Raw genomic sequence first — 106,224 nt, forward strand, 5'->3', positions numbered from 1 at the left:
TGCTGGGTCAGAAATATACATACAGCAGTGCTAATATTTGGTTACATGTCCCTTAGCCATTTTCACTTCAATTAGGCGCTTTTGGTAGCCATCCACAAGCTTCTTGTTGAATCTTTGACCACTCCTCTTGACAGAATTGGTGCAGTTCAGTTAAATTTGATGGCTTTCTGACGTGGACTTGTTTCTTCAGCATTGTCCACATGTTTTCAATGGGGTTTAAGTCAGGACTTTGGGAAGGCCATTCTAAAACCCTTATTCTAGCCTGACTTAGCCATTCCTTTACCACTTTTGATGTGTGTTTGGGGTCATTGTCCTGTTGGAACACCCAACTGCGCCCAAGACCCAACCTTCATGTTGATGATTTTAGGTTATGTTGAAGAATGTGAAGGTAATCCTCCTTCTTCATTGTCCCATTTACTCTCTGTAAAGCACCAGTTCCACTGGCAGCAAAACAGCCCCACAGCATAATACTCCCACCACCATGCTTGATTGTAGGCATGGTATTCTTGGGGTCAAAGGCCTCACCTTTTCTCCTCCAAACATATTGCTGGGCATTGTGGCCAAAAAACTCGATTTTTGTTTTGTCTGACCACAGAACTTTCCTCCAGAAGGTCTTATCTTTGTCCATGTGATCAGCAGCAAACTTCAGTCGAGCCTTAAGGTGCCGCTTTTGGAGCAAGGGCTTCCTTCTTGCACGGCAGCCTCTCAGTCCATGGAGATGCAAAACACGTATGACTGTGGACAATGACACCTGTGTTCCAGCAGCTTCTAATTCTTGGCAGATCTGCTTTTTGGTGATTCTTGGTTGACTCTTCACCCTCCTGACCAATTTTCTCTCAGCAGCAGGTGATAGCTTGCGTTTTCTTCCTGATCTTGGCAGTGACGAAACAGTGCCATGCACTTTATACTTACAAACAATTGTTTGCACTATTGCTCTTGGGACATGCAGCTGCTTTGCCCCAAGTGACTTTCCTGACTTGTTCAAGTCAATAATTCGCTTTTTCAGATCCATGCTGAGCTCCTTTGACTTTCCCATTGTAGCGTTTGTGGGCGTTTGTATCCAATGAGCCCTATTTAACTGGCCTAAGAGAAGTCACCAGCTGTCGTCACTCATAATCACTCACAAGCAGTTAAGAGGCTATGCTATGAAGCTCAGTTCACTGACAACTTTCTAAGTCACCAAAATTGCTAATTCATGTTGCTGTATGTATATTTTTGACCCAGAAAATGTGATCACCTTTTTCTGTTAACCCATAATAAAGTCATTGAACAACCAAACTCCATGAATGTTTTTTGTGACAAAGAAGTATCTGTTCCAATCACTCTATCAGAGAAAAATCAGAGTTTTAGAAATAACGGGACGCTCGGTAGAGCCATTATATTATATTCTTTACAAGTGTATGTAAACTTTTGACCACAACTGTATATAGTCATTGTGGCTTACGATAATTAGATATATGGATTAATCTTACTGCCTTCATGTGGAATATTTTTAGTATCTGAGGGATTTTTTGGCCTAATATCACTGCAAAACTAAACAAACCAGAGTGTGAAACCCCCCCCCCCCAAAACAAAATAGAATAATGGTCAAAAAGAGAGATGCATACTGTCATTATCATCCTCATCGGTCCCATTATTGTTGCTGTTAGATACAGTATGACTGTAAGTGTCATTACACAATGCAGGTCTTATTGCAGACAGTGTTACTTAATATAAATAAGGAAGAGAGTGTAAACTACAAGCAAGTTACTCCTTTGCTGCTTTCGTTGTATTTATTTACAGGAATCAAAAACACTTAAGTTCTGGCTTGTCTTCATATTTAAAAGCTGGTACAATTTTATCTTTAAATTCAGTTAATAAAAGTTTTAGAAAATGAACGTGGTATACTGTTAACCTTTATGTCCATTATGTGTTTTATTATGAAATCAAAGCTAAGTAGGCAAACAGGTCTTATTATCACTATTACAGGTTCCCTGTGCAGTTTCCTGCTTCTATTAATGCAATAGAGGAACATTTTAATGTGTGGGTTCCTGTTTTGTTTGTTCATGGACACATCTAGGTGGTCATGACTTATCAGCAACTGTGGGTAGGCCTATGTTTTTACTTTTGTCCACTATAATAAGGGAGGAACTAAAGTTTTTAATTACAGTGGGTCACAAATGAATAAGTTACTTGTTGTTGTTCTGGATATTATTAAAACTTAAAACCAGTTTGAGAAGATTATAAAATATGTTGTTAACAATTAAACCAATGCTTTGCAATTTTCTAGCTTTATGACCTCTTAAAAAATAACTGGTCAAGTTTCAGAAGTTTTGCAGTAGCAAGCAGCTCCTGAAAGACAGAGTTCCCCTATGATGTTTAAATAATATGTGATTCAGTTAACTGTCTGAGAACTAAAGAGGTAAAATTGGGCTTCACAATATCACACACAAAAGGCAAAGATAATAGAAAAGTGAGTGTTTGAAAGAAGACCTGACAGACCTGAGTTTGGGAGACACTGAGCTACATCTCTGTAACGAAATATATATAGTTAAAACTGGATGCAGCTCAATCAGTAGCTAAAACAAAATTCGGCTTAACGAGGTTTGGTGTCTTCTTTATGTTTTTTAGTGTTTCGTTTATTTTAAATGTGCACATTAGAGTTGTTTCTACCATATATGGATCTGTAAGAGGGTCCACTTCCTCATCTTTCCTTCAGTGGAGCTGTTCAAGAAGTGCTCTTTATAAACTGCCTGACCACCAGGTGGTGCATGTGACAGGAGTTTACTTTTTAAATTACAGTGTGACATTTGCCCTGACAGTCAAGAAAATGGCCATTGTATGCCGACAAGATTTTAACTTAAGACTGGACGCATGTGGAAACTACTTTTAAAAAACTATAAGAAGTCCTCATTCCCCCCCAACTTTAGCATTTTTGCAATGCAGCATCATTGATTCATTCTTAAATCTTTTGATTCTGTAGGATTAGAAAATGTGGAAGAAGCCAGTCTCATGAGTAATGCGTACTATTTATGACAAATCAGTCTTATGAGACATACAATCCATAAAACACCTTGAACATAAACACATGCTTTTCTTTTCCTATTTCTTTTTGTGTGCAATGACTTTACACTTGTTTTTCAAAGGTAAAAACATTTCAGTGGGCCAGCTTATCCACCACTATTTCCCACATTCTTTGTTTCGATCAATTCCTAAAAAAGTAAGACTTTTTTAGTCCTTTAAAAGCAGAATATGGACAAGCTGCAGAATGAGCGCTAATATACGTAAATAAAAGGATTGCGCAAACAGTCTTAGCCCCTCTCAAGGGCATGTTGTTGAAGTCAAATTGACAACATGCTCTGAGGTTGTTTTTAACATTTGAAGTCTAACCAGAGTTTAAGTTCTCAGATTTTTAAAAATAACTGTGGCTCTGACAGGCGGACTTAGCAGAGTGAGATGTGAAGATAACAAAAAAAAAACATGATTAATGTCCGCACTGAGTCATCCTTGTCTGACTTGAGCAATACATTAAGAAAGAGGAACTTGGTTTTTTGGTGGGATAGAGGACCACAACCTTATATGGTTATCTATGGGTTTCTGTGCTTGTATAGCAATGAAGAGTTTCAAAAAGAAGTTAAATTTAAAAGCTGTTAAACTGACCGTGATGATAGATTATTCTTGTTGTGCTAAATAGAAAAAGGGCGAAACAGGGGAAAAAAGTAACTTTCCACTGTGAACGGTTGCGTGTGTTCGTTTGCGTGCATCTGGGTGCGTGTGCGCATGTCCGCTTGCCTTGTGATGCCTTGTCTAATAATACCCACAGCCAAGTCTAATAGCTGATGCTTGTGGAGTCCAGAGAAAATGAGGAATCAGGAATAAGAAGTGAGAGGGCTGGATGTCCCCTTACACGCTTGTCAAGCGACCGTTCCATGTCATTGTGAAACACATGATGGCCACTGAAACCTCTGGGGACTGTCAGCCAGGAAATGTAGGCCTTCGTTGTGGAGTGTCCACCCACAGAACTGAAATATTCTGTGTGTGTTTTTCCACAATTCTTGAGAAAATTGCAAGTGAAACAGAATGCATTTTGTCCAAAACCCACCCGCTGACACGAATCACAAACCGGGGGGCCCAGTTTTCTGTAGGCTAATACAACCCTTGCACATAAATGCTGGATTGCTTGCCACTCAGTGATGATGTTTTGTCGGGTGTGGGCTCAGATCACATTGTGCAAAACTGCATTGCACGACAAAGTGACAGTATCTGATCGTAAATTGTGGCTGTAATTAGCCCTGCAAGAGTGTCAGTATACAAAAAAAATGTCTCACGCGTATATTTCTATTCTTGTAAATAAATATACTTTGCTGTTTTTGCAGATAGCAGGCCATGATGCATGTGCATACACGATAGATCTTTACACGTTGTCACACCATTAATCGAATTTTGCCAAATTTAACATGCATGCAACAAACACACTTCAGTGTTTAAAAAGTTGCTTTGTCTTGTTTACATGGTGACTTCTTCATTGCAATTTGTTTTATGTTAGACATGTGAAATAATGTGTTTAGCCCTTGGTATAACCTGGCAACAGCCTGGTAACAGATGCTTTAAATGCTTCTTGCAATCATTCTGTGAGAACAAGTACAAATCAAAATGCATCTATCTAACTTCACGCTGTCTTTTTCCCTCCTGCCACCCTGCTTTGCCACTGATTTAATTCAAAGGGGAAGCATCTATTGTTTTAGCCATGCCGATTACCATTCAGTTCATATTGTCACAACACTTCTGTTTAAGCTGTTTTTGTGCTTACATGTATTGCAACCCTTGTCACAGAAGTGTAGTGGATAAAATAGACTAAGCTTAAAGCAAAATTGCTTAAAACACCAATCAAAGGTCACTTCTCTTGTGCCACCTTTCTTTCATTCTTTGCAACAAATGCGCATCAAACTGATAAGAAATAATAATAAGAGGTTTGAAACTAGACTGCTGATGTGGCCGAATGAGTTGAACTCATCAACATTAGGAGTTCGCGCTGGATTCACAGCTGTAACAACTTGTCTTGTAGGAAGTTTGTCACCTTCTTGTTTTAATAGGGAAGAAGAAGAAGGAGAAGAAGAAGAAGCCTTATGGTACCAACCTAAATTGGTAGATTTAAGGAAGTTTTTAGTTCCCCTGCTAATTCAGAGATATATAGAAAGCCTGCATTTTTCAGCCACCTTTGGCAATTTGCTTCCAGTAGTTCAGCAACTCCCGTGTAGAGAATTTACAGCTGGATGCTGTACATCAAGTGATGGTAAGACCCAAGCAGTATTTTTTTTTTTTTTTGTTCTCTCTGAGCAAGAATGTGGGCGTTTCTTAACTGATACGAGTTCGCTGTTAGTAATACTTTGTGTTTTTGTACAGGTTTTTAAAAGTGCAGTTTAGAACCAAATATATTCAAGCATTTAACCAACATAGTTCACATCTTTTATTTCAGTTTTCTTTATTTGGATGTGTTTAATTTTCAGAAGATTTTAATTTGTTTTGTTAACATTAAATATAAGTGCAGATAGATATTCGTCTGTTTTACTGTTTGCCTTTTTGCATGTAACGTCACTGTATTTACTCAGAATGCACAATTTTGTGCAAGAAATGCATGTGACTGAGTTTGCTTATTTATTTTTATTTATTTTCTTTTTTTTGTAAGTTGGTTAGTGTTAGAGTGTTAATCTTTAATAAAAGCCCGCAGAATATGTTTATATACAAATATTTGTGCTTTACTTTCATAGCTTTAATATTTTCTGCTGCACAGAGTTAACCAAAGTTTATATCTACAAGCATCTGCTGTGAAGAAAGTGTAGTCTGCCTGGGGACTTTCTTTTAAGGGTGGGGGTTATAACCTTTTTTTTTTAACTGAATTACTCAACTCTCTCAGAGAAATGGTGAGCGAAGACGATTACGAAATTCGAATACTGCCACAGGAGTTACAGAGTGTGGACATCAACCTGCAGTCATTCTGGTCAAACTGATGTTCTGTGCAGGGGGAGTGCAACACTTCCTGTTGCGACGTACCCTGTATCCTGTTTTCCACAGTCAGTGGTCATGCATGTCATTCCCCTCAGCAAGGCTGTGTGGGCACAACCTCGTGACCATGCGTTGTGAATTTTCTGAGACTGAATCAAGGGAGACTCCACATGTCTGAGAAAAACTCTAAATGTCAGCAGAAAAAAAAATCTGCAGGCCTACGACGGCACGAAGAATTTATGCACGTCTGTTAAGAAAAGACTAAAAGTCTAAAATGTGTTTGACTTCAGTGAAGGACTGTATAATCCCTGTGTTTTGCAGTGTTAAGTAAGCTGTAACAGTACCATTTGATAAGCAGCAGATTACTTCCCTCAAAATATTAGTAATACCTTAAAATAAGCACATACAGGCAGTGATGAGAACACTAACACCTCCACACTGCTGGCCTTGACAAGACATGAGGGGCCACGCTACGCGACCGTGAATTAAGAGGTGGCAATTTAACTGTTTGCCTACATGTGTGGACTTGCAGATATGTATCTTGTGACTGTATTCAGACTGAAAACTGTGAAGTGCTCAGTTACACCCTGTATTGCGGCCAAACCAGAATGCAGTCCTTGGTCTGAGCTGCTGCAGGTCACAAGTATGTAATTTCACAGTGTGTCACTTACACTTACACTTAAATTTATCAACGCTGAGAGCCTTATTTTATATCTCACTGGACCTGTTTGCCTTAGAATAAGCAGCCTCTATTTAGGTACAAGACATCTCATGCTGCATGCCCTGTTACTGGGTGTACATTTTTAATGTGCAGCAGCAGGGACAGTGCAGGTATGTTAGCAGATGTCCTGCTGTTGTGTATGTTGGTTAACGACTGTGGCTTATTGGGGCATGTTATGGAAGTTAATATCTATGGAACTTATTCAATCCACCTCCACTTTTTACTCTTTGATGTTATTGTTGATGAAATCGGGCAGCTAAAGATTTGCAGTTGGTTTGCTGCCATTGGTTATTCTTATTAATAATAAAATATTATTATTGTTAGCTGACTCAACGCCCAGGAAATCAACGAACAAAAGAAAAGTAGGTCAAGTCCCTAGAAAACATGGACACTCCCAACAAAGGTGGTTTCTGTTGACAAAATCTTTTACCGCGAGCTTTTCCTTTTTTCTGGATTGAATTGTACAAGAAAATAAAGCAGAAACTCATTGTGCTATGCTAACCATCCACTGACTGCAGCTTTCAATTTACCCTAATTAAGGAAATAATATTGATTTGTGTAATTCTCGTTGAACAAGTGGTAGTAAAACACCCAGAAGTAAAACAGGATTTAAAAGTATTCAAGCAGTGATATGGGACTTTTTCACAAAGCCACTAAAGGAAGAAGGACTATTAGGAATGAAATTGCCATGAATGGACCAGCCTCTTTAATATTTACATTCAAAAAGGAGGTTCATTTGCATTCAGCATTAGTAAAATATACAAATGAATTAATGATATTGAAACTTAGGCAGCTGCCTTGTATTTTGATGCTGAGTCGAGGTTAATGCCTTGCTCAGTAACCCTTAAATGTCATTAAGAGTGGGTACAAAATGTACAAACACGTACATTGCAGCAGATGGAAGATTAAATATGGAGCCCTCTGAGTACCTTTAATTTATACTATTCCAGTCTGCTTAGATTTTTTCATGGTCATTATTTTTTTTCACATCTGCAATGTGGGAGTATCTCTGCCAACGGAGATAAGTACAAACAACTTTGGCACAGCGATCACGCTGAAACTGGACATTAGGAGCACCTGTTTTAAGAGCAGCTGTGCTGAGCCTCGTCATGTTTTAGCAAAATGTCTGCCAGTGGTATAACAGAGCCCTAAGAAATAAACGCATGCACACAGTGTTAAGTAAAGGGATACTTTTCCAAAGGTTGCAAAGAAGTTTTTAGATTGTATTACAGTTCACAGATGTACCTAATAAAGTGACCTCTGACTGTATTTCAGCAAGAGGTTAGTCAAAGTCACTGTAAAATCATACACACATGACAAATGGAAGGCTTTCAGAGAAACACTGTGTTGCATGTGATGTGTTGTGGCAATGGTTTTTATGTTGTGTTTTTGATGTTGCAACCTATCTGTATGATGTTGGAGTAAAAATAAAAATAAAGGTTTTACTGAACACTGAATAAGTTGTCAGTATTTCTTTCTTAAAGCAATATGACCACTGAGTTTGTGACTGTACTTGCAATAAGTTTCAAAGCTGTGTGGAAACTAGTTTGTTTTCAGCCATCTGTTTACTGCAGATGTTTCTGTTACTGCAGTTTCTGTTATGTTGCACAGTGCGAATTACGTGTCAACGGTCAGCTTTGTTTTGTTATTTACGCCGGCATTGCCACTCTTTTAATAATACCTTTATATGCCTGATGCCTGTCTGTTTATAAACTGCATAGAAGGGCCTCATCTGGAGCTGGCCTGCATTAAACCTGCTGAACCGACCAGAAAATAGCACGCAAATTAAAATAAAAATGCAGCAGAGAGGTGACCCGCTCTTATCGAGACCTGGACAATCCGGACTGTATGACACGTAAAAGGATTCATTTAAAGTCAGCCTTCAAGGAACTGAATCTGAAACAAGAGTTCCCAGTTCCTCATTTAATAGTATAATACTGCTGTTGTGCATGTAATGTACTTCATCACTCAGGCCACAAGGAAAACAAACTAACACTATAAAACCAAAAAGAAGAGACGATTAAAACACTGACGTCGAGTGCAGTTTTAAAAACTTTGACTGTATGCTCATGTATAAAAACATTAAATGTTAATCTGTTTTTTCTGTCTTTACCTACTTTGGACACAGTGTTGATGCAATTGTTACGACAGAAATGAAACCACAGACTGAAAATGCAGTTTTATGTTACACTTAAGCAAGTTCAACAGGGATAGTTTGACTTATTTTTTTAGTCAGCATGTTCACACTCACTCGGCACAGTACTGCATTTTATTTACTGCATTACATATATTAGAGTGCTGATAAAATCAGAGACAAGCATGACACATTTTAATTCCTTTTAAGATTCCTAAGTATCAGGTCATTTTATCTGTGAGGATTGTTAGGTTTATTTTAATTGGTCACCAAAACATTTAACATGGCTCTCTGATTCAAGATGGTGTTGCTAAAACAAAACAAAACAACAAAAAAAACCCATAATGTAGTACAATTACTCACAGTATTTGAGTATTTCAATCTTTTGCAATATTGTACTTCTCTGTAGCAGTTCAGAGGAAAATACTGTAAACCTTTATTAAAGCTCAAGTCACTGATTATGCCTGTAGTACAAACTACTACAAATAAACTTGCCTCTTTGCCAGTTACAGCATTAAAATGAAGAACAATTTTGCATTAATAATTATCGTGAAATAATATAATAAATATGATCTAGAAATGTGTTATTGTGCATAATGAGCACTCTTACGATAATAATAATAATGGATTGGATTTATATAGCGCTTTTCGGGGCCCTCAAAGCGCTTTACAATGCCACTATTCATTCACTCTCACATTCACACACTGGTGGAGGCAGCTACAGTTGTAGCCACAGCTGCCCTGGGGCAGACTGACAGAGGCGAGGCTGCCATATCGCGCCATTGGCCCCTCTGACCAACACCAGTAGGCGGCAGGTGAAGCGTCTTGCCCAAGGACACAACGACCGAGACTGTACGAGCCGGGGCTCGAACCGGCGACCTTCCGGTTACAAGACGAACTCCCAACTCTGGAGCCACGATCGCCCAATCCCATCGCCCACGATGGGATTTTTAAATACACATTGATGGTGAATCTACAAATACAACAGTTCTTTGGTATTTGTTCTGTGTACCAAAACTACTTTTACAAAAGTAACACATTAAAGTATTTCTCTCACCTCTGAAAATGATAACACATAACTTCTGTTATGAAATGCTGTATTAATTTTATTATATTTTTTATGATATGGAGCACATAACGGAGTAATCTAAATCGTATCCTATATTTAAATGATCATATTTGAGTTAGCTTAAATGGACGTTGAATGTTATGCCAAAAATGGTCATTATGTTGCTTAGTGAGGGGGGGGAAAAGAACCAAACATTATCTTTTGGCGTCACTGAAAATAGTTGTGATAGAAATAGTTCCGGTCTTGCTGCAGCTCACTCTGTGTATTAATACTCCTGGAAAATGCTACTGTACATATGGTTGGTTCAGCTCAGGCAGCTGTGATTCAGAGGGGGGCTGGTTTGGGGGTAGGCCTCCGTCTGTGTGTTTTTAACAGCTCCCTAAAGTGAGACAATTATGATCCCTCATCAGTTCAAGGGGAAAGCAGGTCACAAGGATTAAAAGCATTTAAATTTACAAAAGACCCTGAGGTGGCACTATTTCTGTGACGGACTGTAACATGACAGCTTCCATAAAGAGATAAATGCATATGTGCACTCCGTATGACTAATAGTGTGCATTTGCTATGATGTCTATGTGCATGTGTGTCGCATGTGTGTTATTTTAAAATGAAGTTTGACCGACTGAATGATGTATAGCTGAAATCTCTGAATCTGTGTGACCGTGATCTGTGTTCGAAGATAAAGATAAACTCGGTGTTTTGATCCTATGCCGGACTTTATTTTCAGCACAATGCCTTATCACAATACTGCATTCTTCCTCTTAAGCAGGCAGGTCTAACAATATGCACTCAGATTTATGCTACACTGTTACTGTATTATTTATCAGTTATTTCAACATCTGGGAAATACGCATTTATTTTCAGATGTTACAGTTGACATGATATGTTTCGAAACTGGCAACCAATGCAGCTACAACACTCAGCCACAACATTAAAACCACTGATAGGTGAGGTGAATAAAATCATCCTGTTACATCTCAATATTTTTGGGCCCTTGGAATCATGAGGATGAGACTCTGACATGTACCATCCACCTAAAGGTAAAGAAAAGGCAGACCATTGCCATGACAGACCTGGGAGGCAGCGGCGATAAGCCTGCCATACTGCAAAAAACATGCTCTACAACTTCAGAGAATACTCCAGATTGATATCTAGATAGGAATCTGTGGGATGTGCTGGAACAAACCTGATTCACTGAGGACCCACACCTCAATGCTCACGACCGAGAGGATCCACCGTCATCTCACTGCACTCCAAGAGAAGAGGTCAAAGCTGTTCTGTTAGGGTGAAAGCGGGCTAAACATTAATAATCAGGTGTTTTTTTAATATATATATATATATATATATATATATACATACGTACATACATACATATATATATATATATATATATATATATATATATATGGTCGATCATCTAACATCTAAATTTGATGGCAGCCCGATATCTTCCTAAACATTGAACATGTTGGCCAAAAGAATTAGTTTAATATATGGCATAACAATGCATTACTGAATTAAAAACAAACAGGTGTTTTCTCAGTTTCATAGACTGTCATTACTGTTTGGCAACAGAGGTACTCACTTCCCCCTCAGGAATTATTCCAACCGTATCTTCTCTGTGTGATAATCACAATCTCCATTTGCCTCGGTGAGGTTACAGCACAGACACTGTACCTTCATCTTATCTCACAGCTGTGCATTGCATGCGTGTGTGTTGTGTGTAGGGGCCACATTTTCCTCAGCAAGCCACTGTTTACATGACCAAAACAAATGTAGTAGTCATTTTGCTACAAAGCACTCCTTCAGTCTCTCGGTTTCAGGTCCGCAGTCAGGATCCAGGCACATGGTTGCCATTTACATACTAAACATAGCAAGGTTGGTAAAATAGCATGGAATTTTTACTTGAGCCCTTCAGACAAAGCAGCTGAGCATTTATAAGCACCATATAGCCATGTAATACATGCTTTATAACATGTTGTTGTCTATTTGTAAACTGCAAGGGATAGTTGACATCATTTCAAGGGTTGATTTTAAAGCTTAAAAACAAAACATGATGTAGCAATTGTGAAAAAAATAGCAATGTTTATTTTAAATCTACATGATTTAAAAATGCATTATAATGTGCAGAAAGAATTTTAAAACATAAATGTTTATATATACTAGTCCATCTGCTTAAATATGACACATTGTAAAAGCGCAGACATTGACAAAGAGCACAAACAACAACACGTTAAACGCTTGCAAACACTGTTGCCCACATTTATCACCTCACACTTGATGGGGGGAGAAACTGACATTGAGGAAAGCCCTCGATGATGATTGGCTACCAAGGCATGGGACAGCATATAGACCCTGATAAATGTGAAGTTTCATGGTCTCCCCTGACAAATCATCAAATGGCCAGGAACCTTTTGCAGACACACTCTATTGCTCCCACCCACACTAAATTTACAGAAGTCAAAAGTTCCTTTTTCATTTTACAGTTAAACAGTGGGCCTTGTTTATTTAATTTTATCTGATGCAGTTGAAAGGCCTGTTTGAGCAGTAAGTGTTATAAGCTTGTGCTATACAATAAGAGAGGGAGACATTTTTTGGTTTTCGTTGACTGAGAGGAAATTTTGAAACATTGTGCAATGGTGCCGCAAAAGTTTTGAAAGGTTGAGAGAGCATTTTACCAGCAAAGCATCTGAGAGTCGGTCCTGGATAAGAGGTATCCATGTTCCATCCATACAGAATGGAGAGCTATCTCATTCAGCCTGTAAGTATAATTTCTTTTATTACAAATATCTAAACTCCGAGGAGACTTTCTAGACTTTGAAACTTAAACAGAGCTGACAGACTAGTCCTTTTTTACCGCAGGACTAAACAGAGAAACACTCTTAAGAATGGATGACATACATTTTTTTAAAAAATTAGATGAGTTAATGTGGTTTCTACTACAATTTGAATACAGGGCTTACAAACTCTAAGAGTGTATTATACGATGAGGTACATGAAATTGAAACTCAAAAGTTCTGAGAGTTTCAGAACTGTAGGACAAAGAAGAGAAAAGAAATCGTCATTATTGTAGCAACACTTGAAGCTAATTTAAATGTGTATACATTTACAGGCGACTTAAACGGGTGTTTAAAATGTTACAAATAATTTACAAATCCATTGGATAAAATGCAGATAAGGAATATATTTTCTGCATAGTCCACATACACCATTGACTTAATGCTTTTCATTAATGATATATACATTTTGTTGTTGTTGCTTTTGTTGTTCCAGCAGCACACAGATGAAATTTACGACCCTGAGATCTACAGACATCAAATTCCAGAATATTCATATCCTTATGTCCTAGATCCAGAAAGCCAGGCAGGTGAGTTTTACTTCAACGTTGATTTTTTCTAATCTTTTACTGTTTAAAGAAATTTAATGTAAATTAATGATGAAAAAAAGTTTGGACTGTGAAAATCCACTCGGTGATATTTAAATGTAAATAATTTTAAAATAAAAAACAATGCATGGAGATTGTATTTAAAGATACTGATGTCATTAACTAAACTGTATTTTTAAATATATAAAAAGATTGATATTAAACATATTTTAGTCATCCTTCAAAAAAAAACTTTGGCCATGGCTTAATGTGGTAACGCAGACTTTTCTGGTTTGTTGTACATAAAAAGACTGCAGTGTGTGCAGCTGGAGCACACTGGAACACAGGAAACAGATGCCATTTCTTTTTTGCCGCTATAACTACAGACATAGAACAACTTTCGCCCCATGGGGTTTTGTTAATATAAGAAAGGTGCTTTACTTTCTCTTGTAATCAACTGTTTTGAATGTTGCACTAAAACAAGTTGACACTGGGCTGGCTGTGAAGGCATCACTTGTCATTTTGATGTGCTCTAACCTGGCGTCGAAAGATGTCAAATCTTTATCTACACCCAGAAATGTTTAAATTCATATATACCGATCAAGGTAATAGATATTAATTACTGTTGTAGTGCTAGAGTTGACATGGGACATGCTTTTTTAACTATTTTTGTTTATTAGTGATAAGACTGCACTTTGCATTTAAAATATTTGCATATTTGCAGTGTTAACACTTAAAAAAAAACTTGTACTTTTCAAGCTAGCTTATCTATCTTTTGTTTTTTTTTTCTAAACAACTAAATAAGTTTTAAAAATAAAACAACTAGGGAAAATTTGTAAAAAAGAAAATTGCAAATTAAAGACAGTCAGTGGCTGTGGTAATAATGCTAGTGTGGCAACAAACAGGAAAGAGCTTCATGCTGAATTCTCTTTTATTCATTTCACACTGTTGATGCAAACTCAGGCACTTTCAGAAAGCCAGTTTTCCACTTGTTGTTTGTTTAAATTCTTTAAATATCTCCAAATATGGATTTTCACAGAAATACATTGTGGCTTTTATTATGTCTCCACTGTCATTTGTGCATTTGTACAGACTTTTTTCCGAGTTTAGATTTGTCTAAAAATCAGTCTGAATGGGTTTAATTTCTTTCCATTTTTTCTAATTTCACATGTTACAAATTCTGCGGTAGCAAAAATAGTTATTACTGTACAAAAAGAAGAGAAAAGGTTGTGGCCATTATGCTGTTTTTCACCATCTCTATTTAGAACACTGGGACTACCATGCTCACCCTCATGTGCACCCTGCAGAGTTTGAAAACCTCCAAGAGAGCAACTTCACAGAGCTCCAGAATGTGCAGGCTCTCCACCCATCTGGGCTCTTACGACACGACACTCTACGATACGAAGCTGAAAACCTGCTTGATCCAAATCTAGCGGCTCATTCCCATGTGTTACAGCAACCAGTAAGTCCTCAAACCCACAAAACACAAGCAGTCATTAGTAGTCAGAGGCTAAAATGACAGTGATGCTGACTACTAAAGGGAATAATTAAGTGCAAATGAAACTGTTAAAAAGAACAAGTGCTGCCAGCAAGCTTTAAACTGTTGGTCTGCAGTGTGCATTCTTTAAACTAAGGCTTTCAGTGCATCATCATCAACTACTCGAAATGAGTTATTTGAAATCAAACATTTACCCACCAGTGAGTATGATAACACATTAAACTACTTTGATGTTATTTTTTTTTAATCTATTTAAAGCCACTGACATTTACACTATTCAACTGTGCAAGTATGAAGCATAACTATACTCTGCTCTCTGTGGTGGAGTGGAAAAAGCATTCACTAGAAACTGATATCTGTCAGCTGATTAAGCCGATTTTGCTACAGTGCACCATATATTTTTAGTTCTATGCAGACATCTTCAGAATCTACATAATTCGAGGCTGTTATTGAAATCACAGAGAGGATTTCGGGACCTTGAGGCCCTTTAAGGTCCTGTTACAAAAATCAGGAAGTGAATCTTTTGAGTTACAAGAAACACTTTTATTTTAGTGCTTTTTTCTTCTTTCTTCCCAGTGTTAAAGGAAAAATTACTTTGAATAGGCTCTGTAGACTCAGCTAAACTCAAAGTCACATCTACATGCTTCAAACCTCCAGTTATGAACCAGTGAACTAGAACAGAGATCTCTGGTTTTGGAAAACAGCACGTCTAACCGCTTCAGCGTCGTCAGTTTCAAACCCCATACATTTTGTTGCCTACCTCAGTATGAACTTGTGTTATGCAAGCGTGTGCATGTGTGCCTGTTTTCTTGTATATTCACATGTTTCAAAGGAGAAAAAACCCCACAAAAATTCTACATTCAATCTTCAGCACATGTGAGATCATGTGCATCACAATAAAAAGGACTTGTTTTGATGAAGATCAGAGACTTTCCCCAAATCTTACCATGTATGTACCATGTATAGTGACATTTATGGCTACATGCAAAGTTCATGTTCCCTATTTTAGGTGATGTTAAGTCCAGAGATGTTATAACAATAAACATTTCACTCAGTAGTGTGAAGACGTAAAGTCCTGAAACAAGCAGATACAGCTGACGTGTAGCATAAAAGCACAAGGGATTTTTCATGTTGTAAAACATCTTTTGATTAACCTTAAACTTCACCAAAATACTCACCTCATAAAGAGCAACTTGTGCTTTTGCTGTTAGCAATCACACAAAAAAAAACCCCTCACAGAGCATGTGTGCCTATAGGTCACATGACGGTTTTCACTTGTTAGCGAGTGAAATTTCCCTTTTAAAAAAACATCTGCCATTTTTTACGAGAGGAAAATGTTTGTGTGCTTGGAAAAAAAAGAGACAGAGCGAGATAAGATGTTGATACAGAAATTTAAGTGTAACAGGAAAGTACAATGTGAAAACCACTGTTCGCACATGGAAATTCACATTTAGGTATCCGTACCAACCGTTGCCTCAAAAGATGTTATGAATACATTGACAGCTATTGCCTGTCACACGCACAGGAGCATCCACACATCACAGCTCATGCAGAGAGAAACTTTGTTTTACGCTTTCACTTGCAGTGAGAACATCTTAGTGGAAACCCACACTTCACTGTACGTGTTTGATATAGAGTACAGTACAACAGTACCCAACGACCATAGCGAATAGCTGTGCAATGAATTATACTTTTGCCAAGCTTATGCATCGGCATTGTGAAGATGACAATTCTAATGTTGCAGTGAAATGCTATACCGTTAAAAGTGTAATATGTTGTGGTCTTGCAGCACTACCCACTCAGGACCTCAGTTTTCATACTTATGGTAGAGCTGTCGGATGGCTTTAGATTTCACGGGCGTTTCTGATAAAGTGGTCACAGAGTGCATTTGAGAGTGGCACCATCATCTCTGTCTGCACTTTATATTAGTAACGTAGTTTAAAACTTTCCAAAAGTCTTTAGCTGTCAAACATGCGGCTTAAAAATGATATTAGAACTAAACCCATGCACACATACATACATGAAATAGATAAATAGATGCATACATACTTAAATAAATAAAACGTGTGAAACTGTGTCTGAAAAAACCAGATAAAGGCTAAATACCATACTTGAAAAAATGTTACATTGCAAGGAAAATTTCTTTTCTCAATTAAAACGGCAGACCTCTTAGGAAATTAAGTACAGCTACAAATACAAATTAAAAGATGGATTACATCATTAAGTTCTGTAGCCCTTGGTAGTTGGATTGGACCACTCTGAACATGGCAGTATCTAAATGTCACATTTAGTTACAGCAGAGTTTAGTTGAACTGCTTTACAAACTGCTCTTTATTGCATCAGCTTGTAGAAAGTACTGTACTGTATACTTTTTTTTTTTTTTACTAATAAATGCTAAGTGCAATTTTGCATTCTTTAGCCATCTTTGGTGCTAAACATTATTTAAAATCATTCGCAAGAAGAAGCTCTTTTCTATGAAATGATACATCATTATTTCATTATTATTATTATTGTTTCACTTCAACTCAGGGGAAACCTGGAGATGAAAATAATTTAATAGATAGTCTACAAGTTAAATCATTGCAAACATTTTATTTAAAACTAACTTTGATTTGTATGCTACAGGTAACGTTCTTCCCTCGGACCTTGTATCCACCGCATATATCCCAGCGCAGCTCTGATGAAGAGGACCATGGGGCACGAAGTCCGCCACTGGAGGTGTCTGATGAGGAGTGCTTGAGAGATCGAGTTTCTTATATCCCAACAGGAGAGCTGGGTAAGGAACTAGATTTGCTGTACTCAGTCTGTGGCAGTTAGCATGGATACTTTAGGAAGCACCAACTGTTCTGACCGTGTTCACATTCATAGTCTCACTCTTAAGATTCTCAGGTCGTTGTATATCTAGAAGTTCTACATCAATACTCTTTCTTTAGGTTCTTGAGTCCTGGAAACTAAAGGAACTTTCTATAATATCTGATCGTGGCTCAAGAGTTGGGAGTTCGCCTTGTAATCGGAAGGTTGCCGGTTCGAGCCCTGGCTTGGACAGTCTCGGTCGTTGTGTCCTTGGGCAAGACACTTCACCCGTTGCCTACTGGTGGTGGTCAGAGGGCCCGGTGGCGCCAGTGTCCGGCAGCCTCGCCTCTGTCAGTGCGCCCCAGGGTGGCTGTGGCTACAATGTAGCTTGCCATCACCAGTGTGTGAATGTGTGCGTGAATGGGCGGATGACTGGATATGTGAAGCGCTTTGGGGTCCTTAGGGACTAGTAAAGCGCTATATAAATACAGGCCATTTACCATTTACCATCTGTATAAACACCATGTGGACGTGGTCCAAGTTCCTCTATGAATGCGTTGACCAAGACAAGGGGCATGTTTATTTGTTGCGTTTTAGGTCATGCATGAATCAGAGGTGCTTCAAGAGTCTCTGTCTGACTTACGGATGAGTTTTGCTTTCTGTGCACTTGGATAGTGGACATTTGTCAATAAGACATGTCAGCTTTGTGTTCTGCTGACAAATTAAATTGCGCTTTTAGGATCAGCTACACGTTGCACAACAACTGCTGGTCTTGCATCTTCTCCGGAAATTGGCCACAAAAAGACAGTGAGGTTTTCTTTTCTGTTATGAATTATCATGAATTTGGTCTCCAAGAATGGAATTCAGTTCAACTCATTCATCCGTCCACCAAGCCTATCACAGCTGTCACTAGGCAAGAGGTGGGGTACTCTGAAAACAGGTCAATTCAGTTCAGTTCGGTTAAAAGTTTCTGTCTCTCTACACTGGATTTTGGAAAACATGCAGTGTGTAGAGTGGGAAAGCTTGCTACCTCGCTGGCCTTCTAATGAGGTATCTACAGAGATCTGTCAGTCTTTGGGGCATTTTTTTCTGCTGTGACCAAGTTCTGTATAAAAGTGGTAGACAGCAGCATGTTTGTTGAATAGGCATTTTTTCCAACACAGCAGGATTGAGTCACACACCAGAGTCAGAGTCTCAGTGTCAGTGGACGTTCTGGATCATGTCCAAATCCTTTCACAGTTGACCATTGTTCTCTGGCTTAACCAAAAGTAGTGTGCACTTCCTCTTTTATATTATTTAGGATGTGACAGAACCTGAGTAGTGTCTGGTGCCCAGTGTCAGTAGTACCTGTAGTCAAGTGGCTTATGCTTTATGCAGTGTTTTGTTTTGTTTGGGGGAATTTTTTTCTTTTAAACCAAGCACCGAGGTGAGGATTTCAGTGGAAGTGAATGTGCGTCATACTAAACTGGTACCATGTAAAATGCTCCCCCCCCCATCGGCTTTACAGAGTTCCTTTAGTTTTGGATTGTGTATGAGTGGAAGTGAAAGGAGAAAAAAAAACAAAAACGCCATATTTCTCTGACTATAGAGACATTTTGTCCAAGGAGTAAATAGTTTGGTCGCATGTGTAATTGTCACCTACACTCCCGATCAGGTGGCTGTAAAAATAACTCTTTTAAACTATAAATTAGATTTTTATTTAATTATTTTGTTAACAAATTAGTCACAATAATCTTAGAGTGCAAACGAATGATTTTTAAATGTCTCAAAAAACTACAGTATGATGATATTAGAAAAAGATATGTGTTGTGTTCCCATATAACATACAGCATGAACAGTGTCTTTATCTTGCTTTTGATGTGTACAGAAGTCAATTGTCCTCAGTTTTGTTGTATGGCTACAGGCAGCCATGTGTAAAGTGATATAAATTAACGAACGACCTCCTGAATCCTTAATGTGACATCTAAGCATTGGTTAACCTACTTCAGATACAGTTAACTGTGCGTCAAGCTAGGTTCATTTCATTACAACAGAATGATTGTGTAAAAAATATGATGAATCATGGACGGCTATATCTGCAGGAAAAACATTTTCCATTGCTTCTAAGAACTTAAAAGCGTTTTCGTGCAAAGTCATTGCAGTGTTGCACTGTACGCGTAACGTTGACACACATAAAACAGATATTGTAAAATCAAATACTGCTCTGCTGAAACAATTTTAGTTCTAATTTTCTCAGTGACCGATCTTTGACTTTGTGTAATTTGTATAAAGTTATACATTTCTTTATTTAATCTTTTATGATTTATATTCACACACACACACACACACACACACACATATGTATATATATATATATATATATATATATAAGATTTTCTAATCTGTAAGTAAAACAAAAAAATTATAATATGTCACTTCTAATGATGCAACTCTCTTGTTTCCAAAGGTAATAAAAAGAAGATCCGCTTGTACCAGTTTCTGTTGGACCTTTTAAGGAACGGCGACATGAAGGACAGTATCTGGTGGGTGGACAGAGATAAAGGGACATTCCAGTTTTCTTCCAAACACAAGGAGGCTCTCGCACACCGCTGGGGAATCCAGAAGGGAAACCGCAAGAAAATGACCTACCAGAAGATGGCTCGTGCTCTGCGCAACTATGGCAAAACCGGAGAGGTGAAAAAGATCAAAAAGAAGCTGACGTACCAGTTTAGTGATGAGGTGCTGGGCAAGAGTCATCTAGACAGAAAAGCATACATATAGGCAGGAGGAATGCTCAAATACTAGCACTGAATAATGAAAAGTATAGATTTAATCAGTCTTCCTGATGAGTACTGCTGCACAGTGTGACCGGGTCTTTGAAGGTACTAGTAAATGCAGCATAAAGCTATGGACCACAATCTTCCTTCTAAGACATGCTGGGGGACCGTTTAATAAGTACAGAAGAATCACCATAGAAAGCTCAGTTTGGCTTGTCTGTCTGAAATATTTGGAAGACAAAATACTCCAAATGATCACAATGAAAATAAAGTCAGGGCCGAACACGGTTATGTGTAACACGCTGTTTGTAAATGTGTATAGATATTTGTGAATGAGTACTTTTGAAAAGGTGTTATTGCTGGTGTTCCTTGTTGAGGTGGCCAGAGTTGGAAGTGAAAGTCATGTGATACCATGGTTTAGAGAGACCTTTGATACACACACCTAACAGACAAAGTCAATATCAGGAACTAGAAAGAATTCCTAATTACAACTACCCTTGGGCCATTTTAGTCAAAATAGCTTTAAAGTGTGCAGTTTATTACAGATTAAAGTTTATTTCAGGCTTAAAGTAATACAGTTTAATGACTTTAGCTCAGTCTCTCAAAAACTGCAGGCAACTCTTGTCTGACGCCTAACTCTTGTGAATGAAATACAGACAAACAACATGTACAAAACAACCATAAAGCTGAACTTCACCTCTTAAACCACAAAAACCACTACCAGCCACGGGGAACAATCATCTACGATCATCAAACTCTACAGCATCATTTTCAAACACATTCATAAATCTTTGTTCTTAATTTTTCTTGTAGAATTTCTTTTTTGTCATTTTGGTTTATTGTGTCTTTTTGATAGAAAGTATAATAGTTTTCCTGTGTACGCAACAGAAATGTGAAAAAAAATACATGGCTTTTACATTAAGACTTTAAATCCATGGGTAAACAGATTGAGTGCTTCTTTTCAAAGGTACTAAAGTCAGTCAGATGAACTTTCTGATAAACATTGCATCTCTGAAATGTAAAAGCAAGCTGGGATTATTGTTTTTCAGCTATTTGGAATCTGGAGCAATGAGTTCCAGCAGGTTACGTCTGCTTTTGTTTTGTAGCTTCATATTAAATGTACAAGCAGCAGCTATATGACTCTTTTCTTCGAACTCCTGGTATGAGAGGGATTTGACTTGTTCGCTGCCTGTTTAAAAGCATTAAGGAAAAGAAACAGAGCCCTCTCTTGGGTGGGGTGGATGTAGGTATGTTGACATCCCCCTATGCAGTTTTAAGTGGGGGTGCACACATAGACGTTCATATTCTGTTTTGAAATATCTGATATATTTTCAAAACTAAATTCTGCTTCATGTCATTCAACCACAGCAATGACATTCAACTTCTTTGTCATGTTGAACACGTACAAGTTCTCTTGTAATGTTTTTACTACTGTTTGTATATATTTAAACTGGATTTTTAAAAAATATATTTAAAACAGAATATTAGGTTTCATATCATGGTTTAGAAGACCGTATATGAAACGCTGTATGTTACAATTACAAATCGCATGTACAAAGTTAATAAATTGTCCGTCACCTTATCTGTATTGTGCTTCTTGCAAAGATAATTGTGATGTGATTTGGGCAAACACTGGAGATAAAACACAAAGAAGAAGAAACACAAAGTCTATATAAAGTTGAATTGTGTTAGACACACAGATTAAGTGACATCTCTCATTACAACTGAAAAGATAATCGTTCAACTATGAGGAACTATGAGGTTAATATGGGGCTGGGGAGGTGAAGTCACTTGTCACCAAGTACTTATATCTGCCTGTGTGTACTGACACACCGCAGCCACCAGTTCCCCTGTTCATAGAGGGTATAAAGAACCCACTATGTTGAAAGTTACACAACTACAATTTTTATGTTATATCACTGAGTGGGCAATGTAGTCCTCTGTTCATTTGTTCTCTATTTGCTTTTCATTTTCATAAAACATTTTTTAGCAAACTGTCTAAAGAAGACCTATGAAATGCTCACTGACTTCTCCGTTTCCACACACTTCCTTTTTTAACTGAGAAAATAGGAACGAAATTTATTTATCATGTCAGAATCAAGTATGTCAAAGGCAAATTTTGTCATAGATAGATGCTCCTGTATGTGAAATATTAACATATGTAATGTGTTACTGAGGGTAGCAGATTTAAATATGTATAATGTGTGAAATTAGATATTTAGAAACTGTGTTTTATGGCATATTGTATTGACCTTGTACTGTTGAAGCTTCATCGTGGGCCAGAGAAAAACACTTTGAGAGTTATTTTTCATTTAAAGTGCTCAGCGTCTGTGTGTTGGTCTCACAGTTGCATTCTAGTTACGATGGCCATTGGCATTATGGGAGTAGCCAAACTGCAACATTTACTACTGTAATCTGCAATATGTAAATATAAAGTTACCACAGCACCTGGTGTCTCAAGAGCCAACAGCTCCCCACAATGGCTGAGCTATAATTAATATCAATAACATGTAGGCGTTAAAATGTCCTTCAGTCAAATACAGTAATTTAGAGCTCATGCAAGAGAAGAGAACTGTGTACATGAGATGCATAAAAGCACCAGATTAGAGTATAGTACAATATAGTTAGTGTAATATAGTATAAACCTTTTGTAGACACAAATCCCTTTGGGGTGCATCAGGAAGGGCATCTGGTGTGAAAACGTTGCCAAATCAAACATGCATAGCTACACGATGTGGCAACCCTTGTGAATAAACGAGCCGCTGATGGTAGCTTTAGTATAGCATAGACAAAAAAGGTCTGTTAGGAGGTAACAAGAGAGAACGAAAGGCAGAAGTGTGGAGTAACATTTAATTTCAGGACTGTGGCTGTCAAAGAGAGAGCTGGCTGATTCACAAAATCATGGGTTTGAGGCATGCCACACAGGCTGGATGTCAGTAAGAAGAGAAAGAGGACTTCTGGAGTAAGCTGGATGAAGCGGTAGAGAGTGTCCCCGGGGGGAGAGAGTGGTGATTGGAGCAGTCTCCAAAGTTCATGAAAGTGAAGATAACAGAAAGGATTAGGAAGTGTTAGGTTGGTATGATACTGAAGAGACAAATGCAGAACGATAGATAGTAGTGGATTTCGTGAAAAGGATGGAAAAGGCTGTGGTGAAAAGTCTAAGGAGCTTGGAAAGCTTGGTGAAAATGTGCTTCAAGAAGAGGAGGAGCACGGAGTAACATATAAGAATGGAGGTGAAAAGAACAAGTACATGAAACTATTCAAAGGAGGATGTTAACAAAGAAAAAGTGAGATAATCTGAGACACAAGCACAGAGAGGGTATAGATACGGCAAAAACTGAGTTGAAAAGGAAAAGGCTAATTGTGAGTTGTATGTAAGGCTGAACACTAAAGAAGAAGAAGATCAGAGAGGAAGTGTGCTGATGCCAGTTTTCAAGATGATGTACGGAGCTGTAGTAACTGCACAGGGATAAAGTTGAAGAGCCATATCATAAAGATGTAGGAAAGAGTTAGTTTAAGAAGAGAGATGATGATCAGTGAGCAGCAGCATGGCTTAATGCTGAGAAAGAGAAGTATAGATGTAATGTTTACTTTGAGAGTGTTGATGAAGAAGTATAGAAATGGTCAGACGGGGCATCACTGAATGAATCTGCAGAAAGCATTCAGTAGGAAAGAGTAAGCGAGTGGCAAGAGAGGAACTGTAGTACTGCATGAGGAAGTCAGGGGTGGAAGAAAAGTATGTGAGGGTGGTGCAGGGCACCATGAGGATAGTGAGTGAGTAGTGAGGTGTGTAGTAAGAGTGACAGATGGGTTCAAGGTGTGGGTGGAATTACATTACTGAACTATGATGTTTGCAGTTGAGATTTTGATCTGTAGTGGGAGTAAGATGCAGGTGGAAGAGAACCTGGGCAGGTGGAGGTATGCTGTGGAGAAAAGAGGAATAAATGTTTGTAGAAGCAGGACAGGGAGAAAGGTGTAACAGCAATGCTTCGAGGGGTAGAATTATGGTATGATGTATGTGGCATTAACAAAAAGGAGGCAGAGCTGAAGATTTTCATTGAGAGTGACGGGAACAGACAGGATTAGAAATAAGTACATCAGAGGGACAGTTCAGGGTGAGCAGTTTAGAGATGAAGAGACAAGGCTTTGATGGAGGGATAGTGAATATATTCAACACGGCATGTTGAAGACGGAGCTGAAAAGAGGAAGAACACAGTGAAGATTCATGGGTGTAGTTAAGGAGGACATGTTAAGGAGGAAGATGCTAGAGATAGAGTGAAATTGAGGCAGATGATCCACCTCGGTGGCCCCTAAAGGGATCAAGCAACTTTGTATTTGCTCGACAACCTCATGGCTCAGTTGCTGCCAAAAAACAACAAGATTGCCATGCATGTGTGTCCAAGACACAGACCAGTTAAAGACCTTATCCATTAAAAAAAAAACAAACAAACTAGAGTTTGTCTCTCTATTTGTAGTTTTAACTCTTAGACATACAGGCTAACAGGAGGCAGAACAGATGTGGGCAGAGCAGACTTTTTTTGGAATCAAAGTGCTAAATATAAACTACTGCGTTACATCTCTTCCCCTCCCTCTCAAGGCCTATCATTCAGCCGAGGTGCTGGAGGAAAGGATGGTTGAAATATAGCCCTTGGTCAGACGTGACCGGTGACAGGCGGTGGGCTGGGAAGTGGGGGCTGGGTCACTGCTGGAATGGGCTGTAGGAGTGGAGTGGTGTCTGCGGACACTGGCTTAGGACTAGCAAAAATGGCACAAGAGGTGGGATGGTTCATGGAAGGAGGGGAGGCATTTTTGGAAAGAGGCCCACTATTAAAGGCAGGGGGTGTTGAGACAGACAGCAGACTGTTTGGGAGCAAAGAGTCACACAATTTGAAGAGAGGAGATTGATCAGGATGCCAGAGCCAGTCAAAAAACCAAGTAAGTGGACATATTCGACTACCTTAGCAAACAAAGATGGAGCAATTTATTTCTCATCTTATTTAATGTTCCTACTGTTCTGTCACATGCCTGCTTTGAGCAAACTAATCCATGAATCAAAAGGTTTGCCATAGATATGAGTTCTCTTAATAACTGTAAACTTTTAGATACACTCTTTATTGTGATATTACCACGTTCTACCTTAATATCTAGTCAGAAGAACAACAATATGGCAAGACATGTGTAAAAAGTACATGTGAGAAAAAGCTGAGATGGGCCACACCCCTCTTAAGCAATGAACCACAACTAAACTGCCTGCCAAATACCTGCATATCATTTTCGTTATAGACGGTGACACAGCCTTTGTTTTTTGTTCATAGTGTTTTTATATGAAAAGTTTTCTAAACAGACTTAAAACATCATTTTAAATATAAAGCTTATTTATTCCCACGCAATGACTTTAACCTGTGTAACTGAGAAATGACATTTGGAAAACATAAAGAAAATGTAGCTCTTCCTTTTCATGATTATTAAATGAAAGGTGGTTCAATATGTTCACTTTGTACAGCTTAAAGATGTGTAATGCAGTTGACCAAGTAAAGTAGCAGTATTCTTCTTCCATCCCCTCAAATTTAAATATATTCCATGGCTTATTAAGGTGCCACAAGTGCCTTTATTAAAATGCTTTATCAGCCATCATGTAGCCAGGAAGGGAAAATCAGAACCTACTACATTCGTGTGCATGCAGTTGTTGTTTCTCATCAGAAAACACTCTGAACTTGAAGCCCTTTTTGGTCTCGTCAGTAGCTCACTTACAAATCTCGCGGCGCAGGTGGAAACATCGTCTGATGTGAAATCGACACTGTCACATTTCCAGCATCACTGCATTCACAAAATGATTCACTGATCCAAAAATGCCCCGCAGGATTCCAACTTGACAAATGACTTTCCACAGTTTTCTTTGCGCTCTTGAGTGGGAAATGAATGGCCGCTTGAGGAGCGAGAAGCCTGACATGTCACATATCCGATGACAAAGAGTGCAGCCCAAATGGCCAAGCTTGTGTGCGTGTGTTAAGACCTTTAGTGTCAAGGACTTGTTCAGGACAAATTGTCTTGAGCCCATAACATTACTGACAATTACTATCAGTACAGTGCGGTCAATAAGATTGTTTTCAGTCAAACATTTAAAGACAAGAATAAATACAGCAACAACATTAAGAAAAGCTGTAATAATATATAAATGAACACATTTGGCTGCAGAAGGTGCATTCAGCTCAATCCTAACCTTTAACACTAATCACTTGTTAATGTGATTGAATTAAACAGAGATTAAACTGTAAATGCCAACATTTAACCCGGTCATCGTGAGATTCAGCTGAAATAATTTGCTAAACATATCCAAAAATAAGGTGAAATTAGGTTTAAAAGACCACTAATCAGCTTTACAATTACTAAAATTCTCTAAAAATAAAACTCAAGGGAGTCTATTTGACCTTAAAGCCAGACAGCAGTATGAAAATTAGAACAGTACAGATGATTGACAACATGACAAGAAGGGCACATTATTCTTCCTCTCCCTTTAAAGTCACAAAAATAGCATCCAGCTAATCCCTCAACTATGATACCTGCAACCCCTGTTGCAGCTTAAGCCTGCCAGCCTCATTTATTAGTCCAGTACATATGCATCCTATATTTAAACTCATACTTGCGGGGCCATCTGTTAACATGTGGAGGGCTTTTTTTTTTTCTTTTTTTGGTTTGTGTGTGGTTTGGTGAGGACTCGCTGAAAACTGTCCGCCTGCATTACGCCAGCACAAAGTGTGCGATTCATAACCGTTAAACCATTAAACATGTCAGTCAGTCGTGTCAGTCACGCTCCCTGTTTTTAGGCTTCTTGTAAAGATGACAAACACTTAAGAGTTGCTGAAGAAATTTTTTCAGTCTTTCAGATTAAAAGTGTTTAGCTTGTACACATACAGTACAGCACTGTTAATGCTTGTTCACGTTCCAGAATGTGCTCCGGAATTCATTTTTGTCTTCTAACTTGATGTTTGTGCTCTGACAGGATCTGTGTGGAGTGGCAAAAGGCAAATTTATTGGTTTTCAGTTAGCCCCACCCAGTGTGCTGTGGACTGTACAACATTTTTCACCCTGGGCAGCCATGCTGAGCTCATGACTCTTCTAGCTTTGCTGACATATTCATACTTATTGTTGCCCCCATATGTCTTGTTCTTTCTTCAGAATTTCTTCGGGCATGATCTTTGTTTTTTGAGCAGAGAGAAATTAACCAGATGAAAAAAAGTTTAAATAATGTCAAATCTCACAGATATTTGTCATTTAGTGTTTTTACAGCATGATCAAATTCTAATCACTGAATTGTCGGTGAGATGATGGTATCTGTGTTCACTGCTGGCCTGGCAGCATATGAGCTTTAAAGAAAGAAAGTTAAATTGACACATCAAAGGTTTGCTTTTAATTTCCAACCCACCCTCCCCAGTTTCAGCATTTGCCAGGAAACCAAAGACTCAGGAGGCAGAAGAGGGGTCCTCTGTGATCTTTGAGGCAGAGACCGAAAAGCCAGACGCTAAAGTAAAATGGCAGTGCAACTCAAAGGACATTGCCAGCGACAGCAAATACATTATTGCAGCCGACGGGAACAAGCACTCGCTCACTATAAAAGTTATTACCAAAGAAGACGCCAGTGTCTACGCAGTGATCGCTGGGGGCTCAAAGGTCAAATTTGAATTGAAGGTGGTGTCTCAACCAGGTGGGAGATTGCGATGCTGCTGCTGTGCATTTGAGGTCTCTGTGTGCTCACCTACGGGCTGTAATGTCATCACTGTGCACAAAGCAAAATGGAGCACTCGATGCAGAAAACCACTGAAGCAGTAAATAGTTGACACACTGCATGCACTTGATGTTTCTGCACATTCTGACAGCACCCTCTGACAGTACTCAAAACCAGATCTCTGAAACAGCTTGTATGCTGTGCATTTGAGAGATGTTTGCTTTAAAAGGATCAGTTTGACATTTTGGGGAATGCATCATTTCTTTTCCTGTCGAGAATTAAGTTAGAAGATTGATGAAACTCTCGTATTTGACAGCTAGATTCAAGGTTATAGTCAGCAGACAGCTGGCTTAGCATATAACTCATACTGTATTAAGGGCAGCTACCTTGACTCGGTCCAAAGATTAAAAAAAAACATCAGACCACCTGTGCATGAAAGGGCACCTCTATAGCTCACTGTGAAGTTGCTGGGGAACCAGAAATGACTGTGTCGAACTTTGTCTTGACCTTTTTTAAAAAGAGACATCTATAAAGGTTTAGACCCTCAGAAGTGGCCAATTGTTATGTGGTTAAATGTGTTTTGTAGTTGTGCATACAAACTTAGGAGAGGCATTCTTATGGGGCTAGAGTAATCAACTTAAAAACTTGTTTTGTGTTCTGTTGTCTGTCGTCACACTGTGTTTTCCCCAAACATGACATTGTGATTTTTTAACACATCAAAAGATCCTACTGAAACTACATGAGAACCTACGTGGTCCACTAAATCAAAAATAATTGTCCCAGAAGGGACTTGAACACTAGTCAGCTGGCGTAAGGGTCTGTGACATTTGGCTTTGTCGCTATAACTGGAAACAGGCCTTCATGTTGTTTCAGTAAGACTTAAATTGTACATAACAGATGGTGGAGAGAGAGAGAGAAGTCATCCAAGCCAGTGGTCGGATGACTCGTTGTAACGTGACTAGAAATTACACAGCTTCCTTCAGTTAGTTGCATGCCTGTGTCCTGGGGACTGTTGTCTCTAAATACAAATGATATTACAACAGCAAGTTTATTTCCCAAAAAGTCCAGCTCTTCATTTGAGGCCGTGAACACACCTACTCACTCGTTTAACTTCACTCCTTTTGTCCTGTATTTTATCGCACCTGCACAGCACTCTAATGTACATTGAGATGATTGCCAAGTGTGTCACGGAGCAACATTTGTGCTATTGCATTTGTGTTCGTTTATCAGTGTGGCCCTTTGGCTTTAGTAAGATGTAAACAAATGTCAAAGAAAGACAGCGGCCAAAGTGCCCAGTGTGCTATAAGGGACTGGCCACAGCTGTCTGGGGCTCATATCAAAGCCACCTTTACTCTGTTTGCATGACGACCTTGACCCACACCAACGCATTATTTCCTCATGAGTAACCACCACTTGACTGGCACTGAGGAAAGGCATGAGAGGCAGCTGATAACACATGGAAAGTCAGCGGGCCTTTAAAAAATGATAAGATAAAAATATTTTGGTGATGAATGTTGGCCAGATACCTTTGTGGAGATAGGTTAATTGAAAAATCTAAATTGCCCATAGGTGTGAATGCAGGAGTGAATGTGAGTGCGAATAGTTGTCTGTCCCAGTGTGTTAGCCCTGCGACAGACTAGCGACCTGTCCAGGGTGTACTCCGCCTCTCGCCCTATGACAGCTGGGATAGGCTCCAGCGCCCCCCGCGACCCTGAAAATGATAAGCGGAAGCGACTGGATGAATGTTGGCCAGAGAGTTTTTGTTGACAAAACACAAAAATGTTTTCACCTCTCGTATTATTTATGTTGTTTCAAAGACTAAAAACTCACTGTTTGGAGCTGATTCTTTGTTGAGAGGGGAACAGTGAATGGACTAAACGTATGATTGTCGTTTCTCTGTGCCTCTCAAATGTTTCTTGCTATCTTCAGCTGAGGCCCCTGCTGATGGAAAACCAGAACAAGCCCCTTCTCAGCCTGCAGTAGCCCCAGTACAAGAAGAAACTCCTGCCCCAGCACAAGCTGAGGGTAAGTTCATTTTTATCACTCAGTGATTCTTTTGTTCTCTTACCAGCTGTCCATTTTTATAAAATATGCTGTGAAAATCATTCCCCGAATGCTCAAAAATGCCCCCAAATATCCCATAACTGTACATGTGTACTCCACAAAGACTTTGAAAACAGCTGCCATTTGTAAGAAAAGGCATTGCCTGGATGCTATTTTAAGTTTTGCACATGCTATGTTTAAAGAAAAGGTCTCCAAGGTCCTGTAATTCCATGTAGCAGGGTGGATAAATACAGGACCCCTCAGACTTTTTAATGACCTTCTTTTAAAGAGGATTTCACATTTATTTTTACTGTAGTAGAGTAATGTCAGATCAAAAATTGTCATATTCTATTTAACAACAACAGCAGAAAGTTGAATGGTTTATGTCATGTGCCTCTATGTGACAAGTGCATTAAGGAGGCAAATACAGGACACAGGAAATAACCTCAAACAATCAGCAAATCCAAACATTTGCCAGTGAAAAGTTGCCAGAAAACATTAGAATGAACCTCAAAGACAGTGAGCAAGTTTACTCAACAAAGGGCAAAAGGCGACTAAGACAAGACAGATGCAGAGGGATGATTGGGGCAAAGAGGACATACAGCTGAACTGGACAAGACAAGAGATGAGAGACTACCACAATAAAACAGGAAGTAACACAGGCACAACAACAGCCACACACAGAGACTTGACAACCTGACATGAGGAACAATATAGTGACCACAACAGTAACTGAAACTAAAAACCCAAGCGTGAACACGAATTAACATGCACAAAGCTGAAAAACAAAACAATAATAAACAATTTAGGAATGACCCCGAGGATCATAAACAGGGACCGAAACGAGGGACCGAAATATAAAAAAGATTGGGTCAGCAGCCCAGGACCATGATAGGTTTGCCTTAACTCTCAGAGCTAAGCTAATCATGTGCTATTTTCAACATAATGAAAAACCCAAACATTTTTATAATTGAAGTTTATGCTGTAGCATTGTATTTTAATCCCATCGGTTTTCAGATGCACATCCTCCAGACACCAGACAGGACCTGACTGGACTCTTCACAGAGAAACCTCAGAGTGGAGAAGTCACTGTAGGTGAGTGGCTTCAAAATACAGGATATAAAATTAAATACATTTAATCCTTAATCTAATCCCACAGAATTAACCAGCTATGTATAGGAAGGGTGGACACACAAAAGCAAAGATACTTGTAATGAAAATACTTAAAAAGTAGAATATTGTATCCTTTTAATAAAAAACAAAAAGAAGCTATATCGCACAATGAATGTAATGTGTATAATGTGCGCTCAGTAAGATGATCATTTGTAGAAAAGGCAAAGATGCCATCAGATATGAGAATCAAATCCAAGCCTTGTTTTCACACAGGTGAAAACATCACTTTTGTGGCTAAAGTGAACGCTGAGTCGCTGCTGAAGAAACCCACGGTCAAATGGTTCAAAGGGAAGTGGATGGACCTTGCCAGCAAGTCTGGAAAACACCTGCAACTGAAGGAGACATATGACCGCAACACCAAGGTGGGCTAATGCTAAAAAGACATCACAACAAGCAACACTAGAAGAAATTTGGAATAACATATGTTAAAAGCTATGCTTCCGTTCAAGGAACACACAAACGCAAGGGCTCATGTTGTTTGTCACTAAAATGACCTTAAGGCTGGAATATGTAGCATTTCACGCTGAAGCAACCGACATGTTTTGCAAGTCCTGCCCTTCTCACTCTCAGTTGGGCAACATCTTGCCTCAGGCATTTATCCTGAAAGCACGACAAACCACAGGCACGCTATCTTCGAGGTAATGACACAGCAGTGACACATCTAACCTGTTCGGAAACCCAGAACTTCAGGGAAACTTAGAGATTTCAAAGGAAAGGAGGCAGGGAAAATCAGCAGACACCTTCCTAAAAACATCCCACATACACACAGCAAAACACATTATATCTCCAAACACATTAAATCTCACATCTCTTTGCACACATGTGATTGCAGGTCTACACATTTGAGATGCACATCATTGCTGCCAAGGCTAACTTTGCTGGAGGTTATAGATGTGAGGTTTCATCCAAGGATAAGTTTGACAGCTGCAACTTTGACCTCACTGTTCATGGTGAGTGTCCTTATTTTATTAATGTGACCCTCTTTTTATAATACACACACACACACACACACACACACACACACACACACACACACACACACACACACACACACACACACACATATATATATACATGTATACATGCACCACAGTGATTTATGGTATTGGACACTTTCTTTCAGAGGCTCGTGCTCCAGAGGGCCTGGATATAAGAGCAGCTTTCAGACGCACGTAAGTTTTATTTAAAAAAATTAAATTAAATAATAATATATGTCATTCCAAGAATAAACAAAGTGATGTGACATTTTTAAAAAGATTTTAAAAAGTAAATTGTTTATATGAGTTGTTCATTGAGAGTTTAACTTCCTCATCCCATTTCTTTAATGTCACAGCTATAAAATTCACATTCCCTTTATAAAACTATTTATAATCCAGTAATCAGTCACACTTTTTCTTCAATTTTGTATTACCAGGCGGACTATATTTTAATAAAAGTGAAATATTGTCATATGTGAAGGGTACATTTTGATACATTTTTTGTGATCTGTTTTCTGTAATCTCGTTTTATAATCAGAAAACCATTTTATTTTGGATTTGTTTCATATGAACAAACCAGTTTTTGCCCTCTGTAGAAAAATACAGAATATTTCTAAACAGTCTAAAGATGGCTATTTAAAGGAAGGACTGAATTATTTCATTAGATGAGCTGGATTAATTACTTCTGCATGTTTTCGGTAGATAACAGAAACACTGAAAACCACTTAAGTACCCATAGGCAGATATATTTTTGCACATGCTTTAAATCAGAGTCAATGGGGAACAAAACTGCAGCCATCACTTTGCCGTCAGCTTTGTGTATGATAGCGAGGACTCAGTACATTATAAAGTCAATGCACAAGTACAGTTGCTAATAAACTGCAGTGGATTATTGCTGTCTGTGAAAAATAACTGTGGAAATGCTAACCTGTCAGGAGTGAAGGCGGTAAGAAGAGAAGTGGACCAGGAGCAAGGTAGTAAAAGTGTTTGTTGCAGCAATTGAGGCCTGTATTCAAACTCTGAGGACTTTGTTAAAGAACAGAGAAATCAGGATGCAGATCAGAGACTCCTCTCTCTTCTGCAGCCTGCCTTTTCTCTGCCAAACAAACCCAGTGTTGTGAATGATACGGCCTCCCTTTTGCAGATTTTTGAGAACGACAACAGAAGGAAGACCTTGAGAGAGAGCTAAGTGTGGGACTCAAATTCAAAATCCAGAATGCAACTGCTAATTATAGCTGCGATTGTGTTAATCTTCGGCTCTCCATATGTGGAGATTTGAGCTATTAAACTGTTAAGTGACATGCCGCTAGTTGCATCTGTCAGCTCCCTCTGATCTCCTCCTGGGTCTTCATCAAAACACCAAAGCCAGCTGCACAAACAGCTACATGGCAGAGTGAAATTGGACGGTGGTTTGATCATACTGAAAGTGCAGGATGTGCTAAGACACAGGCTTTTCAGTAGCCGAGCTCTTCCATAAGGGGTTGCCACACAGAGGAAGTGCAGCTATGGTGTGTTGTAACTCCACCGCATAAACCAGAGACTCACCTTCTAATCCTGCTGCCGGGTCACAGGCAGGAGACAAATACACAGTCACGTCTACTGTGCCCTTGTTTTTATCTGTTATCCCACTCATGAGCAGCAAACAGAGCCTATACCGTACGGTGACTTGTGTTTGCTTTAACCTTCAGTGTTTTGCTTTGTTCTTGCGTGAATGAATGCTGCTGCTCATGGCTTGAAGAACAGTTCTATAGTTTTGGGAAATACAACTTTTTGACTTTGTTTCCAGAAATGAAGTAAAGTTATCCTAATGTAACAAGAATGGAAGGAGATGTAAACGGCTTGCCTCGATGCCTTAGGCATGACTGGCTTTGCTGTTTTGCTCTTTGTTAAAAGATGCTGGTATAAGACAGATACAGCCATTCCGCAAAAACAAGAACACCATCTTGTGTAATTTCTAAACTTCCATGCAGTAAACTATTTGAGTTTCAGCAGGGATTATAGTCACATTCAGATGCACACTGGCAGCTGTGGGCACCACAGTTGAGCAGTTATTCCTGTTAAACTTTTCCAAGTCTGCTTCGAGTCCGGCTGGACTCATGAAGCCGGTATGCAGTATTTGTGGAGCTTTGTGGATAAGTTTCCACCTACAATAACTGGACCAAACAGACCCCGACCCCCCTGACTACACCAGCATAAATAAATGTGTATTTCCCAAAATGAAAGCTGCTTCCTTAAACATGGCAACATCTGTCTTTCCAGACAAAAACATCTGCCTGCACTTCACATCTTTCCATTTGTTTTCTTTTAGTTTCGGCGTGTCCAATCCAGTTTTTTTTCTTCCAACATTTTGATATGCAAGTCTCTCCCTTGCATATTCGAGTAAACAGGAAATGATTTACCGAGTCTGGGAATGTGGATTTGTTTTATTTAAAATAGACTATTTCTGTTTAGTAATAACATTTACTTATTGAAGAAATGAGAAAAAGGTAACCTACTGGGTTGTTGATATTTTCTGATTCCTGCAGTAGCACAGACGGAAATGATGACTCAGGAGAGCTGGACTTCAGTACTCTATTAAAAAAGAGGTAAGCAATTACAAACTAATAAACAAAAAAATTCTAATTATTTATAGTCTTTCAGCTTTTGTTGTTGTTTTTTTGGGGGGGGGTTGCCCTTTATAATCTAAAACTCTCACGCTTTCATTCCTTCTGGATCTCCTTGCATCTTCAGAGAGTAAGCTACTTCTGCATTTGCAAACTAAAAGTTGGAATGATCACGGATCTGCAACCAAATAAGCCTGAACACAAACTAACAATGCACAGTGATAATTTAAGGTGGCATGATGTGTTCATTATTTCCGAGCTTATACATTTGTCTGTCACGCAGAATAGAAAAAAGTGTTACCATTTTTTAAACGTATACACATGATTTTCCATCACATAACATCCTGAGTCACTTTGTCAGATCCCATTGTTTTTCCTGACACTTTAAATAAATCCCCTGCTCACCACTGTCACAGCCCCGAAGATCATTTCACTCAGTCTATAATAAGTCTGACAATACTTCCACCTCCGTGCACCTACATTTTTCTTTGAAAGTCTTCGGGGTTAACACATGTCACATCCCTAAAATCCGCATATATGCCTCACTATGAGCAAACCCTGTGTTAAAATCCTAACAATGCATGCTTTGTTAGCATATGAGTCATTTTTGACTGACGTTGTGACTCAGGTTTAGCGTGTGCACGATTGCTTCAGTGCATTTTAACCATTGTAATGATATTTAATGTGCTTTAAAAGCATATTTCTAATTTGCTGATTGCATTGCTTTTGAAATGCTGTGTTTTAACTTTTCTGGTTTGTTTTGCCATATTTGCCTCTTGGGTTCTACCTCTGAATGAGCAGCAGTTTCTTAAAACCCTCAAATCGGTAAGAAACTGCTGACACGTTGTCTGAATGTCACTGGGAAACTTCTTGTTGTTCTGTGTTACGTGTTTTTTTTTCCCCCATGACAGCAAACATTTGACTGCAATAATTAATAGTAACGCTGAAATCACGATCATTCTTAGCTGATTAAGTGCTGCTAGTCTATTACAGAAGCATAAGCAAGAGTCAGTCATTTTGACAGTATATAAAACAAATGCATAATAATTCCCCATTACATGATGCACAGAGCAGGCAGACAGAGTTAAACAAAACTTTACTCAGGAGGCAGTCTCACACCAAACAAGACATCAGCAGCAAGTAAGCAACAAGGAAACAGATGACAGGTACACAGAGGTACACAAGCAGTGTGCACAGCTTAGATCCAAGGTATGAAAAGGAGACATTCTCATTTGTAGTGAAACTGCTCTAAAGAAAAAGAAAATGCACATTTTATCTTATTTTGATACAAATATGTTGATATTAATGTTTAATGGGGATCATATTTGCTAGGGAAATTTAAGCATCTCATAGTTTTTCACATCTATAACTTTTATTAACAGTGACACTCTCATATGGAAGGTGAGCAGCGCAACTGGACTGTATAAAAGTAATGAATTTCATGCCTCAATTATGGTGCAAGGGAAAGCTGTTTTCTCTATTTCTTTTATCTATATTATTTCTGCCTCTTTTCTGGCAGCCAGTTCTTTATTTAATGGGGTTAGGCAAGTAGTTTAGGTGCCTAAACATAACCAAATAAATAAATAAGTTCACATAAAATTTTAAAAAGTAAAAAAAGAAGAAGAAGAAATACAAAGTAGGTATATATGGAAATATAGTACTACAAGTAAGTCAAACTCTTGCCATGCCTTCACCACCACTTTAACCTTTTTTTCAATCATCAAGTTTTTTGTTGTCTTCACTACCAAATGTAATTTAGTAGCGAAGATAATACATTGTTATGAAGCAGGGTACAGGGCTGTGGTTCAGGAGGTAGAGCAAGTCATCGACTAACTGGAAGGTTAGTCATAAAATCCCTGGCTGCTCAAGTTTGATATTGAACCCTGAGTTGAAGAATGAACATGAGAGAGAAAGCATTTAGGCGAGGGGAAAAAATGCTCGTTTAAATGTGTCTGTAAATGAGACATGTTGTACAATGCACTTTGAATGCCTAAGTAGGACAAAAAAGTGCTCTATGAGAAACTGTCCATTAACAGCAGCACAAAAAATGTGCATGGGGAGCTTCATAGAAAGCCTTTCTCAGGTGGCTCAGTAATTTTGTTCATGTAGTTTGTAATACTCCTAAATTCTTGAAATTAGCTTTACAATAACTACAAAATGAGATCAAGCCCATAATGACACAACAGGAGATTACAAAACACAATCGATATCGATCTGTTTAAGCTAATCGTTAGCTACAAGTCTGTAAACAATCTACTAAAATGACTCTTGAGCGGTTGCTTGTTAGTTTTTCAGTATCGAATAATGAACTGATGCATGCGATATCAATGAATCTGACTGTGTCAGTTTTGCCAGTGTGTTACAGTGACTGTCCCTGTTTTAACAGCCTGCTTCTTTTCACTTATTTGTGTCACTCGAGTGGTTTTAACATCTCTGTCTTTGTGTGTTAGAACCGTGCAGGTGCACACAGAGACCGATGTGGATGTGTGGAACATCCTCAGCCAGGCTCCTCCTACTGAATATGAAAAGATTGCTTTTCAGTACGGAATCACCGACCTGAGGGGCATGCTCAAGAGGCTGAAGAAGATGAAGAAAGATGAAAAGAAAAGTGAAGGTTGGTGCACTGAGATAGTAGCAAAACTAACACAATTTAAATGAAAACCTAACAGAGACTGATTATTTTATTTTATTTATGCTCTGAAACACAGCTTTCCTCAAAAAGCTGGATCCTGCCTACCAAGTGTCAAAGGGCCACAAAATAAAACTGGCTGTTGAGGTTGCCAATTCAGATATTGAGGTGAAGTGGCTGAAAAACGGGCAAGAAATTCAACCAACTGGAAGGTCTGAATACACCCTACCTGTGCACCTTTGCTAAGTTTTATTTTTATAGATGCAAGTATTTTATCTTAATCAGGGCCTCATGCCTCAGTTTGCAGGGTGAGCTGAGGGATACTTAAAATGCATGCAGCCTTCTGAATGAGAAAGTGAACGCTGTTTTATTTCTAAAGTTTTAAATAACTCTGCAAAAAAATAATCTGGTTTTTAGCAGGTCTTAAAATTAGTTAAATACAATTAAAGTCAGATGAACAACAGCACATATTATATATTACACTGTGTCAGTATTTATGTAACAAAGATTAAGGTGTGATGGAAGAGGAGTGTGTGGAAAAACTAAGTAACACTTCCACAGGAATTTGATTGATCATCGGTAAATGTGAGCGGCTTTATAAAAGCAGATGTTTTGGCAGTTTCTAGATCTGGAGCATTCAGATATATTTTAACACAATGAGAAGCAGGAAAGAAAACATCAGAGATCTTAGAGAAGCTATCATTGTTGCACATCAATCTTCACTTCAAACACGTTAAAGTCTGTCATTCTGCATTGGGGAAGCGTATATTCAGTTGTAAAACATTTAAAACAGCTGCCGATTTTCCCACGAGTGGACGTCCCATCAAATTCACCCCAAGGCAGAAAATTTGGAAAAACCCAACAACTACAACTCAGACTCTTACATGTTAAATGCTAAAGTTTGTTACAGTACAATCAGAAAAAGACTGAACAAGGCTGGCTTGCTTGGAAGGGTTGCCAGGAGAAAGTCTCTTCTTTCTAAAAAGATCTTGGCAGCATGGATTAGGTTGCATAGTTGCATCTCAACAAACCACGAGACTTCTGCAACAATGTCCTCTGGACAGACGAGACCAAAGTGAAGATGTTTGGCCATGTGGTGGAGGGGGTGATGATTTAGGGTTGTTTTGCAGCCGCAGGAATTGCAGTCACTGAATCGACCATAAACTCCTTTGTGTACCAAAGTGTTCTGGAGTCAAATATGTCAAAATTGCCAAAACTGGGCCATGCAAAAGGACAATGATCAGCAAAAGAATCAAGGTGTTGCAATAATCCAGTCAAAGTCCAGACCTCATGGGCATAAATAAATGCCCACAAGCCTCAATGACCTGTATTAATGTTGCAAAAAAGTGGGTCAAAATTCCTCCACACCAATGTGAAAGCCTGATAAAGTCATACCGAAAATGATTACTTCACATTATTGCAACTAATGGTCTTTCCACAAGCTATTGAATCATGGGCTGTGCTTAGTTTTCACACACTGCTTCTGCATTTTGCAGTTCTTTTTAATGTGTTGTTGTTCATCTGAAATTCTATTTAAATTATTTTAGAAGATGCTCAGGGTGGCTTTTTATTATATTCTGTTGCAAAACTTTAGGAAGAACATACTTAACTATATTACTGATTGTTTTTCATTTCTCTCTTTTGCCTCTCCATGACCAACTTCCCTAATTTGTGCCTTTATTGCGTCATTTGGTTAAATCGATAGCAAGTAAGTGTCATAAGTAATACAAAACATTTCCTTTCCTTCTCACACGCTATATTGTGGTTTTAAAAAACAAATAAAAACAGTGTTTTCATTGTGTGATAATCTTCCTCCCTGTCAAGGTACATATTTGAGAGTGTTGGCAACATGCGGTACCTCACCATCAACCACTGCTCCCTGGCAGATGATGCAGCGTATTCCTGTAAAGTGGGAGATGAGAAGTGCACCACTGAGCTCTTTGTTAAAGGTATTTGATGTTTTGAGAACATTCACAGCATACCCGTTCCAGCACAGGTATGCAAAAACAGAGATGTTCAGCTAAATCACATGTTCTTATCTGTTTTGTGCAGAGCCTCCTGTCCTGGTAGTGAAAAATCTGGAGGATCAGATGGTCATGAAGGGTGAGCGGGTGGAGTTAGAGTGTGAAGTCTCAGAGGAAGGAGCAAATGTTAAATGGTTAGATGTTTTTCTTTACACTCATGGCTAAGCAGCCAGTAACTGATCATCCATGTCCCAATTTATAAAAAAAAAAGTGAATAATCATTATTAAATAAAATAAATGAATCATGACTGAATAAAAAAGTATTCAAAGTGCCATCTACCATTAAATTATATTTAATCGGGTTAAATTTAGGCTCTCTTTTAATTTGCTGGATCCTTAACAGTTGCTCAGACACCCCACAGATGGCATCTGAGGATGTCATGTCTGCAGATAGATACCAGGCCTCAGAGACTGTGAAATGTTGCTACAAGCTGTGAATTATCATCTCAATGAAAAGGTTGCATGAGCCATTCAGTATGTCCCTCATGACCTTTACCCGAAGAAGAAAGTTGCTGCTACAAATGTATACAAGATATTATTGTCTGGCCAGTGTAGGTTTGTTGAAACAAAGTACAAAGATTAAATGTATCAGATATAATAATAATAATAATAATAATAATAATAATAATAATAATAATACATTTTATTTAAAAATAGCACCTTTCAAAGTACCCAAGGACACTGTACAACAGATAAAACACAGAAACTGGAAATATACACAATAATAAGAATAACAGATAAAAGATATACCACCTCTGTATTACAGTTCTCTGTGGTTCTATGTATTCCTGAATTACCTGTTAATCTGAAAGGTCACCTTGTGTATTTAATGGAGTGATGCAAGTAGACCTAAACCTGCCAGTAAATTGAGTGAAGGAAATGTGTGATTGTGTAACTAAAATGCAAAAAAACAAAAAGAAACAGGTGGTTGTAACAAAGTGAGAATCATCTGAAAGTTCCAACTTTTGCTAAAGCGATAAAATAAGTGTATAACACAGGACTGCAGCCAAAATGCTTCAAACAAATAGTCAAACCTGAATTCTTTTGCAAAAATGGCCCAAACTGGCATGTGTATTAATTTGTACATGGTCCATCTAACTAAACAATGTATCCCATTTGTTGAAGTTGGGCTCATGTGAATTCAAATTGGATCAATTCTGAAATGCAATGTAAACTTTCTAACTTAAGATATTGTCTTTATTTCACCTATTGACCTGTACTCTGACCTTGGATTCTGGAAGCAGGAAATCTGTAATGTTGCAATGTAAAGTTACATGTTGTTTAAAGTGTAACACCCAGAATAACATTTTAAATTTTGTTCCACCGCATACTATGAAAAGTACACAAAAACTCACCAATGAAATGCACTGAACCATAATCAGACATGTTGCTAAGTGATGAAACCAACGCGTGTGTCATAATATTTTTAAGTGATGAAACAGATGAAATTTCTAAATGTCAAAACATCCCACAGGTCAGTGCTAAACCACCTAACATTGAAATATTAATCATTCAAGCTCTTTTATCTCAAGGGATGACTCAGTCATGTGTCTAAACATAGCAGGCAACTAAGCAAAGAAGTAATTTTAACTGTAACTCTTTAAGCTTTTTGTTACTAGCAGCCTGTTGCAAAAATAAGTAGTTTGTGGTGCGTGGTATGCAGTGTGTTCTTAAAAAATCTGAGGAATTTGGGCAAGTGGAGGACAAAAAAAGAAAGAACCTGGCTTAAAAAAATGTCTGCAGTAGATTAACAATATCTCACAGTCGTGTCCTTAAGATACAGGGGAAATGTCAGCTAAGCCCTGACACTGGCCCTTCAGTTGATCAGTCTAGTGTTCATCAAATCCTCATCACAAATGGTCTCGGTGGAAGTTTGGCTGACAAGAAGTCATTCTTGAGGAAGTGAAACAGGATAAAAAGAAGCCTGAGATTAGCGAGTTTACCTCAGTTGGACAGAAAGTAAGGTCTGATGAAGTGATGAATCCATATTAAAATTTGTGGGTACAAATAATCATCAGTGCATATGGAGGAGGTCAGGAGAGAGCTTCAACAGTGAGTATCTGCAGCCATCTGTAAAGCACGGTGGAGGCTCTGTCATGGTTTTGGGACTGCATTTCAGCCAATGGTGTTGGGGATCTTGTCAAAATGGAGAAAGATTGATGAATTAAATACTGATTAAATACAGAAAAGTATCCTCAGATTTTGATTTAGTGTGCAGTGCCAACTTACTTACTGTGATTTTGCCTTATGCTACATTTCCACATATGTTGGCACATGGTTTAGTAACATGTTTCACCATCTATTTACCATTTTCCTAGCAACATATTATGTACTGTACATAATATGATGCAAAATGTAACAAAAATCTAACGTCTAGCCAATTAGCTGTTTTAATTGTCATACTAGGATTCAGTGACATCACCATCCACAAGACGTAGTGCATTTTACCTCAAAAGTAGGCAACCTCTGAAAAATGGTTGAGCAGTGTAACTAGCTCTTTTTATCTGAAACGTTTCACCATGTTTGTTGATCATATTAATTTTAATTGTGGTTTTAATTTCTGTTCAGGGAGAAAGATGGTGTGGAGCTGACAAGAGACGAATCTTTCAAGTATCGCTTCAAGAAAGACGGCTGCAAGCATGTGCTGATCATTAACGAGGCCACCAAAGAAGACTGTGGCCACTACAAGGTTAAAACAAACGGTGGCGAATCTGTGGCAGAAGTCCTGGTGCAGGGTGAGTGTCAGTTACGCCGTACAAACCATATGAACCATTTTTGTCAGTGATGAATTTTTCAAGGCCGTATTCCCATACCTTACCAATAGCTCCGTGGCCTTGCCACTCTTGGTATGTGGTCTATCTTTAGGATATAGCACCTATCATTGTCCCAAGGTTGCTCCACAGATGTAAGAGCACATGTAAGCTAAAGTTAGAAGACATATATTTCACCTAAAGGGCAAAGAGTACTTTGTGGTTTGAAAGTATGTTTTATTATTAGATGGTAGATTTTCCTCTAGTACCAAGTCACAGCAGCTCGGTGATGCTGATGTAGGATCCCCGCTGGGCACAACTGAATTTTGTAAGTCTCCTTTTGAGAAATTAGTTAGATTTGGAACTTTTTTTTTCAATAACATGATGGTCTTTGGTATATTTAAGACAAGTGTCTCTTTGAAGGTGATTAGATGTTTTATTTTTAATTCCACAGGTGATCTAGAAATAATGGATGGAGACTGTTCAAACTCATCCATACACGGACGTAGGCAAAATTCATTAAGAAAAATCTAGTTAGTTTTCCCTGTAACCATTTTAGCACCATTATCTGACAGAACAAAACATTCATCAAAATCCCTCTAAAAGAAAAGATTATCACACAATGGTCATCAACATCTGCTTAAAATTTCTTCGCATTATATTGAATATGCATGCTCTCTCCTTTGCATATGTTGTTTTTTGTGTGTGTGTGTGTGTGTGTGTGTGTGTGTTTCAGAGGTGTGTGTAGATAAACCTGATCTTTGCCTCTTTGTTGGCCTTTTAACCCTTTAGAGCCGATCGGAGCGGGAACGCTCTGTTATGCGTAACTATTTTTAAATCCCAGTAGCACTGCAACCACATAAGCTAGCGCAAAAAATTTTTTTGCATATGAAACCGGAGGAGTTGTACTTACATCTGATGCCATCAGCTTGTCCTAGGTCACGGTTTCCTTCCACATAAAGCTTTGCAAAAACTGCATAAAAAGCGCTTGCAGGAACAAAAACATAATATTCCAGAAACACGCTTTACCGATCTGATCAGCTGTTCAAAACACTTCCTACGTTGGAATAGACGTCAGCGCGAACTTTTGCATTTCCGCCATTACCTGCCCGAAACCGGAAGTGACGTCATTTTCGCGGAAATGTAGTCTTTTTTGCGATCAGGGCCTCAGGGCCTATACTGCTCTTTTTAAAAGTTATCTTTGACTTTATGACTTTCTGTGTCGTTTCTGGGATTCTTAGGACTCATATTGCACTGCTGGAAATAGTTTATTTTGATGCATATGCTGCTTTTTTGCAAATTTGCAGTATAATCTTTATTTTCATTTTTCCTGCAGTGTATAAAAATTGGTGTATTTCAAAAATAAAACTATGAAGACACTCAAAATAAATTTCCTGTGGTGGGAAACTATTTTGTGCAACTTTTTTGTATTTACAGTTTTGAGGGATAAGCCTCTTAAATTTCTCTAACTACAAATATATGTTAAAAAAGCAAAAACGATTTTCAATTTTTTTGTAGTTTATTGCACTTTTTTGCAATTTATGTAATTACTATGCACTTAATGAATACATATTATTAAAATCTGGGCTATAATGGTTGTATTGATGTATAGCAACTTGAAATGCTCCCAAAAATGGCTCCACAGCATGTAAAAATATAATATAAGCTCTGGCGGACTTGGTTCTATGGTAGGTCTTAAAGGGTTAATTGAACAGCGAGCCTGCCAAGAAATACCAGCTGCTATCGTGTTGCAGGGATCAACACCTCAGTCCACAGTAGAGCTCCCATTATAATGCCATTGGACATTCCCATCATATATGCCCTACCTAGCAGTGAGCTGACGTGAAACTGTTGTAACCTTTAAAAGGAGCGCGGTGTGAGATATCTCACCCAGATAACAATTTCCCTGGGACAACTTTAATAACCCTCTTGTACATTATTTCATCTGATATACAGTAATAACCCGAAGCTCCTGCATATGGTCCTCATATCCTCATATCTTGCCACTTTATTTTCTACTATAAATCTAATTAACTATTCCTCTTGTGTCTGTAGCTAAGATACAACACACAGAGGAGACCCTCATGCTCAAAATCATTATCACATTATCCACGCGTACAGTCGCTGGAGCTTTTATTTTTTTTAATCATATTATCCTCACAAGCTATCAACTAAACCTGGCGTCTCATAAAGCAGAAGGCCTGCTGTTATCTGCACTCTGAGCCTGTGTTTTCTGAACATGTAGAGAAAGAGCTGGAAGTCTACCAGAGCATCGCAGACCTCACAGTGAAGGCAAAAGATCAGGCGGTTTTCAAGTGCGAGGTGTCAGATGAGAACGTGAGGGGAACCTGGTACAAGAATGGCGTCGAAGTCAAGCCTGATGCCAGAGTGAACATCACGCATATTGGCAGGTGAGGACATGTTTGCACGTGGTAATGCGTGTTCGGTATGCTGCCTGCACTCCATGACGCCACAAGCTAAAGTTTTTGACCCCGTAGGATCCACAAACTGACCATTGATGACGTCAAACCGGAGGATGAGGGGGACTACACATTTGTGCCAGATGGCTATGCTTTCAACCTCTCTGCTAAACTAAATTTCTTGGGTAAAATGTGTGCTTTTATATTCTTACACTTTAAAATTAGAGTCTCTTTAGAGACTCACATGTTCAAATTTTACTTAAATAACTTATTTAATTGTTTTTTTCTTGATTTCCAAGAGGTGAAGATTGATTATGTGCCACGCCAAGGTACACAGCCACCAACTTACGCAGATTGTACCAGTCATAATACAAAATATTTTTCCATTTTAACCATTTACATTACGTTCACAGATCCTCCTAAGATCCACTTAGACTGTATGGGTCGCACCGCCGAGTCAACCATTGTGGTGGTGGCTGGCAACAAACTACGTCTGGACGTCCCCATCACTGGAGACCCAGCTCCAACAGTGATCTGGACCAAAGGAGAAAAGGTAAGACAAATGGAAGGCTTGTGCTATTAATCATTAATTAAGACATGTGCCACCAGTCCAGAGTTATATAGGTAAGATTTGAAATCTGGAAAAAAAAACCCCACTTCATTCATTACCAAAGACACACTGATCAATTACAACATTAAATCACCTACGTGACAGCGTACAGGTCACTGTTGTGCCACCAAAACTGTTCTGACCCAGGTGAGACCTCCGAGGTTGGATAGCGGAGCCTACAAGCTCAATTTGATTGAGATACAGGGATCTCAGAAGCCAGGAAAAAAGATCTTTTTGTTTGGTTTTGCTGGGTGAGGTGGCTGGCTGCCATCGGGGAGTGCTATCATCATGGGGGTGCATGTCCTTAAATAATGTAACTGCAGTGCAATGAGAAGATGAATGTTGTTCATTTTACCTGTCTGCAGTTTCAGTGTTGTAGCTGATTAGTTTATATTTGTAGCTGATTATTTTATATTTGAAAGACATACTAATACTGCATTTTAAAAATGAATGCAACAATATGTTACATGCTTCCAATATTAAACAAGCCAAGGAAGTATATTTTCATCAAATTGCTTTTGATAATCTAAAGTGGAACAGGCTAGTTCTTCCATATTCCATATTCCATTCCTCCCTGCTTTGGCTTGTAAACTTTGATGCTTTCACCGAGCTGAGTAAGCACAGTGCTGCTAATGGCTTCCAACAGTGATGCTAGCTGTAGTTTGCAAGTCTTTGATTTGAGGGGACCCTCTCTGTCCTCTTTGGCTTTTAAGGCTTTGCTCTGCTCAAATGTAGGCTAGTTCTGTAAAACCCGGTGGAGATGACAAAGGAGGGCATACAACCCCTTGGACCACGAAGGATGGGGAAGTAAGTGTACTTTTCATTATATGCTTATTTTTTGTTTTTGTTTTTTTCACTCACGCCAGCACTGCCAGCGCATGCCTCAGTTTCTACGCATGTGCACTTGCTGACCTTTACAAGCTTTTGTGACACATAAACAGTAACGTCACATGTCATGCATTTAGATTTGCAAATGTATTGTAGAAATGTGCTGTAAACCTGCTGTCTTACAGCTTGAGCTTTGAAAAGACTTTAACAAGAAAACCTCAAAGAGCAGAAGTAACAATTGTAAACTAATACATGGATTTTCTTAAAAACACTTTCTCCAGTGAATACCATGGTTTTTTCCTTCCTCTGTGTCAGTTTTAAACACTAAGAACAGGATAAAACTGCATGCAGAGTTCATCCATGTCACTAAGGTAAGAGCATGTTATGACTCTTCCCTAAGACAGACAGAGGGCACAGGAGGCTGAGCAGCAAGTACAATGTGTACAGTATGGAAAAGGTATAAACCATATGAGCATGAAAACGACATTTGGAAGCTCTCTTGCCACAAGGGGTCACGACAGCAGGTAGTTCCACACGTCTGATTTGGCAGAGTTTTTTGCCTGATGTGACTCCAATGGGGATATTTGTATCTAGTTGAAAATGAGCTAGCAACCTTTTGTTTGGCAAGCAAATGTGTTAACTGCTACACAACTGGAGATAAAATATGCAACTAAATACTAGATTCCAACACTAAATGTAGTAATTGAGAAATATTGTCAAGGTATAATATTAAGTTTGTCATAAAGGAAGCAAGAGCAGCATCACCTCAATCCGGTATTGGTCAAGAAAAAAATTCAAATGGTTAATACTATCAGTCAGACCAGTATGTTATATTAGCATTTTAAAGTTCACCTACTCTGAGACTTAATCTGAAGGTTTTTTACTTTCTATTTTAAAAAAATAAGAGGAATTAATTAGCTCATGAAATTAGATTTCAAATTAGATCTTCAAGTTGTAAAGCAGCAAATTGACATGCTAAATTGTATATTCATGGAAATAATAATGAAAGCATTCAGTGTCTGCATTTATAAAAGCTGATAAATGACTTCAACAAAGTCAAGAAGAAAGGGGAGAAACACCCTTCAAATACGTTATGAGAGTTGAATTTGCATGGTTTGTCCACCACAGGGCACTCTGCAATTTCCTTGTCAGCGACACATGTTTGCAACACTACAAACAACCAGCAGATGTGAGCAGAGTGAGGCAAAGTGTAAAAAAATAATAATTTTAACAAATATTAACTACACAAATGGCAGTGTAAAATATTAGCTGATACACTTGGATTTTTTTTTTTTAAATCAGCAAATATTGTTATTTGTATTCGTCTTAAAAGTCATAATTGATCCGGCTACAACTATCATTTTTAAGAAAGTGCAGCACAAATTCCCCAAAAAAACTTTGCTCAATATAATCGAGTAACTTTCATGGTTGTCCTCATGTAGGTCGTCACAGAGGGAGATGGTAGGGTCCATGTGGAAACCACCAAGGGCCACTGCGTCTTCACTATTGAGTGTGCTGAAAGGCAGGATGAGGGAATCTACTCTGTTGTGGTTCGAAACCCTGCTGGGGAAGATACAGCAGATATCCACGTGAAAGTTGTCGGTAAGACATCTTTTATCATTATTCTCCCTACCAAAGCCCCAGCAATACCAATTAACACACACCAACAGCCATCAAAGTTGTAAATTTATGAAATTTATCTATGAATGTCAAACTTTCTTCTGACAAAAAGAAGAGTAATGTTTCTCCTCCAGATGTTCCTGATCCTCCCATGGCTCCCACAATCCTCAGTGTGGGTGAAGATTCCTGTGTCGTTCAATGGGAACCCCCTCTGTTGGACGGTGGCCAGCCAATAATTGGTAAAAATAACTTCTAATGGGCTTTATTTCATAATAATATGAGCCATTTTCTTTTTGCATCTTCCTTTATTTTTCCTTGGAGACACCAAGCCAATGGCAACACACATTTGAATTTGCAGGGTATGTGCTGGAGAGAAAGAAGCTGAAGAGCTACAGGTGGATGAGACTCAACTTTGACCCCTACCCTGAAACCACCTATGAAGCCAAGCGTATGATAGAAGGTGTGCCGTATGAGATGCGAGTCTATGCTGTGAACAGCATTGGTATGTCTCGTCACAGTCCAGCCTCTCAGCCATTTGTGCCAATCGGTGAGTCTGTGAATTTATCTTTAGATTAAATAAACAGAAATAATTGCAACACTGAAATGGATAAGTGGATGTTCCATTTTCATTCAGGTCACTTTCATGAAAAGGTTGATTGATGAGTTGTCTTGGTTGTAAAGACAGATTGTGATAACATTGGCATGTTTGACTTGAATAAGTTGGGTCATGCAAGTTCCAGTGACTTAGTCAGTCTAACGTTTCACTCAGGTCATAGGGCTAGGGTGACTTGTAATGTGGTCATGAGTTCCGGGTCTGTGAACTGCGCATGTAACAAATTAAAAAACAAAAACGTGATGATGCAAAGATCATCTCTGAGTTAACTCAGGAGTACAGAGCATGTCTGTTGGCTATAAGGAAGAAGTGGCATTTCTGTGGTATAACGCAAACATGAGTAAATAGTCACTGAGACACCGAACACATGTCAGGCTCCTATGATATTGATTTAGAATGGACTTTTAATTAAAACAATTGATAGTCTATGACTAATTCATCAATAGTCTACTGGGCTGCAGGCACACCAGTTCAGCTCCTGGGCTCCTCTTCTCCAAATCTATGCGGCTGTACTAGATGCAGTATGCAGTTTAGCATTGTTTTACTGAAATATATGACATAATCTGGATGGGAGCATGTGTAGCTCTAAAATCTGTATATACAGACTTTAGAGGCATTGATGGTGCCTTGCCACATATGCAAGTGCCCAGTTCCACAGCCAAACAAGGTTTGGAGTTAGATGCACTCTTTATGACTGTCACTTTTCATTCAGCAGCTCAGGTTTTAGTTGTCTTTTATTGTGGCACTAATTTATCTAAACTGCAGTCTTATCCTACACTTGTTGATTTAAGAGGGAGCATCAGTGTATCCAGATGGTCAGTCACTCCTAAGACAGCTGATTGGGAAACTATCCATGGCATCCCTCTCTATAAATAATGGCCTGGAAGCCCTTGACTCTGCTGGGACCAGCTGCTTAACACACAGGGGGGTCACTGCTTCTGTGGAGGCTGCTGCAGAACAAGCATCGTTATTACAACAAAGACAGCAGGACGAGAAGAGAAGACTGTCAATGAGAGAAAGAAAAAGACCACGTTGAAGAAGCAGATACAACCACCAGTTTAAATTAACAGCAGGACGTCTATGCACCGAGGAAAAATATGACAAAGGCTAAGCTCTCAAAGACGGCTGAGAAGAAGCCAGTGGAAGATAAGAAGTCTTTGGAACGTGTGGAAGAAATGGCAGCTGGGGCTCCAGAGAATGCACAAGCAAACTGTGAACACAGTAAAGCTGAGACAGAGGCACCTCCACCTCCTGATGCAGAACAGGAACCTGGAGCCAGTAGTGCAGAGGCAGCACCCAGTGGAGAAGAGGGAGCACCAGCTGAGGATGAAACACCAGCAAAAGGTGTCACTCTGACAGAAAGTGGTTCTCCTGCAGAGGAAGCTGCAGCCCCAGCAGTGCAGACCCCCGTGGAGCCTGCTGCTGCCGCTGAGCCAGACCCACAGCCTGTTTGCAGTAGGCATTGTTTGATTTAGGATTTTAGGATGTGATTTTTATTTGATTTTATTTTTTGCTGGATTATCATGCAGGTTTTAGAAAAAGGTTCAATCCACACTAGCAAAATTATTATGGTCATAGCTGACTGTATATTTAGGTCATGCTGGCAGTGAATTTTGATTAAGTAAATATTTGTCAGTGCACTGACTGCTCAGCAAATCATTCCCTAACATGTTTACTGGCTGTGCAACACACACAGAAATAGTCACACAATATTTAAAACTTTACACATTTGGTTTCTACATGTTTAAGGGCAAGATGGAGTAGCTATTCAGTTTGTTCATAGTTCCGCATATGCTTTCAGTTTGTCCTCAGAGTGATAACAATAGGGCTAAACTAGCCACTAAATCAGTTCCTCCTCTGTTTCACACAAATTCTAATTAACCCATTGAAGCTGTTCTTCTAACTGTCCTCCTAAAAGAAAAGATTTAATCCAAAGATGTAAGGCCGAAAATCGACCATCTTGGTCTCTATGGATGAGAGACTCCCAGGCAAAAGAGCTGTATAGCGCTCCAGAGCCACAGGTCTGAAATCACGTGTCACACAAAGTATCACAGCCACTTGGACTTTAGCCTGGCAAGTCAAGGTCAGTCATATTCACAGACTCATATTTCACTGGATGGAAAATGATGCCTAAATCTGGCTTATGGGCTAAACGGCCATTTGATAACTAATAACATTTAATATTTAATTAATATGTCTTTGTTGTTCAAGTTAGGACAGGATTAGGCAACCTGACGCTGATTTTCATTATTGGAGATGAAGATTGTGCTAAACCCTGTGGACTATATAAGACCAATAGCTCATCTTCACATACCTCCCACTACAGCTGCCTGAGTATGATCTGTGTATGCTAACAAGAACTTACACAAGTGCATACTGAATTTAACTTGACGGTCTACCACTGCTTCTTAAACACAGAAATGTAATAAATGCTGTCGATTATTATCTTATTGGATGTAGTCAAGCTTATACTAGCAAGCTATATATACAATTATAGAGTGTAGAGGAACACTGCAGGAAAGAAAGATGCAAATTAGCCCAGATATCTATACAGAATTCATCAAAACTGCAGCACAGGAAATTCTGGATGGTCTGTTAGTCATGCAAGGCAAACAGCATCATTGTCATAATTCAATTAAAATGCTCTAGAACCTGCTTTTTAACTAAGTGTAGATCTTTGCCTTAAAAATAAATTAATTTAAATACAAGATGAGGAAAAATAGTGATTTTCTTTTCTCAGTCATTGCTTACCTGGCATGTTCTCCTTAAATTCTCTTTACATTAGAGTTTTAAATATTTTTATTCAGCCATAAACTGACACACAAAATAGGACCCAGTGAGATCCACTAAGATAGATTATGGTGATTTCTGATGCAAAAGGTATCTGGGGTCATGGAGATTTTACATTTTAAATGTACAGTCGAGAGCATTTAATAACATTCACACTATGTGGAGCCTATATTAAAAATCTCACATTATACTGCATTTAGCAACACAACATTCATCTTCACTCAAATATTAACATCATCTCTAAAAAATATCTACAAAAGGCCTTTTTATCATCGATGTGATCAATTGTAAGAGGATAAAAAGTTAAAAAGATTGTGCATTAATATATAACATATATGATCCCTAAATTCTAAAGCTCTCTGTCACTGTCCTGACACTGATGACAGACTGATTGTGGAAGGAATTATTTTAAATAAAATGAATGACAAACTAGCATCTACCTGGGGTTTCAAGAAAGACATAATGTGCAGCAAAAGTGGAGGAAATGGAGAGAAGACCTGTTCCTCATAACTAACCTGAGGTTTGAGTTAGCCCTCTGGCTTTGAGCTTTTCCTCATTACAGGGTTCACAAATTTTACTAGGCCTCCTTTTTTGGAACAGGACTCTAAAGTGTAATGAAATGCAATTTATTAGGTAGACTTTAAGAAGGGAGTTTTTTTTTTTCTTACTGTCTATGACTTGGAGCTTGCTGACTTGACCTGGTGTGGAACAAAAGAAAAGGAAAGCTGCAGTGTAATGTGATGATGGCTCTGAAGAAGGGTTAAATAATCTTGTACTGATTATTGTCATCCACTTGTCGAGTAATTAATTAAAGTAATGTATTGCTTTAAAGCTCTAGCTGACTCAAAGGGACATTTATGTGCTCTCTGCCTCTTCCTCAGCTCCTACAAGCGAGCCCCTTGGACTGTGCGTCGACGACGTCAGTGACACTTCTATCACGTTGAAGTGGCGGCGGCCTGAGAGAATTGGCTCAGCTGACCTTGAGGGCTATGGGATTGAGTACTGCAAGGAGGGTAGTACGTACCGGAGCAAGTTGCATTTATGCTAATTTCCACATCATAACTCTGTGATTTGAGTTTATTTGAATTTTTTGTGGTTTCTGGCAACAGCTGATGAATGGATACCAGCAATGGAGGGTCTGACAGAGAGGACGTCGACGGTGATCAAAGGCCTCACCACCGGAGACAAGCTGCAGTTCCGTGTGCGAGCCTACAACATGGCGGGACCAAGTGCTCCCGCCACTCTGGCTCAGCCCGTCACCATCAGAGAGATTATGCGTGAGTAATTATAGATTACACGCTTCATTATTCGCTTGCATCCTTTAGTTCCCTACGTGGACGTGATACACAATACTCAGCCATTTTTTCATACTCTTATTTTGTGTTTTATTTTCACAGAACGCCCTAAAATTTGGCTTCCAAGAAATCTCCGTCAGACTCTTATCAAGAAAGTTGGAGACACCATGAACATCGTGATTCCATTTCAGGTGGCTTCATGAACACATGAAACACAACAAGGGATGTTACCTATGTTTGATATCAAAGTAAAACATGACTGATGTCTTTATCATTATTGGTCATATCTGGTGGTCATATCAGTGTGACTGGATGGATAAAAAGGTAGGATTATTTCACCTTTCCCAGCACGGACATAAAAAAATGTAAACCTTGATCTAAAGACGGCGCCAGGTCAAAAGTCACTTTCATGTTAACATGTAGGCTGTCAGTAATTAGGAATGAGGCCACTTAAGAATCTGCTCTTTGGAATCTGGAAACTTCACCTGTAAGGTCAGATAATTGCTTGTAAAACTTGTTTGGGGGAAAATTCATAGTAGTTTCCTCAAAAGTATTTAAGATTTTTTAACTCTGGATCAAAGCAGTGTAGTGATGCCACTTTGAGGTCAACCACTTTTAAAATGAGGTGCCTTTGATATTGACCATAGACTGGTCCAGGTCCAGGTCTGAAAAGGGAAGCCACAGTAGAAATGTTTTGAACCCACACTCTAATGGACCAGCAGGGGGTGAGTCCTGAGTTTGTAAAAAGAAGACAGGTTGTACTGAAGTCTATAGAGAACTGCTCCTCATCTCCCTCACTCTATCACCTCAGCCCTGATTGTGTTCAAAGAAGGAGTTTGCAGTTTTGTTTTGACAAGCTGACCAACTGTGGCAACGCTGAGCAATGTTCTGTTTATGAGCTGCTGTTTGAACTTGTAAGTGTGACAGGAGAGAGCTGAAAGGTTGCTTTTCTTGTCTCTTATTTGCAGACAAACACAGAAGCAATCTGAGTTACAGCCATTCCTTTCTCTTTTCTTGTGATGCAGGGGAAACCCAGGCCAAAAGTCACATGGAGCAAAGATGGGGAGCCCCTAGATCCCACAATAGCTAGTGTTAGGAACAGTGAAGTTGACACGATATTCTTCATCCGCAAAACAGAGAGAAAACATTCTGGGAAGTATGAGCTCCAGGTGCAGATTGAAAACGTGGAGGACAAAGCAGCAGTAACACTGCAGGTCGTTGGTAAGCAGAACTGAACAAATGGAGAGCTACGTTTGACTTCTAATCGGAGTATAAAAAATCACTGCATTAAAACAGCACCACAGATGTTTTGTCAGTGGGCACTGAATGAGAGCTCCTATTTTTTTTTCCTTCTACAGACCTCCCAGGCCCTCCTGAGGCTCTAAAGATTGTTGATACCTGGGGTTTTAATGTGGCGCTTGAGTGGAAGCCTCCAAAGGACAACGGAAACTGTGAAATAACCGGTTACACCATTCAGAAAGCCGACAAAAAGACTATGGTGAGACTGCGCTAGAAAGCTTTTTGGAGTCCAGCTGGATCCAAACACTAGTTCTCGCTTTTGCTTTTAGCATGTTTTTCCATGCTTTTCCACCCAATAATGAGCAGCTCAATTCAATAAAAGCAGAGATTAATTTAATGTTTTAATTTACCTAATACTTTCCTGTCCCTTTTTCCACGTTTCAGTACCAAAAGTTACATAGAGCAGACGTTCAGGTTAGGAAAATCCTGGTGGACAGAATCTATTGGAAGCACTTTTGCTCCACTTTCTTGTGGTACCATGCCTGTTCCAACTTTATGGTACCTGTGCCAGTAATAGAAATTTGTGCAATATGTTCCACATGGGGAACCTTTGGTAATTTTTGTTGCTAGTGCGTTTCTCCAGTGGTCAGGTTAGGTAGAAGAGATAATAACACTCAAATCTAAATTTCTTTCTCCCTGGCCCAACCGTCTGTGGTCCTGGATGAGGTCAGATTAATATTTTAGTCTCCCTCCTGGAACATATCCTCTAATTACAGCAGCTTATGCTGAACATGCAGTTTCTGCTGGCACACGGGAGAAGTTTGGTTTCTGGAATTTGTATTTGGAAACATCTGCATAGTTTGGTTACATTTAGGTAACAAAACTATTTTTTAAGTTAACAAAGTCTAAATATAAGTCAGCAGTTAACAAAGATTTATTAAATCAATGAGGCTTGGGACTCTCAAGCAAGCCCTACTTATCCACCACAGCCTGCTCCCAGCACCAACTTAGTCAGTCAGTATATTACAGTTGTGGTCAGTTTACATACAGTTTTTAAGTTTACATAAACTCATCATGGGCATAAATGGTAACGGTAAATGTCCTGTATTTGTATAGTGCTTTACTAGTCCCTAAGGACCCCAAAGCGCTTTACACAACCAGTCATCCACCCATTCACACACTGGTGATGGCAAGCTACATTGTAGCCACAGCCACCCTGGGGCGCACTGACAGAGGCGAGTAATATTATAGTAATTTGTTTTTTAAATAATTTCTTTCAGCTGTTAACCTATGGTATTTGGTTAATTGTCCCTTATCAAGTTGCACCTTGACCAGATACTTCTGGTGGCCATCAACAAGCCTCTGGCATCACACAGACCCAATTTCTAAGGAGGCCTACACATTTTCAGTAGGGTTTAGGTTGGGAGGTTCGCGAAAGAAGCTAAACGTTTTATCCACTGCAAAGCAGGTTTTGATGTGTGTTTGGGATCATTGTCTTTTTGGAACATCCGTCTGTGTCCAAGTTTGATTATTCCGTCCACTTTGTGCAATGCAGCAGTACCACTGGTAGAAAAGCAGCCCCAAAGTATGATGTTACCACTTTGACCATGCTTAAGAGTTGGTACGTTTTACTCCTCCAAACATACCTCTTGTCATTTTGGCTAAACATCTTAATTTTTGTCTCATCAAAGCACAAAACTTTTCTCTAGAAGTCATTTGGCCTGTTCGGGTGTGCAGCTGCAAACTTCAGTCCACCTTGAAAATGCTGATTTTGGAGCAAAGGCTTCTGCTGTGGTCAATAACCTCTCAGTCTGTGGCGATTTAAACCTTATTGTGAACGGTAATACTGGTGTTCCAACAGTTTCCAGTTAGTGGCAGCTTTGAGCCTTGGTGGTTCTCATCTGATGTTTAAATTTCTTTCTGACCTTAGCAAAATGGTAGCAGATCTAAATAACTTGTAGTTACGTACAATTGTGTAAACTCCTTATCTTGAAATCTGCAGTTGTTTAGAAACGTCTCCAAGAGACCTTCCCAATTCTACAATTCTCCTTCCTAGATCCTATTGTTAGTATTGGTTACTCCAGTGAGTGCTTGTTAAGATATAAGGCAGAACCTTTCAAAACCACTTATTAAAAAATTAAAGTGACTTTAATGGCGAACCCGTTGTGTATATTTGAGCCTTTTTGCCAACGTTTGATCCTGTGTGGATTATCGAAAACTGCAAATAAATTTGATCTTGAACACCCAATTCTTGTTTTTTAAAGTCAAATTCAGACTCTTCCCAGTAACTTTCCTCTGTGGGTCACTAGTGATGTAATATCTGGCCTCCTGGCAAGAGCTCCAACTGCCACCATCCTCCACCTCGAGCCGCCAGGAACAGTGTCAGCCAGGAATGTCCTAATCTTATCCTTGTAGCTTTGAGCTGGTCCAGATTGTCTGCACAGTGACGCAGGACCATTGTTCCCCTGCCAGCACAGCAAGTGCTCATGTTTCACTCCAGCCATTATTATTAGATCAAATTAAGTTTGCTTGCAACATAGTGAGGTAGGAGTGTTTATTATCATGTTACCAAAAACAGTGTACCTGTTATGTGGCATAGATAAAAGCACTTAGGGCAGGTGTCCTTTAAATAAACCCTTGTCTCAGTGAACAAACAATATATCCTGTGTAACTTTATGTGGGCTGTGCCTTAATGTAAAGATTAAATGTCATAAAATGAAATATTATCATAGCCATCCAGAGTAGCTTCAGGTGTCTTTAAGCTGAAAACTTAAATAATTATGAATGACACCCTTCTGGACTCTAAATAAAACCAATTTATAAAAGTATGATGATTCATTCTTTTTCCTCACTCATTCAGTTACATTTGTCTTTAAAGTGGTACTTAAACACTCAATCTGTTTTTTCGTGTGTTTTTTGAAATTAATGTGAAGGAATGGTATACAGTCCATGATCAGTACCGCCGAACCCATTGTGTTGTGTCCGACCTCATCATGGGGAATGAGTACGTGTTCCGAGTCTTTTCCATAAACCTTGTGGGCCTCAGCCCAGAGCCGTACTGCACAAAAGACAGTGTTTACATTCAGAAAACAGGTGAGCAAATATAGCCAGTGTGATGCACTTGTGGTTATGATTATATGCTCTTTGGAACTGAAAGGAAATTATCCAATTGTCATCTCAGGTATCATATACAAGCCACCCAACTACAAGGATCATGACTTTACAGAGGCTCCCAAGTTTACACGCCCTTTGGTGGACCGTTCTGTCATAGCAGGATACAACGCCACCCTAAGCTGCGCCGTGCGAGGAATACCAAAGGTCTGTAGGGTATGAATTAGATGTTTCAAAGATATTCACTTTTACTAGAATTAAACCTTGTTAAACATTTTCCTCTGCTTATATACAGTGCTTAACAATTTTTTAGACCATAAGTGTGTGTGTGTGTGTGTGTGTGTGTGTGTGTGTGTGTGTGTGTGTGTGTGTGTGTAGATAGATAGATAGATAGATAGATATAGATAGAAAGAATAACTCTATCAGAAAAACTTCAGGAATGCAAATAAATAAGCAAATAAATAAGCACTTTACAAATCCTAAACTAGTACAGAGAAAACCCCACCATCAGATGACCCCCTATGAGCAAGACTCCAGCACGCTGAATGAACAGATCAGCAAAGCTGGCTCTGTGATTGGCTACAAACTGGAAACTTTTGAAGCTGTGGTGGAGAGGAAGTCACTGAACAAACTGTAATCATTATAATCTTGACCACCCTGAAATCTTTATTATTATTATTAGTAGTAGTAGTAGTATTAATTGTATTATTATTATGTTATTCAATCAACATTTAAACTGCTTTCCAAAATCTTTTCCCAAAAATATATACTTACATAATTCTACTTTTCCTCCCTTATTAGCCCAAAGTAACATGGTACAAAAACAAAATGGACATCTCAAATGAAGCCAAGTACAGGATGATCAGTAAGCAAGGTGTCCTGACGCTGGAGATCCGTAAGCCCTGTCCATTTGATGGGGGGGTGTATACGTGCAAAGCAGTCAACGACAGCGGTGAAGACACAGTGGAGTGTAAACTGGAGGTTCGCCGTAAGTAGTTCATGAAATGCATGTGTCCTCTTTTGCATGCCCCACTTAGACTGCACTTTTTCTCCAGCATCCTCCTTTAACACCCCCTTCCACCTCCCTTGTTTGTTCTTAAAGAAAAACATTCACGCACACATGAACTCATCAAATAATTAAAGAAAAATATATAAATATATTTTAGTGTTAATAGCAGAATACAAAAAAAAAAAACCATCCACATTTGATGTGAAATGGTTTCTTGGAAAATATTAACTGACCACACACCCCAGAAAATCTTCGACACAACAGTCTTGTATTTATGTATTTATTCCATGAGTAAAATTGGACATTCATTAACAAAGAAAGATAAAGAAACCCATTCAGTTTGATATTTCCCCACATCCTGAATTGGCTCTCAGGCTGCACACTTACTAAGAGATAAACAAGTTTCTGCTGAAGTCCTTTGAGTCCAACTAACAATTCATTTAAATTATGAATTAAACCAGCCGAGCCTTTTCTGTTTTTTCTGTTAAATACTAACATTTTATGAAGTTCTTTCTGAGATAATGTCTTGGGGATTATTGGGAAATTATAGAGCTCTAAATTGTGCTGCAGAAAAATAATCCTGTTAAAAACTGATTTGCAATTTCTGTCATAACTGCAAACATAAAAATAAAATCACATTTGCACAGAGTAAAAGTTGGCATTTTTAATTGTCATAATTTACCCTGTCAAGCTCCAAAATAATCTGTAATATGATGATAATATGATAAGTTCTTAGGAGGGATTTGACAGAGAATTATGGACTTTATTACAGTCTCCACATTTATGAGGTTTTAAATGTCCACTGAGAATGTTTAAACAGTTCAGCTGTATTCATTTATTTTTAATTCAACAATAATTATTAATTGAATCTACAGACAATCATCGCCAAGCTGTGCAACTCTCCTCAGTTATGTGGAGGTGTGACTTTCAGTGAACTTTCAGCATTTTTTAAAAACCAATAAAACAGTAAAAACACACTACAGACATTAATGTTACCTACTCAGCACCTAACAGATTAAGTACTTTTTTGTTTTGTTTTTACTGAATAAAAATCCCCCCTGCCTTGCAGCTCAAATTACTAGAGAAGATAAGAAGGAGCCCAAGAAGGAAAAAATTCAAGAAGCCAACTGAAGAGAAGATGGCATCTCAGAGTTCAGCTCCACATCCTTTTTATGTTTATGTGCTGCTTTCCTCTCCTGCAGTCATCTCACATCATGTTATCCTCACTGTTATATTAGTGTCATGTAAACCACTGGATGACAGAAGTGAATGGGGCTCACTGAATTTGCTGTTCCTTTATTTTCATTTTGCTATAAGTATTTATTATTAATTATCCCAAACAATGATCTTTATTTCAGTCCAGTTCTTGGTATTGATAACAGAGATAACAGTGTTTAGTAAATAGTATCAATATTTAGGAAACTACTGTCTGATTTGCTGCTTGTCTGGGCTGATTTGTGTGCATAAAAATTACTTGAAAACAGAATTACTAAGTGATTTTTTTTCAGTCATGTAGTGTACAGAGCTGTGAGGACTATGTATTTGCTGTCTTTCTACTTTTTAATTTCTTTTCACATTTACATTTAAGATCATCAAAGTTTACACAATATTGGACAAAAATAACCTGAGTAAATTCAAAACAGACTTACAACCACCGTGTTAAATCATGAATTAACTATGATTAATCACATTTTTCTTTTTGGAAAAAAGAAAAAAAAACTACAGACCTCAGTCCTCAGTTAAGGTCTGAGTTCTTGATTCAACAATATGAAAGGGAAAAAATCACATCTATAGGGGAGCTCCAAGGAGAAAACCACTGCTGACCAAAAAGAATACAAAGACTCATCTTAAATTTGCCAAAAGACCTCTTGTTGATCCCCAAGACTTTTGGGGAAATATTCTGTGGACTGATGAGACAAAAGCTGAACTTTATGGAAAGTTTGAGTCCTGTTACATCTTGCATTAAAACTTCATAGAAAGAACATCAACAGTAAAACATGGTGGTGGTAGTATGATGTTCTGGGGCTGCTTCGCTGCTTCAGGACCTGGACAAATTGCCATAGTTGATGAAACCATGAATTCTGCTCTCTACCAGTAAAGGAGAACATCCGGAGGTAAAGAGTACTTGACTTATGCAGCAGGGCAATGATTAGAAACACACCAGCAAGTCCACCTCTGCATGGCATGAATGCAGGTGTTGGATTGGCCTAGTCAATCTCTGGACTTAAATCCAACAGACTTGTTTTTGCATGACCTTAAACAGGCTGTTCATGCTCAAAAATCCTCCAATGTGTCTGAATTAAAGCAATTCTACAGAGAAGAGTGGGCCAAAATTCATCCACAGTAATGTGAAATATGAAAAAAAAAACTAAGAAATCAAGAAGTGTACTGTATATGTAGGTGGTATTACATTATAGTGCAGCAAGGATTTTTTGAAAACCCCCAAAGCCTGCCACTGATACTCAGAAGTCTGGTGCAATTGATACGAGTTTCTGAGAGCTTAGTTTTATTGTAACAAAGCCTTTTTAAAGCCAGAGCTGTAAGGCATGTGCCTGAACTATGTGAAGGGCTAGAATAGCCGGGATGTGATTAAATGTAGAGTAGAGCACATTCTGGCTTTGCTCCATAGTGGGCTCCTGTAAGATCACTCAACAGTTATTCCTTTGATGCCTTGAATGTAAATATTTCCCGTGCCCTTTCAGCGTACAGCTGCAAAAGATCCAGAGAGCCTTGTACGTGTCACAGGGTCACCTGGAACATACTTGATAAATGCTTTAGAGCATCTCTGTTTTTTGCAAGGTGTTTTGACAACTCACTGGCTACTGACTAGTGACTGATATCTCTTTAGCCAATGAGTGTGCGGTTTCATACCACATATAATCCACCATTTTGAAATAGAATATCTTGAAGAGTTACAAAACAGAATTACATTTCATTCAGCATGACCCAAATTGGTTAAGTGAGTCCATAAACTCAGCAAGAAAGTCTTCAGAGAGGTCAAGACAGAGAGCAATTTTCCCATAGACCTCTACAGGACCGGCAGTCTTTTTGCAACCACAACTATCGCCATCTGGTGGCCTTCAGAGACACTGCAGGCAGGTTGAAGACACTTTCACATTGGCTTCATTTCTCCATCCAAGAAGCCTTGTCCTGGTTTTTTAAGGCTCTGGCTCAGAACTAGCATTGTGTAATTAATCACATTGTTAGCTTGAAGATCAACTAAGTTTCTGTAATTTACATTTAGTGGCAGAAATGGTACAAAGTTTTGTGTATCCATCACATACTGGGTAATAAGACTGATAACTCCTCACTTTAATTCATCAGTTGTACCTCAACTGAACATGTGGACAGAGCAACTGGCTCAAGTCACTTCAAATGTGGTACAAGCAAGCAAACAAATGACCTTTCCTCTCATATAGTGCCAGATGCTGGTTTGTGAATAGGACTTTCATGGTCTTAAAAGCAACACAAAAGTACAAGAATTATTGTGTTCATCCAATTTTATTCATTCAAAATTTAAAGAAATAGCTTTTTTTCTACTTTAACAGAATAAAAACAACTCGGGGAGATCTCACGTGTAAAACTAGTAAGATTTAATTCAAACTGACAATAAGTGAGATACTTTATATATAATCTGTATTATTCTGCAGGTTCATACCTATAAAACATAAAACCAAAAAAATTCATAGTTTAAGGTTGGTTAAAAAAAAAATCACAGTATACAGTACATAGATTCCTCCCACAATTTGCAAAGAACTAAAACGATGTACAAACAGAGGTGACAAATTAAAGGAAAGGCCAACTTTAAGCCCTATGTAAGGTGTGGCATTCATTCATTCATTTATTCTACAAGTCTGTTTGGATGACGGTGCCGGAGAGCCCCGTCTAACTTATCAGTCTACAATCTCCCATAGGTGCTGAGATCTAGCGACTGTGAACACATGACAAACATTATTAACGATTAAATGATCCCTCATGCCCTGTGGGATTATCATCCTGGAAGAGACTGCTCATATGATGACAGAAATGCGTCACCACAGGATAAGCTGTGTAGCTAGTCGCCAAGGAAAAGTTCTATTTTGCAGAGAGACAAGCAGACCTAAACATAACAACAAAGCACAGCAAAGCCTCCGAATCCACCCCACTGCATGGATGTCAGGCATTTGAGTTTTCCTTTAATTTGTCACCTATCCTCTGTCAATGTAAAGCCAAGAATGCAAAAAAAAAGAAAAAACAAAAAAATGAACAAATCACTGTTGGTAGCCACTACAGTTGAGGAGGTAGCTTCCGTAGTTAGCATCCCATTCTTGATTATCTGTGTTCAAATAATTTACAGACAGACACAGAAACAAATAACAATAATCAAAACTACACAGAAAGAAAGAAAGAAAGAAAGAAAGAAAGAAAGAAAGAAAGAAAGAAAGAAAGAAAGAAAGAAAGAAAGAAAGAAAGAAAGAAAGAAAGAAAGAAAGAAAGAAAGAAAGAAAGAAAGAAAGAAAGAAAGGCATACATTTTCACCACGTGGCGCATCAGACATCTCAAACAGTCAGCGAGACATTTTAGTAAGTGAACTTATTTACACACTCAGTTGTCTGGTGTGTGAAAACAGAAGATAGGAGTCGAAACGCCGAAATTGAAAGTTGCAGTAGAAGAACACAAGAACTTTTTATTGGTGGAAGAAAATGTTTCCCTACATTGCCTGAATTCCAAAGCGCTCACATGACGTGCACTTGTGAATACATGCTCAGAGGGTGTATCCACCTCAATGTGTACAATCATGCTCTAGCACAACACCAGCCAATCCCTCGTCAAACACAGCTTCACTTAGGTCAGCTCTCAGGATGGAAAGACTTACATTTTACTTTGAAGCATTAAAAAATGCTTTTCTGATCAGCTAGACGGACGGGACTCAGTATAACTTCTCAGTTAAGTCTGAGAAGTCTCAAACAGCAGAGTTAAAGTAGTCAATCTGTTATAGATAAATCTTCCTTTTCTTTTTAAATCAAGGCCTTATTTTCCTTCTTTTTTTTTGTACCATCACATATTTACTAGTCAATCCATCATATACAGGAAACACACAGCCTGCACACAAATACCTTTTAATACAAGAGCACACTGCAGATGCTTGTCTTTAAATATCTGTGGGTGACTAACAACCGCCCCCTCGTCCATTTCATACTTATTGGCAATGCTAATGCACCATCTTGTCAACTCAGCTGGCTGCCAGTCTTGTGTAGTGTTCAAATCACGTGAAAGTGAAAGCAGTATTACATTCATGTTTTTGTCTTGGATGATATTCATGTTTTTTTTTTCTTGCTCATGAGCCAAAATCTGTTTAATATGTATACGACTTCAATCAATAGTATATAAAAAGCAAGTTTTGGCTGCTCCATTGCCACAAGGGGTCACCACAGCGGGTAGCTCTGCACTTTTTTGTAGTATAACCAGCATAAATGTAGCTGATTTAAATTCGTAGACTGTTTATTGCCTTTTTTTTGCAACATATATGTGAGTTTCCATGCTCTGAAGTAAATCCAGGGTTGTAAATGTTTGCTAAACATAGAGCTAGAGCAGCAGGTGGATAAAAAAACGAATACAAAAGAAAAAGCCTGGCTAAGCTAACAAGCTGCTGGCTGTCATCTTACCCTAAGCCAGTGGTTCCCAAATTTTTTTTGCTAGGCCCCCCTTTGTTTTACAACATAGGTGTCAAACTGGCCCGCGGGCCAAATTTGGCCCGCAGCCTAATTACATTTGGCCCGCGAAGCCATACCAAATTACTATTAGAGCTGGCCTACTGGTATTATACAGCTAATATATATATTGTTTAGTATTAAGCTTTGCTTGTTCCATATTCAGTTTTTCAGCAAAACTTGTTTGAGTCCATAAGAAAAGATTCATTCTTATATCTAGAGGAAGATTTTTTTTTTTTCAATAAATATTAATGTTAGCCCGCGACTTTGTTCCAGTTTTGAATTTTGGCCCACTGTGTATTTGAGTTTGACACCCCTGTTTTACAAGAAAAATGTTCGCGCCCCCCCTCGCACGCACACACCCTTATTTTGCTCCATTGCAGTTTATTTCACACCTCAAACATTTAGTAAACAATTAAGCAAATACAAGTAAACTGCAATAAATTACAGGTAGTAATAAAATAAACTACTAACTCTTTTATGCTACGTCCGCACCTACACGGGTATTTTTGACAACGCAGCTGTTTCGTCCACACGTAAACTGTGTTTCGAATCACCGACTTTTTAAAACTCCTTTTTTGCGTCTACCTGTTTACGAGGAATACAGAGTTCGTCACGCAACGTCAAAGGTATGTGCCTTTTTCACGTCACGCTGTGCGCCACGTTATTGTTTACATGAGATGAATTGCAGAATGGCAGATAGTCAGATTAACAGTATTTTGTCTCTATCTGCAGGTTTTACACGCTTACATATACATACACAGTTACTGTCCCTCTATTTAGAAAGGCAAAGGCGTCACGGTGTAATTATTTTACATGTAGTTGTTTTTTTCCTGTGTAATAATATTCAACATTGCTATCAATACATTTTTCAAAAAATGCCTCTCTGTGCAAAATGGGTTTAAAAACATAAACAGCTGTAGGATACTGTTTGTCCGTGATTTGAACCGGGGGAACAAATCGTGGCAGGATCAGCCTGATATTATTTGTATCCCACTGTAACTTTACTGTATAAAGAGCTAACATCTCCAAAATGTCAGGAGTAGTTAGTCATTACAAGTGTTTGTGAACTAAAAATCACGAATGTGGGATGCTGTTTGTCCGTGATTTGGAGAGCCCAGCGCTGCTCCCGACGAAGGGGAAACCAATTATGCAGGGGAGACCTACCTTGGCAACTACCTTGGAAACATATTCAGCTATGCTTCATCTCCTGCTTTGCGTTTCTGTGGCTGCCCCGTGCTAGCAGTGTCCATGCGTTTTGTTTTTCCCCCCCTTTTCATACCGCGCCCCCCTGCAATGGCTCTGCGCCCCCCCTAGGGGGGCGGGCCCCACACTTTGGAAAGGTCTGCTCTAAGCAAACAAGCACATTTCCCAAAATATTGGTTTATTCCTGTGATTTAAATGATTTCTTTTTTTATTATTATTATTCATAGGATTCAATTTTTGAGCAGTTTATGCTTATAAATACTCTGCATTCAGCACCATTAACAATCACCCTGTAGGCCACAACCAATCTGAGTATCAGGCCTAGGCAGATCTCATTTAAGTGTCATTGTACTGAAAAGGCTAACAGCATGCATCGCTCTGTAATTTAGCAAACAAATAGCTCAAAAAGGAAAAACAAATATGAAAATAAGGCCCAGATTTTAAAATAACTGGAATTTTCCATAAGAAAGATCAAAAATTGTGACATGAACCTGCATGAGAGTGCTTGTTTTGGTTTTTTGGTGAGGAAAAACTAATAAAGGTGCTGTTTTTTTGGTGAATGCTTGTTATTACACTGTATTTATCATTCAGAGGCCAGAAACTGTCTCCACCCAGCCAGAGACTTAATGCTACTCAAACAATAAATAATCTTTCACATCCGCTGTGCCTAGTTGTTGCTGAAACAGTGATATCTGCTACTTTTAATCACATTCTCTTAAAGTAAAGACATGTTTGTTTTAGACTATTTTAGACACTTTACAATCACACGCAGGCAGGGCAGAAGTTATTGCTGACTTTATATTATCCCCCCCGCTAGGTGAAGACCACCTGAAAGTTACATTCATACATGAAAGTTTAGCGTGATTATTACATTTGCTACATTTTTGTAAAAGAAACAAAAATTCTGAAATCAAAAGTTGCTGTGAAGAAACTTTAAAAATTGACAAGATGTATAATAATTAAAAATTTAAAAGCTTATAAGTACAGGTGAAACAGGGCAAAAAAAATCATTAACACATACATGGAGGCTTGCAGACGCAGGCACCGGTGGCAACATTTTCCTTTGCGAGATCCTTTGTCGACCAGTTTGTGATGCAACTTTCTCGGTTCAGGTCTCCTAGAAACTGTTTCTCAGTTCAAAAAACCAAGTTCCCTTTAAATGATTGGCTGTGTCTGTTAACACAGTTATTAGAAACTAAGTGCTTGCTGAATCGTAGGGTAGTTGGCACATTTTGCTGTTTGATATAAAAACGTTTATTCTTGTAGCATCCAAGTTCACATGACACAGATGCGTCATTAGTCCTTGACTCGAGGTATGTTGTATGAGTAGTGTACAAGAGGAAGGCCTCTGCTCTGACAAAAGCAAGCTCGGCCACACGCCTGAATCTGGTCCGAGCTATCTGACACAAAAGAGTCCCCCTCGTCTGCGTACTCAGACTGTGCAGACGGCGTGCTGCTGTCTCCCCAAAACCCCTCCGAGCGCTGGTATGCCGCAGCTCCAACCAGGAGGGTGGGACAACTGTGGGACTTGACCAAGTGTCTACAGACTGTGGAGGACGAGGGGGAAGAGCAGGTCCTGGCACGCAGTGCTGCCTCACACTGCTCACAAACAACCACCTCACCGCAAAGCTGCGAGTACATCCCACAGTCAAAGCCCAGGTGTGTGGAGGAGCCCCCGTCTGTGAGCTCAGACCCTCCGCCACTGTCATCTCGGTGACCTTCTGTGGTGGTCTTCATCTCCCTGGTTGAACTTCTGCGACTGCGTAGTCTCAGCCAGTCCTCCCTGAAGGCTGGGCTGAAGAACACATACAGCACTGGGTTCAGGCAAGCGGGCAGCGGGAAGAAGATGAGGGTGACGGTCTTGGCAATCTCCGGGCCACCAGCTGTGGAGCCAGTCAGGAGGGGGGCAAAAGAGAACGCCGCCACAGGACAGAAGAAGATGCAGTTGGTGAAGATGAGCCAGGCGATGTGTCTCAGGGCACCCGTCTGCTCCGGATCTGCCAGCTCCACCCTGCCCAGTGTGCAGTACAACTGGGTGTACACAGCTGCGGTGAACAGGTAGGCCACGGCGTTGAGCAGCACCAAAATGACCGTAACACTCAAAGCTGGACGCTCACCGCCGGCAAACGGCAGGCAGAGAGGAGAGGAAGACTGATCACCGGAGGTCACGAGAGGCAGGCAGGCCCCAGCGGCGGCCAGCAGCGCCAGCAATCCTGCAGCAAGGCTGAAGCGTCGATCTCCTCTTAAGCACCCGCGACGGCTGCTGGCACTCCTCCTGGGCGACATCATGACCTTCCCAAGAATCATCCGCACGGCCACGCTGCGCTCCACGGCTGCCAATGACAGCAACAAGACTGACCACTCTGACGAGAAGACGGCCAGAACTCCTGTGATCTGACAGCCGGGTCCCATCTCCCACCACACCCCAAACTCAGCGAAGGATCCCCACGTAGCAACATCGAGCACAGTCAGCACGCCGACGTACAAGCCCGTGAGCAGGTTGGCCAGAGCCAGCAGCCCCATCAGCAGCCTGGCTGGAGAAAGAGACGGGGTCGGGCAGTGGGAATGGGCAGCAGCTCGATGTGAGGGAGAGAAGGTGGCCACCAGCACCAGGCTGTTAAAGACCAGCGACACCAGGCAGATGAACCAGACTGTCAGACGGATCATCCAGTTACCCAAGAGGTGTTCACAAGGCTTGAAAGCTCCTGAAAAGCCAACAATATGACAAATTTAGTTATTATCTTTTTTGGGATTATTTCAAATCTTTAACACTGATTGATAAACACAAAAGCTGACTACCTGGTGAAGGAGAACAATGCATAACCATTGAGATTTTTTCCACATCTTCCCCACCTGCAACAAGAAAGAAAATGGATATACTAAGAGGGGAAAGTGTTTTTTTGTTTTTTAAACTCAATCCAAACTAGTAACATTGCTGTTTAAGCTCTCTGTGATACTTTCAATTTAAATGTAATTTACATTTTTTTATATCTTTTTTTGGGGAATTTTACAACCTCATGACAGCCAGGAAATATAGCACAATTTTTAATGTTAGTAAGATGGAGTAACACTAACACTGCAAACAATCTTTTTACTTCAATAACACATGCAGTTAACATGTCCGCCATCCCCACCTGCAGTTTTCTTCATGTGCTCTTTCTCAAAAGAAGTCGTCACTGAGTCACATCCAACGAATGCACAGCACTGGTAGGCGTAAGGGACAGAAATGGACCTTAAAAAAAAGAAAATGTTTATCATTTAATAGCACTGGCAGATTTAAGTGTCATATATACATTTCTGGCCCTTCTGATTGCTTCCAATAGTAGTATTTAGATGTGGATTAGCCTCCTCATTCGTGGAAGCTGTTGTGTTTTCCTCAGTTTTTCTATACCATTGTTGATTTGTTTCTCTTTGCTGTACTGAGGGATAACTGTTCAGTTTATACTTGTGTGCACCATGTATGCTTTTCAGTTCTTGAAAACTACTTGCCCTCTTTGTCTAAGCATGCAAGTGTATTTTACACTTACATGTCCTCAGCCTACACAGCGTCATTCTCACCTGAGTTTAGGCAGGTTATTTGCAGTTAGCACATTTTTCATCTGCGGGTTCCCGGAGAGTTTCAGCTGACTGAGCACACTCAGTCCAGCTGTTGGAATCCCAGTGAGAGAGTTCATACTCAGGTCTCTGCAGAAATGATTGCACACAGACAGTTTAATTTTGTAGGGCACAGAGAGTGACACCAAACAGTGTGACTGAAGGTCCTACTCACAGGTTGGTGAGCGCCCTGAGGGTGAGGAAAGCATCTCTGTGGATAACTCGGATTTCATTTCTACTCAGGTCTCTGTGTAACATAACTCAGTGAATTCACAAATCAGGCATAAAAACATTTGTTTATATTGCATCAAGGAAGTGCATGACTAAGTGGACTTACAGTAAACGGAGAGCAGAGAGACCTTGGAAAGTGTCTCGGTTAATTTTTTCAATATGATTGTGCTGAAAGTTTCTGTAAATGGGAAACATAATTTTATCAGGTTATAAACAAGCAAACATTTCTTTAATCGCCTTATTTGTTTATTTTTTCTGCCTTTTAAAGCTTTCTTTTGTGTAATGGCTTTTCGATCTTCACTCACATCTCCTGCAGCTGGGTGCAGCCCTGGAGGGAAGGTAACTGTTTTATCTCATTGTAGGACATGTCGCTGATGGAGGAAAAGAAACAGCTTCAATAACTGCACAACTGGGACAAATTAAAATGAAAGAACAAAGACAAAAAGGTTGGACTGTTCCATTCAGTGATAACTGGTCTGTAAAAATGAGTGCACAGACCTTACTAAAACACTATGCACTGTTCGACCTACTCTGCTCTCTTTGTATTTTCCTAATGATCAATTACCTGCTGTAGGTAACAGGAAAGAGAATGTTTCTTACAGCGTTCGCAGCACTTTGAGGTCCTCGCACAGATCAGTGGGTATGGATGATATCTTGGTGCCCGAGAGGGTCCTGAATATGAAAAGCTACTCAGTCACTTCTGAAACACAAAATCGCACAAGCAGAGAAAGATGCCACATCTGAGTTCACTTACAGACTCTCAAGGTTGTTAGTCCATGTAAGGATGGGGAAGTCCTGCATCATACTGGCGCCACGCAACATCCTGAAAACACAAGTTTGAAGAATAGTAAAATCATTATTACAGAGATCAAAGTGTGAGATGGTGTGACTTAAATAAGACTGACTGACTCTTAGAGCACATTCAAATTGCCTTTTTCATATATTTTTATTCAGCACTACCATCTGTCAGGAGTTGAGCCTGACGGAGGGACTTACAGTGAGTGCAGGCTGGACAGGTTCTGGAAAGCTGACGCGCCCACGAACGACAGAGGGTTGTCATAAAGATGTCTGGGAGAGCAGAGGGGGGAGAATTCAAAGCAAAAGTCATTCACTATGCAAGAATGGCACCATCTTCTGGACATTCATCTTTCTGAAGCCTCAAACTTGTATATGGCGTATTTACAAAGTTAAGCTATGAGTGTGCCATGTCTGTTTATAAATGAGTGTCTGCAAGTCAGAGGGGAGAGTTGGACCTTACATGGTTTTCAGCAGGGGATTGTTGTGGAAGGCCCCCTCGGGTATGGAAGCAATATCATTGCTATGAAACCCACTAAAGAGAGAAGGTGGCAGTGTCAGTAAACTTTCCACAGTTCAACACGTGGCATACACATTACTTAATTTCACATACTCTAAGCCAAAGTTTAAAAAAAAAAAGACATAATGATTCTATCAGTGAGTGTCAAATGCTTTAAAAAAATTTTATCAAAAAAACATGTTATCTATTTCTCTTTAAACATCATATCCAAAAGGTAAAAGCTCAGATATATAACGATGTAACAGCATTAAAGTCAACAGAATATTTTGTTTCTGTGTGTGACAAACAGAAACAGTCACAGAAATGAAGGTAGCTTAAAATAATTTCAGTATACATGTGTCTAATCCTCTAATATTTAATATAATTAATATTTTCCTCATTACACATCTGTCCTTTTTTAAACCAGAAAAAAAGACAGCAACTTGCCTCAGTGAGGCATTAAAAGTTTCCTGACTTTAGTAACAGTACAAAATGTCTTTCTCGGGCAGTAGAAATGGGGCAGTATACTCACAGCTCTTTCAGTTTGGGGAGGGCCTGTATTGCTTTGGGAAAAACCTTCAGGTTGTTGAAGTTAAGATCTCTAGACAGAGAGAGACACAGGAAATCAGTGCAGTTTCATCCATCCTGTTTCGCATCCAAAAATCAATGCAACATTCAAACAAGGACATCTACAATTAGGAGGAAAGACTGGTTTTGTGACTAAGGCCAGCACAGAGTCACGCAATATTGCGTGCCCCCCCCACATACACACATTTTAGCCAGAGTCAAAGGAAAATTATCAGCCCTGTAAATATTTTATAAACACTTTTGTTAATTGGGGTTTCATGTACTCGGACATAACTGATGTTTTTGTTTATTAATGGTCACACATAATGGGGAAATGCATTGATTTCTGTCAAATAAGGTAACAGAGACTTATTGCCTCTAATGATCTACTGATCAATTGAGCCTGTTTCTTCCCCCAAAGGCCTAGCTCCAGAAAAAACCCCTGCTCGTTTCTCTAAATATAACAAAAGCACATTAATCTATTAAATATTAAAATACTGAATGCTTCCAAGTACACTGTGTTGTAAGAAACTAGTTAATAATTCATTTTTAATCAATTTATTACTCGGTTCATATTTTAAGCAAAAAAATAAATATTGTTGACAATATCCTTGTTCAGGTTCCAGAACTGTGACATATTCAGTTTCAGTCATAAGCATTTTTCTTTGCTTAATAAACATATGCAATAACCCACAATGAGTCTGCCCCTGAATGTATGAATGAATCACTATTCAGCAAAAGCAAAGAAAGCCCTTCAAGTCCTTACCAAACCTTTCTGTCAGCAGCTAAACCTCCTGCCTCCACAGATATTACACACTTAAAGAAAAAAGATACATTAAAAAAACTGTTGAAATGTAATACTGCACTAGTTTTATAAGCTTACTTGTGTCCCCTGTGCTGTGTCTGTAAATACCAACAATGGCTCAGAGCAAGTGCCACCAGATTATGTGTTGTACAGTAACCATTTGCCAGGAGGTACGGCTGTCACTGAAAGGTTTTTCATGGCTCTGTGGCAGTAGGAAGTGAACAGTGGGAGGGCAGATTTGATAAGCATCATGTACTTTGCTCTATTTATCCTAGAGCAATTAAAGGAGGAAGTGGACACAATGATGTCTGGAGGACTGAAGCACAGGAGGGTGGGAGCACCAACACACACGCACGCACGCACACACACACACACGCACACACACGACAACAATTACCATACTGCTGTGTACTTACAGCGTCTCCAGGTTTACAAGTCCAGAGAAACAGTTGTCTCCTATCTCGTTGATTCTGTTGTTGTGAAGATGCCTGAAAAAGGTAAAACACAGATCTGCAAGACCGTCGTACCAAAGAGAAATAAAATAATTCAATCATTCTTCGTGGGTTTTAATTTACTTTTTAGCTTTTGCAAAAATATCCCATGCATGATTTCTGAATGGCGCTTGTGAATCAGGTGTCTGTGCTGTATGTGTATATGCAAAGAGTCCTCCTCGCCTAATAGATTCAAGGTCTTTTCTTCCTGTTTATTCTGACGTGTTTATACTAACCCTGCAGCAATGCCACTCAATGCGTGTGTTCTTGAGCGTGTGTTTATGTGAACATATAACAGCAGCAGTGAAAAAAAAAGGTCTGGAACAATCCCTTGGATTCGCAGTGCAACGCATTTTTGTACAAGCTCCTGGCAAAGGATGGTTTTAGGATTTCCCTTAATACATAAAACAACATAACTTCTGCATCACTGCTCAGCATCAAGCTCCTTTTGCAAAGATTTTGCTAACATTGATTTGCGATGTCCAGTGCCTGTGGCTCGTTTCACTGCAAAAACGCCCTCGTGCATAAACACAGCAGAGAATGAGTAGCGACCTGTTTAGCTGACTTATTAAGCTGTAAGCTGTGGAAATAAACTATGGTATGTCTGTGTTTGGAGTTTGACCCGCAGTCAAGCTGAGGATACATTGATAGCTAAAGCTCAGCTCAAAGAAAGGTATTTTATGTTGACTTGTGATGACAGAATAATACAAATGATATATGAAAAAACACATACTATAGCTTACTTAACTCAGATGGGAACACAGGCAATACATTTAGATTTTACTAACATGATGTTAATTATACAGCCAAGTAGAAGAGATTTACACATGACTCAGAAACTTAAGTACCTTTAAACTATAGCTAAACTCACCCTATAGAGAGTTAACATGTGCTGGCATTATAACCTGAGAATCGTCCTGATCTTATTGACAACCCACCCCCGAGGAGTTTCACTTTGGCATCTCCCTCAGGCCATGTGAATGTTTGCAGTCGCATTGCCTGCTTAATTATAGTTTTTCCAAAAAGTACACCAACAAGTTGTTCCTGCTGAGTTATTCTGTGTATAGTTCTATGAAAACTGCATGCAAAGGTCCTTTAGCTATCCTGGGGAATTTACTTTTATGGCAACTGTTTCACAGGCAGGCTACTTAAACATGATGTTAATAATTTGATATTTATACCAACTATCAACAGATCATTTATAGATTTATATCCATCTAAAGTTAAGGCACAAGGCGGTTTGGTGCCCTATGACGTTCATCATCCGCCCTGCACTCTGCAGCATTGGCCCGACTGGCCAGGAACAATTGTCAAGTACACTGTAAACATTTGCGCTCAAATGCTACTGTGCAGATTTTCATTCTAAACCACAATTAAACAGAAGCTTAATATAACTTACAGTACAACTAAACTGGTGAGGTTTGCAAAGGCGTTGTCTGGTATGTACAGGATGCGGTTAAGTGCCAACGTCAGAGCCTGAAGGTTCGCCTGGTGCCTCAGAGAACCGACGGGCACCTCCATCAGGTTGTTATCATCCAACCAGAGGTGGCGCAGCTGCTGAAGGCTTTCAAAGCTGTCATCTGGAACAGTTGTAATATGGTTGGCATCCAGGCGACTAAAAAAGAGAGCAAATAGGAAACGCATTTGTACTTTGGATTGGATTTAATAAATACATATAGAAATTACATTGCAATAATGGCACCGTTACCTTCACCCTCTACATTTTCTTGAGCTTTTCTCTGAGCCCTTGGTATACATTTGTTATGCAAATATATATACAGTATATTAGGGCAGGGCAATATGGCCAAAAATATTTATCACAAAATATATTTGGAAATTTGCGATAACGATATAACTGACAATATAATTGACGCGAGACAAAATACTTTACAACTCCACAACTTTATTAGTGCAAAAAACCCCATCAATGTATTTTCACTGAAACAAGCAGCTGTAAAAATATAAAAATTTAACAGTGCAAACGCAAATTCCTTGCTGACAGTTTAACCAAAAGGCATTTCCAGTGAAAACTGGCTGACATATCCTCAGCATAACCATGTTTAATATCCACAAAACTTAAAAAGAAGTTATACACACACAATACGGTAATATTATGTTGAAGCACAGTACGTATCACTCCGCAAGGCTCCTGCCTACGATAGCCGTAATGCTCCGACAATCCATCAAGTGATGCTAAAATTAGCAGGGAAAAAACAACGGAGAGCACGTCAGGGATGACGAGAAAGTGACAGGAGAAAATCCGTCCCAGTCAACCACCCAAACATCAATAACGGGAACCTTATACAGCGCTTCCCTATACACGTCGAACTCCCGCAGGCACAAAGAAATTACGGAGGCTATCACTTATCACCTGACCAAACATATGGCTCCCATCAACACTGTGCAAAACCAGGGATTTAGGAAAATGATCAACACCCTCGACAAATGCTACACTGTGCCGTCCCGCAACTATTTTTCTATTGTTGCACTACCTGCTCTATACACACAGTGTCGAGCAACGGTGGAGACGGAATTTCAAGCAGTACAACAACAAAACGTGAGACATTTGTTGTTTTTATGTTTATTTATTGTTTTTATGTTCAGTCTCAACTGTTACGAAGTTGATGTGGAGTTAATAAGTGCAATAAATATTTATACTGGAAAAGAGAATCGTGAGAGAATCGTGATCTCAATTCTAAGCCAAAAAATCGTGATTCTCATTTTATGCAAAATCGTGCATCCCTATCAATCAGAGTGTGAATGTTAGACAGGAAGCACTTGCGCACAGTAAAAATTGCTTGTGTGAATTAGGCAAGTAAGCGCTTTGATTGCTCAGGTAGAGCAGAAAAGCACTATATAAGAACCAGTACTTTTACTAATACTTACTACTTTATTTAATTGGATAGAAATTGTATTAAACACGTAAACATTCTGTTACAACCCGGCTTAAAAGCCGCAACATAAATATGGAGACTAATACCAGAATTTCATAGAAAAGGGGTTTTATTTTAAATTACATAACAAGTGGGGCGTAACACATTCATAAATTTACTGACAACAATGGAAATCTTTCTCTTTACTTTCTCTCGTTTTCTTAAACTATCCATGTTGTATATTAGGTGGTGTCAAAAGCAAATTACCTATATCATCATGTTTCTTTGGCATGTTCTATAGAACATAAGACAGGCCCTTTTGCCACAGTGGTTTAACTCACAGCCTACTTTTAACCCTCACTTCTGAGAAACAGTGAAACACCTGAAATTCTCCACGTCCCCACAAACTCGTAGCTAAGACATGAATGTTTATTTAGTAGCCATATATAGCAAACTCAAATTCTTTGTAGACAATTCACAGAATTTACATTTTAAAAAAGCAATATCTGCGTGTACAATGAATGATCCAACAAGATCCTAAAATTCTGATCACTGACAGTTTTGGGATTAAAAAAAAATAAACAAGAAGGTAAAAAAAAAGGATTTAAACAGTATTATGAATGCACAAGTGCTCTTTTCACCATAACCACGTTACGTTCTCCTGCTATCCTCCCTAACTGAGTGTCTCACCCTCCCTCAAAATTCCTCAAGTGTCTGGCCTGTAAGAAAAACAGACATGATTGACATTTAGCTCTCTCCAGGCTTTATACAAACCAAGTCCTTACTCTGCCAGTGCATAATACTTCAGCTACAGACCCTAAAACCCCAACAGAGAAAAGACATCTGTTAAAAAAGGAAGAAGAAAGCCGGAAAAAAGAAAAGGGAGGACATATGGAGGGATACAGAGGAGTGATTATAGCTGAAGGCAGAATTTTCAGCACATTTCTCCAGCTGGATGCATTCCTACTTTAGTCTCTGTCAAACTCAAAGGCACGGTGCTGGAGAGAGGTGGTGTCTTGAAGAAACTGGTATTTTGAAGTTGGTGAAACGACACTACATATGAGGGTTAATGGAAAAGATAATTGTGAAAAGGCCGATGCTTACAAGCAAACGTAAAAACTCCAGAAACAAACAGAAACGTTAGAAACGGATTGGCTGAATAAGACTCACCTACAAATACAGCAGCGGAGTGATAAGAATGTGATATGACTGAAACAATGTTCAAATGCCTCAAAACAGATTAGGCAAATAAATCATTTCAACAATCACTCTCAACATTTTAGTTACTGTAAAATTGCTGTGTACAGTCACACATTAAACAGGAGCCACTATCTACAAGAACTTGGTCCACCTGGTGCGCAACATAAATGCAACTCCACCACACACTCAGGCATGAGACAACAAGGCTATACAGTTTACAGCACAAATGCTTACATCTAGAACAGTTATTAGAAAAATTCAGCACGTGATTTTAAAGACTTGGACATAACTGATGTTTTTGTTTATTAATGGTCACACATAATGCTGGTTGTGCGTTCAGCTAAATCCTAACGGCAACACATCTGCAACGTCAACACTAACACGATGAAGCTCAGGAGGTAAAGTGCTTACAACTGTCACTGTCTTAATTTTTGCAGCTTAGTAAATAAATGTTTACTAGTTAGTACTGAACACACAATACATCCTAAATACTGCACAAGCTGAAAACCAAGATACTCAGTTATTCATTAGTTGCTGAAGACAACTTTTGGGAGTCAGTTTAAACCACACGGTAGTACTGTGAATCACATAGCGGTACTGCGAAAGTAACTGGGATTTATCATCTGACATTTGGGAATCTTTGTGGTAAATTTAAAAGCGATCCCTCTCATAGATGTTTACCACCAAAATTGTGGGCCAACTAATCAACACAGCAAGAAGATACAACACAGCCCTCCCCCCAAAAATAATCCCAGTAAAAATCAGCGCAGCCGATTTTTTTTTCCTGTTTTTCACAACATGAAACTAAAAGCTCAGCTGCACAGTACAGACCCATTTGCATACATTTGTTATGCAAATTTTCAGCAGCAAATGTTATCGTTACATATCATAGTAGATAAACTGTCCTGCAGTGCTACTGTTGCTTCATTATCATCTTTGTGAGTACCCATCTTGGATGGGCTTGTTAGTTTGACGTTAAATTCCATTTCCACACCGTAAGTTGCTTAATACACTAAGAGTGCTTTGTTACTACAGTACATATTCCTAAGTACACACTTAAAACACATCAGTATCTGTAAATTCTAGAAGAAACAGGCTTTTTAGTTATTGATTGAGCCTCTCTAATAGAAACACTGTATGTTTATAGTAATAATAGCAGGACTTAAAACAGCATCTCCACTTTTTGACCATTCACATTTTCCATAAGCAATCCAAAACAGACAGTTTTCAGTCCAGAGTTGAGGCTAAACTTTATTTCCCCTGTGAGACCACGTTTGGAAGTTTACAACCTTTTATAACTAATCAAACAATATATCTAAACAGCACTGTAATACAATAACAAAGAACTATTACAATCTCTGGAGCAGGCCTGTGCATCGCTTCCTCCAAGGTTGATGCAGGAGAGGAAGGTCCACTTGAATCCTTGAAGGATTTTTATCTAGACAATACCCGGCACGTGCTTAAACATGCTGCATGTGTGTGTGTACGTATGTTCATGCAAATGACTTACAGAGACTGGAGAGAGTGAAGGTTCTTCAGTGCCGAGTTTGGCACCGTCTTCAGCTGATTATTCTGGAGCATCCTGAGGACAAATTGGAAAAAATATATCTGAATATTTCAATTATTTCAACTCTTGTTACAAAATAAATAAATTCATTTCCTGAGGTTCCCGTTCGTACACTATCACGTGGCTTCACTTTGGCTATTATTACTCGCTTTAGAAAACGGAGTTTCCCCGAGCAAATACAGACAACCTAAAATCTACAAAATCTCCCACAACTTTTGTGTGTTTAATAAACTTAAAACAACATCACATTCCTGTCTAACAATAACTCTAAAGTCTAAAGTTTGCAAACAAATATGAAGAAACCCTGACCTGAAGTGAACATTAACTTAGTCTGCCTGAAGCCAATTATTTTCATTTGTGTACTTATAAGTAACATGAATAAATCACTGGATCTGACATGCACATATAATGTTTCCATGTGTTTCTGTTTGCAGTTTCTATTCAAAACTTCCCCTGTATATCAGCAGGACTTTGAACTTTTGGCTAAGTGCACAATCTACAGGACTGTGCTTTGTTTGTCACTCCCTGTGTGCAAGCACACTAGGGTGTGCTGCCTGATGTAAATTTTGGAGTTCTAGCTTTTAAAGCAGAGCATGTACGCAGTTCTCTGTTGGGGATTCCCATATACACAGTCATAGTTGGGGAAGGGGTGGAAAACTACATTTAGTTTAAACCAAGTATATGCCCAGCCTGTCAGTAACTGACACTGCCACAATGTTCCCGCAAACTGCAATATTTACTCTCTCCCCCAGTGTGTAGAAAACACTGTCACAGCCGTAAGTGCGTCTGTGTGTGTTTGCGGGGGTATGTGAGTGTTGAGATTGGCAGAGAAGGCAAATGCTTACAGGACTTTGAGCTGATGCAGTCCAGAAAAGGCTTCGGGGTGGATGAACGACAGGTCATTTCCTGGAAGTCGACTGGGTGAGAGAGAGAGAGTCAAACTTGTATTTAAGACATTTTTCAAATGATCAAAAGCTGCAAGAGGCATTTAAGCAAAAACAGAACAGAGTGTAAGAAAACTGCAGACTCTGTTATATTTCTGAAGCTATGCATTCAGTTGAGGACTTCTTCATATCCAGCGTCTCTGCATATCATGTTCCAGCTCTCAGGGTGAACACGGGGCCTGGAGTGTCAAAGACATGCGTCTGTGCCCCTGGCCTGTTGTCACTTCATCTGTCACCCATGAGAGATTAGAGCTGTTCCTGGATATCCCCTGCTTAAATCCCTTTCTGAGCCTCCAAAGCATGACTATGAAGTGCTCTTTTTAGAGAGAGTGAAAAATAATTCACCTCTCTGAGGCTGACACAAGCAGAGTTATTCCCTTTGAACAGTGCTGCCTTGTTACATTTATCATCACACAGCTCCTTCAGAGCATTTATGAATAATTTGAGGCTAAGGGGACAACTCCCTTTCCTGTTGGAAACAGGAAATATATAGGAAATATGGGTGTAAATAAGCATGGGACAGACTGACTGGGATACAGAGACCAAGTATCCTATCTAGTCTGAGAGATTAGCAACAGATTTATCACTCTGCAATGCGAGTCAGGCCAGGCTAAATTCCCTGCAACAAGAGCTGCTGGGTGTGAGCCTGAGAATCAAGGCTGAGTGTATTAGAAGACAGTTTATCCGACTTAAAATTTGTCTTTCTCTGCATGTCACGTGTTCAAATTTATTTGAGAGATTTAATTGGTTGGATTAAGGAAGAGGTCAGGTCAGAAAGTTAGTAAACTCTACACATAAGAAGCAAAAAACACAATAGATTCAAATGCTTCCGCTCTCCCCCTTCAAGATCGTTTCCTTGTGAAGTCTTGCGTCTCTGTCGGCACTGCTGCAGATGTTGGAACAGTCTGCAGGAGTCTCGTGCTGACCACCTGCACATCCTCATTTGTCACAGCTTTAGCATGGCCCTTAAACTCATGCAGAGAGAAAACATTAACTTCTGTGTCAAACTGACCCGACCTTCATGCAGAAGACCATCAGTTGTGATACAAGCAGGGCTGGGGTCCAGAGAGCAAATATCAGACTGGGTGCTTCTCATTTGATCATTGACAGGGATTGTGCACTACCCCCAGGCTTGTAAAGCCCTGAGGCATCTGAGGGAAAACCTTTGGCGGAAACTTTCTAAACCATGGCGCGTGCCATAACGTCATCGCACACTTTCCAAAATGAAATTCAAGTTCAAGGGTTTACATTTTGTTACTGGGGGAAATCAACGGTGCGTTGCAAATGTGCGCCTGCAAGTGGTCAGAACAGGATTTCTAAGAAGCGCTTCACATGAGCCGAGCTCATGGTGAAGTTTGAGCTGAGTAACAAACCTGTCATACATTTACTGTGGTGTTATACTTTTTTGTTATACATGTTCTTTAAACACTAAGCAGTTTTCTTATAGTTACATGTACGCATATTGTACCACAGATGATTAATACAGAACCTTCCTGAGAAAAAGATATTTTGTCATTATCTAAGTAATTTAGTGGTGATTTCTAGTGGTACAAACTGGATGCAACGGACAAAGAAACATCAGGTAACCTTGCAAGATTTGTACATAATGGGCCTTGTGCTGTAGATTAGCAAACTATATCTACAATATTAAACTTATTAAATCTGCTTTCTGTTAGAGTTTATATCTGTTCACATGAAACAGACTTAAAAATATTACAATTTAATTGCAGAATACCATCAAGCCATTTTATGCATCACAGTAAATCAGGCACAGCCACTTTGCTGCAAGCTTATCAAGTGCAATACATGAAGCAGTGAAGTTCCTGGTCAGACAAATCAGACAGATTAAATATTCCTGCTTCAATAGTCAAATTGGGTCCACTGTTGACTTTATCACAAAATCAAAAAGCATGAAAAACATGTTTTCAATATTTGTTTCTTTTTTTCTGTTAGAGTCATCTAAATAACTTGACAAATTCTGATTTTGGACTTGCATGATACGCATGTTAACATGACCTTAACATTTAGTATTAACTGTGAATGTTTGCCAGCTATTAGAGGCTGCTACCTCACACTTTGAGACAAACCCAATTATAACCTCCAAAGCAGAAGCCCGTAATTCACAACACCAACAAATCAACCAATAAATCTAAACATTTGTTTCACTTCCGACTTAAAGGTTGTCACAATGATGTCTTGCAACAGAATTTGGACTTCTAATTATTAAAGACCAGTCTGCAGGTATAGTCGTGACTGTAGCAAGTTGGCACACGCATAAAGACGCCTATAAATCAAACATGACATTAATCTTGTCAGTAACTGTTGAGTCACTCTTGTTCATTTCCAACAGATAGTGACCAATGTGGCTAATTCGATCACACAACCCAGAGCTTGTGGTGACTGTCACAAGCCGCTAATTACGACGCGCAAACACAGTTTGACAAATCGTTCAGGTTTCTCAACATTAAAAAGGTTCCCCGCCTCTTGCATCTTTCAGCAAATTCAGCACATGTCCCCTCAAGGCTTTGATGGATTTCACTGAGGAAAGGCTAAATCCTTTCCTTGTGCAATACCACTCCCACAGGTCTGCCTCTGTCAACAGCAAATTCACTAGAAAATGCACAGTTTTGTAGCAGTAAATAAAAACAACACGATTACTTTCTATCTGGTAAACTACTGTGGGTAAATCAAAACAAGGACCCCCTCCCACACATGTGTAATGCACACCTGTTTGTACAACTATTAGTACAGTTACCTGTGATTATACAGGCCTGACGTCATTTCCTATCTACACACAGCAGACGCAGTCCTATGGTTTGGATTTGAACTCCTCTGGTTTATCATCTGATAGTGAACAATAACAATTTGAACGTGATCTGAGCCGTATCGTCTTCTGCCCAGCAATAATGGCTGGAACTTCAACTTCTCAGAAATGAAACCATGTTATAAAAGCAGGAATACGGAGTAAATCCCATCACAGAACCACCATTTCTTCTTTATATACTTTATAACTCAACAATTTTCATTACACTGTAATATATTAACTTTACTTAAAAAGAAACTAAAAAAACAAAAAACAAATACATAAGCTTACATTTACTAAAATAATATGCCAGATTCTGCAACTTATAATTATCAGAAATAAAGAAACTTTTATGTAACCATTTCAATGCACAAAAGAGAAAAAAGATGTGGACCATGCGGCTGCAACCAAAAATATTTAACAAGGATGACTAAAAATAATAAACACATTAATGTTTTAAATCTTTGTGTCACGAAACTAAACATATCAATGCTGACTGACTCAGTTGAGTGCAATTCCCTCTTGATACACAGAGAGCCAATCAGTCACAGGTTACTTTAAAGAATATAAACAAACAGTGAGGGAGACAGAAAATACCTCTGTCATCACGTCTGTTGAGCTTTGTTGTGCGCCATTGGCAAGAAAGAAAAAGAGTGAAGAAGATTGCGTGACTAAGAAGGAGGGAATATTCCTCCCTTTTCTGTGCTCCTGTTCTGTAAAGGGACGGCCTGCACTTTTTTCTTTTTTCCCCCCTTCTCCTCCTGATCTCTTTCTCCCCCTGTTTTTTACCCTCAGGGCCCATGCATTGGTTGACTGACACTGCTGAAGCCCTAAAGCGAAACAGTCGTCCACCAGAATTCACTGAATACTGAAGACTGATACTGCTGATTTGCTCTGAGAAAGAAATGTAAAAAAACAAAAACAAAAAATAAACAGGGGGAGGGGGGGGGGGGGGGGGGTTAAAAACACAAAAAATGAGCTAAGGGTTTTTATCAATAGACCCCTGGAAATGCCTTCTCCGGAAACAGACAGCTCATCGGCAGTCAGACAGTTTTGATGATCTAAGACGAGACAGAAGTGGCAGCGAGACTGGGTGGGTTTTTTTGGCCTTGTTTCCATAGAAACCATTGTTTTGCCCTCTTCCTTCCTGCCTTGCATTCCTACACACAATGCGATGAAAAGTAAATTGCCCCTTCCACAAAGCAGGTTTGAGTGGTACACTCGATGAAGATTCTGCCGACTGAAAGATGCACAAGGGGCTTGAAAAAACAACAACAAAAAAAGTACACAACCGCATCGAGTCAAGTGGAGCTGGAACTGCCCGAGTACGTTCACTCGCTGGTCATTTTTCTCGGGGCTGCGTGTTACCTGATACCAGGTAGACAGATTTTTATCTCTGGCACTCAGCAGTGCCGAGCCAGACAGCAAAGTATTTAAAGAGCAAAGAAATAACACCCACGAAGATTAGATGGAACTCCACTCCAACAAAGCCCCAGAGCACAGATGTGCTGTTGCCACCCTGATAATCCCTTAAAAGCAAAAATCCACACAGGATGTCACATGATCGTTGCCTCAATGCATGTTGTCTTACCTCACCTTTTTAATTGAGCATTACTGCACCTTTTATTATTGCCCTTGCTCAATTCGTGAATGGTGAGTGATTCGTAACCTCAGTTAATGCTACGCTTATCTCCCTCAGCTAAGAGGAAGGGCACGCTCTGTGCACTTTACAGTGCAAGCTAAAATACCCAGGTGCGTATCATAAAGACCAGCCCTCATGTCAACACTGCACAGAATAAATACATCATTTAGAGGGGGCATGTACTCACAGTTCTTCGAGATAGGGGAAGGTTTTGAATACGTATGCTGGAAGCTCAGTGATGTTGTTCATGCTCAGGTCACTGTGGAAACAGGAAAAAAATTTGTTTGAGTTCACCGATACATTTGCAAAGATCACTTTTCATTCATTCGAGACTCTTGTTTTTTTTTTTAAGTTGCTTTCTTGGCTTGATTTTGCACTCATTTTCCAAGTGTTCACTTTTATGTTGATTATAATAGTTATCCCCTCATTTTCAACAGCTGTAAAGTATTCATTTAACCCTAGATTTAAATAGTAAAATACGCAAAATAAAGTTTTTCTTAGTTGCAAAATAACTTCCACGTGAAATCATCTGTCTATGAAGCCTGATTTTATCACATAAACTAAACATGCAGACAAGAGATATTACCGTGATGGAAGATTTTGATTGCCATTGCAGCCTATTTACACAAACAATAGGGTCGTTAGATCATTCGTCCCCAACGGCAGCTTTCTATCTTTGACTGTGCCTGCATGACTCTTCAACTTCCACCAAAAAAACCCTTGAAAAAGCCCTTCTCTTTAGCCGCAGGGATCTTCATTTTTCAAATCAACAAGTAAAGATAGGCATGTAGCAGCATGAAAAATATGCACAGAGGACTTGATTTGCTTCCCCATCAAACCTAAAGTGTGTGTGTGTGTGTGTGTGTGTGTGTGTGTGTGTGTGTAAGCCTGTGTTTACATATTAATAATAATAATAACTTTAAATGTAAGACTCTATTGTGTTTAGAACTGGCGGTACAATGTTTTCAGCTGGTGATGAAAAGTAAGCGTCCCCAAGAATAAAAGAGCGGAAAGGACGTCTTGGGGTTTACTGCGGATATCACGTCTGGATGCCTACTCCTAATATGTAAAGAGACATCAATCCACAACAGAGACGGATAAAACATCCAGTATTCGCGAATGAAGCAACCCCCTGCACCCCGCTCTCTCTCCCCTCTCACTCCTTTCACTCCCTGAGTGGCCATCTTGAATTTCACTGCCAGATCTCTCTTGGACCTTGTGTGTGGGCCCCTGAATCTTACAAGGATCATATTGCTCTTCCTCTGCAGACCCAGATACACACACACACACACACACACACACACACACACACACACACACACACACACACACACACAGATACACAGCCAGGCAGACACACAAACACACACAAAAGCCTTAAAAGGCAGGCCCTGACAGAACCCTCATCATCCCTGCAACCTACAGCATGTCCCATCTCCATTTACCTGGTTATCCAGTTACCATATAGACTAAATAGACACAAACACACTTGTATCAACAGTCCTTATGGTTTTGTTCCTACACTGACAACATCTCAAGTGGTGTTTCCCAACCACGGCTGCAATGGTCAGATGGATACATCCTTAACCACATTTTTTAACCTTTTGACTAAATCATCCACGCAGACTGTTGAGTGGCCTAAACCACATGCCGTTCTGGGGAGTACAGGAGGCTTGAATGACTCTATCACACTTCCTTCCCTCCCACTGTGTCTGGCTGCTTTACTCATCAAGGTCCTGGCCTGTCCCTGCTAAGACAGATTGAAGAGGACACTAAAACTGCAGCTGTGATAAATGGTGACAAGCCTAAACGCTTCTACAAACAGGTATCTGCAAATTTCTATCCCGTGTGCTGTTTGGCTTCATTTTAGCAGCAAGGAAAGAGATAATCTGAGAAAGGTATGAGATGTGCTAAGAGAAGAGGAAAATATGGAGAGCTAAGGTGAAGCAGGGATATATATTCTTAAAGTCAAAACATAGGATCTTAAAAAAATGCAATCTAAATCTGCCAGATAAATTGGGTCAAGGCAAGCAAGCGCTTGCCATGTCACAAAAATACTACATATAAAACTGTGCTGAAAGGGTTGGCACCCACACAGACATTGTTTAAAATATTTAAAACATCTCTGAAACTTCTTACATTCAAAAGTAATTATAAAAAAAAAAACTACAACAACATAGCTATTTGTGACCTAGAACCAATTTCAGGCAATTTTTGGCATCTTTTTAAAATCATCAGATTAAGAAATTAAACAAAGCACAGGTCTGCAACCTACAGCCTGTGGGTTCAAACTGAGTACAGGTATAAAAATTGCTAAATTACCACAAACACAGTCTTAACAGCAAGCTTACATGTCAGTACTTACACCTGATAACTACTGGGTGTACCTGTTGCTCAGCCCCTTTAACCACATGATTCATCTCTCTTGGGAAACAGTGTGACAAAATTTCAGAGAGAACAAGAGGACTTATAAGAAGAAGGAAATAAAAAAGCACTTGCGCTGATTCTCCAGAGAGCTAGCTGTCTGACCAAATCTAAACAGGAACCGTGAAAGGGCTTTAATTAGGGTCTGAGGCCAAGATGCCAAGAACTACTGTAAAATAACTCGAGAGGTCATCGGTTCCTGTGGGACACTTCACCGGAAGAGAAAACAATCGCTGCAGTGCTTCACAAATCAAGCTTGCATGACAGGGCCAAAACACAAAAAAGGGGTTGTGTGAGGCACTTTTTATATCCTTTTTATATGCTCCTAGGTCTCGGATTTTCCAGATCTTGTGTTGTAAGAGCAAAAAACTAAAACATACAGACTACTGGAGCACACTGTGCCACCTTTTTCCTCAGTCTGTAGATTGATGGCTGATCTACTGCATTCTCCGTGTGTGACACTTTCCACCAGTTAGATAAAGAAATGTACAATAAGCAGAAAATGGTAGAAACCTTAATAGAAATATTTGACTTTTTTAAAATAGTCATTCACTGGGTAAATATTTTTAAATTCAGATCTTTGTTTTTTCAAAATGTGGAAATATACTCTGCTTCAGTGCCTGATACCCTCATGACATACTCACAGCAAAAGCTAAGCAATGCTTTCATGCCACACAATTACATAAAGAAGACATTAACTGCCCCAAAAACTGATTCAATTACACATGAGTATGGAAAAATTTCAACTGTGCTGCTAAAGGCTTGTCAGCTGGGATTGATCCCCATAGACTCGGCATTCTCGTGATGCCTCTAACAATCACAAATTTGAGTTATTGTTTTTGTTTATGTGACAAACAAATTGCAGGACTTCTTGGTAAGTTCTTAAAGTCACCCAACAGCCACTGGCTTTCATGAATGACTATTTGTGGGCCTCAAAAAAACACAAAACTATCCAGTAAAGAAGCAGAAATATAGCAACAGCCAGCAGCCCTCCAACCACAAGCGCACCTTACTCTGAGTCTACTTTGTTCAGTGAGGGGCTGAAAGAAGAGAGCAGCTTGCATGTGAGCAGTTGCCTGGCTAAAGGCCTCTGAAACGCTCCACTCCACTGAGCTGGACTAAGAATTAACTGATAATTACAACTAGAGCAGGGCGATATAACCAAAAATATTTATCACGATATACATTTGAAAATTTGCGATAACGATATAACTGACGATATAATTGACACTAGACAAAATACTTTACAACTCCACAACTTTATTATTGCAAAAAAAAAAACCATCAATGTATTTGCACTTAAACAAGCAGCTGTTTTTTATGTGCATTAAAGTTATATAAAAATTTAACAGTGCAAATTCCTCACTGACAGTTTAACCAAAAGGCATTTCCAGTGAAAATTGGCTGACATATCGTGAGCATAACAATGTATAATATCCACAAAACTTAAAAAGAGGTTATACACACACACGCACAATATGGTAATATTATGTTGAAGCACAGTACGCATCACTCCGCGAGGCTCCTGCGTAGAATAGCCGTAACGCTCCGACAATCCATCAAGTGGTGCGACTTCGTAGCTTAGCAAAGTCGTACTAAAACATTTGACAGATTTTCGAGCGCCGTGTACCACATAAAATCGTTTTGAGGTCAGTAAACACAACCAGAATTCATACATAAAGCACACGGGATTATAAGGGGCACTGTCGATTTTCAGAAAAATCAAAGGATTGATTTTAAGTGTGCCGTATTTTCCAAAAAAAAAAAAAAAACTAAGTAATGACAACGGCCCGCTAGCATGCTCTACCAAAAATAGTGCATTGTTGTGTATCTGATGGACGAAAGCTGCATGCAGACGTGGTCAAGGCCCCGACTATATTCTGGTGGCTGCTTCCTGAAGGATAACGTGCCGTGTCACAAAGTTCAGATCATCTCAAAATGGTTTGTTGAACATGGCAATGAGAACTCAAACACCCTCCACGGTCACCAGATCTCAACCCACTCCCGCAGGGATGTCAAACTCAGATTAAATTCTGGGCCACAATCTATACACTTTGATCTTATGTGGGCTGCAGAAGTAAAACTACAGTTTCTCTCACTGTGAATACGTTTTACTATACATTTAATCAATGAACTATACACTCAATCTTAATGTAAGAAGAGAAGAGCATTTTCAATATTATTTCAGAGAATATATACGTGGTAAAGAAATGCTGCTGTGGTAAAAAGAAATTTGTCAGCATTACCTAAGCCATATGTGTCAAACTCAAGGCCCGCGGGCCAGATCATTTTATATAGATTTATTATTACTGTTATGCATGGCCCGGCAATATGAGGTGCTAATAACACACAAACAACAGATCCCATAATGCAGTGCTGCAGCCTCCTTTTCGAATGCTAGGCTACCCAGGAACATTCCCGCGTCAATCAAGTCAAACTTCTGTTATTGCAAAGCTAGCCCTCACAACGGCGAAGAGAAAAGTTGATTCTGAAAACAGAGCCTTTCAGCACCGGTGGGAGGCTGAATATATGTTTACAGACATTGCTGGTAAACCCGTGTGTCTTATTAGTGGAGCTAATGTGGCTGTAATTAAGGAATTTAATTTAAGACGGCACTACGAGACAAAACGTCAGGATAAGCTGAAAAACCTAAATGCAGAGCAGAAACTACAGAAAGTAGAAGAGCTAAAGAAGAATCTGACATTTCAGCAGACGTTTTTCACCAGAGCAAAAATCACAAAGTGAAGCTGTTGTGAAAGCAAGTTTTATAGTAGCAGAGGAGATAGCCAAATCAGCCCGGCCATTTACCACTCTAAAGTGCTGCATGATGAAGGTGTGCGACGTCTTGAGTCCAGTCGAAACGCAGATTTTGGCAAATGTCAGCCTGGGGAGAAATACGATTGCTGATCGGGTTTGTGAGATGGCCACTGATTTAAGAACACAGTTGTGTGAAAGAAGCAAAACCTTTATTGCATACTCTCTTGCTGTGGATGAAAGTACAGACATGATGGGCATTGCGCAGCTGGCCATCTTCATCCGTGAAGTGGAAATATTGGACATTAAATTGATTCACGGGACAACGACAGGAAAAGACATTTTTTAAAAAGTATGTCAAAGTGTAACCGACATGAAACTGCCCTGAGACAAACTTGTTGGACTTACAACAGATGGAGCACTGGTGTTGTGCGGTGAAAAAAAGTGGACTAGTCGGCGGGATGTGAGTAAATATACAGGAGGAGAACTGTACCGGTGAGTTAACAGCATATCACTCACTTCATCATACACCAGGAAATGTTGTGGTAAAGTCCTAAAAATGGAGCATGTAATGATCACCGTAATGCAAACCGTAAATTTTATCTGAGCTAAAGGTTTAAATCACTGTCAATTTCAGTCTTTTATGTGGGAAATAGATTCAGAATTTGCCGACATTCCTTATCATACAGTATGATGCGGTGAAGGCATTTCAAGTGAAGCTATCACAAATGCACCAGTACAACCTTGCCTTTTTGACAAGTAATGTTGAACCAAGTCAGCGCAACAGTGTTCCCAAATGCGCACTTTGCTGATAAACTGAGTGCACTGAGTTCGCACGGAGCTTTGGTGACTTTGAAGCACATAAAGAGAATTTCGGGCTGCTTCGCAACCCATTTATGTGGAAACTGCACCTGTGCAGATTCAGATGGAGCTGCAGTGTAATGGTACACTCAAGGCAAAGTACAACACTGAATGGCCCGCCCAGTTTATTAGTTCCATTCCTGAAGCAATGCCCCAGCTCAGTCTACACGCGGCTCGAACCTTGTGTATGCTTTCATTTTTTTTTTTTCTGGGGTTTTTGGCAGCATGTTCATATTTCTAACTTGCATAATTTTGACAGGATATATTTTTATGAAGAGCAAAATATTTAAAGTTAAAGTTTATTTTTTAAAGTTTATTTATTCTGGAATAATATTCCTGTCTGTTTTTATTCATATTTATGTTTAAAAAAACATTGTTTTAGTGTGTTCAATAAATGTTTATCTTGTTTGGCCCGCAACCTAAAGTGTGCAATGAGTTTTGGCTGTAAGAAGTAAATGCGTAAAATTACAGAAATTAAAAGGTAAAGGGAGAGTCGGGCTCTATCCTAGCAAAGTTAGGATAGAGCCTAACGAATAAAGTGTCAGACAGTCTTTAATGGGCTACAGGAAAAATAAAATACAGCTTTTAGAACAATAGATTAAATGTAACTAATGTACTACTGACCTACCAATTTCTGGAAGAACTGAAAATGTGCACAAAAGCCCATCCTGTTATAAAGATATGCGATGGCATTTATGAGGGTATTACTCTGAGCTATGGCGCAGGTTGCACAGCAACACTGCAGTTAAACTGTTATATTGTAAACTATTGCACAGGGCAGTAACTGATTGTCAAGTTTTGCAAATGCTGTTGGAGTGATTAAAAAAAATAAACAACGAACCACAATTTCAGGTAAAAAATTTTAATTGCAGTTCGAATCTCAGATTAACAGTTAAATGTGGCCATGAATCATTCATGTTTTCTTAAACATTTGGTCATTTAATGTTAAAAATATTAAAATAAAGGAACCCAATTAAAAGCAACTATTATGGGGAAAAACAAATAGAGAGTCGAAACAGCTCCACTGAACGTTTGGTTTTTTGTTGTTTTTTACTTTAATCTGGTAAATTAATTACTTTTTGAGAATTTTAAATGACTGGTCTCTACTTCACTGGTTGACTTATTTTACAAGAAAAGTAAGTATCACCCTTCACAAATGACTCCATTACATCAGTGATGTGGAGCCTCATAATTCACTCATAACATATAATTAAGGTTGTTAAACAGTTCAAGATACTGAACACAAAACATACAATTAGATTAATTCTAGAGAACACTTCACAATAATTTAGCACGACAGCAAATAGACAACATGATGATAAGCATTTCATGTGTATGTGTGAGACAAACTGGTGGCTCTGGTATATTAATGGCCAACAAAGCATGGTGGATGACTCATTTTAGTATTGAAGTACTTAATCCACCAACTAGTTGGTGGGTAAGCTACCAGGCTAATAGCTGTAGTTCAAGTCCACCCACAGGACAAGAGATCTACTGGAGAGGCAGCTGAATCCAATCATTTAACATCCACCATATTACCTAAGTGCCACCCCTAAGCTGATTTCCCAGACTGTCATTTGCATATCACCTGCCACAGATTAGATTCATTTTCAAGGATGTGGTCTCACATCCTTTTGAGTTACCCTAAAACCTCTTCCAGTTATCTCTCTTTGACATTATAGAAGACCAGACACTTAAGTAAAAAATCTGAAACCCTGAGTTTCTTGTAGAGGTTTGAAGAGAATTTCTGAAAAATCTCTGAACGTTTGAAGCTTTGCAGGTGGAGGACGGAAATAGGTATACCAATAAAGCTCAGTGTTAAGAACTCAGAGAGGATGTTGATATTCTTCCATCCACAGCTCATCCTGTTTGGAAGCAGGAACTACTTACTGGCTCCTTTCACCTCTGCTGACCAAGAACAAAAGTATCATTCAGTTAAAAATGGATTGAGGGCACCAGTGGTGAAGTCGGCAAGCTCTACCAGCAGAGTGCAAGACCCATGACGCCACCCCTCCATTCGCCTCCCAAGTCTCAGGCACCCTCACGCTATGAAAGGACCTAACATTACTGAGATATCAGCTCTAATAATGCCTCTATGCTTGCTTAAAATACACACGTTTGTGCAGACACTGTAGCAAAAGAGAAACCTATGTGGACACTCTGTGACAGGTACACTACAAGAGTGTTTGCCTTGTCACTGGCTGAGGGGCCTCTTCTTCCATCTGTTTTTCTGTGACAGGCCTGGTTCCATTATAGAAGCCAAAACTCAAGCCCCTGTGGGCTGAAGGTAAGAGTCCACGCCAACAATGTCATATGATTTATTGTAAAAATGCGTTGTCTCCCATTACCACGTTTATTTTTTCCTTCATGACAACGATACACTATTCCACAACATTGAGATCATTTCCTTACCTTTGGGCACTGAATCTGCTGCTGTGAGCGAGCACACTTGTGTTTGTTTCTTCACACACCTTCTTTCCTGATGCTGGAACCCACCAGCCTGGATATAAAAGGTTCTACTTTTGGAGTGTTTCTGATTCTAAACACATGATAAACAAATGGCCCTTACTGTAGTGACAAAATGCTCATATGAGACATTTCCTTTACACTTCAGCGGGCCATTGTGGGTGCATTAGCCCTGAGAGAAGGAGCCTTTGCAGCTGCAATATGTCTCACTAATCCATCATGATCCCTAACCCCCCCTTGCTCCACATACAAAAGACAGAGAGCGTAAGAGAGGACAACTAAAGTTCAAGAGACCAGGAAGGGGAAAAAAGAGAGGGGGACAAGCAACATACTTTAAGTCTCAAATGAATACATTAAGCGGTTTAAAATGTGTCACAGAGCATTTAGATTGCTATGAGTAGGACAAACTATGAGAACCAAAGACACCACAAGCTCGCAAACAACACAGTGTTTTCCTTTTTGGCATAAAACTAGCCAACAGAGTAGCATGGAGAGCAGCAGTGTTTTTCTGTGAAAACACTGCACCATATTGTAATTCAGATGTCATAATACAGTGGTGAACCTTTTATTTTGTTTTTACCCAGAGGAGCAAGTATGCCGAGAGGTTCAGCTGTAAGCCTCATGCGCCATGCAACCATTTCCCCTCTGTTTAGTTCACCTCACACCTTCAACAATGGGAATTTCAAGTGGTACACTGTCCATTCTGGTGCAGCAGGGCTTTGGCCGCCATTCTTAGAAGGCAGCACAGCAGCACAGAGGTTTCAACAAACAAGCCTCTACACTTTTCTGAAAGTCGCATGCACTTTTGCACATTTAACAAGGCCCAAACTCAAAATGGCTGTTCGTATGTGTGAAGCTCGAGTGTGTTTTTCACGCGGGAACTGGCAGAGTCAGTGACTAAAGCGTTACTTTAGTTTGTGATTAACCCAGAAGTTGTGACACAATCTTTTTCTTCGTGGGCCAGTCATCAACTGTATCTGCACTGCTCCATAAAAGACCAAACCTACCTGGTCTCTATTTGCTCAACTTGTTGTAAAAATGAGTGCAGCAGTTAAACATAGCCAGACTTGCTGTGAGAATGTGATAAAGGAACAGGCTTGACTCCTTATTTTATTGTTTCAATCTTACAGTAGAGGGAACAAGACACTGCTGGCTACCATCCATGCATTACTCACCCAAATCTAGCCCTATTTGTGATCACAGCATTTGGTGCATTACTCGGTGATTCAGTCATTTTTCCCACAAAAACCTTTAGAGAAACAGTTGGATAAGTTGTGGCTTTACCTGGAGGATTTATTTTAAATATATTTGTCATACTTGTGTGTACATGTCAGGAGCTAAACCAATGTTTAAATATAATATTTCCACATAGACTATCCATGCAGTCTGCACAGATGACAAAAGACAGAGAGAGTAAGACGGAGGTTACCCATGGTTCAGGTAAAGCAAAAATCAAGAGAAACTTTAACTGTATTTGGCCCCTAAATGGACAGTGGTTTTGTAGCGCTTTTCTACTCAATTTGAACACTCTAAGCGCTTTCTTACAACAAGCCTCATTCACCCATTCATACAAACACTTTTAACCCAACATTCACCCCTGACTGATGCATCGGGGTAACTCTGGATTCAGTATTTTGTGGGATCCAGGGATCGAACCACAAAACCTTCCAATTTACCTCCTGAGCCACAGCCACCCCCCTGGAGAACATTTCATTGATCATGGCAAAAGTCAGACATCACGGAGTTCAAATGTACTTTAAAAAGGCTTCCTGAAGCTGGGCAGTATTTAACCATAACAATCGTAAATAGGTAAATATGTGTATTTCATTTCTTTGCAGTGTGTTTTCCTTTTTCCTTTATGTTGTCATGCACCATAGACGACAGTTTTGCATTAGATCAAGTATTGCAGAATCAATGTATCGTGGGAAGCTTCATAGTAGCATCATAAATCTTTCACTTCTCAGTGTCTACTGCTTTCACTCTATGATTAGTAGCAGATATTTTCTCATAAGGAACCACTTTTAGTAGCAAACCACGCAAAAAGTTTCAACCTGTGCTTAAAAATGACTTTATTCACCTCTTCTGGAAACAGTTTATACAGATCCATCTATCAGCTGATTCCCTGTTTTAAATAATAACTGATAATCTAGTTAATTATTAGCTGCAATCATTACACATGTCATTACAACATTAATGGAGGCTGTGGTGCTATACTGATGCTATAATAGTGATAAGTCCTGAAGATTCAGCTGTGTATAGTTTGTTTCTGAACTATGCCAGGCTTTTGAGTGTTGTGATGCTTTAGATAACAGGTCAGCCTTTGTAAGTCCGAAATCCTAAAATCCACGGCAGGACATTCCCTCCATCTGCACTAAGTTTACCCGGTGATGTTCAATGGCCATCACTCACTTACGTCGTAAACACAGTACAGTAAACGATGAGGCAGGTTTTAAGTGTGCAAATAGCTTGTGTTTCATCATAGATGCTTGGCTGTCACTTACAGGTAGTAGGTGAAAGTACTGAGCCCGGTTGGGACGGCGGTCAGCCCTCTCCCGGAGCAGTCTGCACCCCCATCTTCATCGCAGCTGCATGAGAGCGAACAAACGGCCGTCGACTGCCCTTGACCGGTGGCACCGGGGCGAAGCAAACACCACAAACAGACCCAAAACAGATCCACACGCATTTTCTCCTCTTCGGTTCAGGTGGAAGCGACGGTAGAGGGGGGAAGAAGTGGGGCCTTTGTTTGCGGTTTAATCTACTCCGGACGTCGTCTTCTTCTCATGTGGTTTGGTAGGTTGTGAACCATGAAGAGGTGAAGCCTAACCGACGCTTTTCAAAACAAAACCCCAGCGGTTCAAACACTTCATACATTCACAACCCCGACCACAGAAAACAAAAAGCAAAAAAAAAAAATGTACCCACAAAAGCGTTTAGCTAGCTCAAAACACAAACACTGCCTTCGAAGACGGCCAGTTTACCTTGGTGGGAAACATTTCTCAACCCGTGTGTCGTATTAGTCCGTGAAAATAAAAGTAGCTCTGCTGGCGACAGGAGCGGTAGCGTACCTTGCGTTTTTTTGCGTTTTCGCTGTCCCATTAAATAACCCCCCCTCTGTAAAAGAAAAGAAGAAGAAAAACACTAGCAGTGCTTGTTAGTGCGTCGCTGAAAGGCTGGTCCGGGGGGCAGTCAGGTCCTCAGCTAAACATAGCGGACGTTTGCGTCCCGGTTTGTTTCCTTGCGGGAGATCACCGTCAGTTTTCAGCCATTCCTCACGTTCCTCTCCTGTGCTCCTGACATCAACAGCATGCTTGTAGCTCGGCAGGCACCCTACCGGACAACCTGCAGCACTGGGCCCGGCCTGTGTAACACTGAAACCTGCACCACCGCATCAGGCAGCCAACCACTGCACACTCCCCCACTACACACACACACACACACACACACGCGCGCGCGTCAGGTAAAAGTGCTCACACATGCATGGAGGACCAGTACGGCTGCAAATTTTCTTGCATGATTGTGCTGCTGTGCATAGCCAGCTGCTTCTTCAGCCTTTCAATTGTATATAAGCATGAAAACTTCTCAAGAGTAATCGTGCAGTAAACATGTGTGAACATGCGCGCAACATGCATTAATGTACTTTAATGGTTGTTACATGCACAGGTAGTTCATGATGCAAATACACAACCCAGTCTTATATATGTAGTTTTACATTATATTTAAGATAAGATATAAATTATTATACAGGTAGAACATCTCTGAATAATCATCACCAATCCAAAAGATTGTTTTTTAAAATAATTTCAAATTCAAATTTTATTTGTCACACACACAACCATACACAGTATGACATGAGGTGAAATGCTTGTAGCTGTGCAATGCAATGCCATTAAATGACAGTAATTTATTAGTAGTATAATGTAAGTAATCAGTTCATGATACATTTATAATTAAAAAGCTGCTATTTTAGCAGTAATGAATCTTTTAAAAAGTTTTTTTAAAAGTCCACAATATTTGCGAAATATTGTGTTTATAGCACAGTAACACATCCAGGTGCAGTCTTTTACATAATATATTTATTATGTAAGATTTTTATCTTGGATGTAACAGGTAATGTAGTACAAGTATGTGATTTACCAAAATGGGAATAAGCACATGTCATTCTGCTTTAACTACTTTACACTTTGAATGTAGTGACTGGGCACCAGTAGTTTTGCTCACTAATCTGCCCTGACAGATAATTGACTGGGTGTATACTTGTCAAAGTAGATTTACTACGTACAGAGTTCACTTGAGATTGCATTATACATGCATGGATGAGCCAGGTAACTGTGCATGCAGTGGAGGATGTCAATAAATGTAGATATCATTGTAAACATATAGCGAGAATTAGTTTCAAATAATATGACAACAATCACACATAAATGTATTTTTTTAAAGTGTGCATGTTTTTTCTTTCAAACCTCAGAAATGTGACGATTAAGGGAAAAGTAATACTGTGAAGGCAGGGTCAAAGACTCCTTGTTTTAAAGGGATTACATATTGTTGTTTTTAGGGTTTTGTTTTTTTATCATCTTGTCTGTTAAATGTGCAAGAGACAGGAAAGCACTCTAACGAAGCATAAATCAACAACTCCCATCAAAGAGCTTTGAGCAAGAAAACAGTAAACCGCCAACAGCTCCTGCCAAACTGTTTTGCAGACCACAGCTTTTCCATGAAGTGCTTTGTGTGTCTGTGTGTCATTAAAATGTGGGCATGTTGTAAATAACTAATCAGCTAGACTTGGCCTGCTGAATTTGGGAAAAACTGCAATTCTAAAGAATAAGGTTAATAGTGAAATGTAACATTGTAATGACCAAGTGAGTTTCAGATAATTTACTGCCTGTGTTAGGTTTTAATGCTTACAGAAAGTGCGATCAAAAAGTTTCACAACTGTGAAAAATAAAAAGCAGAAACTATAGGTACATTTCATGAGTCCATTATCCCTCTTAAACAGATATTCTTATGAAGTGTGGCGTCTCCAGCACCCTTGTTATGTTTTGAATCGCACCCTGGATCGCACTGTAGTGATGTGTCAGTCGCGAACGAAACAGAGCCGGATCTTTGAAGTGAATGACACAAGCCGTGGGTTTTTTTTTTCTTTCTCTCACCCTCTCTCTCTGGCACTTTTTTACCGCTTCACTCCGCATGCGAGCCTTGTGCTTTGCGCTGGGAAGAGGGGGGAGGGGCGGTAGTTACACTCGCAGTAGCACAGGAACAGAGCCGGAGGGAGAGAGAGAGAAAGAGAGCCAGGGACAACAACGTCACATTAGAAAGGTATAGTAATCATCCACAACTATTTTCAGTTGCAGATGATAAAGGATTCAGAAAGTTTATTCATGCAGGCCCATATGACAGAGAATGTGCATCTTCTTTTTGTTTTCATATTTTAATTTATATTTAATTGTGTTGTGGCTTGCAGTGTTTTGTGTTGTTTCACTTTAAATTTGTTTAAAAGGAAAAAACTGAAAATTTAAATAGCTAAAAGTTGAAATGTGAATAGTTGGTTTTTGTATAATATGATTTTATTTATTACATTTTATGTGGAGTGAATAAATAAAAGTATATTTACGGTGGCCCCTACAGACAAAGCACGTACAAACTTCAAAACACGTACGAACTCTGAAGCATGTACAAACTCCAAAACACAGAAAAACTCCAAAACACGTAAAAACTCCAAAACACATACAAAAGACAACAGAAGTGCTTCAGAATACTAGGCACAGTGTTGAGCTTTTGTTACCTAGTGGCTACACAAGCCAGCAAGTAGCAACAACTGCATTTGGCATGTGGTAGTAACAGGTAAATGAACTTTTTTTTTAAATTATTTGAATATATATGAGTGCTTGTGTATAAATACACAAATAATACACATATGCTTTCATTTGTGTGATTTAAGTGATCTAGGTAGCTCTGTTTTGGAAGTTCAGTTAACGCTAGAAATGTGTTTTGGAATTTGTACGTGCTTTTTGGAGTTTGTACATGTTTTGTCTCTAGGGGCCACCGCATATATTTATATATAAACATATATAAATAAAACCACTTTTTTTTTACATTAGTAATTTCTTTTGTGCATAATTTTATATTATTGTTAATAATAAATTAATTAAAGCAACAAAACAACCTGAAGACCTGGTTCGGAGCCGAAAGAGCCGGCTCTTTTCTCTAAAAAGAGCCCGGAATCCCATCACTATCGCACTGACCGTTTGCACCTCAGCACTGAATTCTGCATGAATTTCAATTTGGGGAAGAGGACTAAGTCTCAGAGAATGCCATCTGGTGAGTTAAGTAATTGTATAGACTGGGACAGTAACTGTAAGGTTACACAGGTTATCCAGATGAAATTCAACTTATCAGGAGGAACTTTTCTGTTGTAAATATGTTCTAAATTGCCCTTAAGTCTGGTAAGGCATGGTCTTGCATTTGTAATATAGGCACTTTATGTGTTTTTGTAAAAGTGCATTCAACAGCTCTTTTCTTCTTATTTTTTGAGCCAGCACCATTTGGTGCACTGTGACTTTAAATGGCAAGCACATTTCATTATATGCAGGAATATGCATACATTCAATACCATCATTCAATTAAGTGCTGACTGCAAACATAAACTGGCACAAGAAGCTGCAATGCAACCAGAGTAAGCCCACAGACTTCTACATTAACAGCTTCTCTTAAACACCACAGCAGTTACTTCTTTTTTTTTCACCCAATTTAGTGACCTTGCACTTGCTTGACTACTCTTTTTTTGTTTGTTTCCATGATGAAGAAATTCCTCTTATTCGCTAACTACATACAATTATAGTTTAACAGCACCTGACACTCAGAGCATCTCTACTGTTTGCATTATAGGATAATCAGTGGTCCATGGGCAAAAGGGCAATCAACCAGATAAGGCACAAGGCGCACAGGGTGTGGTGACTATGTTAGGTATTTGTGTACCCAGAGGCACATGGTGCACCTGCGGCACAAGTGGTATTGTATTACTATCAATAAAGTGTGGTGTTTACTGTTTGGTATCTAAATCAGGCTTGCATATTCACTTTAAAAGGACTCTCAGCAGTCCTTTGAAAACCTAAGTACACCCCACGATTCAGAAGATTGTACTACTTTTAGCAATAGTAGGTTGAAGTTTTCTGTTTAAATTTATCTTTCTCTGATTTTGTTGTGGAGAAATTTTGGCCTCCTCTTCTTTATGATGTTTCAGTTCACTGAGGTTTGCAGGGGTTCATTTATGCACAGTTCTCTTAAGGTTAAGCATTTCAATCAGGTTGAGGTCTGGACTTTGACTGGTCCATTGCAACACCTAGATTCAGATGACATGGGTGACTTTACAGGGTGGGCCATTTATATGGATACACCGCAATAACATGGGAATGGTTGGTGATATTAAAGTCCTGTTTGTGGCATACTAGTATATGTGAGGGGGCAAACTCCTCAAGATGGATGGTGGCCATTTAAAAGTCGGCCATCTTGGATACAACTTTTGTTTTTTCAATAGGAAGAGGGCCATGTGACACATCAAACTTATTGGTAATGTCACAAGAAAAACAATGGTGTGCTTGGTTTCAATGTAACTTTATTCTTTCATGAGTTATTTACAAGTTTCTCTTTGTTCACAGCCATTGACATGTGGAAGGGGTTAACACGTGAGGAGCAGATCGAAATTGTGTTGATATCTGGTGAATGCAGTAACCGGGTCATTGCAGCAGATTTCAATGCAAGACACCCTACGAGACCACCCATCTCCCATGCTACAGTTACCAAACTGCTTGCTAAGTTTCGTGAAACTGGTTCAGTGTTGGATTTGCCAAAATGTAGACGCAAGAAAACTGTCACTAATGAAGAAACATCAGTGGCTGTCCTAGCTTCATTCAGCAAGAGCCCACAGCATAGCACTCGCCTCATGTCACTGGAGAGTGGCATTAGTTGAACATTCCTTCGGCGGATATTAGCTACTCACAAATGGCACCCTTACAAACTCCAGCTACTGCAGCATCTCAACGAGGATGACACAGATCGGCGCACAGAATTTGCAGAATGGGCAAAACAAAAATTGGAACATGACCCTCAGTTCACACAGAAGATTTTGTTCAGTGATGAGGCAAACTTTTATGTGAATGGTGAAGTTAACAAACAAAACCACCGCTATTGGTCTGACACTAACCCACATTGGATGGATCCCCCCAAGACTGTTGGAACAACAAAAGTGATGGTTTGGTGTGGTATATGGGGTACAACGATAGTGGGTCCATTCTTCATCAATGGAAACCTCAAGGCCACTGGATATTTGAAATTGCTACATGATGATGTGTTTCCCTCTTTATGCACTGAAGCTGGCACGTTCCCTGAGTTTTTCCAGCAAGATGGTGCACCACCACATTATGGGTGCCAGGTCCGAGCATTCCTAGATGAACAGTTTCCTTGAAAGTGGATTGATCATTGTGGGCCAGTTGAATGGCCCCCAAGGTCTCCCGATCTGACCCCCTTAGACTTTTATCTTTGGGGTCATCTGAAGGCAATTGTCTATGGTGTGAAGATACGAGATGTGCAGCACCTGAAACTATGAATACTGGATGCCTGTGCTGGCATTTCTCCTGTGGTGTTGCTATCAGTGTGTGAAGAGTGGAAGAAGAGGGTTGCATTGACAATCCAACACAATGGGCAGCACACTGAACACATTTTATAAGTGGTCAAAAACTTGTAAATAACTCATGAAAGAATAAAGTTACTGTCATGGTCCTGGGTCGTGCGACCCAGTGTTTTGTGTTTAGCCTAATTTGATGTTTATTGTTTGTTTAGGTTCATTAAGTTAGTCCAGCCCATTTGTAATTATGTTACCCTTGTATTAAGCCTCCCTTGCCCTTCGTGTGTTATGTCTGTGTGTCTTGTATTGTCAAGTTCATGCTGTCGCTTCAGTTGCACTCTCCTGTCCTGTCGTTAGGTTCATGTGTGTCAGCTGTGCTCCCATGTGTGGCCACTTCCCCTGATCATCCCTCATGTGTATTTAGTCTCGGTGTTTCATACAGTCTGTGTCGCGTCGTCTGTGTTCCCACCCTCCGTGTTTCCATGCCCGGTCTGTTGTATTCTAAGTCATAGTCTTACCATAGTTTATTCCCAGTTTAGGTTTCTGTTTAGTTATTGCTCTTGTGCTGCCCTTATTCTTGTTTGCTTCTTTTGTATTCATCAGCCACAATAAAAGGCTCGCTTTTGGTTTAAGTTCACTCCCGTATCACTTGTGTCTGCACCTGAGTCCTCCACGCACTCTCCACACGGTCTGCCATAGCGGACTGTGACAGTTACGTTGAAACCAAGCACACCATTGTTTTTCTTGTGACATTACCAATAAGTTTGATGTGTCACATGGCCCTCTTCCTATTGAAAAAACAAAAGTTGTATCCAAGATAGACTTCTAAATGGCCACCATGGTCACCACCCATCTTGAGGAGTTTGCCCCTCACATATACTAATGTGCCACAAACAGGACTTTAATATCACCAACCATTCCCATGTTATTACGGCGTATCCATATAAATGGCCCACCCTGTAGAATACTTTGTTATGCAGAGGAGTTCTTAGAGACGTCTTAGAGAGCCACATCTGGCGAGTTGGGTAATGGTGTAGACTAGGACAGTCATTGTTCTAGTCTATACCAAATTACTGTATTCAAGGGAAAACTCCAACAATCAGACAACATCCTAAGAAAAGCGGTTTGCAGTGGTGGGAAAGTCCATCCATCCACAATACGAAGCTTGTCATTAATATACTGCAACAACATGGGAATAGAGCAGCTTTAAGAGAATTCAACATTAATGAATCAATGGTACGAAGAATGAGTTGAGTAAAGTTTGACTTATCTGACTGTTTTGTTTCGCTTAATGCGCCTTATAATCCGGTGCGCCTTATGGTCCGAAAAGTAAATAACATGCTGGAGTAGTATATAAACATGTGGAGAGTGAAAAGACACGCATGGAGAAAAAGTGCTCAATGCACAAGTCCACAGCAGTCTGAGCCAATACCAACATAACTAAGAAATAGGTTAGGGTCATCTGATCCAATCCTAGTAAAAGACTAGGGATGGGTACCGGTGTCCGGTGCCATGATGGCACCGGTTCTGACATAAACGGTAGTAACCAGACCGAAAAGCAGTGCACATTTCTGTGCTTTATTTTGGTGCTTTTTTTTCCTGAGCTGTGATACACTTCTAGCCAATCATTTTACGTTTCCGAGGATAGTAGGCGGGCCCAGGTACGTACGGTCTTTTAGAGCAGAGCTACAGATTAAAAATGCCCAAGGCGAAGCGGTCAAAAGTCTGGCTGTACTTCACAGCAACAGATGCAAACTCAGCAGCCTGCAACAAGTGCTTTAAGCTGATACTGTGAGACTGTCAAAGGAGGTAACACCTCGAATCCGATGAAACACCTGGCGACGCATACCGTTTTTTTTTAAAGCCGAGAAATGCGCCGTATTTGATAGCTTGCTGCGAGACCTCACACCGAGCACATCTACTGCGGGTGGGTTGCCTGTTATGCAACATCCCCCAAAAACCCGAAGAGTAGAGTCCTGGCCCCTAGCCCTGCCAGTGTAGCAGAAATGATGACGGACGATGATGCAGCAGCAGCCGTTCTTCTCTGCGTGAGTAGCTTAATGTTGTTCGTGTGTAATCTACGTTGAGTAGGCTAACCATGTTATTACATTAATGCATGTAAGGTGAACTAGTAAACATGGCAGATACTCCCTTCACCCTGGCCAAAAAGGCTAAAATGACCAAAGAAAAAGTGGAAAACAGTTAAACATGAGAGGTTTAGGACAAAGTTTGTGTTTTTTCCATTGTTTAAGCACTGCTTCCAGCCAAGAGTGATACCATATATGCCCCATAGCTGCAGAAAAGGCTAACATTGTTATCTTTTTACAAAAAAAACAGCTGAACATGAGAGGTTTTTGGACCAATTTTGTGTTCTCCATTCTCTAAGCACCGGTTTGAGCACCGGCACCGTTTCAAAAGTACCGATTTGGCACCGGTATCGGATAAAACCTAAACGATAACCATCCCTATAAAAGACTTAATGAAAAAGGAAAGAATCTGGAGATGATGTGTATCTCCTGAATCTAAAATGGAAGCTAGTTCCACAGGAGAGGGGCCTGAAAGCTGAAGGCTCTGCCTCCCATTCTACTTTTAGAAACTCTAAGAACCACAAGTAAGCCAGCAGTCTAAGAGTGAAGTGTTCTGTTAGGATTATAAGCTACTATGAGGTCTTTAAGATATGATGGGGCCTGGTTATTCAAGATTTTGTATGTGGGGAAAAGGATTTTACATTAAATTCTGGATTTAGTAGAGAGCTAAGGAAGAGAAGGTGATAGAGGAGAAACATGGCCACTCTTTCTCGTCCTTGTTAGCTGGCTCAGTACAGTGTTTTGAATCAACTGAAGCTTTTCACAGAACTTTTACAACAATCTGATAAAAATGAATTAAAGTCGTCCAGCCAAGAAGTAATGAGCTCATGAACTAGTTTTACAACATCAATCTGAGACAGGAAGTAAATTTAAAGATATTGTGCAGATGATAGAACAGCCCTACATATTTGTTTGATATGGGCTCTGATGGACAAATCCTGATCAAAAATGACTAAAAGATTTCTCACAGTGTTGCTGGAGGCCAAAATAATTCCATCAGAATTAAGTATCTGATTAGAAAACATGTTTCAAGGAAGTCTCAACTAATTGATTTGTGTCATCTGGCTTGATGGACAAATAAAGCTGGGTATCATCTGCCCAGCAGTGAAAATATGCACAGGGTTTCTGATAATCTTGCTGAACGGAAGTGGGTATAAGAGTGATCCCAACACAGAACACAGTGTAACTCCATGACTAACTTTTGTGTGTGAAGAAGACTTCCCATTTTCTAGAACAAATTGGAATCTATCTGATAGATATGGCTCAAACATTGCTGCAGATTCCTATGAAAATGTTCTTTTTCAGGTGATTATGTAGGAAGCCATGGACCTCACAAAGATTAATGTCATCTGAATGTGCAACTTTATGAGCAATGTATTTATTGAATTTTTAAATAAGTGATTATTTAACATCTGCACACTGTAATTATAGATTAATTTCTCATGCATGGTATCTAATTGACTAAGAAATTAGGCTAAAGATCAAAACACACTTAATTTACTTCTAGACTGAGGTTATTAATTTTAGGTAGTGCTGCAGAGAGTACACCTGTTTAGAACTGTAAACAATAAGAATCCTCTTAATGGACAAATAGAAACTGAACTGGGGAAAATTAAACTATGCTTCCAGAATTACTACAGAAAACTTTACTCCCAATCTCCTGTAGATAACAACTCTATTGTCAATATTTTCTTGTCAGGTCTAAAGTTGCAAGGTGTGACAGAGGAACAAAATAAAATGCTGTTGTCCACAATAACTAAAGAAGAAATTTACTTGGCAATTAAAAGATTAAAGGGAGGGAAAATGGCAGGGCCAGATGGGTTTGGCCCTGAATGGTATAAAATAATGCAGGATCATTTGATCCCCACCATGATAAAGACATTTAATTGGGTAATGGAAAAGAAAATTATCCCTCCTTCATGGAGGGAAGCAATAATTTCCATTATACCAAAAGAAGGAAAAGATAAATTAGAATGTAGCAACTATCGCCCAATCAGTGTATTGAATATTGACTACAAGTTGTTCACATCTATTATCTCTAAGAGACTAGAAATGATATTACCTAGGTTAATACATAATGAACAAACGGGTTTTATTAAACATAGACAGGCCCAGGACAACATCAGAAAGGTTTTGCACATATTGCGGCAAGTTGACAAACAAAAATTAGCGACCTTAGTGTTAAGCTTAGATGCCGAGAAGGCGTTTGACTCAGTGAGATGGTCCTTTTTATACAAAGTGCTTGAGAAGTTTAATTTTGATAAATCTATAATTGATATTATCTCAGAGTTATACAACAAACCAACAGCTAAAATCAAAATCAATGGGGACCTCACCGAATCATTTATACTGGAACGAGGGTTGCTGCATTTCACCGCTGCTTTTTGCTTTGTTTATAGAACCATTAAGTCAGTGGATTAGGCAGAGTCAGCATATAACAGGAGTACGAACGCCATGAGGGGAACAGAAATTAGCATTATTTGCTGACGACTTACTTTTAACATTAACCTGTCCCTCACAGGCACTCCCCCATCTCATGGAAGCACTATCACAGTATGGTTCTTTATCGGGATATAAGGTCAATATAAATAAAACGCAGGTATTAACTTTAAATTATGAACCACCAGTCGAAATCAAGAATCGTTATAAATGGAAATGGGATGCAGATAGCATTAGGTATTTAGGGGTGGTAATACATCGTGACTTCACCAAAATGTTCAATGCCAACTATGCCCCTCTAAATGAATCCATAAAATCAGATATACAAAGATGGAACACTATTCCATTTCTGGACCTACACTCCAGGATTGAATCAATCAGATTAAATATTCTTCCTGACTGCTGTATTTGTTTCAGTCTCTACCGATTACCATACCACAAAAACAGTTTGCGGTATGGGATAGAACATTGTCAAAATATATCTGGAATGGGAAAAAAGCTAGAGTTAAATATAAAACGCTTCAATTAAAGAAAGAAAAGGGAGGTGGTGGGCTTCCCTGTCTACGAGAATATTATTGTGCAGCTCAGTTAAGACCGCTGATTTGTCTCTGTTGTCCAAACTACACCGCTGGATGGAAAGATGTTGAAGGAACAATAGTAAAGGAAATACCAGTTTCAGCTTTAATATCGGACATAAAATTGCAGAATAAAATACATATGGCAGATAAACCTATACTACAAATAATGATATCAGCTTGGAAAGAAGTAATAAAAATTGGTGGTTTGGAAAATGCCTCTAAGGTTTTAAGATGGTGTGCATATCATTCAGATTTTACTCCAAATCAATATGATAATAGATTCAAAAACTGGATTTCAAAAGGTATAACCAATTATTATTCATTTGTCCATAAGGGTGCATTTCAAAGCTTTGAATCTATAAGGAGTAAACATGACTTGGGATCTGATGATTTTTTTAGATATCTACAGATCAGAAATTATTTTAATCAAAACTTAAAAGTGAACCTAAACAAATTACAATTTGTAGAAACATTCTTATTACTAACCAAATCTGAAGTGCAAAGTAAAATTATTTCTAAATTATATAACAGCATCCGGCGGTGTAAAAACGACAGCACTCTGTATATTAAAGCGAAGTGGGAAAAGGAGGGTAATTTGACAATTACAGAGAAGTGTTGGGCTCACGCATGCAAGATACAGTGGGCTACCACTGGGTCTAATGTTTGGCGTGAATTTTGCTGGAAAAGCATTATGAGATTTTTCATTACCCCTGCTCAACAAAGATAACGAGGAATTGGTGATAAATGTTGGAGATGTGGGGGAGATGGAGCTAAACATTTCCACATCTTTTGGGACTGTAAAGATATTCGCCAGTATTGGTCTCTAATCCATGATCATTTACAAAATGTTTTTTCATTTGTTTTTCTTTCAACTTTTGAGACCATGTTTTTATGCAATGCACCAGTGGATAAACTGAATTCCAACGACAGAAGACTCTTGTATATCCTTCTGGCCGCAAGTAAAAAGCCTCTTACGAGAAGATGGCTTAAGCCTGAACCACCAACGATAGAAGACTGGATACATTCTGTACAAGAGATCTATACGATGGAAAAAGTGTCATTTTCTCTTAAACTTCAGAGGGATACCTTCTACGGAATATGGTCTAAATGGACAGACTATGTTAAGCATATGAGGTGTGATGTTGTGTATGATGTTACAACCCTGAGTTCTACGTAAACCTACCAGCCCTGCTGCCTCCTAACCTTAGTTTTTTGTTTTTTGTTTGTTTTTTTGTTTGTTGTTGGGGGTTTTTTTTTTTTGGGGGGGGGGGGGGGTTGTTTTTGTTTTGTTTTTGTTTTTTTCTTCTTTCTTTTCTC

The 106,224-nt window shown here is 39.3% G+C and overlaps 3 protein-coding genes across 7 annotated transcripts; 2 read left to right on the forward strand and 1 right to left on the reverse strand.

Moving 5' to 3' along the window:
* Positions 1 to 12,301: 12,301 nt before the first annotated feature.
* On the forward strand, positions 12,302 to 21,899 carry spi1b (Spi-1 proto-oncogene b). 3 transcript variants are annotated; one of them, XM_085455348.1, is made up of 5 exons: positions 12,302 to 12,667; positions 13,180 to 13,273; positions 14,536 to 14,732; positions 17,394 to 17,544; positions 20,008 to 21,899. In XM_085455348.1, exons 1-5 carry the CDS (start codon positions 12,626 to 12,628, stop codon positions 20,319 to 20,321), a joined length of 798 nt encoding a protein of 265 aa, XP_085311474.1. In that variant the 5' UTR covers positions 12,302 to 12,625; the 3' UTR covers positions 20,322 to 21,899. The 3 variants fall into 3 exon arrangements, with proteins under 3 accessions (XP_085311474.1, XP_085311480.1, XP_085311479.1); XM_085455354.1 differs by having other exon boundaries at positions 14,578 to 14,732; XM_085455353.1 differs by having other exon boundaries at positions 13,183 to 13,273.
* A 3,268-nt stretch (positions 21,900 to 25,167) lies between these two features.
* mybpc3 (myosin binding protein C3) lies at positions 25,168 to 59,260 on the forward strand. Its single transcript, XM_085455362.1, has 31 exons — positions 25,168 to 25,252; positions 29,970 to 30,065; positions 31,101 to 31,178; positions 31,470 to 31,618; positions 32,089 to 32,206; positions 32,380 to 32,428; positions 33,169 to 33,207; positions 34,759 to 34,818; positions 37,287 to 37,450; positions 37,545 to 37,677; positions 39,171 to 39,173; positions 39,290 to 39,414; positions 39,518 to 39,623; positions 42,058 to 42,224; positions 44,485 to 44,650; positions 44,738 to 44,844; positions 44,959 to 44,988; positions 45,073 to 45,212; positions 46,005 to 46,076; positions 47,540 to 47,699; positions 47,852 to 47,956; positions 48,076 to 48,264; positions 52,002 to 52,136; positions 52,230 to 52,397; positions 52,518 to 52,606; positions 53,441 to 53,636; positions 53,774 to 53,913; positions 56,588 to 56,747; positions 56,836 to 56,972; positions 57,567 to 57,753; positions 58,844 to 59,260. Exons 1-31 carry the CDS (start codon positions 25,228 to 25,230, stop codon positions 58,903 to 58,905), a joined length of 3,555 nt encoding a protein of 1,184 aa, XP_085311488.1. The 5' UTR covers positions 25,168 to 25,227; the 3' UTR covers positions 58,906 to 59,260.
* A 2,087-nt stretch (positions 59,261 to 61,347) lies between these two features.
* lgr4 (leucine-rich repeat containing G protein-coupled receptor 4) lies at positions 61,348 to 94,568 on the reverse strand. 3 transcript variants are annotated; one of them, XM_085455377.1, is made up of 19 exons: positions 94,165 to 94,567; positions 93,688 to 94,015; positions 82,869 to 82,940; positions 78,138 to 78,209; positions 77,236 to 77,307; positions 73,052 to 73,267; positions 71,578 to 71,649; positions 70,322 to 70,390; positions 69,754 to 69,825; positions 69,492 to 69,563; positions 69,250 to 69,318; positions 69,096 to 69,167; positions 68,801 to 68,866; positions 68,602 to 68,673; positions 68,440 to 68,511; positions 68,229 to 68,354; positions 67,805 to 67,902; positions 67,470 to 67,523; positions 61,348 to 67,375 (listed from the first exon to the last, which is right to left on the reverse strand). In XM_085455377.1, the coding sequence occupies exons 2-19, from the start codon at positions 93,867 to 93,869 to the stop codon at positions 65,967 to 65,969; spliced, it is 2,937 nt and encodes a 978-aa protein (XP_085311503.1). In that variant the 5' UTR covers positions 93,870 to 94,015; positions 94,165 to 94,567; the 3' UTR covers positions 61,348 to 65,966. The 3 variants fall into 3 exon arrangements, with proteins under 3 accessions (XP_085311503.1, XP_085311497.1, XP_085311507.1); XM_085455371.1 differs by having other exon boundaries at positions 93,688 to 94,567; XM_085455381.1 differs by lacking the exons at positions 77,236 to 77,307; positions 78,138 to 78,209 and having other exon boundaries at positions 93,688 to 94,568.
* Between the last annotated feature and the right edge of the window lie 11,656 nt (positions 94,569 to 106,224).

Source organism: Copadichromis virginalis, linkage group LG1, assembly GCF_057382275.1.
Source record: "Copadichromis virginalis isolate Kocher_CV1m ecotype Utaka linkage group LG1, C_Virginalis_male_GT1.1, whole genome shotgun sequence".
NCBI classification, from domain to species: Eukaryota; Metazoa; Chordata; class Actinopteri; order Cichliformes; family Cichlidae; genus Copadichromis; species Copadichromis virginalis.

Bases quoted from the DNA above. Each gene is read 5' to 3' on its own strand.
- mybpc3 (XM_085455362.1), top strand. From the start codon at position 25,228: ATGCCAGAGCCAGTCAAAAAACCAA. The intron at 31,179-31,469 runs GTGAGTGGCTTC...GTTTTCACACAG, and splicing joins GAGTGGAGAAGTCACTGTAG to GTGAAAACATCACTTTTGTG. The intron at 56,748-56,835 runs GTGAGCAAATAT...TTGTCATCTCAG, and splicing joins TGTTTACATTCAGAAAACAG to GTATCATATACAAGCCACCC.
- spi1b (XM_085455348.1), top strand. From the start codon at position 12,626: ATGTTCCATCCATACAGAATGGAGAGCTATCTCATTCAGCCT. The intron at 13,274-14,535 runs GTGAGTTTTACT...ATCTCTATTTAG, and splicing joins AGATCCAGAAAGCCAGGCAG to AACACTGGGACTACCATGCT. The intron at 17,545-20,007 runs GTAAGGAACTAG...TTGTTTCCAAAG, and splicing joins TATCCCAACAGGAGAGCTGG to GTAATAAAAAGAAGATCCGC.
- lgr4 (XM_085455377.1), bottom strand. From the start codon at position 93,869: ATGCGTGTGGATCTGTTTTGGGTCTGTTTGTGGTGTTTGCTTCGCCCC. The intron at 82,941-93,687 runs GTAAGTGACAGC...CTGTTTCCACAG, and splicing joins AGTACTTTCACCTACTACCT to TGACCTGAGCATGAACAACA. The intron at 67,376-67,469 runs GTAGTCAGCTTT...TTGGCTTTTCAG, and splicing joins GCATTGTTCTCCTTCACCAG to GAGCTTTCAAGCCTTGTGAA.